At 45.2% G+C, this 144,179-nt stretch overlaps 1 protein-coding gene across 3 annotated transcripts; it reads left to right on the plus strand.

Moving 5' to 3' along the window:
* Window positions 1–8,189: 8,189 nt before the first annotated feature.
* Window positions 8,190–92,961, plus strand: fut8b (fucosyltransferase 8b (alpha (1,6) fucosyltransferase)). 3 transcript variants are annotated; one of them, XM_084560165.1, is made up of 10 exons: window positions 8,218–8,358; window positions 52,652–53,240; window positions 61,476–61,594; window positions 62,670–62,832; window positions 68,442–68,556; window positions 73,994–74,231; window positions 80,070–80,316; window positions 89,663–89,839; window positions 89,951–90,101; window positions 90,983–92,961. In XM_084560165.1, exons 2-10 carry the CDS (start codon window positions 53,038–53,040, stop codon window positions 91,319–91,321), a joined length of 1,752 nt encoding a protein of 583 aa, XP_084416291.1. In that variant the 5' UTR covers window positions 8,218–8,358; window positions 52,652–53,037; the 3' UTR covers window positions 91,322–92,961. The 3 variants fall into 3 exon arrangements, with proteins under 3 accessions (XP_084416293.1, XP_084416291.1, XP_084416292.1); XM_084560166.1 differs by lacking the exon at window positions 8,218–8,358 and adding an exon at window positions 8,372–8,524; XM_084560167.1 differs by lacking the exon at window positions 52,652–53,240 and having other exon boundaries at window positions 8,190–8,358.
* The last annotated feature ends 51,218 nt before the right edge of the window (window positions 92,962–144,179 follow it).

Consider the following 144,179-nt stretch of genomic DNA (forward strand, 5'->3'; position numbering starts at 1 on the left):
CAAATGCTTGTTTCCTTCAAACGGTGTTGAAGATCTTCACATCTGAGAAGCTGGAACCAGGATCTGAGAGGCTGAAAAACACTATCTGGGTCATTGATTTGATCAAAACAGCTTGGGACAGCCCCAACACCACCCTTGTCTTGTTCTGAATGTAGACGTTTTAAGACCATTCTAAATCTTGAGTGTACTACCATGCATGTTTGCCATCAAAATGCCATTGTAGCAATTTCATACGTGATTTGAGAAAGTGATGACGATGGCGGTGATGATCAGAGACCCTAGATAAGGCAGTGAGGAAGCTTGAGTGGCATCTGCTGGCGCATTGACAGCCATGAGGGAACCTCCTGTAATCACGATGTGGATCTAAATTTGTCCGACACTCTTTCCCCAATCAGTTTAATCGGCAGACGTGTTTACACCTCCGAGGAGAGCTCACCCCGCGGAGACAGGCGTTGCGAAGCACTCATAGTAAAACAAAGAATTTCACAGCGTGTAACCTACAGACCGAATCAAGTAAAAATACATGATTTAAATAATTAATACCAACCTGTATGGATGCTGCTGCTGCTGCTGCTGCACAGCGTGTCACTGTACAGGCATGATCTCACACCGCCATCTAGTGTTTCAAAATGACATGGACTCAAAAGTACATGTCATTCAGTATGTACTTTCCTAAAGGTTGTTTCCATATCCAAATGCTGTTTTTTTTTTTTTTTTTTAATGAAAAGCGCATTTGATGCTAATCCTGGTATTTTATATGACAGTTGTTTTTTTTCCAGAATAAATGGCAGAGATTGGAGATAATTCTTATGTCAGAAGTGCTTTTTTAATGGCACCGGACCAATATATGAAAAGATCTGCTTCGTCAAGACAGGGAAGTTTGGTTTGCTGGCATACTGAATTAAATGCCAGTATACACCGATCAGTCATAACATTATGACCGCCTTCCTAACATTGTATAGGTCTCCCTTGTGACTCCAAAACAGTTGTGATTCATCAGAGAATGGACATGGACCTCCTGAGGGTGTCCTGTGGTGTCTGGTAACAGCATGTCGTTAGTGATCATCCCACAGATACTTGATCAGTTTGGGATCTAGTGAATTTGGAGGTGGTTCCTAAACTGTTTTTGTGCGTGTTCTGTGTCAGGCTCCATCCTCCTGGGGATGGTTGCTGCCATCAAGGAGTGTCATTGTTATGGGGTGGGGGTGTCTGGTCTGGTCTAGGTGGGTGCTACATGTCTAAGTAACATTGACATGATGCCAGGTCCAAAAGTTTCCCAGCAGAACATTGAATTGTCACAAGATGGTTGGTTTTAATGTTGTGGCTGATACACGGTATATATATTTAGGACCTGCTTCTGCATATTCCATCAACAGTGCAACAACAAAGTTATTTATGGCTCATTAAAATGTTAAAACCTATACGTGAAGAGGACAAAGCAACATCCTCCTCAGGTTAAGATTCAGCCTGCTAATATCAACAGAGAGAAATGGGTCAATGGAGGAGAGAAGGAGGCTGTCTGTGTTAATCTAGAGCAACCATCTCAGCAGGAGGACCATTCACACCTCAATTCATGTGACTCAAGTTACGCATAACGACTCTCATGTGACCATGTGGAGTGCTGCTGAAATGAAATCAAAGGATCAAATACCTGGGACTCCTACGGTATACAGTGTGAATCCAATTTTCTAAAATGATCACATCTGTTTCTTTACTCACAGTTTATGTTTCTTAATCCAAACTTGTGTTCATTTTAATTTCACGTATTAAACTCCAACAATGTGCAAAACTATCACTGTATGTATCATTCAAAACTGGTCCGCATTCAAAGAGTGGGAAAGACATTGAGAAAACTGGCTAATGAATCTTTATTATTACTGAATCTTTTTCTCTCCTTAAAAAAAATACACTGAACCGCATTAATTGAATTTATGTGTTGCCATTTAACAGATTTGCTTTCCTCTCTATTGTGCTTTGGGAAATGCTTAAATCAGTATCATGCTTTAGTGAACGTGACGTCCTGTTTAAGGTCAGGCCCACAGGATCACATGCTGCATTTAAATGTAGTTATACCGTGCAATGTGGCGTGAAATTTTTTGACAAGCACAAAATGCACCTTGGGGTCTCGAGTGTCATGGAGTGCAGGAAGTAAATAAAATGTAATTAAGTGACGCGGCGTAACCGAGGGTCTCAATAGCCGAGCAATTAGCAATTATTAGGAACCATGCATCTTTAAAGGACTGGGGATCCTGACATGTATAGTGAAACTCATTTAAAGGTCACATATTACACCCTTTTTTTAACAAGGTAATAGAAGTTTCATGAGTCCTCAGATTGTGTCTTCCAGGTTTCAGCTCAAAATGCTACACATATTGTTCATTCTGACCTGTGTACTCCTGCTTTTAGCACTGTCCCAAAGGGGCTGTTATAGTGACTATAGCTTTAAATGTAGATGAGCTGCTGCCGCCCATGTCCCCTCCAGAAGAGGGACTTTCCTACCGGTTCCATGAGGCTCATTTTGACCACAGTTCCTGGGACTCTTTGAGGGTAACAACCCTGTGGGGAACTCCCCTGAAAACTTCACATCAAAGTAGTTTTTGGGGGGTTTTTTGTTTGCTTTCACACCAACCAATAACCCGCAGTTTGTATGGAAATTTTCTCAATTTCTGTGTGTCAGTGCATTTCTCTGAATTTCTTTCCATTTCCAGGGTTTGCAGCTGGTGTTCACGCAGCTAATGTTTTATTCATGTGTCCGACCAATCAACGTGCTCTTATTTTACAAAAGGCTCCTCTCGTGCTGGTAAAGTACCTAACCTGAAGTAGGAACTAAAGAATGACCCAGCAGTTTTCCAACAGGCCTAGAAACTATGAAAAAGGTCCAGTGTGCCTACAGACACCAAATGGAAAGATGGCAGGAGACCAATATGGCTGACAACAAAAACAAACCAACAAACAAGCAAACACTTAAAATAATTGCAATGGAAACTCATCAAAGCCACCTGCAGATTTGTATGACATGAGTTATGCTTCTTTCCTGCCTTATCCATCGTCCACATACAATTCCTTATCACTGCCTGACATATGGGTGAATTTCAGGTGACTGATGATATGCAACATAAAATCTTGCCACTTGCAGAAAGTCCCTCATGGTGTAGCTCGAAGCAGAATTTGCTGCATATTTCTCCTTTTTTTTTTTTTTGTACCCGCTCCGTTGCTGAGAGGTATCCAGGTGCGTAGAAGATATGCCAAATGTATGCAAATGGCATGCGATGCACTCGGCTGTTGATACATTCGACAAATCTTTGCAACATGTGTGCGACCGAAAAACAACTGTGTACCTGGGGTCGTCATAGCACTAATAATAACAACAGTTCATACGTTGCTGTTTAATACGCTGCCTCGTCAACAGCCAAGTGTCAATACAGGATTTAATCATCTGCAGGGAAACATGAAAGTAGACAGACGCTTGCGCAGGGTACACACCAGTGAATCAATCAGCATGTATGAAACAAACATTGCTTATTAAAGCAGCAATGAGCATCGAAGAGGTGATAGCAGACGGTTTTACCTTGATGTATAATTGAAACTCTTTGCCTTCCTAAAACTTTTAGATTTAAACAGATTTATCTTGCTATTCCTAGAACAAATGTAAATGTATCTACAAAGAGCTCTGAAGGTTCATTTAAGGTACTGGCTTGACATAAACGGCGTAACCTACGCGTGTAGCCAATGCCAGTGGGAGCCCAAACGCTAGTCGGTGCTGTGTCTTTTTTGCCAGTCGGGTTAGTTTTTGTTTCTACTTCCTGCTTCACTTTCAACTATGGCGACTGAAACTTTCGCCGAAATTTCGCAGAACACCAGTCATACAAATGTTTGTGTCTCCAAACCTCCTCAGTTAACCTTTCCTCGATGTGTTCCATCTTTATTGATCCAAAACAATCAATTCCAAAATTGTGGCAATGGAGAAGCAGCCGGAAATACTGAAGTGGAAATACGCAACTTCCAGGTGGACCAATCACAGCTCTTGTGCTCTGCATCGCCGCAGCACGTAGTTACATTTCTAGGGAGGTGTACGTCAGTTACGGCGCTAGGGTATGCGTAGGGCTCTTGCGTTGTCGCCGTAGCTTTTGCGTCAACTTAACGCAGAGGTATAAACCTCCTATTAAATTTCTGGGGAGGTGTATGTCAGCTACGGCATTAGGGTCTGCGTATGCTCTGTGCTGTTGCCATAGCTACAGCATCAAATTGATGCAGAAGCATAAACCACCTATGATTGAGCAGAAGTACTCTGAATCCATCCTTAAGCACTGCGGTCTCAAGAAGCGTGAATGTCACATCCCTCATCATGATGCATGTCCATTTTCACCCGCTTTCTCTGTTTATTCTTGCAGATTTTAATTTGCTTCTTGTCTTTATTTGCGCCAAGTCAGTTGACTCCAGTTTGGGTCACTCTGTAGAGGCTTGGCTTGTCTAGCCTTTTTAAAAAAAATCTTCTCCGATTATTGTGTTTTGGTGCAGCCGTGCTAGTAAGTCAGTAATGAATGAGATTTCTTTGACGCCCAGGCTTTAGACACTTCATCAGACCCCACTATGAAGTCAACATCATTAACAGCAGACCAGACTTTTTTTTTTTTTTTTTTTTGCCATCCACACGATTAAACAAGTAATAATAAGGCTTCAGTCGTAGATTAAAAATTCAATCTCTGCTGTTCGCGCCGTCAGCTTTAGAGGTTCAAGGGGTTTTATTGGCTCTGACCTCATTTCAAAATTCATTATAAGTTTTAATTTGCATCTTTCTTGCACGCACTCGTGGTATTCATTTGATTTAAATATCAGCACGTGCGGCACAATGTGGTTTCGTGGCCTCCGTCGTCGCCTGAATTCTTTATTGCACAGTTTTACTTTTGCATTTATGACAAGATTATTTGCGATCATGACGTTCAGAAGTAACTCCATTTGCTTGGAAATGGTCAGACCAAATTGTTCCAACGTAGGGCACCAAGTCAAGCTAGGACACTGTGTCGCTTCCTTAGCATTCGTTTGCAGACGCCACTTAACTGCCAGCATTTGTCCTCAATTCGATTCATTTCAAATTCCACATAAAAAAAAAATCCAATATTTTCTAATATGCTGGCTCAGACTTGCCATTCCAGTTTATTCCCATTCCTCCAGGTATCCCAACTTGGGCTGATCTTCAACTCCATGAGCTTGTTTTGTGCAAAATAAAGCTCCTCAGATGCTGCAATTATGATTATGAGATCTTCGACTGCTCATCACCGGGACGCCCATTAAATATATGTCATCATCAAAATGCTGCAAATGTCACCCGTTCATTAAATGTTTTGGTGCATTGAATACATTTTGGAGAGTGTCACGGATTAATATGGTAATGATCTTCTGATTACACGCTAATGATATTTTAATTAGTGTGTTCCATTTTTGTTTCTGTTCTGTTCCACGGCCTGAAGAGTGACGCGTGCCTCGGTGCTCGTTTGTCTCCGGCTCCCTCACAGACCTATGAATCCTAATTTATTTCTCAAATGCCATTCCGGCGTAATTATCAGTGATTAATGCGGCGTATTAGGCCGTCTTTGCCTTCCCCACTCGGGCTGCACCTCCAGGTGAATAGAGCTCACATGTTCTCTTTTAGGAGCCCTGTGTTTCAATCTGAAAAGGTCGGCGAAGACATCAAGAAAGGTCAGGAGACATCGACTCGACTCGGCACCGCTGAGAACAGCCCTGATGATGTTATCAGCTGACTTTGGTCACATGTGGTCAGGTGAGTGTACTACTTGTGTTGTGGGGGCACAGATCTGTTAACCCGATCACTTCCTTTTAAGACTTGGTTTAAGAGCGCAGTGTGAGGTGATTGTGGTTATGGTTGAATGTAGGTTTATCAACACCCAAATAGGAGCCATTGCACAGTGTCCTTTGTACCACATGATGGCGGTACTGCATCAGCTTCAGGAGTCAGAACCGCTAAGTAAGATGGAAAATATGTGTGGAACAACTGTGGGTGGGGGTTGTTATTGTGATTCAGCTCCTTGCCACAGGAGAGAGACCTCTCAGAGGCACACTAGATATTTTTCAAAGACGGATGGAAGCAGCAGCAACAAATAAAAAAAAGCCTTTGGGTTTTATGAATTTGATCTACTGGCACCGGGGATAGAAAAACATCCATATACAGTAGTTCACGGAGAGTGGGGCAGCAAATGACATGTTTAAGGGCAGCAAATTACTACCTGAAAACCTGTTTACTGTTTCCCAGCATCCGCACACATCATGGCTCCTCTTCCTTTGGCTTGGAAACCGACTTGACTCCAGCTGCTGCGAGGATACAATTGATGCTGATGCATACTAAATAGCAGCTATGTGCGAGGGGGAGACCATATGTCTTTGTTGAGCCAGTTTCAGGGAAATTGAATTTCTGCCGCGCAGAGTTGAAAAGCTGAAATTTAAAAAAAATGAGCGTCGTGTCATCTGAACCGTGGGCGCGAAGGACTGAATAAGCAGGACTTCACAGACTGCTGAGTGGGATACTGTGCAACCTTTACAACAGTGGTTTATGGCTGTGTGAGTGATGACTTGTCCAGAAGTCCTGTCCACTCAGGTATGCTATTAACAAATGGAAATGGATGTGCTTTGGACTGCCAATCCTGTTTATAAATCAACTTCTCCAACAGCTGACATGCACAGTGCTGTGAATTACATCACGTGAAAAGATAAGAAATCAGCTGTCCAGTCCTCAAACAGCATTTACATGCTGCCATAGATTACTTAATCTACTCTTGTAAACTGTCACTGAAACCAGATATAGTTGAGGAAAGAGAATATGCAGGCGAGTAATCTTAGAGGCCAGAACAGATGAGGGATAGAGCATGAGTGAAGCTGGGGACATGTTACATGATCACTGCAGATAATGAGTGATGATCGATCTTATTACAGAGGTAGGATGTGGCTCTGTGCAGCACCGCTTCTGTGCCAGACAGAAGGTCGAGCAGAGTGTCAGGCTTGTGGGGGGGAGTGGTGCCCTCCATCGCCCCGTGGCACCGGGTCTACCAGTCCTCTGTGTGAGCCAGACTGCAGTACAGCAAGCTGACACTGGTGTGCGCACTGCAGCTTCCACTCCGACTGTCTCCGGTCTGCAGCAGCCAGAATCAAGCGAGCCAGCGAGAGACACGCAGGCAACCAGGAAGTCAGGCATCCGCGCCTTCAAAATAAATGTTCCAGTGAGTGACCACCAAGCGTGGTGTGTGTGGAGCAGCTATGCATGAGACCAAAATGTTTTGCACAAAACAAAAATATTATTAACAGGAGAAATATTAAAATAAGTAATTAGGTGGAGCAGAAACTGGATTCAAAATATAACACTGTAATAAAAGTTATAATACCGTTTATAGTGAACACCTCCCCAAATATGACAAAAGATTTAAAATACTTTGTGTGCCATAAGTGCAGGAAAGGTATAGGTTAACTAATGTTGATATGTATATATTAAAGTCGTAGATTAAGCTCCATTAAAGATGTAAAAATGACTAATATTTACTTTTCTTGGTCACCAGTGATAGTAAACTGAGTATCTTTGTGGTTTTGGACTACCAGTGAGGTAAAATAAGTCAGCTGAAGATGTGTGAGGAATAAAACTGCGAGTTTTTTTCTCTGTTTCTCTCACACACACAGCTTTCAAAAGGTCAAGATGTTTTTATTGTCATTCCAACAATATTTAGTTGATGCTGCACATCAAGGAGAAACAACGCTCACAGCTCCAGGGCTGTAGTGCTACATAAGACTACAATAACATGGAACAACAATGGACATTTTTAAATAGAGTGCATGCGTGCAACGACAGTCAGTGCAATATAATCATCTTAAATGGTACATTATGGTGAGAAACATACTGTCATTTTTTGTTTACTGCAAGATGAATCTATGATGGAAAATGTTGCAACCTTAAACCCAATTTCATTGCAACTATGCTTAAGAAATTGTACTAATTATTTATTATTAATCGACTCTTATTGTGCCACTTACCACAGATACTGACCTACTAAAACTATAACCCACTAGGAACATTTAAATTTTATGTATACATCTCATGTGCTATTATTTTGAAAATTCAACACCGGATGTTATGTTCCCCCCTCTCTCCGGTCTGTGTTGACACCGGCCATTCAGCGGATCCCCACAGAGCAGCCTCGACTGCCGTATTCAGAGATCCTTAGCTCCCTCAGTTCCTGTTTCCGCCGCAGCCTTTCCACTCAATTTTCCGGAGCAACACATCCCAGGCTGCCTCTGCGTCAGACCCAGCATCCGCAGCCCCCGGTCGGATGCCTCTGGAAGCCGGCGTATCACGTCAAGGTAAGGGCGATAACAAACCCCCGGGGCTTGCTTGTCGGAAACCGAAGAAGAAGGAGCTGCGGAGGAGGCAGAGCTCAAAGCCCCATAGATTCCCCCGCTACATCCCGGCCTGTTGACTGCGTCGCTGATGAGATCACGGTGACCAAATAGCGGTCACGGTAGGGAGGTAGGTCGGCAGGGAGGGATTTCTGGTCCCGTTATAACGTTTTTTTTTTTTTCCCCGTTGCTATCAGGGTTCGTTGCATTCAGCTGCTCCGCGTCCTCCTTTGTCGCTTTTTGAGGAAAGCGGGCACGTTCAAAAACACAAATTCAAATAGCGGCCGGCGAAGGGTTAGTTAAGTCAGCCCGAAAACCTGCTCTGAGACCGCACCGTTACCTGGACTGGTGAGAGGGGACAAGGCGGTTAACCGGTTTAATTAAGCGTTACCAGTCAAAGCCACGGACCGGGGCTAGGAGCGGGTAGCCGTTATGCTAGCTGCGCGTCTCTCTGTCTGTCTGTGTCTGTGTGTGCGTTTGTTTTGTTTGTCGTTGTTTTGTCGGGTATAAATCTCCACCGCTGAATTAGAGTGAAATGGGTTTGACCTCCAGCCTCGCACTCACACAACGTGAAAATAAAGACACATGACATTGAGAGAGAGAGAGAGAGAGAGAGAGGGGGGTGTTTGACAAGTGTGGCCCCCCTCCTCACCACCCCGGTCCCCGGTATATCAGGAACTGCTTGGTAGCATTCACCACAGCCAGGCGTGCGTTTGTTTTCGGTATCTGGAGGTGCGGTTTAATAAGGCCTCTGATATGCGATTATGAAATAAAACGGCTTCATATCCATCCCGTCAGGGCAGTCAGAGAAAGCCCTCGGGGTGGTTTCTCTTTCTCTTCTCTCTCTCTGTCACACACACACACACACACACGCACACACAGCTGGCTGCCGATGATATAGATTACACATGTGCCAACATGCACAAAGTATGTGCCATTGTGTGTTCGGTGCAGCTCTGCAGATAGAGGCTGGCATTAGTGCTGGTAAGGCCCCCCCCCCCCCCCCCCCCCCCCCCCCCCCGGTTCAACTCCCAGCAGGGACACTCATTAGATGATGTGTGCCTTCACGGTGATGTAAAACCACATGACTTGAGATAAACTTCAAACACCCGGCGTACGAGCAGGTGTAGGATGTCAGAGCTGAGAGTCCAAGCAACATTAAAACCACAGACAGGGAGAAGTGAATAACATTGATCATTTTGAGACAATTCAACGCGTTTGGACCTGGCATTCGTGTGGATGTTACTTAGACATGTACCACTCACCTAGACCAGACCAGGCACCCCCATCCCATAGCAATGGCACTCCTGGGGATGGCTGCAGCCTGCCTACAAATTCACCAGATCCCAAACTGATCAAGTATCTATGGGATGATCCACAGAGGCCCCTCCCCTCAACCCATAGGACCCAAAGGCCCCCACTAATGACATTCTGTTACCAGTCACCACAGGACACCCTCAGAAGACCCATGTCCATTCCCTGATGAAAAACAATTGTTTTGGAGGCACAAGGGAGACCTACACAATATGGTCATAATGTTATGCCTGATCGATGTGTACCCAAAGACAAAAATGGCAGCCTTGATTGAACATAAGTGCGATATTACACCTCTTTCTTATGTTTTTTAGTGAGTTTTGTCTCTTTTTATTGCTTAATAGTAATATTTCACATCACTTAGCGTCTGCAGCTGCTGATATTAATAAGACATATATCATCTCCGCAAGGGACATCGTGATTATTCTTCCTCTGACATTATAGTGTCTGACAAGAAATTATTAGCTCGCAGTGTTGTTCCGCGGCGCGACAATTATCCCCGGGTTTTCGATCCGTCCGCAGCCAATATCCATTGTGCTTCTCATTTGAATGGTAGTTGCTGACAAGGGAGAAATCCAACAACTATGGACGGCGAATGCATCATTAATGTTACCTAATAAAGTCGGCCTTGGTAACGGGGAGCAGATTGATCGAGTTGGCGGTCCTAATCCGTTCATGAATAAGTAAACGGGGACGTGCAATTCACCCTTGCCAGTTCATTAGGTACACGAATGAGTTCTCATACAACGGGCCCTGAACTCAGTCGAAGCTCCACGAAGGTTGTGGTATTCAGCAGTGATTAAAGTAGCTGAGAGAGCTGTTGATCCAGCTGTGCGTGGCACTATTGACTTGTATTTTGTTGTACTGACACATGTTCCTGTTATTTTACTATAACAGGAACATGTGACCATTTAATTCAGTGTAACACCAGCACCACATCCGCCAAAATGATCATGCGGTTACATTATCGCCTTTCTTACACTGTTTTAACATAAAGCCAACATTGTAACTTGCATTTCGGCCCGTGTGCCTTATGTTTTGGCAAGCGAGTGCTTATTGCAGTGGCAGCAGCAGCAGCAGTGCTGTGCTATGGCAGGGTAGCTATGTCTTGGACTCCAGTATTAGCCACTGTGCAGCTTCAGATAGATGCCCTTTTTTTTTTTTAAATTTGAGCTGCTTTAACTCGTCAGGGGCCAGTTATTTTACATAAATAACAGGAAGTGACTCACGCTTTGGCCACAGTCCGCTTCTTTATCAAGGCCTCGCCACCATTTTTGAACTGAATAGGCACAACCCTGGGTGGGCCCATTTATATCGGCCGAGTGCAAATAATTACATTAAAGTAGTCCTTTCTAGACTGCCTAATTTTTGATGAAGCACTTAAATCAAATAGCAGGGATAACCCTCGAAGTGACCCTTGAAATTTACTTGGCAGGTTTGAAGTTGTTGTTTTTTTTTTTTTCTTCCCAGAATGCCACCACCGATTGTGCTGTTTCTGCTCGTTGAGTTGATTGCACTGGACTAACGGTGCATTTTGCCACCCTGCAGGCTCTGGAACACATGATACTGCATCTATAATTCAGAGAGCGTGCTTTCGAGAGAAATGCCTCCCTCCCCTCCCTCCCTTCAGCTGATCTATTTTCTCTCTTCCCACTTCTTCCTCTCTCTTTGCCCTTTGTGCTTCCACCTTCCACGCCTCGTGCCACTGTCTGTCTTCATTTTTAGACTAATGAGTTCATTAAACATATTAGTGTTGCTCTGCCAAAGAGGTTAGATGCACTGCGGCGGGGGCGCAAAATAGGCGGTGACTCACTGAATACTTTTACCCGCGTTTTAACATGTATGCTTTTCTCACGCGGCGCCGCGTTCCTCGGTTCGGTTCGGCGCGGAAAGCCGCTCGCCAAGTGGAGTTTTATTTAAAATAGCAGCTGGATTTGTTTTTCATTTCAGCGCTGTCTGCAATACCAGCCTGTCACCTGCGCTGCGAGCGCCTCTGTTTGCATGAAAAGCCATTCTAATTTCAAGCATCACAGTGTTTTGGCTCAGTGTACAGTGTGTGTGTATAATGCTTGATATTGGCTTCGGCGTGCTGTGTATACATCCCGTTTTCCCCCCCTGTCGTCCCAGATATATATTTTTTCTTCTAAAAACGTCAAACGGATGAGAAGAGGAGGCTGAATAGAGCTACGGAGGAAGCAAACAACACATTTTGAAGACGCGCTCCCAGTTTTCGGGGCCTCGTGCTAGAAACACAAAGAACGTGGAAGTAAGGAGGGCTGTGCGAGGCATGGCGGTGCTTGGAGCCGGCTGCAGTAGCAATGTTACCAAGAGAGAGAGAGAGGGGCTCATCTGGATGCATTGTTTTGTTGGTGCTGGTAATCTCTGTGCAGGGTATACCAGTTCTACACAATGTACTGTAAATAGAGCAGGAGCCAGTGAAAAGGAGCTTTCGCCTTTGTTGCTGCTGCTTTGAGGAAGGGAAATGCTGATTATATATATAGATACACGAACACACACCCATTGTTAAGTCTTATCGTTAGAGACTCACTTTGTCAAGATGCAAAAAGACAAAGCTACTCGAGAAATAAAGAATGAAAGAAGAAAAGAAAGTTGATGAATGCGCGACCGGTGTTGGCATTTGGCTGGCATTTTTCATGTGAGCCCGGTGTTTGTTTTCTGTCAACTCCGCCCTCTAGGCTCTTGAAACACCACTAAACCAATAAGAAAACAATCATTAAGCTTTTAAGATGTTGATAAGTTTGTGGTCTTGTGCGTCTAACCAACTGAATGTCACGTGAGAAGCTAACAGTTTGTGCAGTCTGTACGTTTTTCTTTTTTTTTTTTTTCCTACACCTGCATGGTGCAGCCTTTCTAAAGGGCAAAATCAGTAGGAAGAGGGCTTTCCTGCATCACTCTCCTCCCGCCGTCATCCTGCCGGAGGGCCATTATTATCTGTATTGTAAGACGGAGTGTCTGTCTAGTGATTGTGCGAGCCAATCACAGGGCGAGTGTGGGGCAGGTTTCCATGGAGAAAAGCGGGTCGACCCGCGAGGCTGCTGAAGCTCAGCTTGAGCAGGCTGGCCAGATCCACGCTGATAGCGGCGGAAAAAGAAAAGGCCCCGGAAGGCCTGCCCTGCCGTCTGCCTGTCTAAATGTCTCACTGTTTGTGTACCTGTCTTAGTCAGTTGAATGTCTGAAGACGGGCTGGAAGAAGAAGAAGGGGAGGTCTGAATAGGAATTCAGTCAGGCAGGCACAATAGGACCTTGGCCCGGTGGCTACGTGGCATCAGATTGGATTTGTGTAGGGACTCGATCTAGATCACGTAATGACTTATCCACGGTTTGGTTAACGTCTGACCGTGTGTTGGGTTTGGGTCGCTCTGAGTGCGCCCTGCCCCACTTACTTACTGTTGTTATGACCAGTCAGAGATCCCGACCTGGACTCCCTCTCAAAGTGTACGCTGCCCCTGCTCTGTTTGGCCCTGCAGGAAGGCTGCCCAGCCCGCAGTGCACTTACATCAGAGAGGATGTGTACTTGTGTGTGTGTGTGCGCACTCACTTATGTATGTGTGTTTGCTTTTGCTGTATCTTGGGGAGTTATTGCTGCTGCAGCCTGAATTGGGAAGTGGGTCTTACGACATTTCTTCTCAGCTCATTGGAGCCGTCCAGAAATAGGCATGTACCCATCCACATGCAATGCCTAAATTCCTTCCCCTTTTTTTCCGCATTTTAGTTGGAGGCACTTAACTCACCCTTGTTGCAAGGTCTCCTGTGTGCCTTTGTATTATTTTGTGTGTGTGTCTCTCTCTCTCTCTCTCTCTATATATATATATATATATGTGTGTGTGTGTGTGTTATGTTTATTTATTCTGGTTATGTATTCCTGTGAATGCATAGCTTGGTAACAAGACGAATGTTGTGCCTTCTTTGCACGAGGAACTGAATTCATGTGGGTATGACACAGTGACAATTTTTAGCTCATCCGACGTTGCTCAGGCATTCACTGTGGGACAAAAACAGTCCCCGAACCAGTCACCTACCCACAAAATCCCCAGATGCTCAGCGCCCATGGCCCATCAAACCACCTTGTTAGCCCCTCTGAGTCCACAGCTCAGGCCAGGATCAGAGCAGGGATGGAGGGCTGTAGAGATGCTGCAGAAAAAATTCTTCCTCAGCTGCCTGACAAGGTGCTGTGTTGTCTGGGTTTGATGCTCCCTGCCGTGTCCAACTTAAAACAGGACATAAACCTACTTTGGTCTCTAAGGGTTCTTCCGAGCACGGAGCCTCCTGAAAGTGCGGCCCACACTAGTGGCGGCCGCGGATGGATGGATGGGACGGAGATCTGGAGTGCAGTCGAGGCAGATGGGTTTGGAGGGAAAAATTAGAAGAGAAGAGAGAGGAAGTAATTGGGACAGCTGCGCAGCTTGAGGCACAACCACTCGTATCACCCACATCGCCCCCATCCCTCCATCCCCGCTCTTCCCGCCCTGAAACATAAAAAGAGGGAGCCAGAAAGCCAGATGCTGGACATTAGGATCACAGTGACAATAGCCCAGATTCATTCTGTGGCCAGAACACAGAATGCACAGGCCTACAAAGACACACACACATAGAAACAGAAAAAGAACAAGACTATGAGCTCTACTGACAGAATGGGTTCATTTTCCACACTTGGGTAAAAAGGTTGTGTGACAGGCCTGCCTCTGCATCAGGGTTTGTGTATATTATTCCGTTGTCAACAGGAAGCCAAAATTCCCAGCAGCCACTACACCTCTACCAATAGAACTACTGAATGGCCCCCATTTAGTCAGTGGTATCTGATCCAGTACTGGCCAAAATTGGATGTCCTGCGTGTGACCTCTACACAGGTCCAGAATGGGTTCAACCCCAGGCTCTTGGAACGTGGGACCTGGACTATAATGAAAGGAGAGCATTATCTTCCCCACAGGCGGGAGGCTATTAATGTCACCAGTGCCAGTCCTGGAGGGGTTGTTTGCCTTGGCGGTGGGAGTGTGTGTTTGTGGAGTTTTGTCGGAACACTATTGATCCTCAAGGGGGTCAATTCATCTCCGTGACCTCCATTGTGAGGCCAGAAAGGTCAGCTGCATAATTTTCAGTGTTTCACTTAGCGCTAAGCCCCCCCTAATGTGTGTGCCAACTTCACAAGAGCTCCGGTAGTTAATGTGCATGTGTCCGTCTCCATATCTATCAAAGAGTTTATTGCGAGCGCGCGGGGCATTTGCAGTGTGTGTTACCGATGGTTGTCGGTGCATAGTGCGGGTTGAGAGGATTGTGAGGGATCGTAGGGGATTGGCCTGATTGGATTTCCGTTGTAGGAGTCCTGTCACCTGGCGCAGCATGGCGCTCTGGAAGACAGCTGGGTAGCAATCAGGCAGCAGTCACGCTGTGAAAATACAGCAAAATCTGCGTTCAGGCACTGCAGACACAAGCATTCTCTGTAAAGAAATAAAGAAATAAAGGATGAACTTCCTGACACCAAGTACTCCTCTCTCTCTCTACCAGTGATGGGGTTATCATGTCAGATTTTCCACTTTTTGGACTAGCCCCAGTTATGCATTTCAGAAACAAAAAATACTTTAAATTTGGTCATGCTAAATGATGACTAGCATAAATCCATTCTCAACTAAGCTGTTAAGTGACCTCAAGACCAGAATGCACTGCAGCTTACAGACATTTTGTGTTGTGAAGGTCCAAATTGCTCTGATGTGCTTACTGTGTTTTCCTCATATAGGTGTATAACCCACAGCGTGTTCCATTGAGCTTGTCAGGCCTTCTCTCTGGGGGTTGGTGAAAGGCACTCTGGGAAATATAGGAAATCACTAACTGAAGTCGAATTAGATGAGGAACGCTGAAGGAAAGTGGGTACAACACAATGGTAATTATAACAATCACACAACAACTCCCGGAATGCATTGTTCATCGCGTACCGGCGGCTTGCAACCGAGTGAGAATTTAAATTAATTTATTTTTTTACTTCTTTTCCCACGTACTTCTAAAGGATGGTTATGTATCTTACCAAAAAGGACTATATCCTCAGCTGTCTGAAGGTGAGAGGAGTCTTTGCATACAATTAAGTCCTTAAACGTAGCATTTAAGGTTTTGTGATTCAAGTACAGCCCTGGTCTTCCAATTCAGTTTCTGTTTAGAAATCCTGAATCACTTCTTTTACTTTTACCTGCAACAAGTGAGCAACGCTTGTTTTATTTGATATAAAATTCACCCAATATTCTAAATTGGAAACACATTTTCCTGTTGTACGCCAAGGATTTTTTTTCTCGGTCAAATGCAGAAAGAATAAAACGTGAAACATCTTATGTTTTGAGAAAAAGACCGAAAGTAGAATCCCCACACACGTTCGTTCAGCTTCGTGCCTGATAGCGTGAGATTACATCTCGTCTGCAAACACAAACAGAGCTCAGCTCGGTGCGTCGTCTTGTTCTGGTTTGTTGCTCTCGTAAATGTGATGAACCACGAGATAGCCAGATTCAGCTAATCATCCTGAGCCACAACCGTCTTGTAAACTGTGGTGGGTCTACATAGGCAATAACTATTCAGTTTATATGACTCAGTGAAGCTAATATAGACTGCTAACCTTGGCAAACATTGCTTTTGGTGGACGGTTCTGCTGTGTCTTAACTCATTGAGTGCACACAGAAATATTTGTTTGCCCATTCTGCAAATGTATCTAAGAGCACAGTACGCTGATCGTCACAGTGAGTTGTTGTTAATTTATAGTACATAAGAAGAGTACCCTAGAGCTACTTCTGCAAAAATGTGGACAAGACATCACATCAGCGTGTTATGACACACACTGCAGTTGCAGTGCATTTACAGAATAGATTGATGGTTATATTAGCTTAATAGATGTAACTTGAACCATTTCCAAGAGCTTCCCGTTTGGACTGTAGTGAGAATATCTCTCCGTGATGTCCAGTCTCTTTTTGCCTAATGGTATTTCTGGGTATTAAAGGAGTTCTGTGTGCCAGAAAAGTCTCATTCCCAATGTTTCAGTTATTGATTGGGTCATAAAATGAATTTATAATTCTCCGCTGCAGGCTTTGCAAAATAGATATTGGAATATCAATATGAACTTCCAGCCATTGTACAGTGCAGATGACAGCTGTTTGCAGTTTGCTGGAGCAGTTCATTTAAGTAATGTGCATGTCTTTTGAAAAGTAACATGCATTACTCTCAAGGCAACGCGAACATCATTTACTGCCAGTGGCTTTCCATCAGAAAAGCGGTTAATTGATTTTTCAGTTTCACATCACTCTTAACATAAATAATTGCAGAAGTGAAAAAGACGGCACTCACGTGTAAACAGTCACGGTAATGGTGAGGAAAAATTGAGTTGTACATTTAGTACAAAGCCTTGTTTGCGGTTTGTCTCATTATCGTTTTCTTTTAGCGTCAGTTCCTGTCTTTTCTGTAATGTCACCCGTTGCATTCCTAGGAACGTCCAAGAAACAAACTTCTCCCTGTCCTGCTGGATGCATTGTACAAGTCTGCACTACCAGACTCCCTGTTATTGGGGTACAGCTTTAATCATTCAGCTACTGTTTTTCTGCATAGAGCTAGTGACTGACAGTAGAGGGTTACGGGTTTTCTGGCATTTCTTTCACATCTGTCAAACATAGTATATCTAGAAGTTTGCATGTGGGGAGGAGTGTGATTTCCCAGCATGAGTCTAAGCCTCAAGATTTTGGTGTGAAGAAGTGTTTCTTAAAGGGGAAATGAACAAACCACCCTTTAGTGCTTATTATTTTCTTTCCCCCCTCTTGTCCTTTCTCCTTGTCCCTGTTCTGCTTCTTACTTGCTTTAACTTCTGATTTCAGCTTTTGTTGGGTGCAGGTCATTGGGTTAAAAAAAAATAAAAAATGCTGCAGTTGTAACATCTTGCTCTTGTAGTTTGGCCAAGAAAGTCTGTGAACCCTTCAGACCTCTTGTCCACACCCAACACCTGTGCTCAGCTTCTAGTTCGGTTCATAGGCCACCTTTGCTTTACCTCATCAGCACTTTTTGCAGTGCATCTTGCTGCCTCTGCAAGCTCGTTGATGCCCCTCAGTCCCCCTTCAGCATTTAGAGAGTGGCAGCATTGGCATTCACCTCTGGCAAAGCTCTTGGTGAACCAGCGTGAGACCATTTGCGTCCGACATGCCTGTCATGTAGCCCCCGGGGGTGTTGCGTAGCACTGTGTACCTCACGCTCTTTCTCTCTTTCCACACCGTTGCGGTACCACCCTACACACAACCCCACCGCTCCTCATTGCCAGTGCCATCAATGCAGAATGGCCTGCTTGGCATGCACATTACTCAGTTTAAGCTGTGGTATTGGACAACATTAACAATATGCCAGTCAGACATAAGAGTCTGTAATAGTACTCTAATGACTAATTGGGTATGGCTGATGGGGAGACATAAGAGGAAGGCGAGCAAAACAAGTGACTGACCAAATCCCTAAAAATGATGACATGTCGCTCATAGGAACAGCTAGAAAGTGTGACAGAGGAGCAGAAATACGGGTTGGAGGTAGTCTGAACCACTGGGATGTATTCTGTCTGTCTGTGCTGGTGGCCCAGAGCTACGTTTGACGAGGATCGAGGAGAAACTCGTGCGACGCCAGCCGCACTACCAGGTTTTCAAATATGCATCTGTAAAATAGCTGGGTGACAAGCTGCTCCAGAAACGGCAAACAGCCTCCCCTAGCCTGTTTCTTACTCTACTTTGATCTTGTGACAACGGCAAAGATTTCGAAGTTGGCGCATCGGCTCAGTGAGGCGCTTTAAACACCCAGCGAAGGCTATGCCTCCTCACTTTGATTTGTGGAATAAATGAGGAATTATTTTAGATGAATGCGGTGTTACGGCTGTCCTCGAACTCTTGATGTTTAAACTGAAACAGTGCAGCGGGTCGACCTGCTGTGCTGTCACATTAGAGGATGAATAAGGCACTCTGCATTCTTGTATGGCGTGCTTACTCATTGTCATTCCACATGCACAGCAGAGAGAACATGTTGCTGAGATTCATAATAGTACACTATACTTGTAGTTTGCATTTGAGATCTGATTACATAGTTGCTATGGAATTACTTGTCCCAATGAATGAGTCCCGGTGACATGATAGAGAGAGTCAGGCCCGGCCAAGGTGATCCTACAAAGGTCAAGCTTCATCTGTAAGCTTATCCTTCTTTTGGAAAGCTGAACCCTCCACTCGATTGAAATAACAAAAAAGCCTTTCGCACTCTCTCTTGTTTGTTGCAACATCATTCGCCTTACTCGGTCTTTGCTCTCCGCTGGCAATTGGCGCCCTAATTGAGGCACTCTTGAGCCATGTTTATCACCGTGGCAACGTTTCCCTGCAGATAATCATTGTCTTGTGGATTAGCATAACAACAGAGAAGAGGCTTTGCTTTAATTCCACTAACACTGGACCGAGCTCCTTTGTGTCGACTCGCCTGTCGGGCTCGTCTTAACTGGGATTAGAAGCGTGGGCCCCCACGTTGCGTTCGTGCCCCTGCGTTGGTGCTTACGTGAACACTTGTTGTGGCCTTCGATGATAATCAGGATTTTTACCGTGCGGTTTTGTCATTCTACCTACCTGAATGTCAAACTTTGGCAGTTCTGTTCCAAAACTGAACTTGAACTGAAAAAAAAAAAGTACATCACCATTAACTGCTGTTTGACCGTCAGCCCTTGGTTTTCATTCTGGTCATTCTTTCAAAGCCCTGAACTTAACAAGACTGTCCTTACAGCTAAAAAACAACTTTGTACCTTCAATAGCAATATTTGTACGAAATGGTTTTATTGGTGGTCTAAATATCTGTTATCATTAGATTGTATCTGAGATTAATTGTTCGTACAAGGACGGGGTCTGGCATGTTTGCTTGCCTGGTTACCATAGTTGGTTAGAGCGTGGTGCTAGTACCACCAAGGATGTAGGTTCTATGGACTAGTGGTTTGAAAACTGTAGGGACTGTAGGGTCGCTGGTTCAAATCCCATCTACATACATAGCTGATGTACCCTTGATCAAGGTACTTAACCCATGGGCAATGCTACCAAGGCTGCCTCAATACATACATACAAGGAATTGTATTGACCACATGCTTGGCCAAAATAAAAGCTGATGCTTTAAACAAACCAGTTAACATGACGTCATCCTAACATGTGTTCATAACTGTGGCAGAAAAATGTTGCCTTTATTGAAAAAAGGCAAGATGCCTTTAATTCTGCACTCAGTGCTACGCAAGAAGATTGTTATGAAGAGTAAAAACTAGATTGTGCCTTAAAAGAACTTTTTTTAAAAGCGCTACGAGGCTTTAATTGTTGTTGGAAATCAAACACTAATAGACGCCCAAGTGTGAACTAAAAAGATAGAAAACTGTTCCAGATCACTAATTAAAATCATGACCGTGCAGCAGCAGCATCGCAACAACACTGAACTGGCACGCAGAAATGCCTGGCTGGTTTTATGAGAAGTGAGTCACAGTCGCTAGCAAGTGGGTGGTTGGTGGCAAGCGTAGGGAGAGGAAGGCAGGCGCACAACAGGAGTATGCCGTGCTGTCCTGTCCTGATCTGTCGGTGCGGTGCGGAAGGGACTCCCATGGGGAGGCTGGGTGTAACCACTTGTCCGTTCCTGCTGGCTGAGGGGAGCTGGAGATCACGGAGGCGGAGGAGTGAAGGCAAGAGGAAAGGCATATAAGGCGGAGTGGGGCTAGCCACTGACCCCATAAGCGCACGAGATTAAGAGGAATAATAGGAAAGAGTCTTAGCTGTGCTTCACTAATATGCGTAGTAATTTTAAGACACTCCGAAATGAAATGTCAGTGTCGTGTGAGGGGGCAAATTTACTGTGTGTGTGTGTGTTTGAGAGAGAGAGAGATGCACATATCAACAATCTCCATGGAGGATTCCTGTGGTAAAGCGTTCTCAGCTTCTCAAGCAAACAAGTGGCGAAGCGTGCAAAAGGAATTTCAGGCCCTCTCAGAAAGATGACCACACCATTGCAAAGGAGCTCCTTTGAACGATTAGCAGAGTCTGCATGCTCTTGCCACACACAGACACACTCTTCTTTGTCCCACTGGGATTGTGGTTTCACACTTTTTTTTTTTTCCCGTGGCTGACATTATCTAAGAGTGCTATCCTTTGCCAGGACTTTTTTCCACTCTGATTTGCTGTGTTTAAGCCTACCATCCCACCAGCCAGGAGTGTTTAATTCAGTTTAACTTTGCACTGTCACTACTTGGCAACATAACATAGCCAGCAGCCCCGGATAACATTTCACTTATTTAATGTTAAGGGGCTGTTGTTGACTCATGTGATCATTCCGTGACCCATCATTGATGGGATTTTCCATGCAAAACAATATGGTAGAATCCTAATTACGAGCAGGCGAGTGGTGGGGGGGGAGGGCGAGCGGTGCGAGGCAGGCTGCTGGACCTGGTGACATCTGTGACCCAGCACAACGGTGGTGGATGCCGGACACATGCTCCCTCCTCAAAGGCTACCGGCCCCCTTTCTGCCTCATTTGGCTGAAGCCCGCATGCACATCTTCAAACGCGCAATTTAAATACATCTGAATGAGTCCGCTGTACAAAAACGATTCAACATACCTTCGGGGTATAAAGCCATGTTCCCCCTGCGCAGTGTTTTTATATATAACAGTCAGTGCAGAGATATTTTTGTTTTCATTTTACACAGTTGACCTCCTTTCAAAGCTGCTAACAGTTACTTTTCGGGCATGATGGACTGCCAAACATCAGGATCATTGGCTTACAGATGACCCCTTGATGTGTACAGCCAAGAGCTGAGCTCAGTTTTTATTTTTTTTTGTCTCCCTCCCCAATTTCACACAAAAATCTAACGGGAAACCCATCTCAGGAACGAGACCCACACAGCACACAGACACACACTGTACTGCACATGTCCCTGCCTTAATTGGAACTTTCTCCAGCTTCACAACGTATAAATCAGATGATTGATCATACTTGCAGAGTTATTAACCCATTATATTTACCAAGCCATTAGCTGCCTGATAATTGAACTGTTAATTAAAACAAAGGCCTTCGTTTACCCCTACAGAGCCTCAAACTCCTCTCACTGAGATCCCATTATATACAGAAAAGAACTGAATATTAAACTCTGCTCCTTTTGCCTCGTTTCTATTCCCGAGGATTTTTATGCAATATAGTTTGTTTTCAGATATCCGCTATAATCCACACACATAATCTACATATTTGTCCTTCTAACGACTACAGTTTTGCATTGCGAGTCAAAAGACATTACACTTTAATTGTCTTTTTATGCGGCTCTGCCCTTCCATATTGCCCGTCCTATCTCCTCCCCTCTCCCTGGAGGGAATGCGTACCTCCTCCCGGTTTCTCGTTGCGTTCTGATAAAGCCGACGCTCCCTCTGATGTCTCCTATCTCCTCTCATCTCCTGCAGTAAATACCGTCTGTTTGTTTTTTTGCTTCCTGCCCATTTTATTATTTTTTTCCCCCTATCGTTTTCCTCCCAGGTGACGCCCCGTGCCTTGTCCCAGTGCGCAACGGATCACAATTGTCCGAATAACTAAATGGCGCGCTGACCCGCCTCCTGACCCCGCTGTTAATCAAATTCTATCATACACTGTGTAGCTGGATACCCCCCTTCCGCATTGTCCCATTTTGTGAGAGGTATAGATTTGTTGTTCCGTATCTCTAGCAGTGCAGTACTCCGCTTGCTTGCTTGCTTGCTTGCTTACTGCCGTTGACAGAGTGTGTGTCCAGTGTAGGCTACGCTTGGCTGCATCGGGGGGGTAATGCTGCTGGGTAGCACAGATTCAGCAAACAAACAACATACATTATCCTGGAGTGAGGGAGAGTGCTTACATAGCCAACGGGTCACGGTGTAGAAATGTCAGTATGCATACTAGCGTGGTTTCATACACGATTGTGTTAGCGTGCACATTAACCTGCCATGTAGGGCGCACTGACCGAAGCAATAGACCCAGACCACGTCAGACCTGCTCTAACGGAGCTCAAGGCAGTTGTGTAATAACAGCATAAGCGAACTTCCCAGAAATACAGATGCAATCCTTTTTTCTTTTTTTTCTTTTTTTTTTTGCGTCAGTGTATATTGACCAAACAAGTAATGCAGAAGCTGCGAGAAATGACATTTTTTCGGTTTTGTCACGTTTTGCAGGACTGCTGCGCTACTGGAAAGGGGCTGAGATACGGCCTCTTCTACAGCCGCACTGTAAAACAAACCCCCCTCCCCTCTAAAAAAAGGGAGAGCCGAATGAATCCCTATATGACGTGACAGTTGACCATGAAGGTGAAGATACCCTTTTGACAAGCTAAGCACATAAGGCCTCAAAATAAATTTTGAAAAAGCTGACTACAGGATGTTGGAGGGGCGGGGGGTGAAAGATGAAAACGCTGGGACTGTAAAGCTTCTCTGCAAAGCATCAAATGCCTCATTCTGCCTGCAAGAAAGCACTGAGATAAATTTTACAGTAGGTTTACCATTGGCTTTATAAGCGATAAACTCAAAAAGACCCAGAGAGAAGAATAAAGGTGGTTTTCCGTCCACTTAGCTATTTCCCCTTTGGAGTAAAGGATTGATTTCCATTTTGTTTAGAAATATAATGTCCTGCCAGACTATTGTTATCATATTCTCTAATCGTTCATGTCATTTCTTCCAGGGTTTGAACGTAAAAGGCGAAGGTCATGTGATTAATATCAAAGGAACAGTAGATCTGTGAAGAGATGCCTCCGTCAATATAATCTGACGCTCTTATCTCGTTGTCCCTCCAGCTGTCACTGTCCCTCATGCTTCCTTTATTTCTCACTCGGCGGCCTGTTATATAAACGCAGGCGGCTGACAGGTATGTAGACTTATATTAAATCACTGTGCCCCTTTGATAACCGTTATATTCCTTGTACTCAATCCATCTACGTCTTGTTTTTTGTTTTTTTTCGTGGTCTGAGCTCAGGTGCGTGTATGAGGTGGCAGTCTGCGCTCCCTGTTAGCTCCTTGTCTCCCACCGGCCTTCCAGATGGCCACCTTTTGCTCATGTGACGTTCCCTGCATCCATCCAAACCCAGTTCCCTGCTCCATTTTACTTGCTACGCAGTCACCTAGTGAAATATGTCTTACACAGAAAAATCCTCATTAGCATTTATCTTGTGGCGATTACAGTGTAGGGATTTCTGGCAAATTCTCCCAAAATGAATTGCAAAGGGAAAAAGTCTAAAAAGGTCAAAGCTCTAATAATACCCAGCGAGCAGCTTTTATATCCTGAGTCCAACACACCGCAAATGTTCTTTATACTACAAATGATTACAGTTTACTACAAATGTCACTTAAATGTATGAATGGGAACATTTAGGAATTAGGCTGTCTACATTTGACAGGTTGATACACTATATTGCCAAAAGTATTCAATCACCCATCCAGATAACTGAATTCAGGTGTTCCAATCCCTTCCATGTCCACAGGTGTATAAAATCAAGCACCTAGGCATGCAGACTGCTTCTACAAACATGTGAAGTGTGAAGTTTGGTCAAAGGGGGGAGTTATGTTGTGGGGTTGTGTTTCAGGAGCTGGGCTTGGTCCCTCATTTCCAGTGAAAGGAACTCTGAATGCTTCGCCATACCAAGAGATTTTGGACAATTCCATGCTCCCAACTTTGTGGGAACAGTTTGGGAATAGCCCCTTCTGGTTCCAACATGACTGTGCACCAGTGCACAAAGCAAGGTCCATAAAGACATGGATGAGAGACTTTGGTGTGGAACAACTTGACTGGTCTTCACAGAGTCCTGACCTTAACCCGATAGAACACCTTTGGGATGAATTAGAGTGACGACTGTGAGCCAGGCTTTCGCGTCCAACAACTCACAAATGCGCTTCTGGAAGAATGGTCAAAAATTCCCATAAACACACTCCTAAACCTTGTGGAAAGCCTTCCCAGAAGAGATGAAGCCGTTATAGGTGCAAAGAGTGAGCCGGCGTTATATTAAACCCTGTGGATTAAGAAAGAGATGTCACTTCATATGCATGTAAAGGCAGATGTTAACACCATCGCTGTCAATAACAAGTGCTTGCAGCATCTGTGGTCTTAACAGGAAGTCAAACATTTCATTGTAGAACACTCCCTGTACATATTTCTACACTTGCTCCACCGTCACCCTTCGAACGTGCGATGCGTTAAACTAAGCAAACCATCTCCAGAAACCACAAGTGGACCACACGTTGACTACCTCCTGACAAGTGTGTGTATATTACAAGCTGTTGTTTATTCTGGACTCCGTTCTCACATGGATGACCTCATTTTCCAACTACCTTTGGTTGAATCACACACTGTCCTCAGAGTCCTTCTGCGCAGTTTGCAATAGCGTTGGTATTCTAGCATACAGTGCGCTTACCTGTTTAGTACCATATTTATAGAGCTCAACAATCAAGAGGAGGGATGGGGACACTATGAAAATGCTTCAGTGATCAAAGAACAGTTGTCTTTGGTTTAGCTTTGTTTTAAATATACTCAGATGACTAAGAATCTTCACAGACATAACAACAGTGCGTCCCACAAAATGTCATGAGACCCTGGCGTATTGGATTTAGCATCAACTTGCAGTGAGTTGAGTTCATATACGTGTATACTAAACAAAATGCTTTTGAGACGTGGAATTCTGTGGTCAAATGTGTGTAAGATTAAATGAAGTATCATCAAATAAACATAATTTATAGTAAACTGTTGACTTTTAATCTAACTTTGCTAGCTAGCGCTTATAAAGTTTAGCTAGCTAGCGTTACGTCTGGAGTCGTTTCCTTCGGGTTTCGACTTACTCTCTTTAAATAATTGTAAATCTCCATGGTCTAAAAGTCAAGAGCACAAACATCGGGTTTTAAAAAGTAGCGCTAATGTAAGTTTGTATTAGTGAACAACACAAATTAGCTTCTTGTGCTACGTGAGTTAGTGACCAGTTTGTGTGGCAGGTCTGGGGGAGAGAGATGCTTTCAGGCGCAATAGGAAACGCAACGCAGGCACAAAATAGTTTGAGACGGTAGATAATGTTACCGATCAAGCATGTGGCAGTAAGCAGTGGGTAAAGGAAACTGAATGTGGAGCGTTTGAAATGGTGATAAGATAAGCAAATCTTATTTTGACATGAATTCGTAGCCACATTTAAAATCCCCAAACAAGAAACTATCTGTACCAGGTCCTGGATGCAGGATGTTTTGTCATGGGAAAGACCAACAAGGCACAGAATTTACCTAGTAAAAGGAAATGGGGAAAAAAGCTTTCAAAAGCTGTCAATAGATGGAATTGTGCTGTACGTGTCAGCAACAGAAAATAGAAAAAATAACGTTTTTTAAACACATTTCATTAAATTATTCAGTGGAAGTCGGCAAAGGATGTGCGCTCCTGTATTGCAATGCCCTGTTTCACATTCATGCGGCAGCTCGGATTCGCTCGGGGAGTCCTGCAGGAGAACCGCACGTTTGTTTCCCCCTCGCGCTACAGTAGAGAGCAGCTACACATCAGCAGATCGGACGGTGCGTGCTTTGCTCATGGGAACATTTTGGGTGTGGACGAGGTCTGGGTTTAAAAAACAAAATCCAGTTCAAATAGAAAGATTTGAAAGATCTAATATCGATCAGATTTTTTTAAATACTGGCCATTTCCTACATCCTCTCGTTAGAACTCTTGCTGTGGTCTCACAAGACTGGTTTCGCCTGATCTCGTGAGTAGTCCATGTGTGAGGGAGATTCAAACATGACAAAAGCTACAACCCTGAAAGCACCGTCCGGCCTGAAAGCTGATTGGATTAAAAATGCATGATGACAGAAAAGAGCTGCACAAAAACAAAAGCAAGGTGTGTCAACTGGAGGTAAAATATCCAGATCAGGCATAACATTATGACCTAATATAATATTGTGTAGGTCTCCCTTGTGCCTCCAAAACAGTTGGGACTCATCAGAGAATGGACATGGGCCTTCTGAGGGTGTCCTGGGGTGTCTGGCAGCACAATGTTGTTAGTGGGGGTCCTTTGGGTCCTATGGGCTGAGAGGAGGGACCTCTGTGGATCAGGCTTCTTCCAGTGCATCCCACAGAATCAAATCGAATGGGCACACTTTGAAACTGTGAATTGGAGTCACATCGATTCAGGAAATACATACAGATACCCATCCCTATTGTGGTGGAAGTGGGAAAGTGGGTTATTTCCCCTCAGTCGGGGCACTTCTGGTTTCCGTACTGTCCCTTTGACTTGTTGCAGCTTAGCATTTTTCCGCGTTGATTCAGGCCACTTGTTCATCCTTTAATTCAGCTCCCATCATCGCGTCCTTTCACTCATTATTGCGACAAGGTTCAGCTATTCAAAAGATGTATTCCCATTCCCTCTCTGTGCTCAGCAGCACCTCTTTTCATTAACATGCCTCATTCACTGCGTGCTGCTCTCTGTTAATACATTCCTCCTTTCACTCCCCTGGTGAATTCCTCTGTGCTGTATATATAAACTCCCATTTGTTGTCCCTATCATGATCATCTCTCCCGCTGCCCTCTCCGCCTCTTCTTTTTATTCCCCTCCCTTTCAATCTTTCCTCTCTCCGCCATGTGCTCCGAGTATCCGTCCCCCACCTCCTTCCCCTCTCCGCCTCCTCCCCTCTCCTTGCGTTTCTGTCTCTCCCTGCTTGCCTCCGTCCTCACTGCAGGGTTGAATCATCCCCCGTTTCTGCTTGCCTTGTCACGTTTGGCCCCTGTGCGCGTCTGTCCAGGCCTCATCACGCGGTGATGGCGCGAGCTGGGCTGACATCTCGCCACAGCGCTACAGGCCTCTGATGTCCGTGACGCGAGCACTGACCTGTCCCTCACTCCGAAGCACTGACTTCATCAAAATGGGACACATTTTTGCCTTGGGGGCTATTAATTGCCAAGTATGGTATGAGCCATTTTCATCCATGCCATTTTATGATTAGAGGAATGACACGAGGGAGTTTCATATCTTCTTTTCTGTGTGTTCTATCAAAGACACACTCCAGCCGGCTGCGGATTTTTAGGCCTTTTCATTTACCTCGTCTCCTGCCGTCTCCTCACTTGGTATTCTCCGGCTGTTGTGGGAGAGAGAGGGCCTACATCAGCACTATTCTCTTCAGAGCTTTCCCCTCGCAAGGGAGCTGCCGTTCCCTTCCCCGCGTGCTCCGCTTCAAACGACACACCTCGGATCACACGCGCGCATATGCTCGCATGCGTGCGCGCCCGCGGAACAGCAGAACCTCCACCCTTGATGCAAAAGTGCGCGCAAATGAAAGCCCCAGCATCCTCCTTAGTGGAAAATTGAGTCATGGTCCTTCTGCTCTCGTAAACTGACTGACAAGCCAAGCGAAAAATGGAATCAAAATGTCCCTATATTGGGGAGCGAGTGGGCATGAGTAGTGTCGCTGTGCAGTTCCGTAACAAGCACATGCAAATCAAGTCAAATCATCCCCAGGCTCATTAAATAAAACATGCGAGTAAGGACAAAAGTCTGCTTCTACTGTAACCTTGCATATATGATGAGTGCTTTTTCTTGAAAACACCTAATTTGGGTTTCCTTATGTGGCCGGGTGCATGGTGTAGTATGAGGGAATTCAGCCTAAATTTGACCCTGCGTGGTGCAGAGCCGACTGCTTGGCTTCGATATCGCTGCATGTTTATCTGTTACACCCTTTCCAGTTATAGATTGTGGCACAAATTCGGTTGCACTCAAATATGTGCTGTGCTGTGAAACAACAACGTATAAAAAGTAGCATTCTGACGACTGCTCTTTAGTTTCACTGCACAAGAAATCAGTAATAAAGCAAAGTTAATGTGCAGCGAAGAATCTCATTTGACATTTTAAAAGGCCTTTAAAGTTCAGGTCATTGTATATTACGACATAAAAACTCACAAGGTGACTTTTAATGTTTTGGTGTAATCTCAGGATAAAAACTTGGTCTAGTTTGCGCCTATACTTATTTGGATGAAGACTATTAAACCCTAAAGTCTGATATATAGAATGTAGTTAAACAGAAGTCAATATTATGCACCAGTAGGGTTGCCGGAACTAAAAAAACTACTACTTAATTGCCCTGTGGCTGCCACAAGAAACAGGAAAATGTATCCGGATGTCCTCTTTTGCATTTTCCTAAGCAAATAAATGATAGTGCCATTTTTGCTTAACAAATGTTCTGAATACATTTCGATGCTAATGAAATGTTTTCAAAGGCCGCCTTTGTCACTACGCCTGTACGTGTGTTGATATCTGAACCGTTTTGTATGCTCTGATTCAACCGATTAGTGTATCTCTAATGTAGTATGTCACTATAACCCACAAATGTTAGATATTCAAGAGATATTAAATGCTAATTTTGTTTTATTTTGTCACGGAAATAAAGTTAGGAGTATTTCTGTACCCGTTGTGAGTGGCTTGTTGCCCATCGCTTACATTTGCAGCTTACATTCGTTCGCTGGTCGACATTCAAGAATTAGTTTGGCTGAATGTTTTGAATGCTTTCCCAAGCCCACTGCCAGCGTGGTGGATTTTGGTGCTAGGAACCCAAGTTGTAGACAGTGGTTCCTTGCGGTGAACATTTAGAGAACTCTGTACTTGTTTCAAAGTCCATCAGCTTGCTCCCAGTGGCCGTCGCATCAATCCCGTTCCCCCCAAAATTAAAAATTTGGTACCTGCCAAATTTCCTATCGCCAAAGGTTTGTTCCGCTTGTCATCGCTACAACACACCTGCAGTGTCTCATGGTCTCTTTCCTCCGTGTACGCCCCTTTAGACTTTATTCACTTTGGTCTTGATTTACGAGGATAGTTGTAACAACCACTTGAGGGGAAAGGGCGGAGAGGCCAGTGAGAGTCAGGATTAGATGCCTCCACTCATCTCGGCGATACCCGGTCTAGCAGAGGAGGGCGTGGGGGGGAGAGGAAAAGCAAAGGAGAGCCCATTTAGATCAGGCCATGCCGATCCATTGCCCGGAATGATGGTTGAGAGATCGGCTGTGACTGGACTGTGACAGACAGTGTTCATTAATGCTCCGGCTTCTGCTGTGGAGTCCAATCAAGGGGTTCCACACACAAGCACCCTCAAAGACTAAAGCTCTCTCTCTCTCACACACACACACACACACATAGCTATCCAAGCAATGAGACAGGCGGGCTAAGCGTGGGCACTGATGGCTTCACTGCCTCAATTGATGGGTGCTTAGAGGGGAGTGAAGAAGAAGAGCTGGAGATACAGGGCCAGCCAGACTGAGCATGAGAGAGATGGAACGGCGGGTCTGCTCTGTTGATGACTCCCTGATAGCCGCTCCTGCTCAACATGCAAAGCCGTTACATTAACCCACATGTTGCCCGGCTGTTTCCATTAAACGCTTCAATCCTGACAATCTCTGTAGCTGTCACCAGATACACTACAACCCTAATAAAGCACACCCCCCCCCCCCCCCCCCCTTCCAGGTGCTGGAATTATGCTGGTAAAATATCTGTGTTATATTTTTCAGATATTAGGCACCGCGCCAGTGCTTGTATCCAGAGTGAGTCACGGGTAGAATTAATTTATAGTCATACATTGCCAACATTAGAGGGAACCAATATTGCATAAATAACAGCCTGCAAGGAACTGGCATAGCTGCTGGTGCTGTTGCGATGTGGCAGGATGTGGTCATGAATCTACAGTTGCAGAGAATGCTCTGTCACGGCATTGTGTCTTGTTTGTACTGTCATTCAAATGTTTGCCTCCCAAATACCCATCTGAAATGTAATCAGCAATGTGTGCGCTGACTGTAAGCCTGTTTGGTGGTGTGATTGACTCAAACGTTGGACAAACAGGCAGAGAGCCTGCGAGCGTTCTCCTTAGATAAAAAGCACAAACGCCGACTGGAGCGGCGTCTCCCTGGTCTGTCCTTGACCCAGCTGGTAGGGACAACGGTGAGAAAGCGTCAGCGGGGCAAAGTAGAGAGCGTCTGCGTGGAGAGGTTTGTAAACCGTTTGCCTGATAAAGGTGTTAAAAGCCGAGGCAAACCCCTTGAGGACACTTTAACTTTAATGGTCCTCGATCATTCCCTGTGTTCCTGTATTGTTTAAAAAAAATAATTTTACATCTTGCATTTCCTATCATTTAATGAGATGTTTGCTGCTTGTTGTTCCCCACTGTTAGTACAGGTGTCAAATTCTGAATAGATATAATTGTGTCTGCGCTGTTGTCTGGCTATTTTAAGACTTAATTGTGGGGAGTCAAGTGTTAGTTTTACAAACTGCTTGTCTGTTGGCTTTAAACAGGACTGTCTCTGTAGGTAACCACAACAAGTTCGGTTGATGCAAAGAAGTAAAAAGAGGAAATGAACTTCCTCCTCATTTCTGCTGTTATGAATCACAGACTTTAGTTTCTCTAAAATGGTTCATGTCTTGATGTAGTTCTGCGGAAGATATTTTAAAAATTCTCGTGAAGTTTTCTTTTTTACGCCTGGGATGAAATTAACATCTTGGTGGTTAAAAATCTTAAATTACACTTCATAAATGAAAATGATTTTAAACGGAGTTGTGACGGAAAGTCTCAAATAAGAGCAAACCCACAAAAGGCAGAACTTGTCTGTTTAGGTAAGTGTGACATAAGTGGTGAGCACTTATCTTTTTTATTATGTGGTTCTCAAACCGCTCCGATGGGCCACTTTTTAGCAGAAAAGAAAAGATTTTAATTATCTAATCAATCTAATTGGGGACTTTGATAGTAACATCCCTCACCGAGTCATGTTTGTTGGTTTAAAACTGTCACTCACTCGCATCCTTTCATGTAAAATGTACCCGTCAGGATTTTCTCGCCCTATCGTGCTTTACTTTTTTTCTGAAAAGAGTCTTTATATAATCACACGAGGCAGTAGGAAGCGGGGACAAGGCCGATCAGTCTCATTAGATGAGCTGATGCGTCTGCGTGCGCCGTACGAGCGGTTTGGAGCGGTTGCCCGTCGTGTAACGACCGACGTAGCCGTTTGATCCGGGGCGGAGCAGTCGGGAGAGAAAGCAGATCATGGTTTTGCTCCATCAGGACCGCAGCGTCGAGCGGGGTAATGAATTCCAGGAGGCTGAGCATGCTAACGAGTTCATTATTCCGGCTTGGTTTAGGAGTAATTACCATTTTGCATCCAAAAGCCATTCAAGACTGGGTTGCTGTTGTCAAATTAAGGCAAGTGTGAAGTCAGATAAATATTTGCATAAACGTGAATGTGCAAGGTGCGCCTCTGTGGCAACCAGAGATTGGTGTGGATTTTTATTTTTTTTTTTATCACCCTCTGTGCTGTCTTTGTTTTTTTCTGATATCCACAAAGATCCAGGAACTGAGGAGCCGCGAGGTTGTCTCTGATGCTCCTCCGGGTTCAGAATCTGTTAATGGGAATATCACCAGAGGCCGGAACGTGAACTTGTGCTTCATGCTAGTCTGCGTAGCACGAAACCTGCGTCCCCACGGGCTTTCGCTCATCTTTTTGCTTGACATTAAGTATGGCATGATCCTTATAAGCAGCCATGCATAGAGCCTGAATCAGATAGGGAGGCTCATTTAGGTCTCCGAAAGAACATCATTAATTATAAAAAGAAGAACAGGCCTCGCCAGTTGTGTCTGCGGTGTTACCCTCATTCCCAGACTTCCCTGAGTACATGGCGGTGGATGTGCAAATGTATCCCAGAACTCTCCTTTGCTTCATTAAATCTTCTTACAGAGGTTGTTCAATCAATTTTCCTGAAAAGGAGGATTCAAGAACCTCCCAACAGGCGCGTAGAGAGAGGGATTGATCCTCCAAAATGTCAGTAATTTAGTGGCTAACAAAATGTGCGCAGGTGTGTGTGTGTGCGTGTGAAACGGCTGTGTTTCAGCCCTCATCAGGCTCTTCAAACAATTCCATCATTTTATTGAAGCCCCAAAGGCTTACCCAACGCGTTTCAAAGTTCGTGCCTCCGCATTTGCAATTCAAAAACTTGAATGAATACTTTGTGTATTTTCAGTAGTAATTAATTCCCTCAAATGAATGATTTGTACCCTCAAATTGGCAATCTTTGTTGTTTTCCTCTCCTTTGTGATGTGTTGTTTGAGAGATCTTTCATTACACGTGCATGTGTGAGTTCACGAAGCGCAAATACGCTTGAGGACTGCGTCAGGCTTCATTGCCGTAGCTGTAACGGTATATTGCGGTTACAGTATTTGCTTTGTGTGAGGTCCCATTGCTGTTGTCCCATGGTTAAAGCCAGTAACGCCGCTCCAGCTGACACGTGGTATAGCAGCAAAGAAGCACGAATAAAAGTAGTCATTTGTAGCGTGAGATATGCGTTAGCACAAAGCTCAAAACAACAGTACAGTTGGATGAATGGTTCAGTGTCTTTAAGAAAACTCAAACAAAGTCCAGTTGTCTTAGCTTTGTCTTGGATGTACCACGACCTGGATGACTGTAAATCTTCACAGACATACATTAACTCAGTGTGCATTGTGCGTTCCCACCCAGTGCTATTCTTTCACAGAGGGCCTTTTGTTGTCTTGAATAAATAGACGCATTACTGCGAGTCCAGAGGTCAGCCCACACCGCCCGGCTAGCCACGGGCGCACGCTCAGCCTTCAAGCGGAAAAAATGTGTCTTCACTGCTCGAGCATTTGGACGGCAATGCCACAAGACAGCTGAAATTTGACTTTGTCTTTTACTGAGATGCTGAGAAATGCAGAAAGGATTTTAAAGAGGATCGTGCGCACAGTAGAAATGAAGACTTTCCAAACTTAGACTACAATGAAACATCTGCTTTAACAAAGGAACGGCAAAGAAGTGAAGCCGGCGCTTTTTATCTGTTGAAAATGAACACGTTTAGAAGGGGGAGGAAGTGTGTGACAGTGTGAATATGAAGATATGAAAGTCTTGTCTACATGTGCATCTAACAGGTCAACAGGAAAGAACTCTGCAAGCTCCTCCCTTTTTTTTTTATTATTGCTATCATTTATATTGTGATCTTCTATACACCCAGTACGTTAAGTTTGTTTTAGTGGTTATTGGCACTCTTCTAATTAATACATCTGCCCTGAAATACCCGTCATGTCTCTTCAGCTGTTCAGCTCTGTATTTGACAGAGGGTTGTGCGTTTCATTTGAAGTGTGTACCACTGCGTGTGCACTACTGGGATTTGTAAACTTCACATCACAAAGATATCTTTTTTTTTTTCTCTCAGAAATGTGAAACTTGGAAAGAAATAATAATCTAGCGGATTTCTGCAGGGTGAATATTTAGTTGCTAGGCAACTGTTTTTGGCATTCGACAGGAATCCTCAAGTAAAAGAGGCGGGCGGGCGGGTTGGGGTGCGTTTGTGGCAGAACAGAAGCATGAGTGGATCAAAATGGGTTGTATGGACAACATGGCAATTTCCTCAGGCCTGAAGTGTTGTTTTGACAAATTGGCCCACATACAGGACAGTTGTTTACCAAACCAAGGCCATTTGAACAGCGCGGCCCGCCATTATTGCTGCTACTTTATGGAACACTTATACAAAAATCTCTCTGAAATTTCGCGTCCTCTCCTTCGATTTCAAACCGCCAGTTTTCAAAGTGATGTAAATCTGCCGTTCATTCGACTGTTTTTATTGCAAAAATATAGGATTTTTTTTAATCTTCACAGTCTGCGCTTCCTCACAGTAGCCGTAGCTGTCCGTGTTCATCCTCTCTCACCGCCGCCGCCTTTACTCTTTGTTCCTTCATCTTCTTTGGCTTGTTGTCGCCATTACCGCCTCGCTTAGCCCTCTGGCAGCCAGTGAAGAAGTCCATGACATTGATGCAGGATTTTCTTAACATGGTTTCCCATCCGAGACCATTTTCTTTGTCAGATTGGAAGTTTGGAATATTTATAATCTCGGGGCACCAGCTAATGGTATTTGCAGAGCAAAATCAGTTTAGTGCGTGTTTTTCCGTAATGGCTTTGACTGCGTGGCATTGCCAGCGGCTCTGTCTTGAATGGTGGAGGGATGGCTCTAATTTGGGCTAATGGGTGACTCAGCCGTCATCATCATGTGTCCCTCAGTGGGCTGCAGATGGCTGGTGAGCCATGGGTGCAGCAGAGCCACCGCTGCACGCACGGAACAACACGATGCATCAAGACAGTGACACATGCAGCCGAGTCTGACATTTGTGGAGCCACATCCGGCGAGAGGGGGGGGAGGATGAAATGAGACTTGCTCTGCTATAGGTGAACAAAACACAGAGGAAGAGGTTAATCAGTTGCCAGGCTAATCGAATCATTTGTCATAAGATTAGATTAAAGCGCTGAACCTTCCCTCGGGCGATCATCTAGGGAGATAGCTACAGTTGTGCAGGTATCAACTAGCTGTGAAATGATAATACGCGGTAAATGACTGCTCGCTTCTGCTCAAGCCGAGCTTATCTGCACATGCTCGGAAATGGAGTCAAGGCGAACAAAGCAGCTGGCGTGCGAGGTGGTGGCTAGTTTAACCGGGATGGTGGCCCCGTGGGTTGGACGCAGGTTGTGTAAGGGGGAAGGGATTGGGGTGGCATCAAATAGCATGCAGGTCCCCGGTGGGACGCCTGACTGAGGCCAGACAGGAGTGCTGCAGTGCCTAGTTTACATTCCACAGAGTCTGCTAAGCTTCAGCAACCTCTGCTCTGCTTAGACATTCACACAATCACTCACATATATGCTCATACATTTACAATTTCTCCCCTCACGTATATATTTACTCCTCCTGTCTTCCCCCATACTAAGATAGCATTCTGCTTTCTACGTCGTATTTTGTGTGGAATCAACAAGGCAGACAGGTAACAAACCCTCTCATCTGTGCTACCTCAACCCCGCCTCACCATCGCCAAGTAACCTTGGAAACGGCGTCACTTCACTTCATTGTGGGGGAGGAAGGGGGAGGTGACGGGAGGTCATTCCCAGCGGGGGAAGCCGGCTAGTTTACAACTGTAGCGAGCGGCGCAGGCTTTCCCGAACCCCCTACCCCGACCCCAGAGACCCATTACCAGGGGTCAGAGCTCCGGGTCTCGGGGCAGCTGCACCGCGCAGGTCTCAGGTGCAACCTGTCAAAGATCAACCGCACGACCTGAGTGCATATGGGTGTGTTGGCAGGGTGTGTCTGGATTGTGAGGAGGTAGCGTTATTCTGCTATGAATCATCTGCACTGGAGCCGCAGAGGGATAAAAGGAGGGTAAAAGAGCAGCTGTTTGCAGATACTGCATTTCTGCACATGTTGATTTGAACCGGGCAGCTGGTCTAGGTAAATTAACGGCCCCTCAAGTAAATTCTGGGTTTTATATTGAAACTTGGCTGCCGCGGTGCGCTGAAATGGTGTTTATGCCAGGGATTTGTTTAGTGTCTACGTGTCTTGAAAGTAGCTCGGTGTGATTGTGTGTGAGATAGATGAGAGGATGAAGCTCTTCCATTATGACGGCCGCAGAAAACACAGAATTGTGTGTATTTATAGTTAGGTACACGTTAGGTAAGCCATATATTTCTTCTGAGCCATTTTTTTTTTTTTTGTGAGTGAGATAATATGCGTAAAGGGTTGTCAGTCATCATTTCTTGTTCCGTTCTGCGCCAAAAACCAAATCCCAAGATAAAACCGCTCAAATCTATTGCGCCTCAATCAGAGGAAATCGGCTCTCCCCTTTTTCTCCGCGCCGCTTTTGTGATTTCAGTCCGCCGCACTTTCCATTGTGTTTCCACACGACAATCTGTGCAGACTCAGTAAAAGTGCCTTATTGAACTACAGTGATCATAATAAATTGCGCTTGGGATAAAAGATGCAGTGGGCGGACATAATCACATCAACACTTGTAAACTGTAATGCAATCCAATATAATGGCCTTTTGCGACGAGCGCTGCTCTACCTTTTGTGAAGCTTCTGTTATACTGTCCAAAAAAAATTACGTCTAATGGCGTATCGCAGTACGGCGTTCCTGCTATATCGAGCAATAATGAAAACATCATAATGTAATCCTGTGTAACCCCAGCCACAAACTGCGGCCTCTTAAATTACCATAACTCGTTTTTCTTACACTGACGCATACAAAAAAAAATTACATTATAACTCGCACAAAAGTTGCATATATTGCAGAGCTGTTGCGCTGCGTTCAGTAGAATTTACAGATCTTATGGTAAATGTTTGTGGACAGCTACCGCTTCTAGTGACAAGATGCTACGGAGATAACCGAGTGCGCGCCGTGTTTGTTTCACGGAGCTCGCGGCGATCAGTCGGGACAATAAATAGTCCGGTGAAAACCCGCGTGATCAAGCCAGTCTCATTAGCTGATAATGGAGCGCGAGACTTCTGTGCCCGAGCGAGGATGAGCCGCTGAGCTGACTCAGTGAAATGTCAACAAGAAACGCTGCCAAAAGCGCGTCCTACTTCAGTATGGACACACAAGTCACAACTGATGATAACAGGTGCCAAACAAGTGGTGGGCCGAGTGTTTAAGAGTGTTCGGCAAGCCATTAATAAACATATCCCACGTTTCCATCCCCCGCCGCCGGGACTGACTGCCAACTATTTGGAAATTCCGCACACGCGACAAGTTTGCAGGCATGCGTGTTTTTCTGTGTGTGTGTGTGTGTTTTGTATGATCTATATTCTCGTGAGCGTGCGCAGGCTGCAGGAGTCCTGTCTTTCCACGGCTCTATCTCTGATGGATCCGTTGGAATTAAATCAAATCATTTCATGCGCCCTGTCCCAGCGGACGAACTCCCCTGACGTTCCTAGCATAACAAAAGATGGCATTAAGGATCCAGTACCCAGATGAGCACATGTAGCAGTGACACTGAACACAAGCATGCATATACACACACACACACACACAGAGAAACACACAAGCATCTCTGCATAAAGATAATTCAAAGCAGAGGCATGTGACAGGTTTTGTACATAATGTTCCATCCTCTCTACCCAATGTAGTCCCACAGTGCCTAGTTGAAAGGACCTGTAACCCAGCGTGTACAACTTTTTTCCCCCCCCCCTCAGGAGACAGCCTGTAATGAGAAAGCACCATTACGGGTCCAGCAGGAGCCCGTGTCTCTGTGCTGCTGCCGCTTCCACAGTTACCCATGAGGTCCTTTTCTTTGTTAGTTAAGGGGAAGAGCAGCCGCAGACGTCCCTCGCTCTCTGCTTGTTAGCCAGCGGTAATGACTAGGCTGTGGGGAGCCAGGCAACCAGGCCAAGGCGCTGGCAGCCCGTTCTCCTCTGCTGGCCCTCAGCTCGCCGACAGGATGGGGAACAGAAGCGGACACCACAGAGGACACACTGGGAGGGTCGGATCCGACAGACTGAGAGGGGAAGAAGGGAGCGTAGAGGCGGGGGACGGAGATTCTTAACCTCCAGTCGGTCCGAGGCCGAACTCGACCATTACCGACACGTGGAGGTGTGCAGGATCCGGCTAGCACCCGGCCTGTTCGCGGACCTGCCGTTATAACATCGCTAGCGGAGCAAGATCAATGCGTACGGTGTACAAAATGTGCCTGGTGGTTTGTGCGATTCTCCAGGATCATGTACTCGCAGGGCCGTGATTAGAATTTCTAAGCCAAGTCGATGTTTGAATCGGGGCACTTTGTAACAGGCAACTTCTTTCGCTGAGGATTTGCCAGCACAATCAAATAAGGCTCACTTTTATCTCCAGATGCAAAATAAAATAAAAACAAACTCGTGCCTGTGGTGCTTTAGCGCATGAAAGGTATTTGCAAATGTATTTCACGGTCGAGTTGTTTCTGTGATCTCGGGCGCGGCAGGTTCCAGATGGTCCGTGTTTGTTTATGATAACCGATCCATACGCCGCCGTATCCCCCGTGCGCCGCGACGGAGAAGCGTTATTACGTCTGTTTACTGTATTTATGTTACATGTGGCCGGATCAATAATTCAGAGGCGAGACATTTGCATCGCGGGGCAATATGGAAGCAATAAGACTGAATGGACCGTTTGTCACCGCGCGCAACGGACGGTCAGCGGGAAAGGAAATGGAACCGTTCTGGTGTGTGTCATGTCGCAATAAATATTTGGGCGCAATATACGTTTTAATGCACACCGAGGGCCCATAAACGGTGATCAGTATGAGCGACAGAACACGGGAGAGTGGAATGCGCTGCGTGTTTTGGTTGTGGATTTGCTGTTGAGGAAGGGTTTAGTTGCTTGGCAAGTATCGATAGGTTGCGGCGAAGGAGTGGTCAAAAGCCAGAGCAAGGGAGCTGCGGGATGGATGCAAAGATAGGAATTTCAGTAGATTAAGTGCACTGCGGATGTACTGAAGAAGATGTTGGTGTTTTTTTATCTTCATTGTTATCACTACTTCACTATCCACTGCCTCAACTCAGGGCGTAGTCTCCATCTCCATCAGTAGATTGTGGATTGAACGCAACTCCATGTAAAAGACTCATAAACAACATCTGTAGCAGTGGCAACCAGGCATTCCCTCAGTGCCTTGTTTTCCTGCCAAGTCCGCTGATGTTCCCTCTCATCTGCTCGGGCCATCATCCCTCGTTCCCACTTCCCTGCAGCTTCTTCTGTCAGTGCCTCCGAGAAGACCATCTTTCATCTGAACTGGCGACTTGGCACGGGCCCGGGCCGGTCGCGCGCCGCGCCTTTCCCCCGCGAACGGAGCCGACCTCGGCTGACTTGACTGCAGTGCCGAAAAAACACAATAAGGCCGTGCATTATTGATTATGTTTGTGATCTAACCTTGGGTGCTCAGGAGCGCCCCCCCACCCCTCCCGCTCCCGCCTGTGCCCGTGCATAATTTTGCAGCGAACGAGCAATTTTGTCTTCTTCCTCCCTCTGATGGAAAGTAGAACTGTAACAGATTTCCAATAACTCTTGATTTCGGCGCTCGAGTTCGGCTCCTTCTGCGTACCCCAGCGGTGGATTCTAGCTCCGGGCCCGTCAGAGGTCAGCATAGCAGACTGAAAGAAACAGAAGTCTGCACTGGATCGAAAAGGGAGAGTGCTGTTATAAATAGAAGTCATCAATCAGGGGAATGTCCTTCGTTTGGCATGCGTCAGTCCTGGAGGGAGAAATGCATATTCAGTCTTGAACAATGAGTGTCAGTCACACTGCTTTCACCAGACGCATGACAGCTGTGCGCAGTGGCTGGTTATACACTCGCAGAATGGGAGCTTCAAGCAAGTAGTGGCGGCGGCAGCGGTGGTGGTGGTGGGGCGGGGTTCACAAGTCGGTTCACAAGGGAACTGAATAAGCAACAAACCAGTACCCTCCCTAGAGGAAGATTGATGGACTTCCCTATGCTCTCCAGAGTGGAGTCAGTGCAGGCGTTCGAGACAGCTGACATGATGCACATGCAACGTTACATACGTGTAACGCCGTTAACATGTCTGACTGATGGCGACCTAGAGCGCCATCGAAGGACGCTGTCAGAGACTCCGTCCCTCGCGGTCGTCTCTCGACTGATCCTCGCAACTGTACGGGGAGGGCGCGGCGGTGTGTTATTGAAACAAGGATGCAGCTGCTCCCAGTTGGATCACAATGTTCTGCCAGCAGTGGAAGAAGTGTTTAGTCTCTCTCTTCACTTTCAGCCTTTACAGAGTCACGTTGTGTAAACCTCTGCTCCGGCTTTACCGAGTACTAATAAGGCCTCAGCGGTGCCTGCGCCGGATAGAAACGATGACTAAAAAAAAAAAAATACTTTGCAGCGACGCATGAATTTATTTCTCGATTTTTTTTTTTCCCCTTTGGGAGAGACAGCGCAGTTAAAGGAGGGATTGTGTTTGTAGGTGAGATTGCTTCGGCTCGACGCTGCCTGGTACACCGAGTATCGAGTTTTTGTTGTGTCGGCTGACGTGATTTGTGCAACAGGTCCTGCTTAGCGGAGGGGAGAGCGCCTGTGCCGGTTTCCTCTGGGTTTCTTAATAGGGGTCAGGGAAGACGGCGTGCCAGCATTTCCTTATAATCGTATTTGTGAAACTTCATCCCCCAGAGGTGAGACAGGGACTTTTTAAATTATTTATCGACGCTTGTATCTTGTATTTTTTTTTTTTATTGTCCTCCGGGGGGAATGCAGAGTTGAACCATTTAGGGCCAAGCATGAATGAATACACTTACAAAAAGGCCGCTGGTTGTAGAAAACCACCGGGGGAATGTCTGCACTGTAGCCTGTAATTGTCAGTTTCATTACGCTAACAACCAATGGAATATTCAGTTCAGGCGAGTCAAGGCTAAACGCAGTGAACGTGATTGGTGTCTCTCCAGCAAAGCAGAAACGCTTCAGTCTGACGGCGGGATTGTTTCGTTTCAACAGAATAAACTCTTCTTGAACCAGTCGGAGGAAATAAAAAATAACACTCGCGCATCGGTCCGCGCAAGGACGCTATTACACAATCCATACATTAACTACAAAAGACTTACAAACAGGTCACATCGAGTGGAAGGGGCATCCGGGCGGAAGCTGATGGGCTGAGCAGACACGCGCGCAGCGCCAGACGTAGAGCCCGAGCGGAGGAGACGGAGGAAGAAGTCAGGCGAACGAACGAGTACAGACCCGAAGCAGAAAACAAAACCTGACGGGGACGAGGAGTTCTGTCAATACGGCTCGTGTTGTGACGCATGCAGGCTGCTGCGGTGGAGGGACAAATAAAGGATGGAAAGAAGAGCACAGGGAGCGATGTGGGTCTCGTCCTCAAAGATTCTATTAATTCCGACCTAATCGACAACCAAGCGCAGTTAGATCCAAGCTCTTTTAAGTAATATTTCATCATTAGGTGTGGGTAAGAGTGTTTTAACATTTTCAAACAATCCTGACCCAAAGCAGAGCAATTAAATGGAAGTTTCAGTGCAAGCTTTCCCCAAGTCTTTTTCTAGGCAGGTCCCAGTGGTTTTTGGGTTTAAATGTCAAGCTCTTAAAGACGCGGAAGAGGAAATGGATTTAAAGGGGGAAGCTGGCGACCAGAATGCAGCAGAAGGGGGTGAATCGGGGAGATGGGTGGAGCACGGCAGCAGACCCGCAAAGATGCAGTCAGGCAGGCGAGAGGCACAAAAACACCCATCTCAAGTTGTCAATTATTAATTTCGTCGTCCGCTTTAACATTTATTCGTGCCGCTTGCCAGTCCATCGCGGCCCAAGAACAGACAGGCCAGCGCACGCGGTTGTGGGCAATTCCGAGTTCTCGTTTCATCTCGCGTGCCAGCCTTTGGAGCGCTGCGGGAAACTGCGGCACCAGAACGAAACCCGAAAAGAGAGAGGCGCTGAAGTCTGCGCTGAAACAACCGGAGCCGAGAGCCGGTTAGCGCTTCTAAGACATCCCGACTGTCGCTGAAGTCCCGCGCCGTTCTGCCGTAATGGAATAAAATGCATTAATCTTGTCTTGTCGTCAGGGCTTTATTTAAAGTGGGTGACATTTCAAGATATACGAGACGGCGCTTTGTTTGAGGGGAAGGCATTTGTTGGAACAAATGTCAAGAAAGCTATCTCGCAATCTACTGTCTCCAGCAGGTGCCAGGTATTTCTTGTCCAGCCGAAAGCCGGACTTTTAGAGGGCTAAACGGAGGATAAATAAATACGTCGCTTGTTAACTGCTGACGTGTCTGCGCGGCGCGGGGATTTAAGGTCACAGAGCACGGGAGCTTAAGGTTGAAACAAGAGAACGGAGGGGTAATGCTGCAGAGCAATGAAACGGTGGCAGCTGTGTACGTTACTGCTGTTTATAGGACTCCTTCTCTATTAGTCAGGTCTTGGACCCCTCGGGGAGCAATCCCCATCTCCCCCTTTGTCTTCGCGTCCACCACCGCCATCTTTCTTCTGCTTACCACCTCCCCGGCTCCCACTTTTTCTGCCACGCTCCCTTTTTTTTATTTTCCTCTTTTGTCTTTCTCCATTTTTTTTTTGTTTTCTTCTTCTTGCCGGTCTTGCAGTCTGGGCCCCTTTTCCTTTTCCTTGCGCCGCTCATTCTCCTTCCCCTCCTACTGCTGCCTAGGCCCGCTCCGCCAAAGCTCCCCCGCTCCATCTTTTCTTCCCCCCCCAGTCATTGCTTTATCAATCAAGCCTCGGCCTCGGAGAGGGCGCTCTGACTTGTGGCGCGGGGGCTACAAAATTGCCTTGAGCCAGGGTATAATGGGAGTTAACCGCTGAGCATAAATTCTGTCGCGGAAGATGAGTGAGGTCGGAAGTGTTCAGGGGTGGGGTGCAGTGCTTATTGTGTTGGAAGTGTAACTTATTGCACAAGAGGCCGCCGCGCCCCCCCCCCCCCCCCCCCCCCCCTCCCTGTTCTCGTCAATCTCGGCTTTTATTGGGAGATTGCGATAGAAGATCAGAACAATTTTTCTCGCTGTCTCCCCGCGCGGCTCGCGTCCCCGTAACCGCCGGCTTCGAACTCCGACGCATTCTTTCCCTGTCTGCTCTCGCTGCGGTGCCGTTTTCTGATTGTCTCCTTTTACTTTCCCGCCAGGCCCGTCGCGGGGACTGGTGGTTACACATCAGGCCGTTTCAGTGCAATCTTTGATAGCCGATCACGGAGGGTGTTTCGCGGGCGCTCGCACTTAACCTAAAAATGACGGTTGCATCTCCTGTGTGTGCATCACCTGGATTATCACTCTCATTGTGGATCGTGGACAAATTCCGAGAAACGCTATCGCGATGTGAGCCTGACCACTTCCAGAGCTTGTTTCAAAAGGTCTGATTGTAATCTGAGCAAAATCCATATTCAGTGGACCCAGGCCTATCACATTATGCCTTCCCGCGTATCCCGATGATAAAAATCACAGCTTAGCACGGCGTAACAGTAGCTGCTCTCTGTCTTTCTGTCCTCCTCTATCTCCTTTCTGGCCAGCGATTTTCTCCTATTATCTATTCCTTTCACTCCCTCTTTTCTCCTGTGTATTCAGCCACTCATTAGACCCGCTTTAAAGTGACTGAATGAAGGTTGGCACCCTCTGTATGGGGTCACCACAGGCCCATCCGCCCTCTCTCTCTGCCCCCGTCTCTTTAGTTCATCCCTGGCACCCGGGGCTGTGAAAGGTCAGCTGTCATTGGGACTCATTATGAAGAACAGAAACTGGAATGGACACTAAGTGTGTGTGTGCGCACCAGTGTGTGTGTGTGTGTGTGTGTGGATAATATATATAGCTCAGGTTTGAGGGATGACGCAGACCTGGAGCTTCGGCTCGTCCGTTGCTCAGAAATAACGACGGTCAAGGTTCTCTGCAGCCTGCGCTCCGGCTTTTACAGGCGTCTGCTTCCTAACGGCGCCGTGCACGGAGAAAACGACCACTTTGCGATTTCTCCGCGGCACCCCCTTCCTCAAATAAACCCTCCCTCAGACGAAGACGCTCGCCGTCCTCTGCTCCAGGCGCATGCGGCTGCTCGAGTGGCATTGACTCTTGCTCTTTTCCCCTCTCTCTCTCTCTCAAACGCGCACGCACGCACCTTTGCAGAGCCGGTTCATCACCCTCCCTGACACGGTGAATTTACAACGCCGTCCTTGACCACGCCTGAGGCCGTGAGATCCACCTTCACTCGTCAGGAGACAGATTGGGCTGGCAGGTGGGCCCCCCGCTCAGGTCCACAGTTTTATTTGGACATAAAAAATAATAAAACGGAGGAATGATTGGCGCGTTTTACTGCTAATCACATGTCCCCCCCCCCCCCCCCGTCCCAATTAAAAACATGTCTGCATAAACCGCTAGCACAAACAAACCCCCTCCAACCCCATCTGGGCCAGTGAAGTGTGTCGTTGCGGGTACCTATCTTTGTGTCACCGTGTGGGCGCCCGTGCACGTGTGAGTGCGCGTGCACGCGTATCCTGCTGTCAGCGAATTCTCCGCAGAGATAACCTTGAAGGAGAGGCTGTGTGCTTAGCTCTGATACTGAATGCCAAGCTGCAGCGGGCTCAGCGGTTACGTGGCTGGAACTTCTCTGAGACCTTTAGCCACTTCTGTGAGGCTTAATCCCAAAGTTACGATGAGGTGGGCTGCCTTCAGTGCTCGAGCGGAGGCACTGCTCAGATAGTTGGTTCTCGAAAAATGTGTCCCGGTGAATATACAAGCCTCTTAAAAGGGAGAAGACAAACATTAGATTGTTGTTGCATCTGATAATCTTGTATTCATTGGATAATTTAATTTCTCCATTAGAGTCTGAATGCATTTGGGTTTCCTATACTCTACAAGACACTGGGACAATAAACCCTTTTTGTGGACACAATGATCCTTAATGATACTTAAATGGAGTTCTTCAAACTACATTTTACATAAGATTTAACAAAATACTTGCTAACAGACAGGCAGACAGATTATACTGTATTTTCTTTAAACAAAATTAACTGACATGCATTTAAACTGGGATTTTAGGGAACCCTTGAATGGGCCACGAAGAAGTTGCGTAGTCCAGTTTGAAATCAGATCTTGATAAAAAATGTTCTTATAGTTTGGCTGCTGTTTGCTGATTTGTGGCATCCACAATCCACACTATGTTAAAGGGGAACTACTGTTTTTTTACAACCTGGACCTTATTTCTAGCATAAAATCCGATCGTTAACTCACCCATATAACTTTTGTGTCATTTGCACCCGTTCAGGAGATATTTAGATCTGCGTATATCCATGTAATGGGAGTGACTGGGGCACCGAGACTCAGCCTCTAAATGACGCTTTATCTGCCGCGAAACTGATGATAACAGGTAACTCTGGACTCAACAGGGAATAGCACTAGCGTATCATAACAAAATAATGGCGAAATGAACTAATTTCGTGGCAGATAATGCGTTATTTAGAGGCTACATCTCGGTGCCCCGGTCACTCCCACTATATGGATATACGATGATCTAATTATCTCCTGTGCAAATGACACTAAAGTTATATGGGTGAGTAAATGATCATATTTTATGCTAAAAATAAGGTCCAGGTTGTAAAAAAACAGTAGTTCCCCTTTAATAATTACTAATGTCTTAGTCTATTTTAAGGGATATTGGCATTAGAGTATGTAGAATCTTGAAGAAAGGTGCTGCATTTGGGTACTGGATATTGTCTGTTTTCCATTTGTTGTTGGAGTAGCATTCCCTGAGAATATGTGTGTTGTTCGTTCTTGGTTGCTTGCACAGTCTTTGTGGAGAGAAGAAGCAGCAGAACGCCCATTCAACGGCAGTCGAGCAAAGGCGTGAAAAACCGTTGAGTATAACCTTGTTACTCTTGAAACAGTCCTACGTTCTCACATCTCCTTGCAAGTCGGCCTCCAAACAGTTCATCATCACGAGGAACCAGAAGTCTCGGCAGAGGGCTCTGCTGGCCAAGAAACATTATCCCCGGTGGATAAGTCATCGTGTGATTGTCAGGCGATTATTTACTTATTGTTCAAGTGTAAAATGCCCCCCTATTCAAATATATTGCAAACTCAGATGCTCATTTGTTTATGTAATGAAAATAATCTTATCCTGTTTTGGGATTTTCCAACCAATTTTCCTGCCAACGTCTTCTAGCGGAGGACTGCATCCAAAAAATTTGGAGAGATTATGAGTCTCAATTTCCTCAGCACAAACCCCAGCACTCCTCCAAAAAGTGTTTGCCTGCTGATAATATTGACGTTACTCTTTCTTGTCCTTCTTTTTCTCTTTTCTGGGGCAGTTCTTGTAAATCATTTCTCCTTAAATGACGCCTTGATTTAAAGAATCGTCAGAAGCCTTATTCTCATTGAGAAACATTGAATCCCGTTCTTTTTTCTTTTCTTTTTTTTTGGCTAAAAATGCGGCCACATTTCAAAATATAAACTCGGGAAAAAATGACAGTTTAAAAAGAAAAAAGAAAATAAATACTGTGTGTCATGTGTCTGTAATTGCAGAGTTTGAACTCTCACTGAGGACGCGACCTCAGCGTATCCCGTGTTTGCTACGGGCCTCTCCCTGTGTACGCATTAAAAGCCGCCGTATTTACTCGGGCACCGCTCCCTTTACTCCCCCAGCTCACCGTCTATCTGCCTTCTTCTCTTTCCCCTCGCTTGTCCTCACGCCAGGCTTTCTCTCTGCCTTTTAGCTTAAGTTAATGGACTCCTGCACATTCAGCTTAGAAATGTTTTGAAGTAAACAGCAGCTCATGAAATATTTACCAAGCTCTTGTGTGTGCGTGCATGCGCGCGCGTGCGCGCGCGTGAGGGTGGATGTCTGCGTGTGCAATCAACTGTGCCTTGCCGTGCGACTCCCACACACCCACTCACCGGTACGAACATGCATATAAAACACCGGGGGCGCCCCAAAAAGCTACGGGTGTCTCCGCATCTCGGCTCGGAGCCAGCAGAGTAGCGAAAACGAGCGCTGGGAGTGGGAGCACTCTGCTGCTGAGTGAGTCACACTTTTGCTGGTATTCATATCGATGGAAAAGAAAAAAAAAAATAATAATAATAAAACCTCACAGAGTCACTCTCAGAATTTAATGTTTTTGTTGCAAATGGCAGGAAACAGGGGAACAAGCGTTTAAGGTCACAATCCTTCTCTGAAGCATTTGCGGTGTTTCCCGTTTCCATCAGTCTTTCTCCTGATTCTACTTTTGTAGATCAGCTAACCACTACCTGCCTTTATTCTTGTGCTTATGCATTGCTCAAAACGTGTCTACCACGTGTGTACAACACTAACACGATTCATCCCATGGGAGCAGGAGGTCTGAGGAATAGAAGGTCGCCAGATTGAACCTCCACACCAGCTGAGAAAATAGCCCAGAAAAGCTGCTTAGCGGCCGTTTGCAGGGAACTGTAGGAAATGAATGTAGCTTTATGGCTCTAAAGAAGGCTTTTTCTCCAGAACAGCTTGCTCAGCAAACCCCTCCGCGGCTAAATAATGGTTAAAAATTGCCTCCGGAGCTGGTGTTGATGATTCCCTTGTTGCACTTCTTTAGTCCAGACACCTGCAAAATGCCTGCTGCATTGTGCTCATAAGCCGATCCGGAGAATCAGATGTCTCGAACCGGTGATACGCTCGGATGGAAAATTAAAAATTGCGTCGGATACTTTGGCGGCGGCGGCGGCGGCGGCGGCAGCAGCAGCGCAAATACATCTGCTGTTCAGTCACACGTCACGTTCATCCGTCAGATAGATATTTTTGCATCGCCGTCGTGAATGTGTAAACAGCTTTACCACCTTCATTTGTTCCCGGCGCCATTCTTCCAGCGCTGCTATGCATTTGATCCTCTCCCACCTGTCTGCTTTCCAGACACACGGATCATATCTCTCTGCCGCCACGCTATATACCGTGACACGTACCACATCTTGCTGAATATCCCCTCTCAGGGTTGCCCCTAGCAACACGTACTAATACTGCAGATGAGACGCGCCAGTATAGATATATATATATATATATGTGGTATAGGTGACACTCCCTTCTAGTTGTCCTCAATGGAGCGGTTGAGCTGCTGTAACAGAACCCGTCCTCAGCAGAGCCCCATGCATAATTCAGCAGCGGACCTCATCGCGGTGCTTATTGTCTGGAGACTGGAGGCCGCTGATGGATGACCTCCGCCGCGGCCTCAGTCACGCTGAAGAATCACCAGCACCAGTCTGAAAACAGGTCATCGCCGCCGACCCTGCAGGCTCGCGCATGTCGCTGCAGCACAAGGGGAGGACATTTTGTGGCAGCAGTGACAGTCCGCCCCGCAGTGCCACATGTACCGCACCAGGCCTTTACCGCGGAGGGCATCGCAGGGGAATTATATTCGAAATGCAAGGTCACGAGGACCGTTTGGGGAGTGAGCGTGTAGGTGGTCCGGGCTATTTATGAACAGCATAGGCCCACTTACTACTGGCAGGACTGCACATGCAAGAGGAAGCATATTTCGATTAGCAGCTAAGTCCTGGCAATCATGTTTCCACTTTACGTGGTGGGTGAGGGAGGAGGGGCTTGGGGGAAGAAAGCGGAATAAAGAAGAGCCACTATACGGCCAACTTCTCTAAAATCCCTCTGTCAGCACATCTTTCAACTTAGAAATGATTGTGCCACAGTGGGGAACTTTTATTTATTTATTAAACTGACATTATTATAATCCCCCCCCCCCCCCCCCCCTCGTATGAAGGGCAGATATGGAAGGTTTGAGACGAAACCTTCAGCACTCGGCTCGACTCCTTGTGAATATCACTCCACCAGATCTTCATCAGCTCAATAGATTGGAGCAGGGTATCATAGTGGAGTAACATTTTCTCTTTAATCAGGCCACATTCTGTGGACGCAGGGCTCAATAGACGTCTTCTCTCCCTTTTAATTATGAAACCCGGCTATCTTAAACTACATTATGTGTTCCTCCTCTCCTTTGCCACTTCATCAGAGCCAAGGCTAAGCTGAAAGGCACGATGAAAAAGAACTCCCAACACCTTCCTCACTCATTTTCCAAAGCCATTGACTGGATTTGACAATTCCGCTAATGTGCAGTTTTTAAAGATGGTTTTATATTTAAGACAGAATTAACCCATAATCCCTGTGGCGTCTTTTTTTTTTTTTAATAATGATTATTGGGTGCTTTCGGTATTCTATTGCAAGTGGCTGATCCCCAGGTTCTGTTACCTAACCCCTCTACACACCCGATGCCCCCAGTAATGCGACCTGATTATCGCGCACTGTTCTACAATCTAGACACGTGCATTAACAAAAAGCAAGTTCAAGCTTTTTCTATTACTAGCACTAGAATGTGGAACACTTTCACCTAAAGTGTAAGATCAGCAAAACACGCTGTGACTTCCAAAGCTGAAAATGTGTATTTCTGTCCGTGGTCTTTTATTATATAGAGTATATGCTGCTTATGCGGTATGTATTCATATGTACACCAATCAGCCACAACATTAAAACCACTGACGGGAGAAGTAAATAACATTGACCATCTTGTGACAATTCAGTGTTCTGCTGGGAAACTTTTGGACCTGGCATTCATTCGTGTGGATGTTACTTAGACATGTAGCACCCACCTAGACCAGACCAGACACCCCCACCCCATAGCAATGACGGCAGCAGCCATCCCCAGCAGGATGCAGCCTGACACAGACACACACACACAAAAATGGTTTAGGAACAACTCAAAAAAACATGAAGAACAGCACAAGGTGTTGACCTGGCCTCCAAATTCACTAGATCCCAAACTGATCAAGTATCTGTGGGATGATCCACAGAGGCCCCTCCCCTCAACCCATAGGACCCAAAGGCCCCCACTAACAACATCCTGTTGCCAGACACCACAGGACACCCTCAGAAGGCCCATGTCCATTCCCTGATGAGTCACAACTGTTTTGGAGGCACATCCTACACAATATGAGGAAGGTGGTCATAATGTTATGCCCGATCAGTGTATAATGCCCATACCTTTGTATTTTATAGCTGTGAAATGGCCACTATTGCACGGAGAACATTGATCTGTGAGTCTCGGTTGTTTGTTGGATGACGATCAGTTACCGGGAGTCGTCACCGTCTCTTCATCTGTTGTTTTTCCAGACAACTACTCAACATAGTCTCTCTAGAGCAGACGCTAGTATGACAACACTGTGCTCCAGTTCATTTGCAAGATCCAAGCAGTTTGTTTTTTGCGCATACACGCCTAAAACAGAATGTGGATTTCTATTAACGTCATGCTCTAACGGGGTGTGAGCAACCTGTAGCAGATAAATAACACAACTGCATTTCCTTCAAGATTCTTCACAAGTCATTGGACTGCTACTGTCTTCTAAATTAGTGAATACTGTCTTATGGAAAACAACAGTTTTCCTATGTAGGTCGGCACTGGATGACTCTTGGGTCTGAGTGTGCTGGAGTTTAATTTGTTTACAACAAAATTGCTCTGTTTGGTTGTTGCACTATCCAGTTGCATACAGAGGTGTTTTTTTTTTCTGAGTTAGTGGAATCATCTCCCATAATGAAATCTAAATGCCTCATTACCAGACTCAAATACTGATAAGAATTTAGTGTGGCTACGTCAAGTTAGTTGGTCAATCAATCAATTGAAACACTAAACCTAACCATTAATTCCAACTTCAAATGATGCTTCAGAAGAGATGGATCCTACATCTCTCAAAGTATTATTCTATACTTTAGACATTTCCCAACTTCTGTGAAAATCCATACCTCTAGTTTGTGACATAACCAACCAACCAAGACAACACTGATGACTTCTCGTACTTTAGAAAGCTCCCTCCAGATCCACAGAAGATACGCATTTATTTCATGCATCTCTAAGTTTTGTAGGCATTGACCGCATTTTCATTTTCCCTGATTAATAAAGTAGTAATAAGTGCCTGGCTTTGCTTAACTTTCATGAACAACTAGCTAGAAGTGTTATCTCAAGATTTCCTCACATTCGATTTGGCAGCAGTTTCCCGTCTCATCCCGCAGCTTTATATTTATCAGTTTTAGTCTACTGCACACAAACCTCATTATGGTTCTTCAAACACAGTGACAGGGGTTTATGCAGCCAGGCTTTTAGTGAAGTCCCAGTCGTGCATTAGCTTGTGGAGTGCTATTCTCTCGCACCCCTTATTTTCTATAATAAAAACACAGCTCAGCACTTCCTTGTGCTGCATGCATAAAGAAGAGCCACCCTGGTGTCATCCCAGGTTAGTCACAACAGGAGCACCAGCAAGGAAGGAACGTCTGCGCCGATTTCAATAATCCCACATCATTTAGTGGTAAACGAAGGAGAATCGTTTGCGCCTCATTGTTTCCACGATCTCGTCTGCTGCTCGTCTGGGCAGCTCGCACCGAGAACTGAAGCATGAACGGTCCCTATGGAATTGCGGCATGGCACAATTTATGTCCTACATATCGACTACGCCGCCACGGTAAACACGATGAGCTGCTGTTTAACCTACTTCTGTGCTGCCGGGCGAACCCCAGCAGGAACATTTCCCTCTGTCTTGAACGCTCGCAGGAAGGAACACCAGAGACACTGCAGCGTGTCAATCAACCCCATCCCACCAGCGCCACTCATAGAGAGTCTAAGACGCTTGGCATTATTCCAGCGCGCCGTAGTACACACTCGGAGATGATAGGACACGAGCGCGTACACTTGGCCGACGTGTGCACACACACACACACATCTGCCAGTCTTCATCCCATCACAGGAGTACTCTCAGTCGTGTGGCAGGGCTTTGTTGGGGAGTTGACAGCGAAGGTTGCTTCACAAACCCGGCAGGCGTCCATCACCGTCTCCCCCGCTGCTTCAAAATGAAGGGAAGTGATGATCTAGGGATTTTATTCCCCTTCCCTCTGCTCCATTAGCTTACTGTACCACCTTGACGATGCCGCATTCTGTCACAGGGGCTACCGGGATGGTAGCGGCCACCTGGGAAGGAGGGGAAAAATGCTCGGGGAGAACTTCGCGGGATTTAGCAGACTCCCCCAAAAAAAATCCATTAACTGTCGGGCTTAGTCATGCTTTAACCAAGAGTGAAGGAGAGAGTGTTGGTTGTGGGTTGTGGTAGGCTGTGGGTGAGGATGCGGTGTCTGGTTTTGAGGAAATAAAAGATGTATTCTTGTTTGTAAGGTGGTGTCTGTGGATGGTAGGAGGGGGAGGGGGCGGGGGCGTTCTGACAGACTGGAGTGTGCGTGAGTACTGTGTGCGTAATGTGCAAGCAGGCAAGACACTGAAAGTGGAACATCCCTGCACTGTCTCGACAGCGGCGCAGGATGGCTTAGGGACTGCACGTCACTGTGTAAAAGCAAATTGCAGTGTCATGCTGATCAATCCAGCGGGCTGCTGAGACAGGCTTACGTAGGGACCAGTCAGCAGCATCTTGTCCGTCGGTCTGTCTGACCTGCTTTTGCATCTGTCTCGTGCTTTGCTCTCGTCTTCAGGACTATTTGTCTTCCAATCTGTCTTGCTTGGCTAGCTCTTCAGTGGTTTTCATTTGCCTCTGGTTTACCGACGGGCACAGGAAGCATTTGCAAACCAAAACTTTGTGTAAAATACCCGACTAACTCCCATGTCTTTCTCTGTTCCGGCAGGATGCAACTTGAATAAAAGAATCCTGTGGCACTGGAAGGACACGGAAAGGTGGTGTGGGATAAGCCGGTCAACACGGAGCTGGGCGGAGAGGAGAAGACACCAATCAGGCCGTCAAAACACAGACTTCTAGCCATGCTTTAGCACAGAGGAATAGACTGCTTGATCACTGGTGACACACCCGCTGCCTTTTTCTCAAACGAACCCGCCTCCCTCTCATCAGTCACTCATCGTCCCCGCAGAGATGCCGCTGCCAAGGTTGGTGCTGTGGCATTTGTGGTGACGGGCCGCGGAGTGTGCGTGCGCGTCCGGCACACGGGCCGGTGGATTGGGGGGGGAGGGTGTACAGGCACGCCGAGAGGCTTTTTTTTGTGGGTGCGGTTGAACCATGCGGCCCTGGGCGGGGTCATGGCGTTGGATTACCCTGGTGCTGCTGGCCTGGGGCACGCTCCTCTTCTACATCGGCGGTCACTTGGTGAGGGACAGCGAGCATCCGGAGCGGTCCAGCCGGGAGCTCTCCAAGATCTTGGCCAAGCTGGAGCGACTCAAGCAGCAGAATGAAGACCTGCGGCGCATGGCCGAATCGCTCAGGTAAACGAACGTTCACAGTGTTTCGTGGCCAAGCATCCCTTCAGCTTCCTTTTATATTCTAATCTTAAAGCTCAGGATATCCTTATCATTGTCTCAAAAATTTTACTTAGCCATGACCAACACAAGAAAGACCTACAAATACAGATTCAGAAAAGCTCTAGGCTTGCTACTTGAGGCAAGGATAAGCAAAAGGGTGCATTTTCTTCTCAAGAGTGTTTTGAGCAAAATGTCATCTTTAGAAGTAACAAAAAACCTGGGAGCGCTCGAAAATTTTACTTAGCAAAGACCGACCCAAGAATGACCTACAAATACAGATTCAGTTCCTTGTTACTTGAGTGCGCCCAGATTTTTGTTACTACTAAATCTGTGGAGATGGCATTTTGCTCAAAACACACTTGAGGAGAAAACGCACCCCTTTTGCTTCGCCAGGTCAGTAAACATTTGATTTTGATTCTATGTTGCAGTCCGGCGGACGAGCACAGGCTCTGCCGCCCTGGTAGCGCAATCAGAATAATTTTCCAAATGCCAGAATGTGGCGATGAGATGATTGTTTCTCCAGTTCTCATGAAAATTTAATCAGCGTCTGATTAACTCAGCATCGCGGCGCGCGGCCTACAGTTGAGCGAAACGAGGCTCTTATCAGCCGATCGGCGCTCGGTTTCAAAAAGCCGGGTCAGTGGTGTGAGGAGGCGCCCCGTGACAGGCAGATGGCTGATCTGTCACACACCTCACCAGATTTTGTTGTGTCATTTTAGAGGATAATAGCACATTGTACGAGTCCATTAACCACACAGCATCTTTCACACATCCGGGCTATGTGTAATAGAGGGACAGATGGTTATGCTCTTATCTCCGCATGTTGACAGTGTTTCTCTCTGCATATCAACACTCGGTCTGTACACGGATGTGTGTGTGTGTGTGTGTGTGTGTGTGTTCAGGGGGTGCGGTGCGTTCTTGTGTATGCCATATTAACAGCGAACTTGAGCGTCAGATGTTTCCATCGCAGCTCCTCTGTGATATTCCAATTCACTTTGATGCGGGGCCCTCATCAGTGCACGAAAACATAAAACGCACACACACACACATTGCTCCAGACAGCTGGTCCCTGATTAAATCCCTTGCTTTTGTAATTATTCAAAATTGGCTGAAAAACAAAGGTGGAATTCATGGCGTACGAAAAACAAGCGCGGCTTTCAGTCGACCAGTGTCCAGATGGGCCCCGGACACGTTGCGCGCTTGTTGCTTGTTATGGAGTTCGGTTGTTGATCTGGGACTGAGGCCTCCACAGTTGTTTAGCGGGGCAGCGCTACGGCACCTTCTCAAGTCCCTCTAAGCTTCAGCTAAGTATCAGGCGCAGCAAGCCAAAAGCAGGCAGCTAGCTCGCCGGGGTTAAGCTTTCTGAGCTATCGTCAGTGACAGGGGTTTGGTTTGTCCTCAGCTGAGTTCTGTATGTTGTGTGTGTGTGTGTGTAATGGTCAGACACAGGCTCAGGAGGGAGAGAACTCCAGCACCTCATTCTGTAGTGTGTCTTCTCCTTATATTAGAGCCCTAATAGACACAAAAAGGCTGTTAGCGAGCTGCCCATCATCCCTGCCTTTCTCCGTTCATCGCCTCCCCTTGTTCCCTATTTCACTCCTTCTTCTTCCTCCTCTTCTGCCTCATTCCACTACCAAACTGCTGACAGAGGCATGGCACCGAGCCAGACTCCAGGCGGCAGATTGTCACAGAATGACTGACTATGTAACAACTCACTAGCTCGCTGATCGACTTGCTCAACGCGCGCCTAACCCAATTCGCCGGCTCCCACCTTTCTGCAGATTTCGGAACACGGGCCTCTCAGTTGTCGAGCAAGCAGCGGGAACGAACCGGTTCGTTCCCGAGCGCCCCCGCCGACGTTAGACAAATAAAGGAAGGTTCCATCCGAAGCAGCGCGGAGCGGTCACATTAGCGCTTTCATTTTTCACGAGTGGCCTCAGAGAAATTTAGACCCATAAAAGTGACATTATTGCACATTGTGTCGAGTTCTTTCGCAGCGGAAACCCGCAGCACCGAGGCTGATTTATGGTTGGGAGTGGAATTTAACTTGGTTAGTGTCATTACGCCACAGCAGCGCGAGATAGATGTGCCTTGTGGTGCATTCATTATATACCTGAATGGATCTAATTTACATTGCCTCATTTGCTTTATGATAGACAGTGACAGGCAGTTTGCACGGCGCATTGATTTTCTTTGTAAATTAGCGGAATCGCTGAGGAAACAAAAATACACAAAAAAAATAAATAAAAAAGGTGGCTTCCTCACACACACATTTGACCTAGCTTTGCTGAAGTGAGTTTTTAAAATGGAAATGTCACGATAAATTAACCAATCAATCAGTCAATCAATCAGTCAGTGCTTGGGTTCATATTAGCATCACCTGGCTGGCCTACAGATCCAGTCCGGTGATTCGGTTGCTCGAGCCATTCCTGAGTGATTTGAGCGTCAGGCAGCGCGCCGACCCACCAATCACCCGGCGGCATTAACGAGAGGCGAGCGCAAGGTCGGGCGGCTCAGCCGGTGCGGCTCCGCCCTCTCCGCGGCCGCCAGTCACCTCGGGCACCGAGCCACCGCTCCCGCGGAGGCAATGACACGCGCCAGCCTGATGGTCTGACAGCGGAGAGGGCGAGGGGCGAGAGTGACAGCCGGGCTGAGCGATGAGGACCTGATCGATCCCCCTGGCATGCCGGCGGAGGGACGTGGAGAGGGAACGGGACAATGCAGAGGGAGGACGAAGGGGATGCCAGCGTGATGGATGGCGCGAGGGCCGCGCTAAGTAAAGAGCAGCAAGGAGGAAATGAAAAATGAGAACTGGGGGGGACGGGAAGAGTTGCGGGGACCTCAGTCATTGCCCTAATCTGCTTTATATGTTATACCTCAGTGCCAGCAGGAGGATGTTTGCCACTATTACAACAGCATCAAAAACTAAGTGATAAAAGGCGGTGCAGGACACATTTCTGGGATTGAATAGCGCTGTTTCCGTTGGGCCAGTGTAGTAAACTTTATGTAATGCCTCCTCTGAGTTAAAACACATGCAACAAATTATTTGCGTGCACTGTACAATGTGACCCAGATCAAGAAGAGGCCACTGAGACTAATTGTTTGTCCGTGCTTCAGTAGACTTTTCTTTTAATGGTGCAGGTCATTGACCATTACGCCTCGATTACTCACCTTCTGGATGTGTTTCCTAGTTTGCTTCCAGATAGAGGAGATTATAAATCCCTGCCTTTCAGGTGCAGTTTGGCGTTTTGAGGTCGCGTCAGCTCGTGTGTAAGCAGAAAGTGAGCTGGGCTTTAATGGTTTTAAGCCCAGCTCAGCCGCCCCCCCAACGAAGCAGATGCCGCTTCCAGACCTGAACTCCCATCGACCCGGGCGAGGCCAGGTCTGCAGCCGCACACACAAGGCCTCATTGTTGGAGCTGTCTGTAGTCGGGACATCTCTGTCAAGTAGGGCTCAGAGCCGAGCTGGCTGGCTCGCTCTGGATGTACCGAGGCGTCGGAGCATGCGAGGTTGGAATGCGCCATTCAGAATCAGTTTGCTTGGAATTATACTGTTTGAGTCGGTGGATATGACATGGATGCAGCAAAGGAAGGAGACAGAAGCTGTGACTGATTAGACACAAGGCGGAAATATTCGCGCAAACACAAGAAATCACAAACACGCATATGGCACGTAATATATATACTCTCTGTGGGGCTAGCATTGTTCCTGTCACCTTCTCACGCATCTCCCGAGCACTGGCATGTTTTAATGGCACTACCAGACTCCTCCGCCCACTTACAGCATTTAATAACCTTTTCCAGTTCTCGCATTCCTGTGGTTTATTAGCTTGACTCATTGGAGTCAAGTGGTTGGTGTCACTGAGTTCCTAGGAAGGGCTGGGACATGTCACTCCAGGTTTGACGCATTACAGTGTGATGCACATGCAAAATGCAGGTTCCACTTTAATGTCGAGGCAGATTGTATTCATAACCGCCTTTCATCTACAGAGAACACTTTACATCTCCATCCATATGCATCGCTTTAAAGTCCAGCACCTCGGTTTTCTTTTGAAGTCGACCGGTATATCAATGCCCACCGTGGAAATTATGGGTGCGCCCGCGGTGCCGCCCGGGCCCTTCGCCGTTCAAACCGCCCCGCCCGCCTGTGATCACCCTGTGAACTCCATGGTTACCGGGGTGCAGGGGTGGGAGCCGGCGCGGCGACAGCTGGGGCAGCGTTTCAGAGGAAACTGGGTTGCTTGCTGAACCTCACCTGCTTTCCGAGTCGGTGCGTTGCGCCGGCGGGGCTCATCAGCCCCAGCTTTCATAGCTTGCCTTTCATTCTGCAGCATCCCCCACCCCCCCCCACCGCCTCTCTGCCCCGCCCCCGACTCAAGAGTTTTTCTCATCTGTTACCTCTCCTGTATCGTTTGATTAAGATGCTGTTGAATCCAGCTGCCTTGTCTCGTCTGTGCTTCAGGTCCTCTGGAGATACCATCAGGGATCATTTGTGTTTGTGTTTGCCTCCTTCCTGTGTGTGTGTGTGTGTGTGTGTGTGTCTGTGGGTTTAGATACCGCTGAGTGTTTGGATGTATTTTATATCTACATATCTTGGCCGGGGATGCCTCTGTTTTGCCTCCAACAATTGCACTTTAGCAGTTTATGTCTCTTTAGAGCACGCCAGCTAACCTTTATACTACATCCCCACTCACTACCCCGACACCGTCTGTCCTATTTCTTCTGCCTTGTTCAAGGAGATATCGAGTTACTTTATGTTACACTTAAACGCAGCACTTAAAACCCCTGGGAAATGATGTCACTTAGTAAATAGTCCGACTTCCTGTACAGTGGTGTGACTAGCAGGTTGAGGTGTGGCCTTTCGGAGGAGACACAGGATACATTTTGAACAGACCTTGCTGCGAGGACAGGTAATAAAGCTGAACAGAGGAAACGCACCTGGGTCTTATTTCAAGATCCGTGTCAGGCAGCTGTAATGGACACACCGTGGACGTCGCAAAGAAAAGAAGCCTGAATTTAAGACATGCGTATAAATATGCCAAGAAAAAAAAAAAAATAAAGAAAAAGGCTCGTCATTGTCCATCACGCGGTTACGTAATACAGAAGTTAAAATATCCTCTTTTTTTATTTTTTTTTTCCTCCTCAGTTTCCACGGCTTCGAAGCAAAATGCTCAGTCATTGTTCAGTGAAGTGGGAGGCCGGGGTTTCTTAGGGACCGGGGCTTGAACACCGAAAGGGGAATTGTGTCGAAGGAAGGGCTGCTGCAACTTTAAAAGTCTCATCTTTATGCCTGCAGTGACTGATGTTCCTTACTCGGGGAGCAAATTGAGTTTGCATGCCTTGATGACTCGTTAATATGGCCTTTGCAGCGCTTCAGCCAGTGCCCCTGTGCATTCTGTCATATTCTGTTTTTAATACTTTTATGTATAGGAATAGATTTTTATTTTTATAATATACGACATTTTTCTTTTCTTCCTGATTTGAGCCTTCGAGCATACCAGAGTACTCTGAAGTGTTTTCATTGCATGCTTTCTGCAGTTCGCTTATAAATTCATCTCTTTTTTTGCTAACAGCTGGTTGCTAGTGGACATTCCAGGCGCTTTTTGTCGAAGTAACCCACTTGCGTAACATAAAAACATTGCTAGTGTATGGACAAAGCTAGCTCCCCTTCCTTCACCTGTTTCTGTTTGAAAAGAAAATACCATCAGCGCAGCTCCATCTGCATTCACCAGACGCTCCAAGGTGAATGTGGCGGTGGGAACCAAAGTTGTGTTTGGGGAATTTTGCACCAACCATATCCGTTGCTCCCGTTGATTGTCACCACAAACTTGAGATCAGGTCCCGTGGTCTCATTCGGTGGCCTGTTCTTGTTTGCGCACCCCTTTATGCATCACTACTGACACAAACAAATGCAAATTCCTTCAGTTTATTAGTGAGGGATCGTTCAGAAAACAGAAAATATGCAGATCAGTGGAAAATAGCTCAATACGTTAATGAACTGAAATGCAGTCCAGACATTATTTTGTTATGTAATGATAAAGTGCAAGAACTTTCATATGTAGATCTCCTGACTTCTGTAGGAGCTTTTGAACACAGCTCTGCGCCCTACAGAGACCATACACCAGTCAGGCATAACATTATGACCACCTTCCTAATATTGTGTCGGTCTGCTTTGAGCCTCCAAAACAGTTGGGACTCATCAGAGAATGGACATGGGCCTTCTGAGGGTGTCCTGTGGTGTCTGAGAACAGACTGTTGTTAGTGGGGGGCCTTTGGGTCCTATGGGTTGAGGGGAGGGGCCTCTGTGGATCATCACACAGATACTTGATCAGTTTGGGATCTAGTGAATTTGGAGGCCAGGTCAACACCTCGTGCTGTTCTTCATGTTTTTTTGAGTTGTTCCTAAAACATTTTTGTGTGTGTGTCTGTGTCAGGCTGCATCCTGCTGGGGATGGCTGCTGCCATCAAGGAGTGTCATTGCTATGGGGTGGTGGTGCCTGGTCTGGTCTAGGTGGGTGCTACATGTCTAAGTAACATCCACATGAATGCCAGGTCCAGATGTTTCCCAGCAGAACATTGAATTGTCACAAGATGGTCAATGTTATTCACTTGTCCTGTCAGTGGTTTTAATGTTGTGGCTGGTCGGTGTATAAATAAAGGTATAAGGGAGTAATTGTTTGTTTGTGACCTCTGTACATGTATGGTTCTGACCTTTTTTTCAGAAACAACAGCAGAAATGTATCATACAGCGTGTACAGTAATCTGAGGGAGTTTCCTCTCCGTCTAGTACAGTGACAGATTATGTCTACTATATTTACTGCACTTGAATAGCTTTGAAACGGTAAATTACTTCTATCCAAGTATGCCATGAGCCAGGCTAAATTAAAAGCACCTTCATTCTAAAGTTAAAATGTTAGCCTGTGTAAGTATTGAATCACAGACTCGTCTGCTGTACGTTTGCCATTCACGGAGCCATTAACCAGAGTCAAAAGAGAATACTACCCTGGCTTTATATTTACTTTTCATCCATTTCACCATAATTTGACATTCAGCTCACAGACTTCAGCGGAGGCCCGGGAACATAATACATGGACGGCTCATGGAGAAGAAGATAGGTGGGGCCTAACCAGCATGGAGAGAGATTCAGCACTCTGTACATAATCTGGAGCTCAGAGTAAATAGACCAGGACAGGGCTCCGGGAGGCTGCTCTCTGGCGTTTTAGCAAATGAAATAGAATTTTCAGCGGGGCCGGCCCTCAGTTTTCACTGCGACCTTTAAGTCGAGAAATGAGAATCGAGTCCTTCCAGTAAGATACAGTTCATGGCACACTAACCAGTGGATGCTGCGTGGTAAATGTCCTGTACGTCACTACTGACTACCAAAGACGGTTGTATTAGATTATTTCTACACAGATTCACTCAGGGTTTTGGAGAACATCCGTCATGTTTTACCAGATTGGTCACTAATTGTTATTGTAATGTAATATTTGTTGTTTTTGTGTTTCGTTTTTCTTTGTATTCCATTCAGTAAGCAATTTCATGATGCCAGCTTTAGCTCAGGACATTCACATTACATTATAGTACATATTTACAGTGCAGCAATTACAAGCTGCTGCATTAAAACATACACAAAGAAAAGAAAATGCCAATAATTAATAGCACATTTCAGATCACGAGTGCTTTTCCTGTTTAAACAATTGGTAATCGCTATAAACTGGAATTTATGAGCTGTAGAATATATAAAACAAAGGAGACAGAAAACACGAAACATGAAAACCGGATGGTCCGGCCGAGTTAACCGTTAGACTGAACCAGCCTCCGTGTATTTTCAAATGTGTGCGGTTTAGCCTTTAATATGTTAGTTATCCCCTCTAATGCTAACATGTCATATCCACTGGCCTGTGAATGTGTTTCCATAACAACCCAATACATTCTGCGAGGCCTATAAATGCGTGTTACAGAAATAACTTCCATCGTTTCAGTTATCGCTTCTACCTCTTCCTGGTGTCGTCTTTGTTTTCACTCAACCAAACAAACGAATGAAAAGTTCTTGCAGCACAGAGTCTAGTTTTAGATCTTTTTATTCACCTGCGTACAGTTTATTTTTTTTTTGTACAAATTCAGCAAAAAAAATATCTGCAACAGAGGCTGTTTTGTTGCGCTCTCCTCACCCGTCGCATCCTCTTCTTGTGTCCCTCAGGATACCGGAGGGTCAGGCAGAAGCTGGGTCCCTGGCAGCGGGAAGGCTGCGCTCCCTGGAGGACCAGCTAACCAGAGCCAAGCAGAAGATCCACAGCTTCCAGAAACTCACCGGAGATGGTAAGAGGGGCGAGGCCGCGTTCAGAGTTTGCCAGGAAGGATTTGGCACAGGGCTTGGAAATATCAAAAGAAAGGATTTTGAAGGTGGGCTGACTTTGTTTTTGAGTAAAAAAACGGTCTTGTGAGCTTTCGCCTGCAGCGGGGAGTTTGAGCCCGGTCCGGTGTTAAACCGGCTGCTGCTCTGCGGGGGGGGGGGTGATGGCCGCGACACACCGCCGGATGTCGGGGGTTAGGCGCGTTTTAGCCGCTCTAAGCGGCGGTCAGAGCGGGCAGGAAAGCTGTCAAGTGAGCGGGGAAATGTGTGAATGAGGTGGAAGCAGCGCGAATGCCCCGTTGGCAGAGTGGAAGAGTGTGAGGAGAGACGGACAAAATAAAAAAGGACATGCGAGCGTGGAGGGCAGCGCAGGGTCAGCCTTTCCATCTTGCCGCAGGGGAAAGAAACAGCTAAGAATACCCTCCAGCGTTTTTCCACAAGGAGCGAGTAAAGAGAGAAGAGATAGGGTGCAATAGGAAGGTAAAAAAAAAAAAAAAGAGCTTGTCCCTCCTCTCCACCACCACCACCACCTCCTTCTCCTTCAGCTTGAGGCAGTCTTTCCCTTCCCCTTTTTTTTTTTTTTTTTTTTTATCTCCTTCTCGCCACAGAAACCAGAGCAGGCAGCTGTGTTATCCATGTGGGTTACTCCACATTGTTTGGCTCTGGTGGAGTATTGAGTTCCTTCCTGTGTGAGAAAAACATGAGAGAGAGCCATGATGCACAAAAAACAGTGATCAGGTGTTTGTTAATGAGGTCAAAGCAACACCCAGGGACAGAGTATGAAAGAAGGAAATATTAATGTTCAAGCAAGAAGCCTCGCTTTGTGCCAGGAGGTTATTTACAACTGAATAATCTAATATCATCCTCGAGACCTCCTGGCGTCTTTTAATACCTTGTCTCTTCTAGCTGTGTTCCCACAGAGCTGCTTTGAAGCGCACGCCATCGATCCGTTGTTTCAGATCATTACCTGTGTCTCAAATGTCACACTAGCCGACCACCTTTTGTTTTGTGTGTCCCCCTCCCTCCCTCCCTCCCGCGCAGGACCCGGGCCCACTCAGGAGGAGATGCGGAGGAGGGTGGAGAACGGCGTCAAGGAGTTCTGGTACTTTGTTCGCAGCGAGGTGAAGAAATTGGCCAACGTCGAGGCCAGCGAGAGGCAGAAGTATGCTGACACACTCCTGCAGGACCTGGGACACCAGGAGAGGTGGGCAAAAAATAGGAGCTCATTGAAACAACACTGACAGTCTCTGTGAATAGCGCTGTCACCTCGCAGCAAGAGGGGTGACGAAGCAGACCTGTCTCCCGGTGCCTTTCTGTGTGGAGTTTTCCAGTTCTTTTTTTATAAGTCCGCTAAGGTTCCTCGCACGGTCGTGTGTATTAGGTGTCCTGGAAACTCTTTGCATGTAGATTTGAATGCGAATGCGAAGCTAAATCCGCAGTAATAAGTAGTCTTTGGGCCAATTATGTCTTTATTTGATATTAATTAATGGAAAGAGGCAAGAAGTGATGGGAGGGGTGACATATGTAACAAAGGGTGCAGGCTGGAAGTGAACCTGCGTTATAATGAGGACCACAGTTCATAATGTGTGCTGATATTAGCGTGGGTGCACCCTGATAGCTCCTCCTGGTTGAACAGGTGCCCCCCACACTAATACGTTTTTATATTTTAAAACCGCTTTTCAATATGAAAACTACACATCCAGACAAACGTTTTTAGCGCAGCATCTGGAATCATCTCCTTCCACACGACATGGGGGAAGTAGTCATATGGTTAACGGCTTAACAGCTGCTGAAATAAAAAAACAAGTTCATCAAACTGTAATTTCTTATAAGTATGGAATAATGGGCTGATGTCTTTTCTTCCAGTAGAGGTCACATGATAAGGGAATGACATATCACAGTGATAAAACCCTTTCAGGAAGCAAACATGGATCCCTAACTCAAACCCTTTGTCATTGGTTTTAAAGGTGTCTGTTTCTGCTGGTCCAGACTAAAACAGGATCGGCCGCTTTCCCAAAAGTACATTTAGGGTTGTGTCGTGCAGGAGCAGCGTAGACGCAATTTGTCCATTCATATTCTGTAACCGTTTATCCTCTGGAGGGGAAGTGGGGGCCTGGAGCCTATCCCAGCTGTCACTGGGCGAGAGGCGGGGTACACCCTGGACAGGTCGCCAATCTATCACAGGGCTAACACAGAGAGACAGACAACCATTCACACTCACACCTACGGCCAATTTAGAATCACCAGTTGGATGGTGGGAGGAAGCCGGAGTACCCGGAGAGAACCCACGCAGACACAGGGAGAACATGAAAACTCCACACAGAAAGGCCCCAGCCGGCCGATAGATTCGAACCCAGAACCTTCTTGCTGTGAGGCATCAGTGCTAACCACCACACAGTTAAGCCGAGAAAAAAGTCACAGACTGCATTACATTTTTATTGGATGCCAGCAATATGGAACAATAAACTGACACCCGATACTACATGACGTCCTTGATGCGCTTCACATCAAAGTCAAATTAGCTTTGACGCGGTGAGACGTCACCCAGTCACATGCATTTGTTTGACTTTTCGGACGGATGGCGACAGCCAGCAGGATCAACGTGCACTTGAGCAACACTTCAGCAGCGACTCACCGACAGTTTCACACTATTGTCACCCATAACCCTGAATAATGCAGCCTTGAACTTTTTTTTTTCTGGAACTTAACTAAACTAGATAACAGCTCATGAAATGGCTTTCTGTCAAGGACAAAATTGTACATCTTTAAAATAATACAGCCAGTGAGTATCGTCGTGTTCCCTATGATCCCTTTCCTGTTTATACACATCTCTGGCTGATGCCTGCAGTCACTGGGTGAGAGGGCAGGTACGGTCAAGCACAGGGCGAACTGTTAAGAACGGTTTTATCTTTTTTATTATGTGCTGATAGTAATTTTCTGCCACATTAATAAGTAACATCTAAGCTTGTGACTCAATAATCCACAGAGAATCGAGCAGTCAAATATCAAAAGTCATCGTCAAATGTTTGTTTAGAGTTGTATGAAACTAGATGATTAGTCGATAAATTTAAGTGTTTCTGGATAATTTATTCAAATTTAATCTAGGGCAGTAGTATCTATAACTACTACAAAAGATGCCCAGTCATAGTAATATGTTGGCTTTCATTCTGAGCACCCCATCCTGGTCTTACTTTTGATTTTAAACTTTTTTAAATTAGAAGTAGCTCAGAATCCTGTTAGTATCTGGACTTGAAAGCAGCACTCTCAGTGGCTGCTGAGTGACAAAGGCCAAAGGTTGGAGGCTCATCTCCTCTATCATCTTCATGACAGCTTTGCACACAGCTGAATGAAGAAAAGCCTGGTGTCGCTTAGCCAACTGCTTCCATTGTAATCCTGCTCAAGTGGCTTACAGGACCCATTGTCTTAGTCGTTGCTTCCTAAGTAGCTTTCCAGCGACTGATTCCTCACTGCACACAGTGCAGAGTCATGCGCGTATGCATGATTTTCACATGCTGTCGGCTTCCGTCTAAGCCCGCCCGGCTTTCTTTGAATGTGCTGCAGGCAAAGGCCAAGCGAGCCGGCACAGATAAGGGTCAAAGGTGAAAAGAGCGATTGTTTAACTAGAGTAAAGGCACAGCTCTTCCATTTAAACCCGACACAAGAAGGTGCTCATCTTTAAAATGTCCCGACTCTACTAAAAATATAGCACATTAAAAAGTGCTTACCTGCTTGGAAATGTGATCAGTGGCAGGCTGTGATGACAGCTGACGTTTATAGAAGTCTGTCAGTGAACAGCGGCTCAAAGTTCAAATGCCCGCACCGGGAAATGAAGCGGAAAAATACCACAGGTGTACGAGCATAATAAATCGACAGCGAGTCTCCAAAACTAATATAATTTAGCTGAGTTTTCAAAATTAGAAGTGCTTAAAGAGAAGAAATATTTTGAACATCTGGGCATGCACCATCTGCTGATGGCGAAGTTTGATTGTTATGAACAAAAGCTTCAGAAGGAGAAGAAGAAGTGATTGTTTAGCCAGCTCCGAGTAATCAACTTGATCTGACGCTGATTTATTGACTAGACTGGATAAAGTAAATAAAAAGTGGTGGATGAGCAGAGAACATCTGGACATGTCTGAGAGATGGAGGACTTTGTGAGTTTTACTGCAAAGTGCACGCTGTGTTTATCACCGTATAACTGCTTTTAGAGAATAAAAGCCTTGGATAGATTAACAGACAAATAAGAACCAGACCCACACTGCACTACTCATGCAGCCGGATGGAGAGGATAGTATGGCTGGTGGTATTGTAAATACAGAAAGGCATGGAGACAACAAGGCTCAGTTTCAAACAGCGCCCACCAAAAAGCTCATGTTGTATTACAAAACAGGGCACTGTAGGGCTTTTGGACCGCGTCTCATGTCTTTCTTCTGCCCATCCTTTGTCTCACCTGACCTGCTGATACTCACGCCGTAATCTAAACCAGACGCCAAACCAATCAGAGCCAATCAGAGGCTGTGGGGGAAGCCCGCAGGCTCCACATGCGACCACACACATTCCTGTGCACACTCAACCATTACGTATGCAGGACTCGGGGTCTGCGAGGTGTTTCCCTGCCTGGGCTGCCAAACCCATCGGGGCTCGTCTGTCGATTCCTCCTTGTTTAAACCCGCGGCCGGCCAGGTTTGCTTTCCCGTCCCACAGAGGCCTGGCGATGGCTCCCCTGTGCGCCTCTAGAGCCGAGTTTGACATCCACTTACGCGCGGTGGTTCAAAACGGGACAATGAGTAACGATAGTTGGCTTAGAAAGGCCCTATCCACCACGCCGCGCTGTTGAAAATGGAGCATGGTGCGTTCATCTGCTTTGTGTCTTTGCATGCGCTGCTGAATATATGTAAAAGAACTCTCAGTCACACAGGATGTGACTGATTTGGGTCAAAGAAGTGAGTAATAAATTAAGCTTGCATAAGTGTGTGTGTGTGTGTGTGTGTGGGGTGCGTTTGCATCTGCCCTTAGCTGCGTATATCAGAGCTCTCGGGCATGTCTGCAAGTGGATGGTCACGATATTAGGCAGTGTGTGATGCGTGCACAAATTCGCTGTCAGTGGTGTGCAGATGGCAGACTTAATCCAAACACGGCTCAGCAGCCAGGAAGACGCTGTTGTTGTCAGTCAGCGTCACAGAAACAACACTTATTCTCAAAATATCAGGGAAGGACGTCGAGCCTTGCTGAGGCTTAGCAGGCGGCAGTTTCGTTGTCTTGATAAAGGGGTGCGGTTCATAAATGTAACTTAATGCGTAACGCACAATGAGTTCAGGGGCTGTGATGTGTTTACGGACCGTGGAAGTTCATTTTTCTGTGGATTTATTTGTAATATGTGTTTTTAAACACAGCTTCTTCCCCATGGCTGTGAAAAGACTGCTGCAGGAACCATGACCCCCCACCCCAACCAACCAACACACACACTACCTCCCACACCAGGGAACGGACTACTAAGTTTTGCACTAGTGTAAATACAGACTATTTATATATAGCATTTTCACTGCACCTTCATATTTATTACGTGTATACCTTTATTTCTCTTCTATACCTGTGACATGTAGCTGCTACAAGAGATGCTGCCCAGCGAAATTTCGTTGTATTGTTATACAGTGACAATAAAGCTTCTATTGTATTCTATTCTAAATATATCTGAGGAGAATAGTGGTGTTTCCTCCATTATGCTAACTGCTGGTTGCATTGCTAAAGTCTTGTCCTGTGTCGTCTCGATGGCGACAGTTGCCTAGCAGCTGCGTCCTCACGTCTCACACCTGATGTGACCGCTCGAACGCCAAGCATAGCCAAAGCTTGCAAAATTCCATTTGAAGGCAAGCATTGGTGAGGGACTGTGCAGGAAATTTTTTTGTGACGGTTTTTGTCACGTCACACGTTGTAATTACCGGGATCAAAGCAATTAACACAAGCAGTGTTTGTACTACTCAACAAGCCACCCTTTCATTTGCATCACGACCATTAACCTATCGCTGGATCCGTCTCACATTCTGAACGGCTCAGGCTGCTGTGGGAATAAAGCTCTTCACGCAGCACAGGATGATTGCGTTGTTGACATGCTAAGAGCATAAGGTCATATGTACGCATGTTAGCAGGTAGTGCGCCGGGTAATAATGGGATGTTAACAGATGTTGGTCAGAGCAAAAGTCTGCTCACTTCCCATCACTCTGTTGGGCACTAGTGGATGTTCCAGGCTCTTGTTGCTGCTCTCTATCTGGAAAAAGATAGAGGGCAGACCAGACCAGGTACCCCCACCCAATAGCAATGACCCTCCTTAAGGGCAGCAGCCATCCCCAGCAGGATGCAGCCTGATACAGACACACACACAAAAATGGTTTAGGAACAACTAAAAAAAAACATGAAGAACAGCACAAGGTGTTGACCTGGCCTCCAAATTCACTAGATCCCAAACTGATCAAGTATCTGTGGGATAATCCACAGAGGCCCCTCCCCTCAACCCATAGGACCCAAAGGCCTCCACTAACAACATTTTGTTACCAGACACCACAAAAAATTTTTTGGTCCAACACTTGCTCAATTTTATCATTGCAGCAGCTATTAAGTACCAATCCTCAGTGATGTACTTCTGCTGTGTTGATCCCTCTGTGTTTGGCAGTCAGTGCAGCGCTCCTAGATGTGATAAGGACAGGTTTACAGATTGCATTGATCCAAAGGAAAAAAAGGTATTAGTGAGTCACTGCTCACAGGTGTTTCTTTAATTGTGAATGGGACTAAAGCTTTGAATTTGTGCTCTTGTGTCTGCAGGTCCATCATGACAGACTTGTACTACCTCAGCCAGGCAGACGGAGTTGGTGAATGGAGAATGAAGGAAGCTAAAGACCTGTCGGATCTGGTCCAGAACAGAATCACTTACCTACAGGTATCTACAGACACACCTGCTGCTCAGCCAACTGGCCTGTACGCTCTCACCGACACACACACACACACACACACACACACAGAGTCTCACAGCCACCTTGTGAGCGTTCATGCAAATGTTTCCATCACACGAACAAACGCACATATGCCTTTTTGAGAAAATCCTTCACACTTGCCTGTCTCATTTGCACCATCCATAACTGTCAGCATCAGTTTCCATGAGTAGCAGGTGAGCGCTGTGATAGCAGACGGTTCCAGCAGTCAGATCTGACAAGCAGGATTCTTGTTGTTTGTCAGCGGTTTAGTGTCACACGCGCGCATGGCAAAACATGTTGACACGCATGCGGAGACGCAGAATGACAGATTGGCAGACGCGCATATGCAGGAACGCAAAAAACAAAAAAAACGCCTGCGCAGTACGAAGACGGACGCAGACACACACGGGCTCGCTGAGGCGTAGACAGATGCACGCGCACATACAGAGACCCAGGACGCATCCACTCACCCCGGCCGCCCTGCTCCCCGTCCCCTGCTCTGGTGCTGCTGGGTTTTCTGACGGGGCGGTGCGGTGCGGCAACCGGGGCCCTGCAGCATTAATGAGCCGGTGTGTTTGATGAAGAGGACCCAGTCAGTCTGGCTGGGCGGAGACAGCACCACTAACAGCTGCTGTCACCACCGCTGAGGGATCACACCGCTCTACCAGCTGCCATCACTAATTCATCACACACACACACACACACACACAGTCGTGCACAGATGGATTCACCCGCACCTACGCAAGCAATTTGGCGCGCACATACGAGCTCAGCCACATGACTGATGCGCATGCTTGTACACAAAGAGACAGTCCGTGTGTGTGTGTGTGGGTGTGTGTGGGTGTGGGTGTGCCTCTTGCTATCTCCCTGGCATGCACTAACACATCTATATGTGTACACACAGACAGACTCCTCCCTCCTATCCTGCTGTGTCTGCCACCCGTACCAGCCTCTCCCTTCATTTCTGGTTTAACTAACTCCGTCTCTGCGTCTGCTCCATCTGTCCGTTCACAGCGTTCAGATGGAGCTCTGCTGGACAGGCTTTTCATCTATTTTTGCACCACGAGCTTTGTACAGTGGTATTAATTAGTAATGAACAAGATTGTCCTTCTGATCGTGGGTGTTCTTGCACTGCAGCTCCCAGGGATGACTGGGCGGTCACTGAATGTGTCCAGGTCAAAGTTAAAATCCTTGATTCTGTAATGCGGCAGTAGATTGCGGGAGATGGAGGAGTGTGAAGGGGAGCGTGAGGCTTCATGTTGCCTGCGTCTGGATGGAAAAGACTGCGGCCATCAGCCAGCTGGCACATATACACCGATCAGGCATATCATTATGACCACTGACAGGAGAAGAAAAATAACATTGACTACCTTGTGACAATCCAGTGTTGTGCTGGAAAACTTTTGGACCTGGCATTCATGTGGATGTTACATAGACATGCACCAAACACCTAGACCAGACCAGGCACCCCCACCTTATAGCAATGGCACTCCTTGATGGCAGCAGGATGCAGCCTGACACAGACACACACACAAAAACGCTTTAGGAACAACTCATGAAGGTGTTGACCTGGCCTCCAAAGTCACTAGATCCCAATCTGATCAAGTATCTGTGGGATGATCCACAGAGGCCCCTCCCCTCAACCCATAGGACCCAAAGGCCCCCACTAACAACATAATGTTTCCAGACACCACAGGACACCCTCAGAAGGTCCATGTCCATTCCCTGATGAGTCCCAACTGTTTTGGAGGCACAAGGGAGACCTACACAATATTAGGAAGGTGGTCATAATGTTATGCTTGATCTGTGTATTATGTCCCTGGGTAAAAGGAAAAAACTCTTCAAACAAGCAGGTGGCTGTAGTCTGTATTTGTCATTAAACAAAAGGGCAAACCGGACGAGTTGCTATTAGCTGTGAGGCTAGGAAGTCAGAGCCTCCTCTCCTGATTTCTGTCCGACCTTGCTCACAGTAGTCCGACTAGTGTCAAGGGTGCGGGACATCTGCGGTGGTGTGCCTCGGCCTTAACAGTCTTTTATGGCACTTTTCCCTTTCACTTTCACCTGTATAATTTGGACCACGGCAGCTGTTTTCAGTCACGACGAACTATGGACTTCCTGCGAACGCCCAATAAAGTTAGAAACTATCTCGTGACCATGCATCATCATTTATCACCGCAGTCGTCACAGCTTTAAAGCTTCAACTCCTGATTGATGATTAACTTGTTGTGATGTAAAGTCGTAAGGCTCACTGGCACGCCGCAGTGTTCTTTTCGCTAATTTGAATGCCACGGAAGTAGAGAAAAAGGGTGTACTCGTTAACAGCGCACCCACAGAATCACATTGTTAGAGCAGAAGATTAAAAAGAGTGTCAACCTTGTGAGCTAATAGCGGAACGCCGATGAAATGTTGTCTTCTGCATTATTTAAAATGTGCACATTGCACGGGCGTTTGCCTTTCAGATCTCATCCAGTGTGTGGTTGCATCCTATTCCGTGAACACATTCCGCGTAGGTACACGGTTTGATTCCCGCTCAGGAAAAGCGCACTCTGCCAGTAACAATAAAAACTACTCGATAGAAAAGCAGTTACAGAATGCGAAAACATTAAATAGCAGTTGCTGTGAGAAATTGCCGGCAGTAAAAAAGAAAGTACAGAAAGAGGAGGTTGATATAATAAAACAACCTGAAAGAAATAAGAAATGCTTCCTTGCTTGGATTTTCTGGCATGAATTTTCGGAGGCTGCAGCCAACCAGAGTCGTTGCGGAGGTTCGTACTCGTGCAAATGAACTAGTCCCTGCAAATGAAACACTGTGGCGCCGCCTGTTCTCTGTAGGTGTTTTCTTTCCACAAATCCATAAGCAAAATGTAAAAAAATTGTAATAAGCTGAATATACTGTGCAGTAGACAGACGAAACATTACACCACATTACTGTAAATCTGCTTCCAACCGAGAGCAGTGATGGAGTCATTTACGTAAAATCCACAGGAGTCTTACTTTAATTCTGGCCGTGAAGGTAATTACATGAACACTTTTGACACGTGGGTATAAAGTACGCCTACTGCTCCGCTGCCTCTTCTCCTCTTTCAACGTTCTCCAGCCAGGAAATCCATATTAGTCCTCTTTTTTTTACCTTGTAATACTTCCTCCGAATGTTCGGTGCCTTCTTAAACTGGAGCAGCACAAACTTGTCTTAGACGCTTCCCAGATTCTGTTTTATTCCTCTTCTCGTCGCCAGGGACGGTGAATCCACACAACTTTGGTTACATAAGTAACTCTAGTTTCTCTGCCATACTCGTAGCTCCATTTCTTCATCTCTGGCAAACGGTTATTGCTGGTTGTCTTAAAATGCATCGGTACCGACGCACCAGCTGTAGGAATGTCACCGCGGGCAGCAGATTTAACACTCTGGTGTGATGCAAAATACATAAAGAGTAGCAAGGATTAGCATAGTGTGAACTCATTTGACAAGAGCTTCGACGCCTAGTTACGTTTGTGAATCTTGACGCTCCATCTACAGAACACAATCACCACAATCAACAGATCTGCAACTTGTTCTGCAGTGGTCCTGCACTGCAGCTCTAAACACCTTGGGCGGATAATTTCCCTTGCATTATACCGTCTCACAACCAGTTGATCTCAGACACTGTCCATCAATAAACAACACCGCCGTGGTCTCTGTGAACTGAAGTGCTCCGGAGCTGCTCCCGTGTTTCACACTCAACGAGGACGCCGTTTAGAAAGGCACTTAACCTGCAGCACCAGGCGGCACAAGAGCCTGCCTTCGTGCATGCATCTGCCGTCATTATCCTTGAACTGCGTCTCTCAGCTCTTCGGAGCCGTTCCAGCGACACCATTACCGAGCCGCGATCCAGTGGTGGAGTCCGTGACACCACGCGGCCCGTGCCGTAGCGGCCCCAATGGCTCGGGTGCCAAGATATGAACAGAAAACAATCTTTACAGAGGTCCGTTTTTGTCTGGACGCCACTGTAGATTATTAATACCGTGTGTTAGTTTACACCTACAAGGCTGGTGGAGAAGTGGCAGGCGTTATAGCTCAGTGGAAATACTTGTGTGGCTTGTTCTGTCAGCTCGATTGCTGCTGTATTCTGTTCATGTTATTGAACAGCGGCAGTGGTAATCAGTTTTTCTGCTCCTAGAGGATCCTCTCCTCTACTTTCCTCTCCTCTCCTCTCTTTTCCCTTTTCATCTCCTCCGTTTTTTGTTTTTTGTTTTCTTCCCACCCTCTCGTTGCTTTTCTTCTCTTCCTCCTCCCCTTCCTCTTCCTCTCCTGCTAGTGTGTGATAGGCAGCGTTAGCCGGTGGGTGCCGGGCGGCCTGATTACTGTGAACCATCCACAGCTGCAGCAGCCTAATGAGGAAAACACTCCCATCAGCCAGTAATTGCTGTTTAGGAAGCCGGTTGGCACGAGCGTCGCAGAGTCGCTCAGACCGGCTGCAGAGCGAATCACAACCCGCCCGGCAACTCATCGACAACACAGCATGCGTTACTCTGTTGTTTTCCACTTTCTTTTTTTTTTTTTCTTCTTCTTGTTGAAAAATCTTGTTTCTTTCCCCAGCGCCTCTCATTTGGTATTCTGATATTCCCCTCTGACTTTGGATGATATTGAAGCTAATTTATGAGATGAGGAATGAGACTAAGGAAGACGGGGAGATGGAGGGAGAGGGTTGGAAAAGGTGAGGGAGGAGGAGTGGAACATGACAGGAAGGGAAAGAGAAAGTACACTGAAGAATGCGCACGGCAGAAAAGAAAAAAGAAACCGAGATGGAGGAAGAGATATTAGAGGGTAAGCCTGACAATGCTGGAACAAATCCCAGGAAAAGACCAAACCCAACAACGCGTTCAGCCATCGTTCAACTATTTCCATCACTGGCGTTCATTCCTTTTCAAGAGGTTCTTTAATTTCCTAAAGCGTCTGTTAAACAGCACTCTAATTTTTTTATATTTTATTTTATCGCTCAAACAGGAGCCAGTTCTGAATTATCTGACGTATTAGGAAATAATCGAAACTGTCCGCTTCATTCGACTCGTTCTCACAGTTGGGCAAAGAGAAAAGGTTACGTTTTAATGTAATATATAAAAGTTTAAAGGTTTTATCTTTTAACAGTAAGAAGGAAGAAGATAGACGGAGGAGATGGAAAAGATAACTGAAGGGAAATTCGGAGGAGCGTCGGAAGAAATAAGGGGAGACAGAAAATGACAGGTACAGAGAGAAAGGCAAACGGAGAAAAGGAGTGAGCAGGTAACATAAAATGAGAGTGGAGTATGAGACAAACAATATCAGCCATGTGTTATTACAAGTCAGCGAGCGGGTCTTCGAGAAGGCACGAGGCGAAGGTCAAGCAATAAAAAAAATGTTGAAACATTCCTTCCTTCTCCTCTTAGAACCCCCCAGACTGCAGTAAGGCGAGAAAGCTGGTGTGTAACATCAATAAGGGCTGCGGCTACGGCTGCCAGCTCCACCACGTCGTCTACTGCTTCATGATCGCTTATGGCACCCAGCGCACGCTCATCCTGGAGTCTCACAACTGGCGCTACGCCCCCGGCGGCTGGGAGACCGTCTTCCTGCCCGTCAGTAACTCCTGCACCGACCGCTCCGGGGCCACCACTGGACACTGGTCAGGTGGGTACAACCCCCCTCCCCACCACACAAACACAAACACACACACGCTGACAGCACCATCAGGATTTACGCCCAGTTACTGTGATTGGTTACTTAATTATTAAATAACCCTCAAGGGTTTTGGACTATCCCGGCTAACAACAGGAGCTGCCAGACTTCTCTTTTGTGCTGCTGCAGCAAGTGTGAATTCCCTGGCTAAGCAGGACTGAGCAATTCCTGTTAAAGCACTTTGGCAGCCGGCGCAGCAGCAGCAGCAGGTTACTGCTCATAGATTTCATAGCCAAAAAGACCTGTGACTTAAATCCTGTAAACAACCCACTCCTCTGAGCGGCAGTGAGTTCATACTTGTAGAGTCTGATAGAGGCTGACATTGCGGTGAATGCATTTTGAGTCAGCGTTCATCATTGGTACCAGTAGCTGCTATTATTATTTGTTATGGTGCTATTGTTGGTCTAAACGGACTGTTGTTGGTCTTTGTGCGTATACTTTCCTGTTAAAAGGGAGTTTATTCTTACCTTTGTACTTGCTCTTGGGGTGTCAGACTCTGGGTCCTGAAAAGCAGCTAAACACAATTTTGATTGGCGATGGTTGATGTTAACCAGCCTGACTCGATTCGTAATGTTAGTTGAGTTACATACACAGATCAATCATAACATTATGACCACCTTCCTAATATTGTGTAGCTCTACCTTGTGTCTCCAAAACAGTTGTGACTCATCAGAGAATGGACATGGGCATCAGTTTGGGATCTAGTGACCATTTTTGTGTGTGTGTCTGTGTCAGGCTGCATCCTGCTGCCATCAAGGAGTGTCATTGCTATGGGGTGGGGGTGCCTGGTCTGGTCTAGGTGGGTGCTACGTGTCTAAGTAACATCCACACCAATGCCAGGTCCAAAAGTTTCCCAGCAGAACATTGAATTGTCACAAGATGGTCAATGTTATTTACTTCTCCTGTCAGTGGTTTTAATGTTGTGGCTGATTGGTGTAAATTGAATTGAACTGTTATCTGTAGACCGCTAGCTTGTTGTTGTTGTGGAAAGGATGGCGCCGACCCTATGGGCCAACCACAAGGATGCTGTTTGATTAATTGCAATTGAATTTTCGTGCTCCCCTGAGTATGAATTCTTTTTAGCGTTTTCTCCTATCCTATGAGATGCCTCAGCATTACCTCGATTGATTGTTTCATGTTCATTCGTGGTCCCCAGATAACGTCACGTAATGATTCGCTGATCTCTACAATCTTTCATCACCACAATGAGGTTTACAATTGATGGTGTTGACCAGGTTGTATTGAATGGATTGCTATGAAATTTGGTGCAAACATGGATGTTCCCCTCAGGATGATGATTTAGTGATCCCCTGAATTTCAATCTAAACTAACCTACTACCATTCCTACAGCTGTAGCTTTTTGTTTTGTTTAGTGCTAGCATGGCTGTAGACTCCTAGTCTTGTTTTTTTATGATTACCATTAAAATTCTGCACCAGTCTTCATGAACATTTTTGCTCACCGTGGACCCTCCAGTCAACAGTGAACACCCTGTTCAGGCATAAGTATGTGTAGCTGGCACCAGAATACCTTCGACCAAAGATTAACGTGCTTGTTGGGAGGAAATGGATCTCCCTACCGGCGCAACAGCAGCAGAATGATTTATGAGTGATTTAAACAGCTGTATGAATTCAAAATTGTGATTTTAACATGATAAATGGGTAGTTTGCCTCCGCTAAACCCAGAAAATCCGAAGCGTTTGTAAATGGTGATTCGTTATGATTTGGAGGTTTTACGATGAGACTGTGCACGCCACCCTCCCCCTCTCTCTCTCTCATTGCTTTGGCGTTCTCATCGCCGCGTCCCTTCAGCTCTTCATTTTTTTCTCCTATCGCTTCATTTGACTCGTGCTCTCCTGGGCTCTCCCTCCTTATCTCCTGCTGTCCTGCTGCCTTCCTCCTCTTATTCTCCTGCCTTTCATGTGTCCTTTTCTACTCTCTAATGTATTTCTGTGGTATCTGTCTTACGAGCAGCCTCCTATAGATCCATACATGCCATCTGGCTGCTCACGCCCAACAGGCAACTCACGGCAAACCCCACCTTGGACTTTTTAGCATTCTGAACTATCGCCCACGTAAAATCCTGCAATTTGCAGAGGCAGTGGTTTCTGATGATCAATCCGGCTAACTAGCTGGGCATAGCTAATGTAAGCCTGTTGGGTACTTGGCTATGCCTGCGGTCATGCCTGTTCTGTTAACAGTGCAAGCAAGTGCATTCCTTGGGGCACTGGACCACAAAGGGATGCTAAAGCCTTGGTTTAATAAGTAGATATACATTGAATATCTCACTAATTAAATGGAATGTTTGCCCATGCCAGTATAATTACTGCGCTTTAATGCTGTGATGAATACTGATCTCTTGAAACATTGCCGTGGTGCCGGTTTAAACCCCTGAATTCCTGGATGCTAGCTGGAGCTCAGAGCACCGTTTGCCTGTGATTTTCTAATTACGCTACTCCCAAACTCGTTTAAAATGCTGTAAGTGCCATCAATTATTTGCAGTTACCTTCATATATGAAGAAATATGCTTTGGGTGAATGGTATTGTCTTGTTTTTGCGTCCGCATGGGGAATTGGCTTTTGTGGTATTTCACGTAGCAAGCCCCGCCAAATCTCACTTTCCTCATAAATCCTAACATGGTTAGCCCACTTTCTGTTTAGCGGTTCCCCCCTCGAGTGTGAGGCATTTATAGACGGAGAGAGGATGCATTGTATGTATGCATCTGTGACAGAGTATTTCTGCCAGTAAGACATATTGCTTGGGGGGAACATCAAAGATAGCGATGAAGTCATCACAGGGCCTGCTGATTTTCTTCCCGCAAATGGGAAATGGGGAAAAAAAACAAAGAAAAAACATTACAAGAAAATCCACATTGCAATAGTCATACCACAAAGCATTGCTTTCTATTATTTACGATACAGATGAGCTAAACTGGTAGGTAAAATAGGTTATTATATAGTATACCTTTTCAGTTAAAGCTGTATACTTTTACAGCATATTCGAGTTTTAAGGCTGTTGTTTTTGGTGACCTTTCCACGCTGCGATGCATTTCACATTAATCAGCAAACGATTAATTGCCAGAGCTGAAGAGGCTGGCAGTGGTAGCAGCGCAGATGGAACAGGCTGCAGCAGCAGCTAGAAGACTGGCGAGTCCTTTTGGAGAGAAACGAGGTTACTAATGCAACTCGGGTTCTGTGAGTCGTTCAGGAAAAATGAAATGTGCAGAAACTCGGGGAGTGTCCAGGGATGTTTCTGATGAACTCAGCTGTTCCGAGGAAGCATGACAGTCTAAAAAAAACAAAGCGATTGACTGTGAAGACAAACATAATACCACTGTTGTGGCCTTTCCTAGAAGGAGGGAGATCATTGCTCCACACTTTAGCTTTATTAAAAGAAAGAATGACTAAAATTATGAATCAGTTGTATTATATTATCATTAATTAAGGGGAATAATGATCATACATTACCTGCATTCTGGTACCACAGCAACACTTTTTTTGACAAAAGACGCCAAATCTTTGAAACACATGGTCTAAACACAAACATCTGTTGGAATGAAACACCATCTTCAATTATGAATATAATGACTGCAATCTCAGCAGACGTTTAATGCCAGAAAAGTCAGTTTTGAAATTCTCTGCTCTGTCAATACTCTAAATAAAGTTGTGATACCCGGCCTTACTGCATATTTCCGTCCACTTGCGTGTGCGTGTTGCAGTTCTACCACAGCTTTTAAGTTCAGTGGACAGCACCGCCGCACGTCTGGTTTGACGGACAAAATTCTGAGCGCACAAAGGGGGAAACCGGTCTTCTTGCGGAACAATGGTTCGTTGATCAAAGAGCTTATTTGCCAAAGAGAGTGTATTCCTTTGAGGTTGTCTGTAGAGATATTACTGCCTTATGTGCAAGTCAGAGAGCGGCGGGAGAGACGCAATGTTCCCTGCCATTTAAGGACTGGAACAAGAGATCTCCAAGTTCATAAACTCACTCTCAAGTCTATTATAAATGGAGAGGCTCCGTGTTGCGTGTCTGCACGCTCATGTCACTCACGGTTCTTCGGTTTCCTGGCCACGTTAGCGTCATGAAACATTTATTAGGCGTGGCACGCATCACAGGCTTAAATAACAGTATACACAGAATTCTCTCTCATCGCAGACGCATAGGCTTTAAGTGAAGATGCAGACAGTGCGCCGCGGCTTTGGAGTTGAAATTTAGAAGAGCTTTGTGATCAAATTAAGGAGCTGTGGGAGGAAGACATACTGCATGTCTGTGCATGTGTGCCAAGAAGAGCAGGCCTCAAAATAAGCCCATTCCCCCTTATGTGAATCATGCCAATACTGTTATATAAGCAAAGACAGGCCTGGGAATATTTTTTCTATTCAATATTTAATGCTTCTACCAATTTATATTCAGTTCATGCTCCGGCGTACACACACACGCACACACACATTTAAGCCTCTGTTTCTGTTCTTGTTTTTAACATGTTTTTTATATACCCTCTCTGTGAAAGGCCATTTTTAATGACTCATTATGCCATTTATTTGGAAGTGTGTTGTGGAGGCTGTTAGCGGCGGTATTAGGGCCTGTCTGTGGCGGTTACAAAAGCCACTTTAGTCTGAAAGAACACAGACCTTAAACTTACGTAAATCAGGGGTTTACACGCACGTAAAATAGAAACAAAAAAGAAAAAAGAGAAACCCTGCTCGGGAGTTTAAGATTGAAACAGGGTGAAGGTTGTGTCTGCCAGACATATCCCCTCTGGCGAGATGAGATTAGCCGCGGCTCTTTGTGTGGGTTTGCGTGTGTGAATGCATATTTCTCTTTATTGTTATTTTATTTGGATCCACATTAGTTATCATTGTCCGACCACCTTTTCTCTGCTGTGTGGGAGATACCGTGTACGTTCAGACGTTTTTGTTGGAGGGTACATGCGTGCATCCGCGCCTTCCACTTTTGTTCAGGTGCGCCCTTACTGTATGCGCCTTTGTGTTCGCACAGTTGGCCTTGGAAGTGTAGGGAGGTCTGGCGGCGCGCGGGGGCTTTCTGCCGCCCAAAGAGGTGGCCTTCATAATCAGCCCTGCTCATCCCCTCTGCCCAGGGCTTCTTCCAAGCAGGACTCAGCCTGAGGGGGGTGCAATGCCAGACCGCCTGCCTCAGCCCCCCGGCTCTGTCCAGCCTTGATAGAAAGGAGCTTACCTTGGCCTTCAAGCAAGAAAAGGAGTAGCTGTCAGTCACAATGGACTGGAGTCTGAGGTTGGGGTTTTGGACTGGCACTGGAAGCAGAGCAGAAATTAATAGAACAGGCCTGAAAATGAGCCTGAAATATCCCAGGATATGCTTTTATTTTGACAAAACACCAAACCACTTCCTCTTCCCTCCAGCTGCTGCTTAGAACGGAAAACAAACTCGCCACTAAAATTTCAACAGTGACAAAAAAAGGAAGAAAATTTAAGTTGGCTAACCTTTGCTTTAACTTCTTGGCGTCCTGCCGCCCAGAACCATTTTTTTTTAGTTCGAGTTTTCCTGTAATTTCCTGTAAGTCAGCCCAAATTAAGAATAGTTTCCAGTCTCTCAAACTGAGCACGTGATTCCTTCTCATTGTCAAAAAATAGGGAATATTTCTGGGTTTTGGGACAAAAACAACAAAATGGACGTCCCCATTTTTCTCTCTGGGAAACTGTAATGAGCATTTTCACTAGACTCTCACATCTTGTTGACTTGTCGAGAAAAATAATGCACATAATCATGCTTGAATCAAACTTTTCACTTTCTCTCTTGTTTTGGTCCCTCTAGGAGAGGCCCATGATAAGGACGTGCAAGTCGTGGAGTTGCCCATAGTGGACAGCCTCCACCCTCGCCCTCCCTACCTGCCCCTGGCGATCCCCGAGGACCTTGCCCCGCGCCTGCATCGTCTGCACGGTGACCCGTCCGTCTGGTGGGTGTCCCAGTTCGTCAAGTACCTGGTGCGCCCTCAGGCGTGGCTAGAGAAGGAGATCCAGCAGACCACCGCCAAGCTGGGCTTCAAACACCCCATCATCGGGTAAGGGCGCCCGTCTTTCTTCCCCTTCTCCTTTTACCCCGGCAGCAAAGTGCAAGCAGAACGCGTGAGGAAGACACCGTCGTAAAGGCTGTGGTGAAATGCAAACACTGCTTTGGGTGGTGTTAATGCGAGTCTAACACAATAGTATTAAAAGCAACTTAATTTGGTTGTGGTGTTTGATTTATTTTCCACCTTAGCTTATTTTTGGAAGTAGTTTGCTGCACTGCTTACACTCGTTCAGCTCTTATTCATGCAAATCAACAGGGTTAAAGAAATTTCATCACTCTGTGCTCATCACTCAGTGATTTTTTTTTAATAGCGAGTACATGATATATCTGACTCTGCCTCGTTACTGATCTGAAGTTTGTCTTTTTCATAAAGCAGTTATATAAATAAATATTAAAGGCAACAAAAAAAGTTTATTACACCTTCGTGACAGCGTTAAAAATAAATGACCTGGTAGCTTTTCTATCTTCACTGGTCCTTTCAGTTAAAAGATAACGCTGGGTATAGGCTTTATTTTCCTCGTTGTCAACAAATGAATTGTTCCTACTGCACAAGTGTTGTCTTTGTAGTCGGAGTAGCTTATTGAAATCCATTGTCTTCAAGAAACTATTAAAACACCAAAGACCGACACCCGAAGATCATTGTGGTGGCACTGGCTGTTGTCATCTTGGCAGTGCCTGACTCCACTTAACTCAAAAATGATCAAAGTGCCGTAGAGTGTAAGTGGAGCTGAGGCAGACAACCTGAGATGTCACACACCTGTCACTCAAATCGCTCTAAATTTTGCATAACTTAACTATAGCCCTGATATCATTTGAATTATTGAGTGAATTAAATATTCACTCCGTGTAGTTGACATGTATGGGGTAGTTAGCCATATAGAGCCATATACAGAAGAGTTTATTGTACCAGGCTGTGAATATGTTTGATTCTGCTGTTAAGTTTGGCGTTTTAACGTGGAGGTCGGTGGCAATCGGCTCATTTTTGTAGGCAGCCTCAAGTGGCCAAATGAAGAACTGCAGTTGGTTTAAAGGGGAATTACTGTTTTTTTTTTACAACCTGGACTATTTCTGGCATAAAATACGTAAAATACGATCGTTTACTCACCCATATAAATTTGGTGTCATTTGGAGTCGTTTGGAAGATATTTAGATCCAGTGTCACGCCGCGTATATCCATATAGTGGGAGTGACTGGGGCACCGAAACACAGCCTCTAAATAACACATTATCTGCCACAAAACTCATTCATTTCACCAATATTTTGTTATGATACACTAGTGCTATTCCCCGTTGAGTCCGGAGTTACCTGTTATCATCACCCGGGGTCTGTAGATTGACTGTACTAACCTCTGACCTGGATGATGTCATCTCTGAGCGCCATGCGCACCCGCGACGATCGGCTTGTTTACCTGTAATTTGCTACTGCTAGTTTTTTGCAACATAGCTGAATATTTTTCCGATTCTGAGGTTGTGTACGACGACTTTGTTTATGATGGACGTCCTTACCGTTTTGAGCCAGAGTATATGGATGAGGAGCTTGTTGAAAGGAGGATGCGGAGGCAGAGAGAGGAACAGCTGACCAAAGAACAACAAACCACTGCATGTCCGCGAATAGGTAACAGGTAACTCCAGACTCAACGGGGAATGGCACTAGCGTATCATAACAAAATATTGGTGAAATGAATGAGTTTCATGCCAGATAATGCGTTATTTAGAGGCTGCGTTTCGGTGCCCCAGTCACTCCCACTATATGGATATGGATCTAAATATCATCCGAATGACTCCAAATGACTCCAAAATTATATGGGTGAGTAAACAATCGCATTTTATGCCAGGTCCAGGTTGTAAAAAATGGTAATTCCTGGCTCAGCCCTGGAGATTAGCTCTGGCTTGTTACAGGAAACACAGGGCACTGTAGTTTGTTTTAAGCCGACACCTCATGACCTGTTCTGGTGCAATAAATACTCAGTAGTATTTATCAGATGCAGCCAGAAATAGTTCACTACAGATGTCCTGACCTGCACCACCTGCATGTTTTAAAATCCACATTTAAGCCTTTTTCTACATTACAGGAGGTTACACATTCCATGTAATGCACCAAATATTACTTGAAACTCGGTGTAAATGCTGCAGATGAAACGATACCAGCTATGTCAAATATGCCATTACTAAGTCTGATTTGGTATTGCCTCAGCCTTTTTTTTTTTTTTTTTTGACTGCATGTTTAATGCAGCCTCCAGAGTTTCTTCCCTCACTGTTTGAGACTGACGTCCTATTGTCCAGTGCGGCGTAGCTGGAATGAATTCACCGGGGTGAGATGATCAGTTCCAGCGAGAGCCACCCCTCATCCCACGAGGAATGCGCACAGTCAGTCTTACTGTAAGCCACTTGTGAAAGCGGCTCTCTCAGAAACGAGTCGGGCGCATTTAGCTGTTTATTTACTTGTTTACTTTTCTCTGTATCCCTGTCAGCCTGTCTCCGTCAAACCGGCGTTCATTTGCTGTCTGCCAGCCTCGTGTTCCTCATAAATAATTCCTCGCAGCAGCGCTTCAAACCTGGATCAAATAAGGCTCTGCAAATAATTCTCGGCAGTTGTTTTAACCTACTTGGTTTAGCAGATGGGAGGGGATATGCCATATTAGGACAATACACATCAACAGTGTCGGGCTGTCAATCATGGGGAGAGAGTGCGAGGTGGCTTTGCTGAGGCTGCCTAAAGTTTCTGCAGCGTCCCACGAGGCTGGGCTCCACCCGCCTGGTAAAGGGAGCAGTTTAAAACAAGAGTTATTTTCTAATAATTTGTGAAGTCAGCCTGGTTTCGTTCTGTCACCCCTTTTTATAGCTCTCAGTCCGTATGCTCCAGCTTCCTGCCCTTCATAACTTATCTTTTTTCTTCTTTACGTTCAGTATGTGAGCGATCGTCGCTGGTCTTGCTCATTTCTCCTGTCCTGCTCTGCGTTCGTTCTCCCTCCCCTTTCTCTTTCTTTGGTTTTTACCTCTCTGCCTTTCATCACCCCGGTAGCTGCCGTCTCTCGGCACTCTTTGACTCTTTTCTTTTCTTTTTTCTTTTTTTTTTGGCCGTTTTTTCCCCTCTGTGACTCATTCCACTTTGTTCAGTCTCCCCGTCTCCTCACATCCCCTCATTTGTGATCGCTCCTCCGTCTTCATTTGTTCATGCTGCTCGAGGATTTCTCACTTTTCTACATTTCACACTCACCTCTCGCGCAGGTACCTCGGGCGCACATCCATACGCATAATTCTCTCGCCCTCATAGTTTTCCACACATGTGGATATCGGTGTTCTTTGTGTTTCCTGCTCTATCCCACCCTTTTCTCCCTCTGTATCACCGGGGAATGGGTTATAGAAAGGAAGCGAGGTGGAACAAAGTTTTTATCCCTTTTTCCCCCCCCTCCTTTCCTTCTCAGCTCTTGATACAGCCACTCCACTCTGCACTGATGTTGCAACAAAGTGCCTGTGTGCTTCTATCAGCGCCGTGGGGGGAGGCGGTGTAAGTGTGTGTGTGCAGAAGGGCAGCGGGGGGGTGTGAATGTGAGATGTAAAAGAAGGGTTGAAAGACATCCATAGTGTTGGTGCGAGGGAAAAAGAGGCAAGAGGGCGACGGCGGTGGGAAAGCCAGGGTTTGATGGGGAGAGTACCAACTCGGATAGAAAGACAGCTTGTCCCCAGAGCGCCAGACGACCCCCGCATGCCTCAGCCGCTGCCACTAAACGCTCTCCCCCTGCTGCTCCCTCTGGACGTGATTTGCAGGAAGGCTGGAAGCCACCGGCTAAAAGCAGCCATCAGCGCCGGTCCACCCTGCCACAATTTAATGCTGCCTAATGGAGGTAAAGATAGTCAGGGAGAAAGTACTGCTTCTGTGGCAGCGCGGAGCACAAATGGCGACGTGGTCACCAAGAGCTGGATTTACTGTCTGTTATAATGTCTTGTGTCAGGGGTATGGGCAGAGCTAAAATTTATACTGTAAAAAAAACAATTAAATCTCAGAATCTCTTAAATAATATATGCACTGATCAGGCGTAACATTATGACCACCTTCCTAATATTGTGCAGGTCTCCCTTGTGCCTCCAAAACAGGTGTGACTCATCAGAGAATGGACATGGGCCTTCTGAGGGTGTCCTGTGGTGTCTGGCAACAGGATGTTGTTAGTGGGGGCCTTTGGGTCCTATGGGTTGAGGGGAGGGGCCTCTGTGGATCATCCCACAGATACTTGATCAGTTTGGGATCTAGTGAATTTGGAGGCCAGGTCAACACCTTGTATTGTTCTTTGTGTTTTTCCTAAACTGTTTTGTGTGTGTGCCTGTGTCAGGTTGCAGCCTGCTGGGGATGGCTGCTGCCATCAAAGAGTGTCATTGCTATGGGGTGGGGGTGCCTGGTCTGGTCTAGGTGGGTGCTACATGTCTAAGTAACATCCACATGATGAATACCAGGTCTAAAAGTTTCCCAGCAGAACACTGCATTGTCACTGTCAGTGGTTTTAATGTTGTGGCCGATTGGTGTATTTAGAAAGAAGCTTTAAACCATGAATAAAGCTCAGTCCAAACGTAAAGTCATTTGCTCGTCACCCATTACTTTGTAGCTGGCAGTTAGTTGCTAGTGGATGTCCAAGGCTCTGGTTGCTAAGGTAACCCTGTTGCGTGTTTCCCACCTAAATGGTTCAGTGTATTATATTGCAGGACGCTCTACTTCTATTCTATCAGCACGATGAACGTGGTGGTAGAAACCACAGTTGTGGACGGTGTTTCCTCATGGTAAATGTCACACGTCTGTCAAACGTATCAGACACTCGCCTCAGAGTTGGGTTTCTCTGTTTCCGGTGTTTCTCTGTTTCTGAACTTCATTAACATGCCATGGTCTCTAGTCAGGGCTGGCTTTTCTTCCCCTCACTCGGAGCGTCTCTGGTGCATAATGAGCAGCGAATTTTCCCCTTTCTCACTATTTTTAACACTTGCTATTTGCATACTTAATAATAATAATAATAAAAAAATAAATAAATCTGCCACTTTTTAATCAAAATCAGTCAATGACAAGTGTTAGTCAAGCATGCTTTAGTGGTATTGTTCCCAAAAATAAAAACAATCTAAGCTTGCTTTGATTGAAGCAGAACTTTTGGACACTTTGGCAGAGCAGCTGTAAACGTAACACTGATCTGACGTCAGCTTTTTAGTCGTTGATTCACTGAGTAGATACAGAGCAATACTAGTTTAACACTAGAGCCATAAATAATAATATTCATTGAGTATTTCAGAGTCAAAACAACTTAATTTAATACTAATGTTGTCATTAGTTGCTGTGGTATTTGTGGTATTTCTGCAATATTTTACTTCTAATTGGCACATCTACCAGTGGGGAAGCTAGCTCAAATAGTGGAGCACTCGCTTAGCATGCGAGAGGTAGCGGGATCAATGCCCTCATCATCCGTCCTCATCTTCTTGGGGGAGCTGTGGTTAGAGAAGCAGCCTTTGGTCCAGGTTTGCATCCAATGGTGAAGGCTGAGGTGCCTTGAGCAAGCACCCAAGCCCCAGGCGGCAGCCCACTGCTCCGAGTGTACGCACCACTGTGTGGACAAATGGAATTTCCACATGTGGGATTGCTATAGTCATACCTTTTAAATCCAATCAGCTTTCAGGCCTCACGCTGATCTCAGGGTTAGAGTTCATGTCATGTCCTGAATCTCCCTCACACGTGGACGATTTGACGTTCGAACCCCGTCTCACGAGATTTCTAACGAGAGATTGAAATTAAACCAAGAGTTGCAGGCTGTAAAACCAAAACACTGGGCTGAAAGGTGCTAACCCCCCCCCCCCCCCCCGTGGAGCTGTCACGTGACCCCTCTCGCGTACAGCCCACGCCATCCGTTGATAATTTAATGGCTTTATCTGGAAAATGCTCACAGATCTCCTCAGTCCTCCGCTTCCATTAAATCAAATTTCTATGTAATATATCTGGCACGAATTTAAGTTTGTCGCTCGTTATATTGCGTTAAGTCAAGCGTGCAAGGTTTGAGATGTGCAGGCGATTAAATGAAAAATATGACGACGGTGAGATATGTCACCAAATACTTGAATTTGTCATCGGCTATAATTGCACTCTTTTGTTGCGAAAATAATGTGCGAGCTGTGGGTTTTTTTTTTTTTTTATACAGCTGAGCCTCGAAAGCCAGAGTTGCTGCAGTCCTCTCCACCGGCAGCCGGAGCACCGAGGTCATTCTCCCGACAAATAATTAATTCGGTCCGCATGCGATTGTCACAATCCGCCAGGATCAGCACTTGCTGCGTCTCGTGTGGGTGTGTTTGATGTCTTTAATGTATGCTTTTACGCCCACCGCGAGAATTGCCCTGCCTCGCCAATACTGTGTGAATAGAGAGAAATGAATTGGATTACTGTGGCGGGTGGTGTGGGAGAAGAGCGCTCGGTGGGGATCTCGGAGGAGGGAGGGAGGGGACGCGTGAGGGCTCGAGCAGTGCCTCACCGTGTCCTCTGCTGCTCTGACAGAGAGAGAGAGAGAGAGAGAGAGAGAGAGAGAGGGAAAAGGGCAAGACAAAAAGAGAGTTGCCAGGAACAAAAAAAAAAAAACGGCAGACATGAAAGAAGCGAGGGAGCGGGAGAGATGGAGCCCAACAAAGGATGGAAAAGCCTGGTGTCGAGACCTCTGTCCGATCAGAGACACGGACACCTAATGAAATACTCCCCGGCACACATGTCACCCGCTCGCCCTCCGGTTCTCACCTCCGTTCTTTTGTTTGCCACATAAATAAAGGCTCCGTTTCTCCAGCAAGCGTCCCCTACGGTCCCTGATTGATCTCTGGCCAGCAGCAGAAATTAGGAACAGCATGTTTATTCTCTCCCTCTGAACCTCTTCCACATTTTTCTACTCCTTCCTCATTCTCTCAGAGCCGCTGAAGGCAACCTTGAGGTTAGAGGAGCCTTTTCAATCCCCCCGAGCATCTGAGAGGTCCTGAGTAGGAAGCAACAGACTTACGTTCTTCACTTAGGCGCCTCTGAATGAAGCTCCCCGGCCTCCGAAATGTTCCGAGCGCTCCTCGGCCGCAGCTGGTTATACTGGGCCGCTCCCACAGCGAACAAAGTGGAGAACAGGAGGAAAAGAGTGAGCACGGCGGTCTGAAGGTTGAACGTGTAATTTTTTTACTCACACAAGTTTCCCTTCCTCCCCGAAGGCCAGAAGCCACGGAGCAGACACAGACGGGTAGTTTTTTTTTGCGACGGGATAGCTCCGGACGGAGTAAAATTGTGTTTCAGGGTCCATCGGTTTAAGAGATGCCTCGATGTCAGAGGAGAGTTTCCTGTTCTCGTTCATCCTTTGTTGTATTTGTACCCTTTTTCTCTCGTGTACAGGCGGTGACAGCTCTCCCTCTTTGTCCTTCCTCACTGGAAGCAATGACAGGGACACTAGGAAGAAAAAACAACAACACACACACACACCTGGATCGGTTGGTTTTTATTTCTGTCCGTCTTTTTTTGCCCCGCTGCGTTTCTTCCTCTCTCTGTCCCCGTTTTATTTCCATCTTTTCTTTTTCCCCCCCGTCCCTTCGCCGTCTTTCGCCCCGTCGTTTTCCGCTTGTGCTCGCGCCGAACAATGGAGACGTCTCCCGAAATGTGCCGTTCAAGTTAAAGTGCCGTTCCTCTTTTTGCTTTGGCGCCGGGAGAAGGAGAGATGCCGCTGTGAACGACACATGAATTGACTGTAATTGTGAAAGCGGTTAAAACTAGGCCGTGTCAGTAAACACCAATTCCTTTTCATCTCCACCGCTCTGTATGTTTTTAGATGAACAAAAAAAAAAAAAAAAGCCTTCACTCTTTTTATTGACCCGTCAGCAGTCAGTAGTTTTTCCTCACCATTATGATTACCTCGTGGATCAGTATTTCTCATTACACGATGCAAAAAAAAAAAAATCCAAAAAATAAATAAAACATGTTTCCGTCTGAATTCAGAAATTCGTAATTCAGACGTGGGGGTACTTCTGGACCGCGGGTCAGCGTTAAAGCAGCTTATAGACGTATTATTGTGTAGCAGGACGTCTGCGCAATCATCAGGTCGGATGAGTTGGAAATAATTTTGAATAGTGCGAGACGTTATCTACTGGAACTGAACCAAAGGGTCGATAAGAAGATGTGAAGATTGTATTTTGGAGGTGTAAATTGTCCTCCCCTGTGTAGATATCTTGAAGCCTAACTTGTGCACGTCAAACAGTGTTTTATTTTCTCAATTAACCACCTTTTTTTTTTTTTTTTGCTCTATAAATGCGTATAAATTGTAAAAACTTCATCTCAAAAGAACTTTTTTGGTCCAACAAACCCCAGTATATCTGATTTACTACCATAGAAGATGAATACAGATAGTCACATTAAAGAACATTAAGCAGAAATATGGAGCTTTCTAGTTTTGGCGTAAAATAAAATTAATTAAACATTTGGTCCCTTATCAGAATTGCTGCAGATCATTTTTTTTTTTGTTATTCACCGATCAGGCATAACATTGTGACCACCATCCTAACATTGTGTAGGTCTACCTTGTGCCTCAAAACAGTTGGGACTCATCAGGGAATAGACATGGTCCTTCTGAGGGTGTCCTGTGGTGTCTGGAAACAGGATGTTGTTAGTGGGGGCCTTTGGGTCCTATGGGTTGAGGGGAGGGGCCTCTGTGGATCATCCCACAGATACTTGATCAGTTTGGGATCTAGTGAATTTAGAGGCCAGGTCAACACCTTGTGCTGTTCTTCATGTTTTGTTTTGAGTTGTTCCTGACGCATTTTTGTCTCAAGGAGCGTCATTGCTATGGGGTGGGGGTCCCTGGTCTGGTCGAGGTGGGTGCTACATGTCTGAGTAACATCCACATGAATGCCAGGTCTAAAAGTTGCCCTGCAGAACATTGTGTTGTCCCAAGATGGTCAATGTTTTTTACCCATCCACCATTAGCAGTGGAGGGATCATGCTGTCCAGTTGTCCTTTCTGTCCTCGGAATTTAATGAAATTCCCTTCCACGTGGGGATGAAACGATTAGATCGTCGTGATTCTTCTTTTTTTTTTTTTGACTGTAACTCCAGAATTCATACGCCATTGAAGTTTCACATAAATGTCTACTTGGATGAAGTCTTTATCTGGATGCACGTAAATCTAAACGCAGCTTGACTGGTTGGCAGGCGTCCAACTGCGAGGCAGTAATTCTTGTTTTTATCCTGAAATTACGTTTGAGTGTGTAACAAATGTTCCTCCCTCTCTCTCCAGCTGAGCGAGCTTCACCTCCATAGATCTTGTTGCTCAGAGCGCTAATGCCAAAACGGTGTGTGTTCTCTCTGCAGAGTCCATGTGAGGAGGACGGACAAAGTGGGGACGGAAGCAGCCTTCCATCCGATAGAGGAGTACATGCTGCACGTGGAGGAACAGTTCCAACATCTGGCCAGGCGTGCCCACATCGACAAGAAGCGGGTTTACCTGGCCACCGACGACCCGTCGCTGCTGCAGGAGGCTAAGACCAAGTCAGTGTCCTGGAGTGTGTTCACGTCTCTCTGATACGTGTGTGTGTGTGTGTGTGTGTGTGCGCGCGAGGAACTGCTTTTAACACTTCCCGCGTCCACGTCCCCTTTCAGGTATCCGGACTACGAGTTCATCAGCGACAACTCCATCTCGTGGTCGGCGGGCCTTCACAACCGCTACACCGAGAACTCGCTGAGGGGGGTCATCCTGGACATCCACTTCCTGTCGCAGACCGACTTCCTCGTCTGCACCTTCTCCTCGCAGGTCGGTCCACGCCGCCTCTGTTTCACATTTAGAGAGAGGGAGAGTTCCCCGGTCAAACTGAAGGTCGGATGACTATCAGAGAGCGAGAGACACTGATGCGTGTCTGCTTGAAAACAAGGAAGCAAGAAAGTGGAATGAAATACATAAGGTTAATGTGAGGTGGGGAAAAAAATGGTTGTTAATGGTTTTCTCAGAGTGCTGCTGAATGCATGTACAGTTAATTACGGTTAGAAATCAATTACTGGTTCAATTCTCCGGGGTTTTTAGCGCCATTATCCACAGAGAGGTCATGGGATAACAACGGTTCTAGCAAATAAAAAACAACAGGCTGAACCTCAGTTATACTGTACATTATAATCAGACAATAAAACCTAGCTCAAACCGATGAATGCATTTTCATTAAAGCTGTAGGAACGTCACTCAACGGTCGTTTCCAGTTCGTCACGAGGCAATCTGCTCGATAATAGTGGTCATGTGGTTATCAGCAACCTCGCTGCTCCTTTTTCCGCTCACATGTTTTGAAGCATAGGAGCAATTAGCCCATTTATTGCGGCTCCGTGGCGTTTGTCACCCGTTATTCTTATCGGTTCAGCCTCTAAAGTGCTCTATTATCGGGAGTTTAGAAGAGGGAGTGGACAGGCTTCCTGCCAGCCCGAAAAATAATGTGTGAGCGCCGTAATTCCTGTCCACACACTCCGGCTTATTAGCCCACTTCAAGACAAGAGTCAGTCATTAGCACATTTTTATCCGTCTTTAACTACAGTGAAATGATACGTCTCAGAAGCGAGGGGACTTTCTTTACTCTCACATCTCCCGCGTTTAATTCAAAGAGCCGCGTGTGAAAATAACCCCCGGCCTGTGTGTTTTTCCCCCCGCCCCAGGTCTGCCGCGTCGCCTACGAGATCATGCAGACGCTGCACCCCGACGCCTCCTCCTTCTTCTACTCCCTGGACGACATCTACTACTTCGGAGGGCAGAACGCCCACAACCAGATCGCCGTCTACCCGCACCAGCCGCGCAACAGCGAGGACATTCCCCTGGAGCCGGGCGACACGATCGGCGTCGCCGGCAACCACTGGGACGGTTACTCCAAGGGCATCAACCGCAAACTGGGCCGCACGGGCCTCTACCCTTCCTACAAGGTCAAAGAGAAAATCGAGACGGTGAAGTACCCGACGTACCCCGAGGCGGACAAACTGCTCAGCTCTCAGAAGAAGTAGAGGAAGAAATGGGGGGAAAAAAATAAATAAAATAAATAAATATAAACTAAGAGAATTGAAGGAGTGAGGAGAGACGCACAGTCTCCGTTTCCAGGGAAGGAGTCTGCTTTTGTACAGATGAGAGGCGTACTCGGTGCGCTAAGCTGAGAAGAAAAGAAAAAGCCTGTACCCAAGGGTGATAGGAATGAAAATGCACTCTGTGTGTTTATGTGCGAGCGAGCGCGCGCGCGTGTGTGTGTGTATGCGAACGTGTGTGTGTGTGTGTGTGTGTGTGCACTTGTGTAAATGCCTGTGCATATTTCGGGTCACGGAAGACTTGCACCCTACCACCTCCAACACCACCACCCCCCGCGCCCCCCCCCCCCCCCCCCCCCCCCGCCGACGCCTGAAGTCGTGACGTCGGCTCTGTAGAGATGTAGACGTGAACGTTGATTTTAAATACAGCAAGAAGACAATTCAAATCTACACAACCTGACCGAGCTCTTTCTCTCTCTATCTCCCCCTTCTCCCCCCCCCCCCCACACGAGACGACACTGGGACTACTGTAAAACTCGCGCGTGCACACCCGCCCCCAGCCCCCTTCCGCCTCCCCCCTCCAGGAAGGAGTGAGCTTCGAATCAGTGACTGAAAAATATGACAAACTGGAAAAAAAAGTGTTTTGATTTTTATTTAATTCTTTTAAGTGTTTTTTGATTCTAATCTTGCCTTTTTTCCCTACTGTTTTTTTTTTTTTTTTGTTTACTGAATGTACTGTACCTTCTTCTTGCCATGTTCACCGCTGCCCTCCTCCTCCTCCTCTTCCTCCTCCTCCTCCTCCTCCTCCTCCTCCTCCTCCTCTCACTGTGCTTTCTCCATCTTGTCTCTTCATGTGCAATTAATTTTACAATACCACATTGTGCTTTTACCAAGTGTTTTTAAAATGGTCTTAATTTTGCGCGTATGGGGCTTGTGCATTGTATACTGTACAGTGCGTGTGTGTGTGTGTGTGTGAGAGAGAGAGAGAGAGAGAGTGTGTGTGCGATCAGGTGTGCCTGTGTGTGCCGTTTAAGTCTTTAAGGGGCCATGTCATGACCAGGTGCCTGGTCAACGGTGAGCACGGTGTGTGTCTTTTATTTACGGCTGTCCCCAGGCCGTCCCCCTAACCCCTAACCCCCTCCGACCCCCCCGACTGAATAGTGTTTGTGTGGCCAGTGAGAGACTGGCGGTGCCGGTGGGGACCGCCCTCAGCCCCTCAGCCCCTCAGCACTTGGAACAATGGCCAGTCACTCCTCCGGTGACCTATTAGCGAACAACGGTAAGATCATGTGGAGCACGGTGAACTCATGGTGCACGCGCGCGCACACACACTGACACAAAGAGAGCCGTCCCGAGGCTCACCAAAAAAGAAGCACTCCACTGAGATAATGTCCTTCTCGGCATCTTTGCCGTCTCTTCTGTCCATCATGCCTCTTCTTCTTCTTCTTCTTCCTCTTTTTTTTTTTTTTTTTTTTTAACATTGCTGTTTTAAAATAAACGAGAAAAATATGTTTAAAAATAATAATGGTATGTCACATCCCACCATGAAGGCGCTTTTTTTTTTTTTTCATAACTTATGTTCTTGGGCATTGTCTTTGATAACCACAGATCGAATAAACTTGAGAAACCAACGCAGCATTTCTTTCTTTCTTTCTTTCTTATTTTTGTTTTTTCACCCCCCCTCTCTCTCCCTCCAGTCTGATTCTGTTCACCATCTGCTCCTCCGTCTCTTTAACACCTGCTCGTTCAGTCGGGCTAAACACGCTTCGGCTACATTACACACAGTCCTAACTGAGAATCAAGGCCTTTTTTATTTATTTTATTTTTATTTTTTTTTTAGCATGTGAAGATTTCAATTTCCTGAAGGGGATGCATCAATTTTTGAAGAGTTACAGTTAAATTACCTGCAGTTCATCTTTTGATATCATTTCTGGCATCCCTAGGATTAAAGCAGCCCCACAAGTTCAAAATAAAATAAAAACAAGAAGTAGCACTAGTTTGTTTTATAAATCATTCAGTGAGAAAGTGAATTCGTTTTCGAGTCATTTCAAAGCAGAATCTCTTAAATCCCTCTTTGATTTGCATTTCAAACTCACCACCGAGATCAGTACCTTCAACGCAGACGTTATAACCGTCCTTCATTTAAACATGACTACTGACGGCTACATGACGTTTCCGCCCCAGATACCTCCCCCACGCGGAGCCGCGCCGAGCCACCTTTAGCCTTCCTCGCCTTCGCCCTGCGTCCTACTTCCTACACGTCTGAACCGTATACGATCTTGTTCTCTGTGTCTTATTTATGGGCTGTCTTGTTACTTCCCTTACTCAGGGGGCTCTGGGAGTTTCATTACAGATCCCTCTTTAATTTCGACGCTGATATGCACGCTCCATTGGACGCCCATAAGGAAAAAAAAACACCACAGCACCATTGGAGGAGATGAGCTTTTTAGGAGTGAGCGAGGGGGGAGAAATAAATAAAAAATTGTTTTATTGCTTTTGTTTTTTGTTTTTTTCCTCCTTCTCCCCCCCATGCTTGACAACAATCCGCAACCAATTTAGCCCACGTTGACAAAGGAGCCCGCGATGCGCGTGCAGCAGTTCATTGAACATCTCTTTTCGCTGGAAAAGAGTCCCTCGTGGGCTTTACCAACGCACACGTTAACTGGAGGGCACTTTAATTAAAACACACTCGGCGCTGTCACAGTGGCCTGTAACAGTCGTTTAAGAGAGACGTTAGTTCAGTTAATTATTCTGTTAATTGGCCAAATAGATAGAGGGTGTTCGGGTTTTTAGCAGGCGGGTTCCTTCCTCTACAGTTGTGTATAATTGTTGAGCTGAAAGCGCGGCGGGGCCATTTGTGTAGGAATGTGCGACTTAAAAGGGAAACTGTCACATCTGCGCTTTCGCACTCGCGTACAAACAGGTTAAATTTGCCCACGGGCTGATATTCTTTACCAAGACTGTCTAGAATATTACTCATAGCCAAAGATATATACAGGAGAAGAAGTTAGTGGTTGCTTCCTTTGCTCCCTTCTGAACAAACTCCACGGTTTGTTTTTTTGTTTTCTCCCTGACAGTATTTCCTCGCTGAGCTGCAGTTGAGGAATAATAATTAGGAGCTCTGCGAGGCTGTACTTAGTCACAGAGGTGTTATATACTAAGTGCTGACATCAGCAACCTAGCATGCTGATGATTAGCAGGTAATCAAGCGCCAACCTCCGGGGCTGAAAAATGATGCCGGAGCTCAAGTTCCAAAAACTGTGGTTTCTCAATTGGCCTTTGAGGCTGGCTGTCCTCTTGGAGTGACAGGTGGGCGTCCTCACAAGATGCTAGCTGTCTGCTTAAGGACCTCGTCTACTCAAACACTCCACCTCCATTTTTTTCAATTAGCCAGTGGTTAGGCGGAGTCTGGAACTTCCAAGATGGCGGCGACTGGAGCCTCCACACTGAGCTTCAGATCCTCTCTTCGTGAAATTTGACATACCTCACTGAGAGTTTGTCCATATTTACTCTATACACTGATCAGGCGTAACATTATGACCACCTTCCTAACATCGTGAAGGTCTCCCTTGTGCTTCCAAAACAGTTCTGACTCATCAGAGAATGGACATGGGCCTTCTGAGGGTGTCCTGTGGTGTCTGGAAACACAATGTTGTTAGTGGGGGCCTTTGGGTCCTGTGGGTTGAGGGGAGGGGCCTCTGTGGATCATCCCACAGATACTTGATCAGTTTCTAGTGAATTTAGAGGCCAGGTCAACACCTTGTGCTGTTCTTCATAATTTTTTTTAGTTGTTCCTCAAGCGTTTTTGTGTGTGTGTCTGTGTCAGGCTGCATCCTGCTGGGGATGGCTGCTGTCATTATCATAGGAGTGTCATTGCTATGGGGTGGGGGTGTCTGGTCTGGTCTAGGTGGGTGCTACATGTCCAAGTAACATGAATGAATGCCAGGTCCAAAAGTTTCCCAGCAGAACATTGAATTGCCACAAGATGGTCAATGATATTTACTTCTCCTGTCAGTGGTCATAATGTTATGCCTGATCTGTGTACATGTTTAACTATACTGTAGCCACATATGAGCTCATTTCACTAGGAAACATTTGGGCTGTAAAATATACAAGAGGGTTACCCAGGCAACCAGAGACTGGGACGTCCACTTGCGACAAACTGTCGTCTTCATTTCCAAAGCTATGGGCAACGACAGAGTCTCTTTATACGTGGACAAGGTTTAACTTAAACTGTCAAGGCCCGATGTTGGCTTCAGCTGAACAGATTTTGAGGTTTTTGGACAGCCCCCCGTCTCTGACACTTGAATCTCCTTTGAGGGGGGGGGGGTTAGGGTGAGCCAATATTATGAATGAATAATAACTGTTCCCTGTACAAATGGACACGTAAGAGTTGTTTTAAAAGTAATTTGAAACAAGGTGAACCTACCCTTTAATGCTCTGAGAACACAGAGACGGAGATTTCAATGTGGCCGTGTGACCGTGTGATGGAATTCACATCATATAGAGATAAGTGGGTACCCCATCGCAGTGTGGGACTCTAATCTTGTAAAGGGCAGCTGAATTAATTCTGCCTGACTCACGGAAAAAAGGGAGAGGAAATGGAAATGATTATTGTAGTCCTGGCCGGCTCCAATCAGTGCACTGTTGGCGCAGCGGTAACAAGTGGAGTCTGCCCTACGGTACGTGGCCCACATCAAAGCTGAGGGGGAGGAACAAGACCGAGAAGCTGTCAGGTTTTTCGCAAAGGTGGACGAGATTGCATGTGTCAATCTTCCTCTTCTTCACCTTAAGTCAACTCAGCGATCTGCAGCACTTTGGATTTTATTAGCTCGGTGTTTTTAATCTCACCTGTTGCCGCCGCAGTCCTCGCTCTGTGACGCCGACTCTTGGCTCAGAGCGGGGCCAACTCCATCACGCAACACCACTCAGAGGAACAAAGGCATTTTGGGTTGGCACACTTACTGTACTTAGCCGTGATCCCTGCTGTGAATCTAGTAAATCAGTGGCTCTAATGGAGTGCTGACACACTGGAGCTCCTAATGTTGTTTAGGAAAAAACTGCGCCACATGCTATAAATATAATTATGCAAATTTCCTTATTTACGTCACACCTTGGGTTTATCACGTTGTCTTTCTCATTTTGAAGGTTATTTTGATTTTACTTTCGCTGCAGAACATACTCTGTTGGTCTGCTTTTGCTGTAAGGAGACGCACCTGAGAGAAAGGCTTACATCCATTTAGTTAACACGGTGTGCACAATAAGGGCGCAAACTAATTGGTTGAAGAAATAATGTGACCCCGTGAAAGGGGAAATTACGCCATTAAGTGTACAAGAATATCCCCCCTGATGGCATCGTGACCCCGGTGATAGCGGAGAAGGCACAAAGAGCAATGCTGGAGATCTGAACGCATGTGGCGGTGATGGCTGCCGGTTCTGATGAAAAGTGGAGGTGAACGAGGTGGAGTACGGTTGCATCGATCTGGCAATGAAATAGCAAGTGAAAGGGGCAGAAAAAGAAAGATTTTTTTATTTCATTTTAAGTATTACTCTTTCTTTTATTCTATAGAATATATATATATATAGGTCTTATATCCTCCAATAAGCGCAGCCAGAAGTCCTCTGACATGAACCTGGTGCTCTGGTGTTCAGACTTAAGACCCATCTGCCTGGGGAGCTCAGACTCACCAAATCTTCTCTTAAATCACTTAGCCTAAGAGTATCTTTTATGTTTTTTTTCTTACGATTATTACTTTCACCGTAGCCCGCGCTCATTGTGGGCTGCATGTACAGCTCTCTGTAACGCTGGTTCGGAGACGTGCTATTGAAATCAACTCGTTATTAAAACTTAACAGCAGCAAAGCGATTGGATCAGAAACCGGGGTCATGGTGAAATCTGAATAGTTTAACTGAAATAAAAGAAGCGAGCTCAGTGAGATGAGTTGGCAGCAGGGGCAGGGAGTGAAAAGAGAGGACAAAAATCAATAGCGTACGCACAAAGACAGTCCTTCTGATTGAACTTCAAGTTGTGTAATCTGCCATGAAGCATTATTTTTAGAACAAAGCCGAAAAGATGAGAGCATAACATTTCATTATCTATATCTATATCTATATATATATATATATATATATATATATATATATTAGATTTTCATATTCCTGGTAGGCTACTATTGCTGTCACCGTGCAACACTAACAGGAGGTGATACAAGATTTAAAGTACTGTTAACATTCAGCTCGTGTCGAGAGCAAGGTGCTGATTTTTAGTGGAAAAATATCAGCAGAAACCTCTCAGCAGCGAGTTGTGTTGACAGTTTCATGAAGAACACTGTTGGTCTGTGCGCTCGCTGATGCCACTGATAATTGAGCTACAGTCACTCAACTCTCTGCAGCTTCCTTTGTTGTAAAACAGACAAAGCTCTTTGTATGAGCAGCCAGAGGAAGACTGTGTGCGTTATATTAATGCCCGCTAATGATGGTGGTGAATATACTGTGTTATTACGAGGGTGTTCAATGGTGTTTAAAGTCTTTAGTATTACAGTAGTTAAACAGTTCAGATCATTACGTTTATTCATAATAAACTGATCCAATTAACTGGAAATGGATGTGATATGGGAAGAAACAAGCTTTCAAAATAATTGAGGTTTGAACAAAATAAAAAATTTGTCTATTAATCTACGGTTAATGTTCATAAAAAAATATTAGTAGCTGTAAATAAAAAGACTTCCGTTACCTGGAGGAAAGTTCAAAGGTCAATTGAGTGCGCGGGGTGGTTTGCGCAGGCGCAGTTGTTATGCTATCCGAACGCTCGCTGGCGTAACCATGGCGGCTAGAGGTTTAATTGAAATGCAAATATGTAAAAAAATAAAATAAAATGATAGTAAATACATAATTTCTTAACTTTTTTTTATAAGAAGTTTAGCAACCGAGAGAGAGGGACAGAGAAAGGCTATTTAGAGACAACTTCCGACCAGAAGCCGGACATGGAGAGACTGTTAAACCGGAAACGAAGCGCTCCTGTCCGGCTAGGAGGACACTCATGTGTCGCTGTATGGATTATGGATTCACCAGGAATCGAAAAAAAAAAATGCTAATTACTTCAATTTCAGCTGACGACCAAAACTACCGGTAAGAAATGTTTCTCACTTCGCCTCCTGGATAACTGTGCTACCGTGTCATTGCTCATATTCAGTGCTGCAGATGTTCAGTGAGTAGACCATCGCTGTCGCCATAATTTAAGATTAGACATCACTTGTGCAGGTGTAGGTGAAATATTACAGCATTAAATAATGCTACAGCCCTGCATATTATAAAACTTATACCTGCTGTTTAGTGTATACAACTAATAGTATGCACACACACACTGAATAATGTTAAAGTGATACCTACATATACTTGACATCTGTAGAGACCTTTTTTGCTTTTGTTTGGTCCCACTTAGAGCTGTATATCTGGCCATGCCTACCTGCCTACCTGCTGCATGTGCACACAGTTGTTATTTGCAGTGAATACTAGGTTTGGGCGACATGTTAAAGTTTGCAAATCACCCACTGCCATCACAGCACCCTGCGATTGACAGTATATTTGTGGAAATGTGTGTACGGTGTGCTGCGTTTTTTAGCTACAGCTTAATTCTTTATTCAAGTAATTGTCTATGCTAAAGTAGGTGTACCTAATGCTTTGGCTAGTGTGTATGCAAAAAAACAAAACAAAAAAACAGCTGGGACACATGGGAACTTTAAATCTATTTGTTTCCATTACTTCATAGTAGTGGAGATCGCTTATTGTTACACCACGAAACACAATGACAAAGCTTTTTATCATCAGGGTCTTGAGATTAAATTGATGCAGTTACAGGAAACAGTTGGACAAATAGGAGCACACGGTTTGTGTTGTTTCATTTTTATTCGTCAGCTTCAATTCTGCTCTCACTTTCCACTCTGTAACTTTCCAAGTCGGTATCGTCGCCCATTTGTATGCAAAAAGGGACGTAAAGACAAGAGATCAGGCCTGAACTAAAACTTACACAACTGCTGCGCGTGAACCCTAAAACAAACTAATGAGAAACTCCGTCTAACTTTATCTTCCAGCGATAACGCTCCCTGTAATTAACCGCCGCTGCCTCTGTGCCGCCTGGTTTAGATAGTCTGGTCAAACTCTTGGTTTGTTCTCGGCTTGTCTGAACAATGTGCGTCTCCTGCTCTCAGATCTTACCTCTGGGAGTTCAACTTCGCCACAACCAAGCAAAATTATGGCTAAAATTGCAATGAAATAAATAATAACCCCAGTTTTTTTTATATACTGCGATGCTGCCTGGATAGTTGTGTCACATCCTACGGTGAACTAATGGGCAGTGTGTCAATGGGATGTCTGGCATGTGAGCGATGCTCCTGCTGAAACATCCGCCATCCCTCTTGCGTGTTCATGTGCAGCATACAGGAGCAGCGGTGGAGAGGAGAGTCCGTGGCTCCGGTCCCCTCCCCGCCCCGCCCCGCCTCCCCGCCGCTGCTGCTGCCTGCAGGGTTCAGCCCGCTGTGATGACCATTAGCGTCTGGCTGAGGCTGCAGGAGATAACAGGTGATTTAAGGCCCTGTACCCCAACACAGCCAGAGAGAAATGGGCGGCTGCTGCTTATCTCCCTCTCCGCCATACTCCACACACTTTTACATTAGGCTCCCCTATTCAAAGCCATCTGTCTTCCCAGTCAGGGTTTGATAAAACCTCTTGCGTACTTCATAAGGGGGGGGGAGGAGGAGCAGGAGACTCACACACCGCCGCTCCGCCTGCATACTTATACACACAGCAATTCACGGGATCGCGGCGGAAGTCGACAACGCCACACTGGGCGAATGCTTTATCCACGCTGGCTTACAGCCTGGGGCGACACAGTGGGACTCGACAACAATAGCCGAGCGCGGCACACAAAAGACACTGTACCTGTTTGTAAAAGAGAGACCCGAGTGTGTAACATTACCCCCGGACTAATTGCAAATCAATGGTCTTGGCGAGATGAATGTGGTGGGGATAATAATTACCTAGGGCCGCAGTACATCAACCATTCATGAGCAGTGGCATACGCTAATCACAGTGGGTGCACCAATAGATGGTATCAGGCCTCAACAGAAAAAAAAAAAGCATTATATGTCAGCGGAGGCTTTCTACCTCTGAACAGTGCGATGACAATGACAGGAATATCACTCCTGCCGATTGCTCTGAAGGATTTGGCATGTCTATAGACTGGTGATTAAATCTTAATGCCATAACATATTGGGCTGCCTCCAGCAGGAAAGGGGATTACTTCATCCTTCTTGGATGTGCATATGTGAAGAAATATCGGCTGTCTTCGGGGGGTGGGGGGGTGGGGGGAGAAATGTCTGTTATCTGAAGGAAAACGCACCGAAGATCCGGAAGGAGATTGGGTGTAAAAGACAGTTTAAATTCAGATGTGGAGCAGGAGTTGTATAATTGCCTCGTGTTTGCTGATTTTCCCACTACGGAGGCTAAGTGGACAGTGGCTGTCTTCCTTCGCTCCCTGCTCTGTAATTATGGTGTCATTGTGTGACAGCAGAATGGCCCTGGCAGCAGCTAAAGGACAGAAAGTTCTCTTGTCTCCGGACAAACTGTAAGACAAGAATGGATTCTCTTTTCCCCTGTCCATCTGAGTCTCATCTCAAAGTCTGCGCTCTAGCCAATCGCCCCCGTCTAAAACACGATGACGACGGACAAGTTGAGAGTTACAACTGACCGCGTTGCACATGCATTGCATTGCAAATGTTGATTTTCCAGATCATGGCTGGAGGCGAGTCGTCTCTCTGTGAGGAGTGGATCAATAGAGTTAAAGACCACCTTTTGATCTGCAGAACCCTGCACCCAGCTGATCGTGCTGAATTGATCCCAGTGTGGCGGAAGACCGGGGTACTGCATCTGAGCTGTACTATTATAAAGTCATAAAATCTTGGCCAAGACACATGACAGTCTGCACGTTTTTTTTTCTTCTCACTCAGTCACAGCTTGTGGTCTTTTACGGCCTGTGTGTTTTCTTTGGGAAGTAGGTTCCTGTCAACAGTAGCGTGAATTAATGTGCATTCATGTGCTTTTAAGTCAGAAGGAGGAAGCAACGCGGGTGCTGTACTTCCTGTCTCATAGTGGGAACATTGTGTGGATACATGAAACATTTTCTTTTGTTAAAATTAGACAATTCGCCTTTGGCTAAGCCCCGCCCCCCTTGGTTACTGTTGCTACGTCCGACATTCTCTTCTGGGCTGTGGTTTTCTGGTTATCTATAAGGCTCTGGTACATACCTGTCAAGTTTTGGATTTAGAAATAAGGGAAATTTTCCGGCGCCCGCCGCAAGCAGTCCCACCACCCCAACCAAGCTCCAGTATCCCTTATATCAGGGGTGCCCACATTTTTCTGGCTTGCGTGCTACTTTTACAATGACCAAGTCAAAGTGATCTACCCGTATATATATATATATATATATATATATATACACACACATTTTTTTTTAATTGTCATATTAATAGTTGTTACAGTGTTAACAACACCATCTTTGTTTTTATTTTTATCAAGAAAAATTGGTGCACTGCACCTTTACAAAAATAGCGCTGTCTCTTTAAGAAAGACGGTAGTCTGGAGTTGTGCGTGGCTGTGGATGTGTGCCTCTGAACTGAGGGCATGTTGCAACTATAAAGTAAAAATAAAGATGATGGTTTGTCTTGCTGTTTGTTTTGGAGTTGCAATGGATGCATGTTTTAGACTAACATCAAAAAAAAAAAAAAAATAAATAAAATTCAATGGCACGCGATCTACCCGCACTACCATCGCGATCTACAGTACCTGTCGTATGCTACTGCAGGTGGCAGTTATCGCGAGGCTAGTGACAGAGCTCAGATTGGGAATATTTTTATTTTATTTTTTTACTCCGCCCGGGCCCGGGGTATTATTATTTTTTAATAACGCATGTTAAAATACGGGAGATTTACGGGAAAATACTAATACGGGAGGACGGCGGGAAAGAAGGGTAAAATACGGGACTTTCCCGGCCAAAACGGGATACTTGACAGGTATGCTCTGGTATCAACATGGCTTATGCTGTGACAGCTCTTCCTGCTGAACTTTTGTCAAACTTTTATAAAGCAGCAAATAAAGTGTCCGATAGAAGTAGGCAAAAGGGGGCTGCGATATGCGTTCGAAGGCTATATTCAGGACATACAAGTGAAACGCAACGAACAACAAGGCATCCAAATAGAGGCAAAAGCATACCGGTCACAGTCAAAAAATGAACCATCGCATATCCTATTAATTGAGACGGAGGCTGGGACTGACAATATCAAGGAGCAACACTGTTCATGCAAAGCTGGGTACGTCTCTATTCACTTCTATAATCGTTATTACGAAGCAAACGGACTAATGTTACGCACGTATAACGTATTTCTTCAGCGTGTGCTATAGCGTATCAACAACTATGCAACTTAAGCTGTAACGGTGATGTTTTGGTTAGCTCCACAGGGTTTTGCGCGCACATCATTGGGGTTTTGAGGGGTTGAGCTGACTGTGAGGACGTCCACACAGTTTAATCCAAAGACGACACTTGTCAGGATTTGACTTCGGTTTTGGGAAGGGGAAAAAACGGACACCCCCTTCCAACCTTTCTGGGGAACGCGTATCTGTGTTACAAATGCCCCAGGCACAACGTTTAACCATATTTTTGATAAACTACGACAGTATAGCCTGCCGAGACCAAAAATATGAGACGCCTGCGTTAAAGTCAATGGAGCACTGTGAAAAAGTGTCGGACCCCTGTGGGAGCTCTCTTGGCTGTGATTGGTCAATCTACATTCTAGGGTGTGGCTTAGCCAAAGGTGAATTACACGGCTAACAGCCATTGTTAGTGCTCCAACGAATTAGTTGGCAAGGCTGTTGGCGAATATCAGTCAATCTTAATCTTAACATTTTTCACCAAACAGCGGTACTTTGGTATTTTTACTGAAGGATCTGAATACTTCTTCCATCATCGGCTGTCTCTCTTCCCCTCTACTCCACATTTGTCTCTGTCGCAAACGAATAATGCAAGAAAAGCAAAATAGTAATCGCGCGGCGTGGTATATGATAATTGAAGTGCTCTAAAATATAAAAAAAAAATGTCTTCCGTTAACACTGGGGGAGTGATGGACTGTGCTTGTGGCATTTCAGTGGAAACGTATCCGCTCCTGCCAGTTGGCACCCAACCAGCAAAAGACTTATTCATAAATTTCCCCAGCTATGATGAATTCACTGCCAGGCTTTTTTAATAGACCCCCTACAAATCTTAACTGGCCCAGATTCCCAAAAAAAAAAGGTTTCAGTGTCAGTTTGATTGTGCATACTTTAATCATATGTTAATTCAGGCGTATGTATCTGACATCACCCCACAATTATCCAGTTAATATTAGAGGAAGCAGGTGTTAAAGTAGCCTTGGATGAAAGGTATTACCTATAAGCCTTATTATGAATAAGCCCTAATGTTCCCGTCCACGTAAGTCATCAGAGTAATTCTACAGAGGATATTTTCTCCTTCACTTAGTTTTGTTTCTCTTTCTGTCGGGGATTAAAGCAGAGCACTTTTAACTATTTACAGGTTGTAACTCATTGAATTTGGCCGATAACTCAAAGCCAAATATTTTAACAGTTTTTTTAAAAAAAAATCTTTCAAAGCACAGTATGTTGTCTTGTCTCCAGCCTTGCCATCCCTCTAAAGTTGGTTTGTCAGGCATGTTCTCCAAAGACACGAGAATGTAGTTTGAGCTTTTGAAGCTCGGCGCGGTTGAAGGTTTTATAAATCCAAGTGGAGTTTTTTCTTTCCCCCCCTCTGCATATGGGTGAAGTCATGGAGTCTGGAGCTCCGATTAGACATGCTTTTAGATTACTGCCTCGAGCTCCAGTCTCCCTGTGATGACTGCCTCGCCCTTGACCTGACTCTTTGCTGTGATCCTTGACACTGTCATCCTGAGCGTAGCTATAAGGCTGCTGGCTGCATGCTTATGTGAATATGTTTGTGTCTACATGTGAGAGGGCATGTTGGGCACATAGATGGGCTCTTGTACGCGTTTGTGTTTTTTTTTGTTTTTGTTTCTGATGTGGGGAAAAAAAATGTCCTGTTGCAGTTTTTATTGCTGTCCTTTATCCCATCCGCCTGAGTCGTCTATTGTTAGCCCTGCAGATTGTGCATCGGCTCGTATTTCAATATGGCCTCGGTGACCGCGTTCCCAAGATCGATTGGCGCTTTTGCTCTCTTTGAAAGGACACGCCGCGTATACGTTCTCACCGTGCTGTAATTTCAGTCAGCGTCAATTCACATTTCAGCCGCAGTATTTCCTCACACAGCCTTCAAACCAAAAAAATTATTAATCAAACATTACATTTTTTATTTTTTTTTAAACCGCAGTTAAACCTCTGCTTTTTCAATTGAGTGCATAAACAGTAAATTAACCCAACTCTCACACATGGTATTTTTATTCTCACGCCCCCATTCAAAGGCAGCAAGACCTCGCCTGTCGCCCTCTCCCAGCGTGAGAGCGGGTTGAAATTATGAGCAAGTATTTATTAGGTTGCCTGAGCACGCCGTTCATCAGCTCGCACAGTGGGAGTTATTTCATTCCCAAGTTTATTGGAAAATTCAGGTTATTCATATCATCCCAGATGTTTGCCAATTTACTTAACATCCATAACATATCTGTAATACCCCAAAGCAAACCACCTCCCTGGCTAATCACAGGTTACTCACTGAGAGGCTGATTCTAGCGCTCAGTTCCCATGCAACATGGCATAATTTTAATGTCAGCCAGCCAAAGGGAACGCAGCGGAGCCTCAGTAACGGTTCTGTAGTAATAAGCCGCATATAGCAAAACACCTTTTTTCGCTCAGAGCTGCTCGGAAGGTTATTTCACCCAAATTACAACAGAATCTTTTCTCACCTGTAGTGATATTTATCCATGCAGGTAGTTTTGGTTTTCTTTGTTAAGGAAATGTAATTCTCATGCAATAACCACTTACGACATGTCCTTAGGTCGCACGTTTCGTGTGATTTAGGAGAACATTCGCCAACTCTTCTTGTGTTTAGAATTTGTCTGTGAAGATTGTTAGTTATGCAGGTCATGCTACATCTAAAGTCATCAGCCACTTCCAGCGCCAGCCTTCACATCTCTTTCCAGAAAGTTTCTCTCTCCCCATTTCATACCTCAAGTCTTGAGAGTTTCTGGGTTGTTAGAGATCCACGAACCGTGCTAAGAAGATGCCACCGAGATGAATCTGTGTAACACCAAAGCTAAAACAAAGTCGATTGTACTTGTTTGAGTTTACTTGAAGACAATTTCACTATTTATTGGAATATAGGGTCAGTGACAGACCCTAATCATGTGAGTTTTTACGTAGGTGAAATAAAAACCTTTAAAGTAGAACTACTGTTTTTTTACAACCTGGACCTTTTTTCTGGCATAAAATACGATCGTTCACTCACCCATATAACTTTTGTGTCATTTGCACTCGTTCAGGAGATAATTAGCTCAGCGTATATCCATATAGTGGGAGTGAATGGGGCACTGAGACGCAGCCTCTAAATAATGAATTATCTGCCCCGAAACTCGTTCATTTCCCCAATATTTTGTTATAATACACTAGTGCTATTCCCCATTGAGTCCGGAGGTAACTGTTATCATCATCAGGGGTCTGTAGGTCAATCTACAAACCCCGGATGATGATGATAACAGGATGATGTCTTCTGACCTGGATGATGTCATCTCTGCACCCGTGACGGTCGGCTTCTTTACCTGTAATCTGCTACTGCTATGGTTCATCCACAACCTCAGAATCGTAAAAATATGCAGCCATGTTGCAAAAAACTAGCAGTAGCACATTACAGGTAAACAATCTACAATCAATCTAGACTCTGGACTCAACGGGGAATAGCACCAGCGTATCATAACAAAATATTGCCGAAATGAACGAGTTTATGGATATATGCTGATCTAATTATCTCCTGAACGAGTGCATATTACACAAAAGTTATATGGGTGAGTAAACGATCGAATTTTATGCTAGAAATAAGGTCCAGGTTGTAAAAAAACAGTTGTTCCCCTTTAAAATTTTAACTTGTGTTTAGAATGAATTCAAATGTTTTAATATATTTACTAAAATCTACTTAGATGAAATAAAGCCGTGTGTAAAATCCTGTCAATTTGCTTAGAATTCTTTTAGGTTGAAAGTTCAGGATTTTTTGCGTAAATACTATAATTGAGTCACAGCTAAGAAAATGAATACCGTCCATCAGCCGATTCCTTGAACCCCTTTCATCTGAGTCATGGCTTTGTTACAGAAAGCCATTTTTTTTATGCATCTGATGTACTGTTAAGCTATTCCCTCTTTACCACTCAGCTTTGAGGTTATTCTCTTCTGGTAAAAGAAGAAAAAAAAGGTATCACAACTGACAGTGCTGCATTTGTTATATTTTTTCATCTGTTGATTACAGATAACAACACTTCAAGCTCCACGGTGTCAACTCCTCCTGGGTGACATTTTTGTGAATGCAACTTGTAGCGCAATTTAAGGGCGTCAGTTATGCTAATGACTGTATCTCAAAAAATACGGGTATCGCCTCGTGAACAGCCGGTATTCATCAAGTTGAAAGGAGCGGTTTGCAAGTTTGTGCTGTAAAGAGGGTTTTGCGAATTCAGCTTGGCACACTCAACCAAGTAAACTTCACAGGGACAATTAAATGTAAGTGAGACAAATGTTTATGTGGTTTAGTCGTTTTCTCTTTTTCCTTTCTTTTAGCTTTAAGGCCGGGAAAAACACTTGCGCCGCACTGACTGGCAGTCTTCTATCTAATGTGTATTTACTTGTTACTTCATTAAAAAGCTACCGCGTGGGACCTCCGCATATGAATGAACATCCATTGCTTTTAAGCCCTTGCCGAACAAGTTCACACAATGTTGATTAAGTTAACTAGCAGCGGGTAAATCTCTGTACTTACGTGGAAGCATTCCAGCACTGGTGCATTGGTAGAGATGTGTTTTATGTCCGCCAGTAATGATTGGGAAAGAGATGAAGTAAGGTACAGCAACTAGGAGTATAGTGGAGCCAATTCGCCTTTGGCTAAGCCCCGCCCCCCTTAGTTACTGTTGCTACGTCCGACATTCTCTTCTGGGCTGTGGTTTTCTGGTTATCTATAAGGCTCTGGTATCAACATGGCTTATGCTGTGACAGCTCTTCCTGCTGAACTTTTGTCAAACTTTTATAAAGCAGCAAATAAAGTGTCCGATAGAAGTAGGCAAAAGGGGGCTGCAATATGCGTTCGAAGGCTATATTCAGGACATACAAGTGAAACGCAACGAACAACAAGGCATCCAAATAGAGGCAAAAGCATACCAGTCAAAAAGTGAACCACCGCATATCCTATTAATGGAGACGGAGGCTGGGACTGACAATATCAAGGAGCAACACTGTTCATGCAAAGCTGGGTACGTCTCTATTCACTTCTATAATCGTTATTACGAAGCAAACGGACTAACGTTACGCACGTATAACGTTGTATTTCTTCAGCGTGTGCTAGCGTATCAACAACTATGCAACTTAAGCTGTAACGGTGATGTTTTGGTTAGCTCCACAGGGTTTTGCGCGCACATCATTGGGCTTATCCATACCCTGGATGCTGGATATATACCGACAGTATAGCCTGCCGAGACCGAAAATATGAGACGCCTGCGTTAAAGTCAATGGAGCGCTGTGGAAAAAGTGTCGGACCCCTGTGGGAGCTCTCTTGGCTGTGATTGGTCAGTCTACATTCTAGGGTGTGGCTTAGCCAAAGGTGAATTGCGGAGAAACAAAAGTTACTAATGTAACCAAAGTTCTATGAAGTCACAGTTTTTGAGCAATGTAAGAAGTCGAGTTGAGATTAAGCTCAAGCAAGGATTACCATTGCTCTGGCTTGTTGTTTTACTTGCTGTGGAGTCCTGAAAGAAGCGACAGCACAACTGTTGACCGTAGGAACACATCATATGCATGTCTCGACAGTGTTTGTGTAATTATTCTCACCGCCAGACAAGGGTTTCTGTGTGTTAATTGTTGACGGACGGACGCAGCTGCAGGTGATCTTTTAAGTGCCTACAATTTTGCTTCTTCAAAAACGGGACGATGCAAAATGGCGTCACTCTGACTTTTGCGGATCGTCATGAATATACTGTAACCCCGCTGCAGGTTGTGATGGCTCCCCACTGTATCTGGCAGTTCAACGTGAATAATGAGGTACAAAGCAGTAATGTGCAGTGTCTCCAGATTGTCACAGGCTTAACTTAGCGGTGCTTTTATTCATCCAGGGAATGTATTTGCTGAGTGGGCATGTTCTTTTGCATACTAGCTCTTTTTTTAGCACTGCTCTACTTCACATCCCTACTCCTATACGGTAGATTCCCACAAGGGAACCGCCTAATGCAACCACAGAGCTCCACTGTCAGATGCTGAACTTCACTTGGACAATTCTCTGTAAGATTTGTTGCTCAAGAGCATGCCAGCAGCAGTGACTTAGAGCCTTATGTGTTATCTGACATTATTTTATTTTTTTCTCAGGCCTGGTCTGAGAAAGCCAAGAGTGATTTGTCTTGCCTGTGGGCTAGGGAAAGACAGAAAGTAAGCTTCAGCCGTCTTCTAGATTAATAATGCAGCGCCACTGTTCAGAGTCTCCACGACTAATCCAAGCCCCAGAGACCCTCACGTCATGTTGGTGCCTCCACGTAAAGGCTGTTCCAGCTGTGACTTTTGGGCCACCAAACTGGATAAGAGTTCATAACGCAGAACAACAATCCCTGTTATACCTCCCGAAAGAGTTTTTGCTCTGCCTGCCATGTGCTGCAGCTGCAGAGAGGGCCTGCCACACAAGAGTGTCATGATCAATATTCCTGAGAGCGCCTGCCAAGGCTCCTCTGAGATGAGGTAAAGACAGATCTTATCTGCCGTGTGTGTGTGTGTGTGTGTGTGCGTGTGTTTGAAAGCAGGAGTGGGGGCTGTGAGACACAGTGAGTGAGCGAGAGAAAGACGGATGGAGCAGGAGCTAGATGGAGAGAGTTCGACACCGCCTGAACAGCCAGGCTCCATCGGAGATAAATCTAAGGGGATGCACTCTGAATAATTTATACACGCCAAAAATAAAATCAGAAACCTTGTTCTTGCTCCTTACAGACAGATGAGTTCCCTGGGATCCCGGGAGACTTGCAGACAAAGTAGCGAGCAGGGGGTCGGTGGGTTTGGGGAGGGGGGTCTTACCTTTTATCCAGCTACCATTAGTGTTACACGATTCAAAACTGGTTAATGAACATTCATATTTCCAAATTGCATGATACTAATTTAGTCTTCCCACAGAAATAACCTTCAAAAGCTCAGTCGCTCACTGTATATTAACAGTATACAGTAGGTTTTCAGTAAGCACTAAAACAGAGATGCATTGTAACCACAAGGTAGATGTCTGTGTTTATATTTAAAACTAGTAATTACTAAGAATCTGTTAAGAATATGGCAACATTACACTTCTATTGTGTTATAGTTTTTCTTTCTTTTAGGTACAGAGCATAGAGAATGCAATCCAACAGATACAGTATGCAGTGTAAGCTGAGCAAATCAAGTAACATTGCAGAAGATTAAAACTGCATGTTGTGTATATGTTTGCTAAGAAGATAAACTTCAAATGCCGAGGCTCATTCCACCAATTCCTACTCTTTGGGGGAAAAAAAAAAAGCTTTTTACTTCATGCAATATAGATATCAAGTGCACTCAAGGCACAAGGAGGCCCTTAGGCAACTGCAGGTCACCCAACACGTATCGGCGAGGTGCAAATGGGATGTCTTGACCAAAAGCAAGGTTGATAGTCTCATGAATTTCTAACCACAGGTTCTGACCTTTTAGGCATGCCTGTGAGAAACGGATCAGAGTGCTATGATTGGCCTCCCACGTCCAGTAACATATTAGTTTGGCCTTGTAGACACATTAAAAAGTCCTGAAAGTTTTTTTTTTTAATATTACAAACTACAAGGTCTGTTTTGAACTCTCAAGACAACTCATGTATCAGCATGTATGTTAGGAAAAATGGATGGTGTATGGATGCATTGGCCTTCATATATACTGCATTTATAGATAAATATAAATATAATAGTTGAAGGAGACATCTCTGAGTCTGCATCTTATTTATACGCCTTGCTGACAGATGAAAAGATTGATACCTCTCACACCTCGTAACAAGCAGGAGGTTAGATTAGCAGAGCCTAAGGCAGGAAGCAGAGGAGAACAACTAGTCTGCTTCGCCAAAAGGCAACCAGAGGCACCTCACAATATAGTTGCTCTCTGTGGCGTTTTCAATCCTGTTTGTGTGCCAATTAACTAAACAATACACTGATCTGCCACAACATTATGCCCACTGACAGGAGAAGTAAATAACCATTGACCATCTTGTGACAATTCAATGTTCTGCTGGGAAACTTTTGGACCTATGGATGTTACTTAGACATGTACCGCCCACCTAGACCAGACCAGACACCCAAACCCCATAACAATGACACACCTTCATGGCAGCAGCCATCCCCAGCAGGAAGCAGTCTGACACAGACACACACAAAAACACTTTAGGAACAACTAAAAAAACATGAAGAGCAGCACAAGGTGTTCCTGGCCTCCAAATTCCCAAACTGATCAAGTATCTGCGAGATGATCCATAGAGGCCCCTCCCCTCAACCCACAGGACCTAAAGGCCCCCACTAATAACATCCTGTTGCCAGACACCACAGGACACCCTCAGAAGACCCATGTCCATTCTCTGATGAGTCCCGACTGTTTTGGAAGCATAAGGGAGACCTACACAATGTTAGGGAGGTGGTCATAATGTTATGCCAGATCGGTGTATACTCCGGAATTGGGTAAGCTTTAACATGCAACCAAACACATTTTCTTTACCTTTAGACGAAGGAGGGATCAATCCCACATTTTCAGATCTGTCAATCCAATGCTGTTTTACTCTACCACTAAACTGATTATAATACATGTGTTTGGATACAGTACTTAACATGAAGCATCTACAAGTGTTTAATAAAGTTGATGAACACAGCTGCCACCCTCAAACCACTGCATAAATTTCACTCAACAGCTCACAACATATCCAGTGATTTTTGCCAGCATTGGACCAGCAGTTCCCTTTAGACTTAGACGGTGCCAACCTAGTTGTGTTCCCCGTAATGTTGATGATCTCAGCTAACTCAAAAAGCAAAGCAAAGCAAAGCAAAGAAGTCTTTATCCCCAAATGCCAAACTATTCCTTTAACAAATACAAGGGACTGTGCATAAGGATGGCAGCTCTAAAAGCAGAAGTGGTCCAGATGGATGTAAATAAACAGAGCCCCAGTTTTCTGTGGCTAAGTAGGCTAAGAGTAAAACCCACTGAAAAGAAGATAAGAAGGGAGGAAAGCTTTGCTCTTGCTGCTGGCTGAGAAATTCCAGACTTTTCCCTCTCCTTTAGAAACGTACAAACAGCATCAGCCGAGGAAACACCAAATCCTGGGATTGCCCCCCCTGGAAAAAAAACAGAAGTCATCGTTCCCTTTGTACCCTGTAGCGGCACTGAAGCCACAAAAGCCCTGCACAGACCAACTGCTAAGTGACATGACCAGCACTGCTGCCAGTTTGTTGTGAATCTGTTAAGGATATCTCTCATACCGACTAGTGATGCACGATATATCGGCCGCCGATATAATATCGGCCGATATGGTCATTTTTTTTACACATCGGTATCGGTCAGGTGTAAAAATAGAGCCGATGTGAACAGGCCGATAATTATTCCTGTGTATTTGATGTGTGTGCAGAGCTAGTGAGCGGAGCTGAGCGGTGCGAATGTCCTGCTCCTCGCTCAGGTGGCTGTTCAGTCGGCCGCTCCTCCGCTCAAATTCACGTCAGGCCGCTCCGCTCAATTTCGCTCCCCGCTCCACCTAAAAGTCCTCCCCCGCTGCAGCGAAATCGCTCCACGCTCGCTCCAATTTAAAAGAGGGAGAAATAACCCTATCAGTTTCCTTTCTAAAATATTTCACGAGCTCCATCTTGCCATGGCAATTTTTTTGAAAATTAACGGTTTTGGTTTTATTAGGAAGAAATGAATTCTGGGTGGATTTGGGCACGCGTCAGGCTGGTGGTGTGAGCGGTATCGGAGCGGAACAGAGCGCCCGCTCCGGCCTCTAAATTAACAAGCGCTCCGCCCCTCGCTCGCTCGCGCTCCGCTCACTAGCTCTGATAGCAGTAGCTTTCTTCCGATGCTTAGCATTAGCTAGTTTTTCATATTCTTTGTAGGCTTCGGGATGCTTGTTTTTTAAGTGGGTGATCAAATTGGTTGTGTTGAACGATTTGACACGAGCTCCCCCTCGCATCACCCGGCCTTCACAGTCATTACATACAGCATAACGAGGAGTCATTACATACAGCATAGGATCCTCTTCAAAGACTTTGAAAAATGACCAAACAGACGACATCTCTGCTCAACTAAAGATTTTTCAATGTTTACAGAAAACAGTATCAGTCATTTTATTTTGCTAAGTGGCTTTGGCCATTTTTTAGGCCTACTACTGTACCTTAAATATTTTTCAATGTTATCAGAATACAGTATCAGTCATTTCTGAAAATAAAATGCAAAAGTAAAAGAAAAAAATGATTTATTGATGATTAATGATTTTGATTATCATAAAAATGTGTTTCATATATATATATCGACATCGGTAAATATCGGTATCGGCCATAACAGCAATATTAACATCGGTTATCGGTATCGGCCAGAATTTTTACATCGGTGCATCACTAATACCGACACTTCTTCTCACACAGAGGGATTTTCCTGGCAATCCGATTGATCATGTTGCATTGTGAGTTTTACCCGCAGAGTTGGACATCCAGTTGTGTCCATCTACTTTTCCTAGACATAATCTAAAGTGAAAAGGTTTCCCCTTCCTTAAGCCTTTCTGAAATTATTAAAAAACAAAACCTTTTTATGTTGGAAGGAATCACATTTAATATGTTATATGTTTTCTATAGTTTCATCTCTCATCTGTGCCCGCTTATTCACAAGAACCTACCATTATACGCCAGAATTTAACATCCAGGTCAGACATTACTTTGAAGCATTATCAGCACAGTCTGCGATGATCTATGGAGAGGCATCTTTCATCATAACATGCTTAGATCATTTCAGTTTTTCTCTAACTGATAACATGAAATAGTTTCCATATGGCAGCGTTGCGTTCGGTATAATTTGCTTTGAAAGGCGCAGTTGGCATCTTCATTCACTGTCATGGTCTGTGATACCATTATCAAAGCTGTGGAGAAATGAAAGTCATTTTGCTGCTTGTAATTGAAAAAAATGTTTTTAAATATTTCTTTCAAGTGCAAAAAGAAATGGGTTCTCTGGTAAGGCAGCATTTTTTTTTTTTTTTTTTTGGAGAACTACTCTTTCATAATAAATGATAAATTCTCAAACCCCAGCTCTGCTGACAAATATATAAAGTATAATATTTATGAGGAAAGCAATATTAGAATAAAAACAGATTTTGTTTGCATAGTCAATATTCACGCAACATCGCCATAAGGCACCAATTTAGTTCCAAATAAAGTGCACGTTCTAATCCCCGCCATCATATTTGAATGTTTTTCAGCGCAGATTAAAAAAACGGCCATTCAGACGTAATGCGAGTTCACATCAGTATTCTTACCCAGCGCCCCTCCCCCGTGCCACACATTCAACACGCGTGCAGATGCAGATAAACAAAAGCAAGCAGACCATAAAATGCGGCAATCAAAGCAAAAGAAGTAGAGAAATAGAACACAACCGACAGGCTCTTGTTAGCGGTCCCATGTGGGCGCAGCAATGCTCATCACTCAACATGGAACAAAATTGTTGGGTGGAAGAGAAATTTGACTTTACAATTACTGCAACCAAAAAAAAAAAAGAAAACACATTTTAGCTTGGGAGTGCTGCATCGCCACTAGGGAAAATATTGCATTAATTAAAAGGTTTATTCTCATCTCATTCTCATTAAGACTCTCAGACAGCTTGACAACATCAACTTTTATTACTATGTGCTGTTCTTTGTCAGCCTCATCTGTACTTTGCTGTTATCTGAATACATGTCAACATGTACGTATCAAATTTTATATAAATTCTTTAAGTGCGGCCAAAATATTTAAGTCTGGATCCAAGCAGTTCAACAAATTGCTCATATTTTCCGGCAGATTTGATGTACAGCATTGACACTGGTTAAACTGAAACCAAAGCTTCATTTATGCTTCCGCAACTGATCTGTGCAGAATTGGCGTATGTTAAATGGCCTATGCAGCTGTAAGCATTTATACTGTCGGTTGAATTTGGCTTCTGGTTGGTTGCTTGTCAATGGCGTCTTGAACCGATCAGCTCATGTTGGAGCTGGAGCTAATAAATGTGAAACAACAGCTGTTTTCACTGAGATCACTGTAACGTCAGAATGGATGGTGTTTAAGGGGCAGGAGGGATCAAATGTAGCTGTCGTGGTCTGCATTGGTGCAATGTGGCATTACGTTTCTGGGGAGTAGGGTACAGAGCAGGGCCGTACAAAATGGCGTAAATCTAATGCAGAGTCGTAAATCTACATTTAGTTCTTATAAGCAGGTCTCGCCACTCGGTAGCCATCGTGTTAATGCACAGTTAGACGCATGTGCAGTCTTTTCACGCAAACAAGACCAGAACCCTATGTAAATGAAAGGGAAGGGACTGGGGAGTCATACCTGCATTTCAGTTTTCAGGGACAAAAGCTGGATCAGTAGAGTTGCCAATCAAATAGGATAAGTTGCTTGGACAAATGGCACGCTGATTCCTGTTTTGGATTCAGTGGATAACAAAAGTAATAACAAACAATCCCTTTGCACCTGCTTCTGTCACCACACAATTGCAACAGTGCCACAACATGATTGGTTTCGTACGTCATCCTGTTCAGCTGTTAAAGCAGACAACTGTATGTTTGGGCGGATGTAATTCTCCCACAGACATCTATTCAAGATTCTTCAAGGAGTTTGTTTCTCCTTTGCACCGTATCTCCTTGAAACCCCTAACTGATAGTAGGAAGAAGGATAGAAAACAGTGTTTTATTGAGTAAGTTGTAAACAAGCGGAGCCACTAGCATGTGACTGACTCAGTAAACATTTAATAAACCATGTTTATGGAACGGAGTTAACGTCCATATCTTGGTCGTGCAGATTCATTTTTATTTTACTGCATGTTTCTGCTGCCTGGAGATAGGTTAAATGTGTAATGCTGGCTCAGACAGAATTACAATAAGCGATGAATGGATAAAATGGTAAATATAGAGAAACTGTTACTCTTATTAATGGGATGGGAAAATTGGGTAACTTCAGCTGAATTTTTGTTGCAAACATAAAACATTACACAGCTGCGGGAGCTCAGACAAGCCTAAGGGTGCGCATTAGCCTGTATTTCAACCTCTTCATTTCCCACTGACATCACACCCTCGCAAGTCATTAGATGCTCTTTAACACTCTGGGTCAGAGTTCAACTTGAATGAACTTTGCCCCCGTGATACCTGCTGATTGCTGATCTGAGGCAGAAATGCTCCTTAATGACCGCTACAGGCTTTAAAATCACTTCACGACTCAGTTCCTACCATCTTATGGAAAATGTCTCGATATTTAAACAGCAATTAGATGCAAACTGTTTTTCTTTAGTATTGCTCGAGGTGGCGTAAAATTAAAATCAATTCGACGACATGACAGCCAATAAAAACCGGCGAATGCCTCTATATTCCATCTTGTATTGAGGTGTGAAGACGTTCCCCGCAGGCGACCAGACAAACCTGATTAATGCACGTAAACCTGCATTAATGGGAATGTCAGATTATTGTGAAAAATGTGAACGCTTTAATCAAGCTATTACCTGAGTAAGGTATGTCATGTGCTGCGTTTGTCATTTTGGCGGTATCCGTATCACATTCGACTATATTTTCCCTCTCAGCCTTAAAGGGTCACTGAGCCATTTAAATGTTCAGATTTTTAATATCGGATTTTTGTTCCTAAGGGAAAATGCAAAATGGTGATTTATTGCCGAGTTTGAACTGGTGCCTCAGCTGGCATACTAGACCAATGTCATTGTCTTGATGAGACTCTGAGTGTCTCTGACAGCTCGGCAGGAGTCTACTTTTAAAGGTACTTTCGAGTCGGGAGCTTTCAGTTCTGCTTTTGATACGTTTGAGAGAAGTATCTTTAGCTGCCAATGAAATTCTGCGTCTTGAAGAAATCTGTTGGTGATAACATCTCTCCACTTGACAAATCTAATTTGTCTCTCACATGGAAATTTTAATAACGTCCCCTCTTTGTCCCTTTACCTCCTCCTCTTTCTTGTTGCGATCTGCTGAGTGCGGGGTACAGGTGTGCTCTGCGGACAAATGGGAATCCAATTATTTGATCTCACGCTGAAGTGCTGACTTCACAGAGAGGCTGGCCATCTGCTGGATTCTGGGCCTGGGGACACGAGGGAGTTGTCTGCTGGGGACATGGCCCTGACGGGTGTGCGTAAGTGCAACCTGTTCACGCAAAGTGATGTTATGGGGAGTTACGTCTGCCAATTGAGCCAAAAGCTGTCCCCACATGGTAAACTAATAATTTATAACTTCTAGAGCTTATAAACATAGCTATACGCAGTAGGCTTTTCATGGCTGTGAGTAATTATGCAGATAATTAGCCTGTTTTGATATTCGGCTGGGCGGCACAGTGGTGTGGTGGTTAGCACTGTCGCCTCACAGCAAGAAGGCCGACTGGGGCCTTTCTGTGTGGAGTTTGCATGTTCTCCCTGTGTCTGTGTGGGTTCTCTCCAGGTACTCCAGCTTCCTCCCACCGTCCAAAGACATGCTCCTTAGGTTAATTGGTGATTCTAAATTTGGCAGTAGGTGTGAGTGTGAATGGTTGTCTGTCTCTCTGTGTTAGCCCTGCGATAGACTGGCGTCCTGTTCAGGGTGTATCCCCCCTCTTGCCCAATGACAACTGGGATAGGCTCCAGCCCCCCCCCCCCTTGACCCTCCAGAGGACAAGTGGTTACAGAAAGAGGATTCTACAAAGCTTAACCAGTCTTCTTCTATCTCCTCTGGCATTCATAGAACCGTAGTTACATCTGTAACTTTTTCTGTCTTAGGCTCCACATTACTCCTGTTTGCCTACTCTGTTACTAATAATTTCTGGCTCCCAAAAAGCAGATTTCTACCGTATCGAACTGTAACATTGAGCTTAGGGTGATCCTCCTGAATCTGTTATATGTATACTTATACATTGTAGAAACTTAAATCTTGAGCATCCTTCAGAACAGAGATATAATCTGGTGAGAAACACAGAGTCGGGATGCATTCAGTATATTTTACGCTTTTATTGCAGGAAGAGAAAGTGAAAGGTGGTGGGAGGCTCAGAGCCTGCTGTGTCTCTGGCTCTTACACAGAATTACCAATGCTTACAGGTTCGTCTAAACAGAGGAAGGGCAAGGTTCAACAGTGCCATATACGGCCTCCTATCTTGTCTATCCTGACAGTTGCGGCACGTGCATGGAAGCCATCACACATTCCAAGCGTGCCCTTCTCTGCAGGTTCCCACAGTTACCTTAATAATTAACTGTAGCTGTTGGCCAAGAGCAGACATCATCAGGTGGTACACAACCTTCTTAGAGCATTTCGGCCCTCAACCACAACACTCTCCAGTTGGTGGGCCGGCAATGGTGGCCAGCTCACTGCCCGCCTGCTCCTGGCCTCCTGCTTTCCTCCTCTCTCTTCCTCCAAATCCAACACGAGGCTCTCTCCGCCTCCTCCCCCATCCTGCGAGCAGCTTGTTTTTTTGCTCCGCTCGTCCAGGCCCAGAGCTGACAGCAAACGCCATGCTGACTTGGCTGCCCCTGCAACCGATCTCTACGGGGGAACAGCCACGCCTGCCAGCCCTTGTCCCTGCACTCCTGGACCAAGGACTGGTACTTTGAGGCCTTTCTCTCATAGGCCTCTCCACAGCCTCCACAGACTCATGCAGTATGCAGCATAAAATGAGATCACAGGTGCTAACAGAATGATGCATGATGGGTGCCTGACTTCTTTGTTAAAGTGATACCCAAATACTATTAAATTCTATGACCTGTAGTATTAAACTGCATTTGCTGTTATTACAGGTGGCGTTAACCACTTTGATTGTAGATTGTAGAGTAAAATAAAGTCTTTTGAATAGGTGTGAGAGAAATGTATGTGTGAGTGAATGCTTCTTTTGTGTTTCCAGACTTGATTTTCGGTTTAAACTGAGAAAATATTGTTCCTGCATCTGTTTACCAACAGAATCTACACCGGGGGATCGGTACAGTGCATTAAATCCAACCCACAAAATCAATACTGAAGAGAGAATGGATATAAATCCTTATTCTCGGGGCAATTATAGCACCAGTGTGTGAACAGGTGTGATAGTACAGTATGCTATTTTATGAATTATAGATCCTCTTGAGGTATGCCGTGGAGGTTGTGGTATCACCGCCTATCTGCCTTAATGGCTTCCCACACAAGTGGTTGGATATTACATTTAGGTTGAAGTTAAATGCTTGTGGTCATGAAAGATTAAATGAAAAGTTATTTTCCATTATATGTATTATTAAAAGTCATTTGCAGAGGCTGATATGAAACACATTATCTACGTTTTTCTCAACCTGTCTTTCCATTCCTTGTGTCTTTAACTTATATCGTCAGCGTTTCTTGGTCCCTTTTTTTCTCTCTCTCTCTCTTCTGTTCCTTTTGTGTAGTGAAAGTATTTGAATTTGTCTGACCGTAGAGAGATAAGCCGCGCACAAGCCCGAGAGCAGCCTTAAATCCACATCCAGGACCTTCCTGGCAATTCTAACGTCTATGAAAACTGAAGATGATTAAGTCCTTTTACTCAATCTCTTTAAACTTCAACGCCACCTGAGGAAAAAACCGAAAGAATGTCTGGTGAATTGCTGCTTGGCTCAAAACAAGCGAAGGACTACAAAATATGCTAGTGGCAGGGATGGAAGTTAGTCGTGGATAAATCAATTTCAACACTGAAAAGAAAAAAAAAAAATGTCAAAAGAGAGAATAAGGCTGTATCAACACCTTTTTTTTTTTTTTTCCAGCTCCGAGTGTGACAACATCCTGGACAAGCTTGTAACTGTATCCTCGTGTTGAAGGAGCCTGTAGGGTGGAGTTTGTCAGGTAGACTCTGTTCACCTGGTCCGATTTCCTGCTAATCTACCGAAGCTTAACCAGTCTGCTTCTATCAAACCTGGCTTCTGCCTTTAGGGGTTTGTTTGGTTTAGTAACACTTGTGAAGAGCTGGTCCCATTTTACGAACCACTTCTTTTCCAATATAAAATGTTCCATACTGTTCCCACTGCTGACAGCTGGTTGCAGAGTGTCCTGAGGTATGTCATCGATTTTTTTTTTCTGTAACATTTTTATTTTTTTTTTTGGTAGAGGGTGAAAATAACTGTAAAACAACACTACAGACTTGAACTATATTCCTATTTGAATGAGCTGATGATTAGCGTGACAGAACATATATTTTATGAACTAAAGAAAGGGGGGTTAAAACTAGGGATGCACCGATCCGACTTTTTCAGTCCCGATACCGATACCGATGCCTGGGCTTTGTATATCTGTCGATACCCGATACCGATCCGATACCGTTGAATTAATATAATAAACTGCATACCTTCCACCTTATACCTTCCTTCCACCATGTAGAAGAATCTAAAGGCACCAGACTTTCCTAACTAAGACAAAATAACATAGATGTAATGTATTGAATACTTATTTATTTGTTATTTGAACAATTGTGCATCCAAATTGAAAATAAAATGTAATCAAACTTCTTAAAATAAATTTAAATAAATAAAATGTAGTAGTAGAAACAAAACAGTAATCAAAACAAGTTACCAAACACTGTAAACATGTAAAACATATATTAAGTGCAAAGTACTGCAGGAATTCAAAATACAAAAGCAGCTGAACCTGAGAATATAACCCGTGAAATGCCTCCACACACCCGACTCTTTCGCTCGCTCCATGTTAAACGCTCCAGCTCGTTCTTCTTCTTCTTCTTCTTCTGTTTAATGGCGGATCATATCTTTACGACATACCGCCACCTACTGGACTACTATAGGATCTCCAACTCGTTCCACCATGCTGCTAACGAATGACGAAGGATTTGCTGCGACGGAGGAAAAAAAGAAAAGAAAAGAAAAGAAAACTGGATCGGCCCGTGGATCGGTTAATTTTACTGATACCCGATCCAGCTATTTTTTCCAATATCGGGGCCGATACCCGATACCAATATCGGATCGGTGCATCCCTAGTTAAAACACTAATTATGAATTCTCAGTTAGTTGTAACGCTTTATGTGAAGGGCCACAGGTAGAGTAAGCATTTCAAATGCATTCACAAAGTCTTGATGAATCCCCAGTATTTTTACACCGTGATGCATCTCTTTACTTGATGTGTAAAAACTCCACATTTCGTCTATCCTTCGCCAAACTGAGACTTCGGGGTCTTCGGTATTCCTGTAATTGCTGTAATTTGCCTTCACCCCAGTCGTAGCCCTAGTTTCGGCCTGTGGAGAATATCTACAGGACCTTTTTGTGCCTCATTTGACAGTAGGTGATGATAGATGACAGCGCACCATATGCTTCAAATCAAAAACTATTGCTATGTCTTAGGAGAGAAGACTACCATGTGCCCCCTTTGAATATACACCACATATTCTCTGGTTTATTCCTTCCTGATGAAACGTCTTTAGTTTCTGGCGGCGTTGATGAATGTTAGTCGAACAAATGTACAAGCCAAGATTACTGGAATGGCTCTTGAGATCTGGGAGCCTCCGGTGGCTTCTCCTGCCCTCTGCTAATGATGTCTGATGACAGTTGATCACTGGGATCTGTCAGACATGCGGAGGAGACTGATGACTGACTTGTTTCAAAGTAATTATGCTCTTGAGGATTTGGTGTCAACTGCGGAAATGGAAATGGACCACCGGCGGGCAATCAGAGGGTTTTTGTCACAGAGGACTACAGCTATAGCGGTATTGTTACAGTGCGAGGTTAATGGTGAGAAGAGTGACCGGTGGAGTGTGGTTGGAGAAAGATATGGAGGACACAGCTTGGGGGTGGAGGTCCCTCCGGTTTATAGTGATGATGATAAATGAAGGTTTGCTGCTACAGAGCTTTAACACCAGTGGGAGTGTGAATATGGTGAGGGAGATTGTTGATCATTTCACAGAATTTGACAGTGTAGAAGGAAAATTATGTGTTTGTAAGTGTATTAAGTTTGTCCTGTAGAGATAATCAGAGCTAGGTGCGTACCAATTAGCTTCCGGTGATGAACTACCTTCAGCTATAGGTGATTTAATGTGCCTTCATGTGCAAAATATTAAGAGGAAAAAGTGTGAACCCTTAATCTTCGGAGCCACTGGATACATTGGAAAGGTATTTCATTTTTAATAGTGACGTTTATCTGCAGCTTTCAGTATCTCCTGCCACTGGTTCTCTCCACTCGTCTTATCAGAGGGTAGGGACATATGACCTATGTGGTCGTAAAGGCTTGAGTAGTCGGCGAAACGGGAAGCCCTGATTTTGCTAGCATTACCGTGTCCATGCAAAGTGTGCTTACATCAGTATACACATCATGTAGTGCTCCTTAAACTGTCATTCACCTGAACCTCACACCGAGAGATGCAAGTCTGCAAGGGGAAACAAGCCCCCCAAAACACAAACTTGCCTCACAAACTTGTCACTTCCACATTTTTATTTTTAGGGCGTCTTTGTAGGCGAGACAGCAGTTTACTTCAAGAAAAGTTTGACAGCCTTAAATCTTCGTTTTGAAAGGCACTAAAAAATAGAAACGCGGCAAAACATAATACTAGACCTTTCTATAAGTATGTTATGTTGTCGTAAATAAAGTAATACGAATATCAGTCCGCGCTGCGATTTGCACTTAATAATTTATGAAACATCAATTTCTAACAGCTGCAGTGAGTAAATGGTGTGAAATGGTATGGATTTGAAAGTTGGAGAGTTCTCAAAGCTGATATGAAAGGGCTGGAGTCTTTCCACAACAGATCCCTCTGAAATAAATTGCCTTGTGTTGTGGCTCAACAAGATATCCAACTTGGATCTATACGCTCAAAGCTGTAATATCCTCCATGGGATCACGCTGATCACTGAACAGTAGGCTAGCTGCGGTACTGACCAGAACATGCTGGCTCACAGCAGCCTTCAGATGAACAATATCCAGTAAAATAAAATGAGCAAGACCTACACCTGCCTAGTGGAGAACACCAATACACAGACACAGACAGTAAGTAAGTAGTTACATACATTTTAAGGGGAACTACTGTTTTTTTACAACCTGGACCTTATTTCTGGCATAAAATATGATCGTTTACTCACCCATATAACTTATAGAGATATTTAGATCTGCATATATCCATATAGTGGGAGTGACTGGGGCACCGAAATGCAGCCTCTAAATTTCACCAATATTTTTTTATTGTATGCTAGTGCCGTTCCCCGTTGAGTCCGGAGTTAGCTGTTATCATCATCCAGGGTCTGTAGATTGACCTACAGACCCTGGATGATGTCTTCTGATCTGGATGATGTCATCTCTGAGAACACCTGCGACGGTCGACTTGTTTACCTGTAATTTGCTACTGCTTGACTGTGGGCGAACCATAGCAAATTACAGGTAAACAAGCCGACCGTCATGGGTGCGCGCAGCGCTCAGAGATGACATCATTCAGCTCCGGACTCAACGGGGAATAGCACTAGCGCACGATAACAAATTATTGGTGAAATGAACGAGTTTCGCGGCAGATAATGCGTTATTTAGAGGCTGCGTTTCGGTGCCCCAGTCACTCCCACTATATGGATATACGTGATCTAAATATCTCCCAATTGACTACAAATCACACAAAAGTTATATGGGTGAGTAAACGATCATATTTTATGCCAGAAATAAGGTCCATGTTGTAAAAAACAGTAGTTCCCTTTTAAGAAACAGTTTGACCCTTTACACAAACTCTGTCTGCGCTGGAAGTGGGGACTCAGTCCAGTTACTACCTGTTTCTGAAAGCTCAAGGAAAAAAAGAAAACGCAATACACCCCGCAGTGCGGGATGAGTCACCACCACTTTTCCAGAGAGCGACAAACTTTAAAATACCTTTAAGAATACCCACAAAATGACTGATCGGATACTGGTGTAAAGATGACTTCAATTGCAAGATATATTATAGACAGTATGTGTTGTCTCCTTGGCAACAAAAAGACACATAATTAAATTGTGATGCCTACATTTGTATCAGGCAAATAAGAAAAAGAAAAAAAGAAGCAAATTATGAGAAATTACTTGTGTGGTTCAACTGACAGTAGTGTGTTCATGCAGGACCCTGTGGTACAAATCTGATTAAGGAAATGGGTTTTCACTGCCTTTAAGCTTAGCTCCACCTGGACCAGCTGCAAAATTAATCTGCCTTTCACACATTAAAGCATCAATTATTTAATATTCTGAGGGGACTCTTAACCACAACCCTTAAGCAAATACCTCTGTACTGTTACTTCGGGGGAAAAAATGTGCAGTGGGGTATTCCTGCTTCTACTTTTAGTCAAGTTAATACTTCTTCAGCATTCAGGTAGGGCCGTCTCCCCGTGCGGAGGTGGCTGGGAAGGGAGGAGGCTCCAGCTGCAGTGGCTAAAAAAAGTGAGCTGTTAACCCCCCCCTACTCTTATCAGCTGTTGAAAGACTGCCATGTTCACTTTTCAGGTATATACACAGGTGTTTCCACTCGGCTGCCTTCCATCTATCGTGTTTAACAGGCGCTCAGGCACTGGCTTATGATGACATTGTTGCAGAGCCTTAGCAGGTGACAGAGCACGACGCCCAATCAATTCCTCATCTGTGCCCCATACATAGACTCAAACCCATGAGCACACATCCTATTCATTGGCTTTATCACCCAATCATCTGTAGGACACCACACTCACATTCACCCCCCACAAAAAATGTTGCATCCCCTCCTCCTCCTTGTCCTTTTTACATCTAACCAGGGTCCCATGTGGTTTCTAGATCGGGCTCGTGATGCTGCTTCATGGTACGTAAATAAGAAAGAATACTAGAGTGAAATCTGTAGATCTTTCTAAGTAATTTCACATCAGAGTGATTTATAATGGAGCTGTGAATTGAAGTGCCCGTAGGTTTGCTGCAGATTTGCTGCACAGGGGGTCCTGGTGAGTTGTTCAAGTGGAAAAAAAGCAATTGTTTCTGCAGTGGAAATTTGGACATAAAAATAAATAAATAAATAAACAGTGGCCATATAGGAGCCTTTATAATAGTTTAACAATACCTTAGATTTATCCTGTCTTCATCGGGTGTGATCATTTTATTTTATTTAGATTTACGTCTGAGAAGTCTTCTTTTCATTCCATCTGTTTGTTTTGGCAAATTGCTTCAAATGCTATGGTAACCATTAGCCTCAGCAGCTGTTGCTATGGAGAAGATACTTCCTGGAGGCGTGAATCAGAGCTGCAGCAAACTCCGAAAGCTCTCACCGTTGCAACTGGAAAGAAGGCACAGCGGCATCGTTTTTAAAGTGATCCGACGCTGACACGCGAAACGAATTTACCTCAACTCTTACCTAACCCCACCAATCTTATTTGCCGATGTTATTTTTTGCAGATGTGGCTGGATAGTTAGCTTCCTGCAGAAAATACGCTCGCACTGATTATTTCCCCGACTTTGTGGCGGCTAGACCTATTTGAATTTCTGAGGAAATCATAAATAAGTGCAGCAGTTCAGATGTGTGGAATCACTGAGAGCCACCAAACTTATCTATGCAGGAAATTAACATTATTTTTTTACCTATGGGGAACCCTGGATGACTGAATTAATTCCCCCCACTCTTGGATGTATTTCCTTTTAACACACTTTTTGCCTTTTTCTCATTCTGTGAAGATGTGATACCCTGTCTCTGTTTTGTTCATGTGGTATTTATATCCATCTATGCATGCTTTTGTGTGTGTGTGTGTGTGTGTGTGCAACAGAAGCAGCCCAATTCTCCAGAGGAACTCTCTGTTATGATCACCTTTTATGGCCTGAGGGCAAATCCGGGATGAGTTTGTCTCTAATCTTGGCTTACATTAACAGAAGGTACAGTGAAGGAGAAACTGATGTGTTTAACTCTTTACTAGCGGATAATGAATGCAGAGGCCGGCGCCCACAGATCACATTTTGCATTCTAGACGCAGACATTGCAGATACGGGCGTGAAGAACGTTGTTTGCTGTCAACCCTTGCTAAGTTATGGCTAAGGGAGGGGAATAAAAACCGCTCATAAATTCCAAAATGAACAGGTAGGGCACCATCAGAGATGACCGATGCTTGGATGAATGGAGGTTTCCTACGCTTTGGTGCGCTTCCTCCCGAGTAATGAAAATTAGGCCCCTCAACACAGAAATGACCCCAAAGATGAGACAACCCTTTATCTCCCCCTTTCATCCGACAAGGATTATTGATTCATGAATGTAAATGATCGTTCAGGGTTTGATGTGCCCTTGAAGGTAGACTCTCTCTCCTTCCTTTGAATCTTTTATCAAGCCTGCGTCCGCCGTAGCTGACTAAAAGTATGCGTGACGCCAGGGTTTTGTATTTTTTATATCCTGCAATATTCATACCCATCTGTATTATTTCAGCTTTTTTTTTTTTTTCTTCCACCTCAGTAGGAATTCCACATTTGCTCTAAATGACACTGTGAGCTGGTGACTCCACTCTGCAGCTCCGCGGCGCTGATAGACATCAACGAACGGGATTTATTTGTGCGCAGCCACGGACTAATCTCCTAATAATGAGGTCCATCTGCGGCAGTGACAAAAAGTACAGCACCTTCACTTTAATACTCAATCTTGGTTTGACACAGACGGCATCAGATATTGCCAAACTAATCCACTGTCCGATGTCGCGGCATCGTAAATCTAATTTGCCGTTCCATTCGGGGCTCAGATATTGCTGCTGCCTGTGCACCTGTTGATTGCCAACGCCGCTCTCCTCGTGCACCCGGTCTGGCGGCGCACACACACACACATGCACACCGCTGCCGCCCGCTCTCACTAAAATGGTTTCTCCCGCGCGGTTGCCATAGCAACAGTCCAGTTTTAGTGTTCTGTTGTTTTTCCAGCAGACAGAGAATGGCTAATTTTTCAGAATGAGGGTCTTTGATGATAAAGAAAGCTAGGTTGCGGGATTTACATAATGAATGGATGCCACGCTAGATCAGTCACCACCTAGCCCTGATGATTGCTTTTTGATGAATTTCTTTCCTCCATGTCCTTAGGTAGCTACCTCAGCTGCAGCAGCCCATTGTGTCCAAAAAAGAGCAACTCACACATCCGTTTATTTAGGTCAGTCTCTTGTCTCTGCGTCCCTGTGTCTCGGCCGTGGACTTGTAGTCAAATTGCACACACCCTGGGGCCAAATATCAGCGTGTCACTTGAACCCTCGTCCCAGGGCCGAGAGAAAATGCCCCCGCAAGTGTCTGTTTCAACGTCAAGTTTAGCTTTTTAGGTCACATTTGCAGACTCCTATACCTTGGGGCAAACTTAACACTTCACGCTCAACTTTTCTCAGGCCTTGAAGTCCCTCTCACATTTCTGCCCCCCGCCAAGCACGAGGGGTGGATTTGAGGGTATTCACGTGTGTGTGTGTGTGCGCGTGTACATGTGTAGATACATATATGTTTGTGTGTAGGGGTCGGGTGATGTCAAGGGAATGTGAGAATTTAATCACACCCTGACAGATGTGTGTGGTATTGATTTGTGGCTGTTTTTTGTGAGCACCGCTCCGGGCCCTTTGGGAGGGACATAAACCCTCCTATCAAAGCGACCTCCCCGATGGGTTTTGCGCCACACTAAGTCACTGCATCTTATTTGTGTGTGCGTGTGTGTGTGTGTTTTGGGGCGGACTTACAAAGGTGAGCAATAGGTACTCGTTAAACCACTCCAGCACTCACAGGGGAAATGTATAGTTCTCTCTCTTTTCATTTCTCCCCTGGAGAAAGCAAACCTTATAAATAAACAAGGTCTGGATGAAGTCGACGTTTCAGGGCACAGAATATGGCAGCGGCGGTAGTTAGGATGCTCTGAAAGAACACCACATAGCTAAAATCCTCGGGATGCTTTTATGAAACTCACTCCTTGGGTTTCATGAAAGCATCCTGAGGATTCTTAGCTTGGCGAGTGCTCACTTTGACAAAAGGCTTTTCTTTTCCGCCAGTCAGATGGCTGAAATTACATGACCTCTAACGTGAGCCTGGCGGCAGCGCGAGCCAACCCCTCTCAGTGGCACTGTCTCTTCTGCCATTGTTTTTTCCAGCTTGCCATCCCCTCACGCACACACCCAGACTCATGCAGTTCTTTGTGACTCTCTAGTAGTGTCCGCCTCAGCGGCGCGATGGCCAGATGGATTGGAGGAAAGCATGGTGTTTACTGCGCTGGCTAATATCCTCGTTAACGCTAATCTGTGGGGAGTGTGAGAGATGGGCCGAAGGGTGGAGGCTGTGCAAAAGATGGAAGGAGAAGGGAGGTTTGAGCAAACGGTAAAAGGGAGTTTGGGGAAAAAGTAAAAAGGAGAACCAGACAAACTGAATGACCAGTGGACTCGACTGAGCACTTGATAGCTTCCCCGATGGACGATGATTGGCTCATTAACCCCTCCTCCGCAAGCTGGCTATACTGCACGCTCCCTTGCAGTGTAATCAGCACACACATCCACACACTGCCACATAGATTCCCACATACGTGCAAACAAATATGCTCATTAACAAGCCAATGAAGTGGGCAAGCATCCACATATAATATATTTCTTCATTAGATACACACAGCCTATGGATCATTACCCTAAGTGTGTTCTCTGTCAAGCCTGAACTTTGAGCAACAACAATCCCTGAGTGGTGCAGTGGCATGCGAAGTCCACGCTTCCGTACAGCATGCGTTAAAAAAGACGGCGGCCTCTGAGATTAGTAATGTGGACAGAAATTAAAAGTAGAAGTTTGGTTCGTCGTGTAGAGACTCTTGGACGTCAGCTTTAATAGTTGTAACAGTCGACTCTGATAAATAACAGTGAGGCTGAAAACCTCCCCCAGTGTTGTGTGGCAACGGGCATTTCTTCCACCTCGTGAGACGTGTAATTCCACTTCAGCTGTTTTTAAGCTGCACTAAAACAGCCCGTCATCTCTCATTGCTCGGTGGTAAACATTATAAACCAAAACACTTGATACTCCAAACTGCATAGACCCGAGCTTTTATGACCCGCTGCACTACTCCAACTTGCGCTTGAAGTCAAGCTGTGCATCAGCGTGAGGCAAAACTCTGAAAGGATGAGAACACTTTAGCCGTCAATTTGACCGGCCCCTCCGTTGTCAGGCGTTTCTCAAACAAGGCCAGATATTTAGTTTTCGATGTCTCCCCTTCCTGATCGCATCTCCCTTGTCAAAGCAGAGAGCTGTTTTTCTTTAAACCGTGAATCATCCCTCCAGATCTGTGTCACAGTTTCAAATGGAAAAATTGAAGTCTCGGACAGAAAATGTCCTTGTGGGGCTGCGTTACAATTGTAATGTCAACGCAACTGCGCCTATCAAGTGCATTAGCCACTGTAATAACGCCCAAACTTGAAGCCTGACTGTATGTTCACCGCTAAAATGACACAGCGCAGACATTAATCACACGTCACTGTCTCCTTCTCGCATTCACCGCGTTGCTATTGTTGTTATTATTTCTGAGAGGCAGAGGTGTAATGACCAGGAGGTTGTTAACGCTGAACTCTGCTTGTGTTTTATGGTCGCATCGCCGTCAGATTTATACCGTTCTGCACTTCAGTTTGTATGTGATAAATCTCAAGGACAAGGGTGGAAATGTGACTGTCGGGTTGTAAAACACTCTCTCTTTTTTTTCTCACATTTGTTCGTTTATCAGGTTGTTGATGGAGGGTCAGGTGGAGGGCAAGGGGTGCAAATGCCACACAGTGACTACTAATTAGATGGGTGCTGTGACATTTTGAATTTTAGCAATTTTTTCTGGGCAGAATATGAGACATTTAATGTGTAAAAGGCCACTAGGCACTCCTAGGCTGCTCTAAAAACTTCATATTCAGCATTAGTCATATTTGCTTGATAAAAGCCTTATGAATCTGAGACATTAGAGCTGCGACTATTAGCAATTTTTGGATTAATATTGTTATTAATCGATCTATTGATTACTTTTTTTGATTTATCACTTGTCAGTAGTAAGTTAATCCTTTGGCTAACTTATCACTATATAATAAATGCGTACCACTATATTGGCATACAGTATATTAATGAAATGAGGAAACCATTTAAAAAAAAAAAAAAAAAGTGAGGATGGAAGTAAATCCAAAAAACTTTTAAGAAAGCCAGAGTTTTTGAGAAGATGTTTCATCACTCATCCGAGTAGCTTCTTCAGCTCTAAAGGACTGGTTGGAAGTTTGAAATAGAAAACTCTGTGGAATTGCCTTTAAAATCTGCTGTAGCTCGTTTTCATTGGTTTTTTTAACATAAGGATGTAGCTCCCAGAAACTGGCTTCCAACCAAGAATCATGCAAAACCCGATACCTGCTCTGCTTTCTTGTAATTTTGAGGTCGGGACATTCTAGGATGTTGTCCCTTGAGATGTTTGTTTGCTGCCCTGATCAGCCCCTTCTTTTTTTGAAGAAGCATTCAGAGCACAGTTTTATCAGGTCCCTGTTAAAAGGATAGGAGGCTAATTTTCAAACATATTTCATGGAACTCGGCGGATTTACGCAATCAACGCATTGTCGCCACGCTAAAGACAACCCTAATTGCTGTGACTCCAGTCTTGTGTTTGCTAGCGTACAAATGTGCAGAATTGAATTTTATTTGGTAGTGACAGTAAAATTATCCAAATAATCTTGGGGTTGCTTTATTATTTATTTATTTATTTATTTACCTTTTATTTATTTTCCCAAAACCAAATCCACAAGTACAAGGAATCAAGTAAACAATGTGCTTCTGTGGTCTAAGTGGAACTGCTAGTGTTAGCATGTCTGGCTACGACTTATAAACAAAAGGAAAAGAAGATCACAGTAGAATTAAACACATACATGTCCAGTGTTTGCCAAACCCACCAGTTACTCTCCATCCTCAAAACTGTTTCTTTCATAAAGTAAAAGTAAAAATAAAATAGTAGCAATAAAGCTATGCTGTTTTAATATCTGTCCTTCCACCATAATGTGTAGCATGTTGCTAAGATTAGCATGCTAGGCTTGCTTACGACTGACTTTAGCATACATGGCTTTAGGTAAGCGTGCTGTCTTTTGGTTGCAATCTCCTAAGGAGTACTTGGAGGTTGAACAAAGTTTCAGGAGGATATTTAACCATTAAACCATTTGGTCCCTTATAATTACAACTGAAGCATCTATTTTTAGGTGAAATAATGATATTGTTTACCTATCAAAAGCTCGTTTTCATTGTTTTTTAACATAAGGATGTAGCTCCCAGAAACTGGCCTCCAACCAAGAATCATGCAAAACCCGATACCTGCTCTGCTTTCTTGTAATTTTGAGGTCGGGACATTCTAGGATGTTGTCCCTTGAGATGTTTGTTTGCTGCCCTGATCAGCCCCTTCTTTTTTTGAAGAAGCATTCAGAGCACAGTTTTATCAGGTCCCTGTTAAAAGGATAGGAGGCTAATTTTCAAACATATTTCATGGAACTCGGCGGATTTACGCAATCAACGCATTGTCGCAGCCCTAAAGACAACCCTAATTGCTGTGACTCCAGTCTTGTGTTTGCTAGTGTACAAATGTGCAGAACTGAATTTTATTTGGTAGTAACAGTAAAATTATCCAAATAATCTGAGGGTTGCTGTATTATTTATTTTTTTTTGGCCTTCCCAAAACCAAATCCACAAGTACAAGGAATCAAGTAAACAATGTGCTTGTGTGGCCTAAGCGGAACTGCTAGCATTAGCATGTCTGGCTACGACCTATGAACAAAGGGAAAAGAAGATCACAGTAGAATTAAACACATATACATGTCCAGTGTTTGCCAAACCCACCAGTTACTCTCCATCCTCAAAACTGTTTCTTTCATAAAGTAAAAGTAAAAATAAAATAGTAGCAATAAAGCTATACTGTTTTAATATCTGTCCTGCACAGTGTCTTTCCACCAGAATGTGTAGCATGTTGCTAAGATTAGCATGCCAGGCTTGCTTATGATTGACTTTAGCATACATGGCTAGCTTACTACCAAGGGGACTGGCTAGGAATCATTACCATGGCTAATGGAACGCACACCATTAGCAAATACTTTTTTTTTTTTTTTTTTTTTGGACAGATAGCGCTGGAAATTTCGAGACTCTACTGTCCTCTGGGTGTGGACTGACCAGGTAGATTTCCTTTTTTCTCTTTAGCGCAAAAATTAGCATACATTTTAAGTGAAATACCGGCCTCCATTGTCACTGTAAACTACAGGCAGGCTTAGCAACAGTATCTAAGGAGTGCTTATCCAGCCGTCATTGTTTTCATACCGAGTTTCTCGTCTATTTGGTGGAGAAAGGAGTGGCTCATTCCTAACTCTTCGTTAGTCATGTTGGAGTATTAAAACCCTTTGACAGGAGCTTTGCCTTTCAGAAGATCTGCCTGCAGCTAATCTTGACAGGCCATTGTTTCTTTTTATATCAGCACTTTTACATTAGCCCATTAGTCAATAAATCTATGCCTATGGATTCAAATGTCACCCTCCCGTGGACTCCCTTTAATCTTCATTTATTTCTCATGCACTTGTTATTTTTATCCTGTGTTGCGGAGCGTTCGATTTCATGTCTCTCGCTGATATCTATTTAATGAACATCATTGATTTGCCCTCATCAAATCTTCATTAATCACCATGAAACTGATTGTCTCAGTGTGTGCTCATCATGCTTACTCCACTGGAAAGTAGATGCAGCCTGCGCACATTTTGGTCAGCTGAGCAAACATATATAAAATAAATATTTACATGAGCCGTGTAGCATTGCCTTTGTTAGTCATTCGTGGCATGTTTATTCCGGCATGAATACCGCCTGGGGGTTTAAAATATAAGTATGTCCGGCCGTGTGTGTGCGCATGCCATACATGTGTGTCATGTAGTATGTGTTATTTTAAGGTTTGTGCGGCTGTGTTGCATTCAGTGTAGCCGAAAAGCTGGCAAACCACAATCACTTCCTCGCCGTCAACAGTGTTTCTCATGCTGCTCTTCAGGGGTGAGAGGCACTAGTAGAATGTATATTAAGCTCCATCTCTCATACTCTGCATGCTCCGGCACCTGGAGGATGGGTCGAGCAGCATCAGCGGCGGGGCCCTGAGTCAATATTAATCTGCCAATATGAAAGACTGGATTATCACTGGGGTCGATTGCCTGGGCCTCATGTAAGAGAAGCGTATAATGGGAGGGAGAGCGGGAAGGTGGCGGAGCGAAATGGACGGCGCTCGGGGTAGGCGAGGGAGTCAAGATAGAAAACTTCCATTGCTTCTGCATGGTAAACCTTGTTGCGTGTCGTGCAAGTGAAGTGGCCCAAAACTGATCTGAATCGAGAGGAAGGAGTTGCGGCGGAGGGCAGGAGTTACAGGAAGGGGCGGGAGGGAATATGATGAGGGAGCCAAGGACATGGAAAAGGTGGCTGTCATAGCATGAGCCCATCTGCCGTGTGTTTGTGTGTATACGTTACACAAGTACGTAACGGTGCGTGTGTGTGTGTGTTGCGATGAGACGTTGCGTAGAGAAGGTTGAAGAGGACAAAGCATGATGCTAGCCTCAAGGCTTTAGGTAAGCGTGCTGTCGTTTGGTTGCAATCTCCTAAGGAGTACTTGAAGGTTAAACAAAGTTTCAGGAGGATATTTAACCATTAAACCATTTGTTCCTTAATAATTACAACTGAAGCATCCATTTTTAGGTGAAATAATGATATTGTTTACCTATAAAGAATTCTGGATGAGACACCACATCAGGTTGAGAAAAATGTGCTCTGTGTCTTAAAAAAAAAAAAACACACGCTGTATTTATTACACAAGTCGTCATTCATCATGTGTGGCTGTTTTACCGTTTGCACTCTCACTGCTCTCATGGTATTGTTTTGTCCATGGCGGCGTGAGAGCAAATCGTTGCTGTTCATTAAATACGAATCGAATACTTGCCAAGACGTGACATAAAAATAACAAGCAAAAGTGGAGAGTGCGTCGGCCCATTGTTGTGCGGCTGTTGTCTGCGCTGCCTGTTCAACAAGAGGCCGAGTAACCGGTGGATACGGTGGAACATTTAGCGGCTAAGGTGTTTTCATGAAGAGAAAGGAGAGCAAACTGGAGCAGAAGAGAAATCAGGTGGCCAGAGGTATGACTGATGTGTAAATCATTACTGCCGAAGACTGGTTTGAGTACCACTGTATGTCCACTTGCTTATAATAATAATAATAATAATATAAGGTGCCTCGTTTATCCACCTCAGCCTGATTGGAAGGAATTTTCAAACCGACTGTGAGGGGTGGCATATATATATATATATGAGGGTTTTATAATCCAAAGAATAGGAAGATATCGGCGTCTAATACACATGTAAATGCTTGATCTGATAACTTCTCTCTGGTTGGAATAAATAAGTTCTTACTGCGCATGTTCAACGTCAGGTGAGTTTCTGGAAGGGATGAAAAATGTGGCGGTGCTGAAATAGAACTGGTCTGCGTCTGACACAACATTCCTTGTCGACTCTTTAAAGAGTTAACGATTCTTTAACTGTTTGATGTGATTCGATTTCAAACAAAGTTCAAAAAAGACGCACTAAGCTGGAACCGATCGACCCATCTTCTTCTGATGAATCGAGACTTGACTGAACGGATTTGACGCCGCACATGTCAATAACACTGTTCTGATTATTGTTCTTGGCCATGTAAACGATTATTGGCTAATTTTATTAAGCGTCCATGTGAACCGTTAAGTCGGAATCAATAGGGAAAGTAAATAACATTGACCACCTGGTGACAATCCAGTTGCATTCGTGTGGATGTTACTTGGACATGTACCACCCACATGGAGCAGACCAGACCAGGCACCCCCACCCCGTAGCAATGACACTCCTTGACAGCAGCAGGATGCAGCCTGACACAGACACACACACAAAAACGGTTTAGCAACAACTAAAAAAACATGAAGAACAGCACAAGGTGTTGACCTGGCCTCTAAATTCACTAAATCCCAAATTGATCAAGTATCTGTGGGATGATCTACAAAGGCCCCTCCCCTCAACCTATAGGACCCAAAGGCCCACACTAACAACATCCTGTTACCAGACACCACAGGACACCCTCAGAAGGTCCATGTCCATTCTCTGATGAGTCACAACTGTTTTGGAGACACAAGAGAGACCTACACAATATTTGGAAGGTGATCATAATGTTTTGTCTGTAGTATTTCAAATATAAATGTGCTTTTGAACATTTCACGTGTGATCAGTTCACCTACTTCAAAGCTTATGTATCTCTTTTAAAAAAAAGGAATTTCCTGACTCTGTGTGCGTGTGTGTGCACATCTGCTCGTGTGCCGTCCCAGTGTGCAGTGATGGCTCTGAGGAGCAGTAAAACATTCAGCAGCACAGCCCAGATTGCAGCCTCCTCCCAGGCCTTTTATGCCTTCTCATCTCCTTCCCCACTGAGTTAAGTTCTGACTCTTTGTCCTCCTTGACCCGCCGTTGAGCTATCCCATTATTATCCTCGTCCTGCAGAACCGTCCCCTCACGTGCCACCCCCACAGGCTGTTGTTCCAGTGCCCAAAAACCCTCTCCACCTCCCCGCATCACACCTCTCCCGGGCCCTGAGATCCAGCTCCACCTCCTCAATGGGGTCTCTCTGCACTGCGACACAGCGCGGTCCGACGAGAGGTTGCGTAGAGAACCTCTCATCTCATGCCTGCCGCCCGCCTGCTAATCGGGATTGGTGGGGAGGAACGAATCGCTGCGAGACATGGCCTTCCTCCGGAGCCTACAGAACTAGGCCAAGGTCACCCGCATCACTCTTAACGCTTCTGCTGCCCACAGCAAACAGGGAGGAAGAGAGTGAGGGATGCAGGAGTTGAAAGAGAAAGAGATAAGGCTGCTGCTGAGCGGGCCTCCGCAGACAAATGAGATCGCAAGTCAATAGCGACGCTGGAGTTCATTTCATTTCTCAAATTAGCAATTAGAAGGAAAGCATTGGAATATTATCTTCGTATGAAATGCCAATTTACCCCTTTTGATGAAATATTCAGGCATGTCACTGTGTTTGAATGTGAGCTTATAGGTAACCTATTTTCTGCTCTCTCCTTGATCAACACTCATCAATAATTCATTCATGGCCCATTAGTTTTGTGAGAAATGCCTCAGAGCGAGTTAAACTCGTCAGGAATTAATTTCTTATTTATTGTGTGCAGAAACATATGGCTCAAGATCAGCTCTCATTGAGGAGATTTAGAGGAGCTTCGCCGGGCAGAATAGTTGCGCTACTCGCTCAAAGCAGACAGCTTGCAGTTAACCTTGAGAGAATATTTACTTCAGTTCCCATCCAGCGAAAAAACTAGATTGTTGTTAGTGAGCAACAGAGCCCCCCTGCTCTTTTCGTTGCACATTTACAAGACGTTTCTCCTCAGAACTCGTAATACCATCCGTCGGCCTGTTTCCTCTTAGAGCCGACAATGTGTTTTATGAATTAAGTTGAGAGGTGAACGCTGAAGTGAGGGCCCCTGTCACAAAAGCACGCAGTTTAGTCACCAACGAGGCTGTACCTTTTTCAGCCCGCTGGCTTTGCTGTAATTTGCGCTCTCCGGCGTTCCCCCCTCCCTCTGCCGCCATTATTTCAGACAGTGTTTTAGAAATCGCAGCCGGTTTCCCGGCCGGTGTTCGCACATTTGTCATTACATGTCAGCGGGGCCTGGGGATTCTGCAGCGTCGTTTGGCAAAAAAGCAATTGTGAGCTTCAAGCTGCGGCTCTGTCGCGGAAGCTGACACACACCTGGAATCAAAAGGGGCTTGTGGGTGAAGATGCCTCTGATGGTATTAGTCCGCGTCCTTGGTCGTAAAGTCCGGCTATTTTACATGTCCCACCGGCGAGCGAGTGCCTTTTTGCCTGCCTTTTATCCGCACACTTGCCTCTAAGCCCTCTCAAGGCCTGAGCATCTCCTCGTCCTCCTCAGTTAAAGCTCAGACCCACTCTGGCTCTCTGTCATCACTGCCGTTTCAAAGCCCAGCTTCTTGGCCTTGTAATCTCCATCTGGCTGTACACCCTGGATCGTCACAATGATTTCTGATTAGGTGCTTAAAATGATTGTATTTCTCTGTTGGAAGAGCGCTCATAATTAAGTAACACTGGACAGAGGCCAAGGCAGTGGAAGTACATATCACAGCATGTACGGGTTTGAAAGAAAACATTGCCGTTTCTCTCAACTTGTGCCTTGTTTTGCAATGTTCTGCCATTTCTATTTGTGACCATAACACTGCGCTTATTGGAGTAAATGGTGGAATATGTTCATGCAGTCATACTGGTTATAAATCAGCCCAAGAGCTCAGCGCAATAATGTAGTAACTGTAAAAGTAAATGCTTTTAAAATGTTGGTCATTTCAGACATGGTGACACTACGGTGTAATAGCACCCATTCAAAGCTCCAAACTAAAAAGGCTCCCCATGCAGAGTGGCCCCTTTTAGAGTCTTCATTTGCTCCTGAAAGATCATTTGTGTACATAAATTATTTTATTGCTCAGAAAGACAAAACATGCGTAGACGTCGAGGGCCTGAATCCATATTAAATATTGAACTAATGCAGTATTTTCTTGTACAATATAGTACAGTAATTAAACGTGTACACGAGAAATGCCCCTGAAAAAGTACACTCCTCGAGCAAATGTTTCTTTCCACCACTCGCAAGAGCTTAGTGTTCAAAGACTACAGTGAAGTAGATTCGGTGGGAAGTGAAGTCGTTTTTTCTGATGATTTGTTTTCCCCTTTAGCTTAATCTTCAACGCACGGGCTGAATATAAAATGGACAAACTTGTTGGGATGTCATTCAAAAAGTTGGAAAGCGAGATTGAATGGAGCCGAGGCGGCCAGGCAGACGGCAAGCAAAGTGACGCCGCCGATCTGTCGCCCAAAGTTTTTGGGGCCAGCCTCAAGTGGCTGTTAGAGGAACTGCAGTTTTTGCCACTGGCACGCTTAGAACTATTTACGCTGCAACTTTAGGGTTAGTTTTTAAAGTTTTGAACAAAGAAGTCTGTCAATAAAATGTGATGAATGTTTACAAAAGGATTTTTCATTCCGGGTTTTATTAAAATATGAGCCCTTTTTGTTCCCAGGGCGTTCTGTCAAAAACTAAAGCGCCAAATTTCACATGTATTTCACCATATTTCATAGTCTTTACGGTTTCAAAGTAAGACCTCAAGTCACGATAAGCTGCGTGAGAACAAAAGAAATGAATCAAATCAGCAGCTGCACTTGATGGAAGGTGGCGTGTTAATGGCTACACAGAGACATTGATTTCTTTTAGAGTGGCATGGTCATGTGCTCAGCGCTTAGTATGAAACTAAAGTTAAATCACGCAGTGGTCCATGTGTACACCTCAACATGTAAAGAAAAAAAAAGATTGCACCTACCTTAACTGATCACTTAACGCAGCTCATAGCAACACAAATCAGATCTGTTCGGTTTTGTGTGACCAACAGGTCCATGCTGGGTCTTGCTAACATCCTCTTTTGTGGATACATCTGTGTTTACTAAGAAAACCTTCACAGAGCAGAAACACGGCCTTTTCTGCTGCTTTTTGACGTTCCCTGATTTTCGAGAGATCGTTCAGCTCGGTGTTTGAAAACCTGGAGGGGAGCAATGGGAAGGACAAGAAGGACACGACAGTTGGAGGACGACTGCACAGAGTGCTGTTCAGAAAGGTGAGTGCTACAATAAACTTTTTGTGTTGACAGTGAAGAGGCAGAGTGGAAACAAGGGGAGGGAGTGGTGTGGCATTTAAAAAAAAAAAAAAAAAGGAAGTAACCATTCACTGGCAGGAGAGGTTTTCCCCTGTTGGTTGTTTTTGTTTAACAGTCCGAGTCTTGATTTCTGGTTGATTCTGAGACCATACTGTTCAGGTATGCTGATGTAGGGTGTGTGGTCACTTTATACTGTAGGGTACACCTGTAAACTCTGCTATGAATAATGCACTTTACCAGAATTTAGATAATAATGCTTAGTTCTGATTGACAGTGTGAGACGGGTAGTAATTTAATGTCATTATTACAGAGGCTATAATTTGCAGTAGTACAGTATACTGAACTGAAAAGCTCTACATGTTGAATGCACAATGCCTGCTATACAACTGATCAGCCACAACATTAAAACCACTGACAGGAGAAGTAAATACCATAGACTATCTTGTGACAATACAATGTTCTGCTGGGAAACTTTTAGACCTGGCATTCATGTGGATGTTACTTAGACATGTACCACCCACCTAGACCAGACCAGGTACCCCCACCACATAGCAATGAGACTCCTTTAATGGAAGCAGCCATCCCCAGCAGGATGCAGCCTGACACAGACACACACAAAAACGTTTTAAGAACAACTCAAAAAACATTAAAAACAGCACAAGGTGTTGACCTGACCTCCAACTTCACTAGAAACCGATCAAGTATCTGTGGGATGATCCACCGAGGCCCCTCCCCTCAACCCATAGGACCCAAAGGCCCCCCCATTAACAACATCCTGTTGTAAGACACCACAGGACACCCTCAGAAGGCCCATGTCCATTCTCCGATGAGTCACAACTGTTTCGGAGGCTCAAGGGAGACCTACACTAAATCAGGACAGGGGTCATAATGTTATGCCTGTAGGCAACTGATGGTTTCATTATAATTTCTCGTTGGCACGGCTCTCACCCGAGAGCAGCCTGATATTGTCCCATTAGTAAACACATTGACATTCATTGCGCTTAGTTCTGTAGCCTAAAGGTTGTTTTTCATTTAATTGTCATTTTATGCGACATTATCACCAACATTATCTTTTTTTTTTTTACCCTCGCATTTAAAAACATTATTTCTATTTTAAAACAAGATCCCCTTCAAAAAAGTTCAATTATATTTAACGCCAGTTGGATTTCATTGGTCTCGATGCCAGTGGTCGACACCAAGGACGTTCTTTACAACAGTTATTTCCAGTCATGAAATCTGAGGATACATGTCTGAAACATTTATATTTTCACCTCTAAAAGGAACATCACTTCTTTATAAATGTAGATAGAGGCTAATGGTACTGTATTTGTATTGATATAGTTTTTATGTCCATTATCAAAAGTTTTGTGGTGTATGATACAGTTGATGCGCAACGGCCCTCTGTCTAGCTTGATGGCTGTCAGCAGTGAGACTACGTACTAGAGAGGGAGGCTTGATGATGGGTTGCCAAAACAACGATGCAGCCTCAAATGTCAGTAAGGCTAAATATCTCATTGCTGCCACCGGGGGAGAGGATCGAGAACCACGCACCCCCATCGCTGAGTCTGGTGCAGCCATGAAGGCAGTGAACAGCTTTAACATCTCCTACAGGGTGGGATTTCACAGCAGCGTCGCCCCGTGCTATTTTTCAAACAATACAGCTGTCAAACGGGCCGCGTGAAGACTCAGAGGGCGACAATCTGTTCCACTTTGCTATCGCGCGCAGGTTTAATCCATTACCGCCACTGGAAGAAATACCAGAGTAATCTGATCACAAATGGAGCTGATTATTTGTGGGATTACTCAGAACATGTTCAGTGGAGAAAATGGCATTCTGATTGTGAGCGTTTGGGGCGCGAACATAATCGCGCGGATCTTGAAACAATTGCCGGCGATAAGGCTAATGAAGTTGCGGCTTGAAAACTGAAATAAATTGCTTTTTTTCCGCTCGAGTCTGAGTCAGAGAAACCCAAACACGGGTGAAAATAACCACATTTTATCGGGAAGTTGTTGCACGGGTGATTACTTCTCCCATAGGTAATAGTGGCCGCGATTCTCGGTCGCACCCTGTTTTGACGTGAGCTTTAAGATGGCGAGGCGAACCACGGACGCGTCAGAGCTGTGGAGTTAATTAGTGGCACGCATCTTGGGTCCGTAGTGGATGTTTACTCCACCTGCTTGTGGCGGAGGCGGCGCATTAATTGGGTCAGCAAAGGACTCTGCGGTGGCGGGGTGCCACGGCGAATGCTTTCATGTCCGTCAGCTCTCAAGATGGAGTGTTTTCACGGCTGCCACTGCACATGCACCTTGACAGAGCTCAGACGGCGGCTGTTATCTGAAGGTCGTAACCTATGCTTTATCAGCGGTCACCGACATATGTTCTGTGTCCACTTTACACACCGACACCAAGAAAAAAAAGCCTTGTTTAATTTACCGGCAATCTAGTAAACATTAACTGGAGTGATATTAGTCACTTCACACACACACACAAACACACACACGGGCCTACTCAATACATATTAATGTGCTCCACCCTCGGCACGATCAGCGGGCCGGCAGCATTAATATTCCCTCTGATTTCCATGCGCACGAGCATTAAAATACTGCCATTAACATCATTACCGCCACGGAAATATATCAACAAGTCATGTTGAATTAGTGTTAATGTGCCCGCTGACGGGGCACGCGCTCCCCTCCGCCCGGCTGAAATGCCAGCATGCTGTTTTCTGCTCGGCCTGGCAGGAGGCCTGATCCGCCTGCCTACTCATGACCCCTCAAACACTTGCTGTTGTCACGGAAATGGATCTGCTTTTCTGGTGCACCAAGTTCTTTCTACTCTTTTTTTTTCCCCCAAATTGGATTAATTGGAGTAATAGGAGGTTGTCTTACCCTTCCTGCCATGCTTTTTATCTTGTGCTAATTGCTCTCTCCTTGCCTGCCTCCTTCTGTCTCTCTACCTTCAGATAATATTTGGTCTCGCTTCCCCTTTCTCCCCCCCTCCCTCCGCCAGCCTTTTAATCTGTCTCCAAACTTTTTGTCTCTTATCCTTTTTTATTTATTCCACCTTGTCATTCTCCGCGTCTGAATGGCTGCTCATTTCGCGGCGGAGTCTGCGTTCCCCGCGCCGATATTCAGCGGAGGCGCTTATCTCCGTGTCTGCCGCTTTCATTCTGCTCCGTGCACCGTAAGCTTTCATCGGAGGCGCGTTAACGGGGGTTCGAAACGCGGACGCACAAAATGGACATGAAACACAGGCGAGACACTCCGCGCATGAGCCGAGAGCGACACACCCGTGCTGTACGTCGGGCCACGGCATGAGAAGGAACCTGTTGCCATGGTGAATGCATGGATGAGTGAGTCAGTGCCGGAGAGTGGCATTTTTCTCGTCACATGCACAGAGAACCAGCTGTTGACCTTATTCTGGTTGTGGTGTGATTATTACATATTTACCCGAGCGATTAACATCCTGCATTGTGTGTGTGTGTGTGTGTGTTTCTGCTGGAATGATAAAAACAACAACAACAACATATTTGTTTTTAACCTGCAGGTGATTGCAAACCACTTGTGTGCACAATCGTTCGTGACAATGGAATTTGCCCTTTTAAAGCTGAACCAGTTAAAATATGCAAATTGTAAAATGTGAAGCTAGCAAGTTAGCTTAGCATAGCATAACGCCTCAAAGGCGAGGGTGGGAGGAAGCTGGCCTGGCTTTCTCCAAGGATTGAAAAAAAATAATAGTTATCCACCAGCAACTATAGTACAGTGGCTTATCTCGTTTGTTTAAACTGTTCAAAAAGAGAACAATTGCAAGAGGGCGTTACTCCAGGATGTATTGAGGTAATTAGTGAGCTTTAGGGGAGCTTTTCCTGGAGCCAAGTTAGCCGTTTTCCCTGGTCTTAATGCTAAGCTAAATGATTGAGTCTCACTTTATATATAACAGACATATTTGACCATATACCTGTGCTTATGTGGACACTTGTTTCTAATAACGATGAGAATAAATGTAACCACTTCAATTAGAAGAGGCTGTCCAGATCAGAATGAGTTGTCCATCGGATTGAGAGGGTGGGGTGGTGTAAACCTGTTGATAATCCATCTAATACCAGCACATAATTATCACATGGTAACACCGTGTGATAAGACGAGATCCCAAAAGGGTCACAAACGCGGAGGTGGCAAAATAACAAGTCGTCCAACCGCGTGGATGACGAGACGAACAAAGACAGAATCGGTTTCGGCAGCGACTTTGAAAACGTGGGTCGACTCTTGTTCGATTAACTGAACGTGGTCAAAAAAACGTTGGATTCCATCCTCCACGGTCGTGAGAACCGCTTTGCAGACTTTCACAAAGGGCAGGCAGACACGTACAGTGTACATTAATAGATCATTTAATTTAGTATCTATGGAAACGGTAAAGTTGGAGCAGTTTCGGTTAGATTACACAAGTATTCTCTACGCAAACGTAGGCAGTGCCATCAAGTTCAGTTCATTAAGAAAATAAACTGAGCGTTAATCACCAATGAAAATAATTATCCTCTCTACAGCAAAGAAGTGATAAAACTTCTCTAACACAAACTGTGTATACTAACCCGGATCTGACTTTTATGAGCGTCGAGATCTATCATTAACCAGGTTACTCGGCTAATCGGTTTAAGGAGGGGGATTGTCCCTCCCGTGTAGCCAAAGTCTACACAGGAGCAGTTAAATGTTTACATGTGCAATATAACCTGCAGGGAGAGGATGGAGCCTGAACATTACCTAATGGTTACTTTCTTAAGTAAGGGAGTAATAAAGCTCTTATCAGGTGTAACTGTAGGCCCTGTGTGTGTGTGTGTGTGTGTGTGTGTGTGTGTGTGTGTGTGTGTGTGTCTGGTTTTAGTAGCTTTAGATTGAGGCGGAAATAAGGACTTCTTTGTCTCGCTAACACACACACACACACACACTTATTTTGCCACAGTGTGTGGGAGAAATTTATGCCCTGCGTATCCGACACTCGGTGATGTTTGAAAATGAGTTAATGACTTACTAGATTCACGCGGGCCAGAGGCTCCATAAATTCTGATGTGGGCCATGTCACACCGCCTCGCCACCCGAAGCCCCATCTTGCTTATTAATAGCAATTTACCCACCTTGTGTTTGATGCAGTGCGGCTCTGGATGGCCAGTCCACTGCAGGCCGCTCCCCTCTGTACTCCACTCAAGGTTCAATCCCCCTTACTTTCAGGCGGCTGCAGGCCTGCGTGAGGGCTACACTGACACCTCCTGGCCACTGGTGGTACTAACCAAAGGGGGCCATCCTTCATCCCCATTAACCCGTTTAATGATCCTCACACTGGGGTGATGATAAAAATGTAACGCAGCTAAAGCCGGCACACCAAAGCGGCTGCATTCATATGGTGATTTGACCATTAGCCTATGACTTTGGACAAATGGCAGCCCGTTATTAAGGTGAGGTGGGGGAGGGCTAAGCTTTTAAGAGTGGCTTAAAATCTCCCCTAAGACATTAAATCACGTCCTACTTTCTTTTTTTTTTTTTTTTTTTTTTGAAAAACCGTCGTTGCCTTTAGTGAATTACAAGGCTGAAGCAGTCCACTGAGTGGTGTCCCACTCTGGTTATAATACGCCACGCTCGGTCTCTCTTTCAGTCATTCCAAACATGGAGAATTTTATCGGAGCATAGCTGCCGTCTCTGTTCAGATGAGGAGAATAAGTTTCCCTTCCCGCCTGGTTTTAGAGCGCGT

The sequence above is a fragment of the Chelon labrosus genome (assembly GCF_963514085.1).
Source record: "Chelon labrosus genome assembly, chromosome: 14".
NCBI classification, from domain to species: domain Eukaryota; kingdom Metazoa; phylum Chordata; class Actinopteri; order Mugiliformes; family Mugilidae; genus Chelon; species Chelon labrosus.

Excerpts from the sequence above, each read along its gene's own strand:
- fut8b (XM_084560165.1), top strand. The coding sequence starts at position 53,038 with ATGCGGCCCTGGGCGGGGTCATGGCGTTGGATTACCCTGGTGCTGCTG. Across the intron at positions 53,241-61,475 it reads CGCATGGCCGAATCGCTCAG|GATACCGGAGGGTCAGGCAG; the intron begins GTAAACGAACGT and ends TGTGTCCCTCAG. Across the intron at positions 68,557-73,993 it reads ACAGAATCACTTACCTACAG|AACCCCCCAGACTGCAGTAA; the intron begins GTATCTACAGAC and ends TTCTCCTCTTAG.